The sequence below is a fragment of the Salmo salar genome, chromosome 12 (assembly GCF_965601325.2).
Source record: "Salmo salar chromosome 12, fSalSal1, whole genome shotgun sequence".
Lineage (NCBI taxonomy): Eukaryota > Metazoa > Chordata > Actinopteri > Salmoniformes > Salmonidae > Salmo > Salmo salar.
Window position 1 is genome coordinate 7,225,001 of NC_138302.1, and position 125,000 is coordinate 7,350,000.

At 46.8% G+C, this 125,000-nt stretch overlaps 4 protein-coding genes across 8 annotated transcripts in view; 1 reads left to right on the plus strand and 3 right to left on the minus strand.

Annotated features, from left to right (window-relative positions):
• Positions 1 to 8,271, minus strand: part of LOC145859386 (carbohydrate sulfotransferase 12-like) — a 16,633-nt gene extending 8,362 nt beyond the window's left edge. The window contains exon 1 of the mRNA XM_082958511.1: positions 8,134 to 8,271. The gene's annotated coding sequence lies outside the window, so the exon portion shown is untranslated. The remainder of the gene's footprint in view (positions 1 to 8,133) is intronic.
• An 8,088-nt stretch (positions 8,272 to 16,359) lies between these two features.
• LOC106564013 (eukaryotic translation initiation factor 3 subunit B) lies at positions 16,360 to 40,552 on the minus strand. Its single transcript, XM_082958512.1, has 18 exons — positions 40,313 to 40,552; positions 39,275 to 39,476; positions 35,740 to 35,859; positions 35,347 to 35,404; positions 35,108 to 35,236; positions 34,739 to 34,896; positions 33,409 to 33,540; positions 30,870 to 30,936; positions 29,956 to 30,002; positions 22,050 to 22,260; positions 21,597 to 21,690; positions 20,900 to 21,025; positions 20,493 to 20,571; positions 19,737 to 19,875; positions 18,482 to 18,607; positions 17,377 to 17,563; positions 17,109 to 17,218; positions 16,360 to 17,012 (listed from the first exon to the last, which is right to left on the minus strand). Exons 1-17 carry the CDS (start codon positions 40,410 to 40,412, stop codon positions 17,121 to 17,123), a joined length of 2,073 nt encoding a protein of 690 aa, XP_082814638.1. The 5' UTR covers positions 40,413 to 40,552; the 3' UTR covers positions 16,360 to 17,012; positions 17,109 to 17,120.
• A 183-nt stretch (positions 40,553 to 40,735) lies between these two features.
• On the plus strand, positions 40,736 to 94,584 carry LOC123725388 (integrator complex assembly factor BRAT1). 5 transcript variants are annotated; one of them, XM_082958516.1, is made up of 11 exons: positions 40,736 to 40,866; positions 41,104 to 41,245; positions 79,498 to 79,766; positions 84,412 to 84,575; positions 84,872 to 84,982; positions 85,624 to 86,516; positions 86,841 to 87,021; positions 87,113 to 87,173; positions 87,306 to 87,390; positions 88,805 to 89,034; positions 93,149 to 94,584. In XM_082958516.1, the coding sequence occupies exons 2-5, from the start codon at positions 41,119 to 41,121 to the stop codon at positions 84,882 to 84,884; spliced, it is 573 nt and encodes a 190-aa protein (XP_082814642.1). In that variant the 5' UTR covers positions 40,736 to 40,866; positions 41,104 to 41,118; the 3' UTR covers positions 84,885 to 84,982; positions 85,624 to 86,516; positions 86,841 to 87,021; positions 87,113 to 87,173; positions 87,306 to 87,390; positions 88,805 to 89,034; positions 93,149 to 94,584. The 5 variants fall into 5 exon arrangements, with proteins under 5 accessions (XP_082814642.1, XP_082814641.1, XP_082814640.1 ...); XM_082958515.1 differs by having other exon boundaries at positions 84,872 to 86,516; XM_082958514.1 differs by lacking the exons at positions 40,736 to 40,866; positions 41,104 to 41,245; positions 79,498 to 79,766; positions 84,412 to 84,575 and having other exon boundaries at positions 84,880 to 84,982.
• A 17,941-nt stretch (positions 94,585 to 112,525) lies between these two features.
• Positions 112,526 to 125,000, minus strand: part of LOC106564016 (guanine nucleotide-binding protein subunit alpha-12-like) — a 35,829-nt gene continuing 23,354 nt past the window's right edge. The window contains exons 3-6 of the mRNA XM_045690585.2: positions 116,962 to 117,012; positions 116,159 to 116,359; positions 115,773 to 115,979; positions 112,526 to 112,801 (exon numbers count right to left, since the gene is read on the minus strand). Of these exons, the coding sequence (XP_045546541.1) occupies positions 112,640 to 112,801; positions 115,773 to 115,979; positions 116,159 to 116,359; positions 116,962 to 117,012 (621 nt within the window). The 3' untranslated portion in view covers positions 112,526 to 112,639. The remainder of the gene's footprint in view (positions 112,802 to 115,772; positions 115,980 to 116,158; positions 116,360 to 116,961; positions 117,013 to 125,000) is intronic.

Sequence of the window (125,000 nt, forward strand, 5' to 3'; positions counted from 1 at the left end):
GTTGGGGTTCTAGTCCGCCTGAACATGTTGGGTTCTAGTCCTAGCTCTGAACATGTTGGGTTCTAGTCAGTCTGAACATGTTGGGTTCTAGTCCGACTCCTGAACATGTTGGGTTCTAGTCCGCCTGAACATGTTGGGTTCTAGTCCGCCTGAACATGTTGGGTTCTAGTCAGTCTGAACATGTTGGGTTCTAGTCCGCCTGAACATGTTGGGTTCTAGTCCGCCTGAACATGTTGGGTTCTAGTCCGCCTGAACATGTTGGGTTCTAGTCCGCCTGAACATGTTGGGGTTCTAGTCCGCCTGAACATGTTGGGGTTCTAGTCCGCCTGAACATTTTGGGTTCTAGTCCGCCTGAACATGTTGGGTTCTAGTCCACCTGAACATGTTGGGTTCTAGTCCGCCTGAACATGTTGGGTTCTAGTCAGCCTGAACATGTTGGTTTCTAGTCCGCCTGAACATGTTGGGTTCTAGTCCACCTGAACATGTTGGGTTCTAGTCCGCCTGAACATGTTGGTTTCTAGTCCGCCTGAACATGTTGGGTTCTAGTTCGCCTGAACATGTTGGGTTCTAGTTCACCTGAACATGCTGGGTTCTAGTTCACCTGAACATGCTGGGTTCTAGTTCACCTGAACATGTTGGGTTCTAGTTCGCCTGAACATGCTGGGTTCTAGTCCACCTGAACCTGTTGGGTTCTAGTCCACCTGAACATGTTGGGTTCTAGTCCACCTGAACATGTTGGGTTCTAGTTCACCTGAACATGTTGGGTTCTAGTTCACCTGAACATGTTGGGTTCTAGTTCACCTGAACATGTTGGGTTCTAGTTCACCTGAACATGCTGGGTTCTAGTTCACCTGAACATGTTGGGTTCTAGTCCACCTGAACATGCTGGGTTCTAGTCCACCTGAACATGTTGGGTTATGTGCTATAGGATGAATAATGTCTGACTGTTTTACCTCCAACACCACCAACTCTACTGAAATACTCCTCCACCTCTCCCACCCACCCACCCACACACACTCTACAAACAACATTCATTTATACAGTAGACAGAGTATACAGCTCCTGTTGAACACAGTGTAACCATTCACTGACCCACCTCTCTCTCTCTCTCTCCCTCTCTCTCAAGGCTATGCTCACTGAGTCTGTACATAGTCAGAGCTTTCCATACGTTTGGGTAAGTCACAGTGGTCAGGTATTCTGCCACTGTGTACTCTCTGTTTAGGGCCAAATAACATTCCAGTTTGCTCTGATTTTTCTTTCCAATGTGTCAAATAATTATCTTTTGGTTTTCTCATGATTTGGTTGGGTCTAATTGTGTTGCTGTCCTGGGGCTATGGGGGGCTGTTTGTGAACAGAGCTCCAGGACTAGCTACAGGTTCATCTCTCTGTAGGTGATGTCTTTGTTATGGAAGGTTTGGGAATCACTTCCTTTTAGGTGGTTGTAGAATTGACTGGCTCTTTTCTGGATTTTGATCATTAGCGGGTATCGGTCTAATTCTGCTCTGCATTATTTGATGTTTTATGCTGTACACAGAGGATTTTATTAAGTCGTATGTTTTTTCCCCCAAACACCACTTTCCATCAATTTGTATAGCAGACCCTCATGCCAAATTGAGTCAAAAGCTTTTTTGAAAACAACAAAACATGAGAAGACTTTGCCTTTGTTTTGTTTGTTTGACAAGTAGGGTGTGCAGGGTGAATAGGTGGATTTTCCCAAGGTTGTTGTTGAAGCATATCCCACAGTAGTTATTGGGGTCACATTTGTATCCACTTTTGTGGATTGTGGTGATCAGTACTTGGTTCCAAATATTGGGGAAGATGCCAGAGCATCTCTCTCTCTCTCTCTCTCTCTCTCTCACACACACACACTTACCTAAGGCCCCTCAGACCAGGTTCTTACTGCTCCTAGCAAAACTGTCAGACCAGGTTCTTACTGCTCCTAGCAGAACTCTCAGACCAGGTTCTTACTGCTCCTAGCAGAACTCTCAGACCAGGTTCTTACTGCTCCTAGCAGAACTCTCAGACCAGGTTCTTACTGCTCCTAGCAGAACTGTCAGACCAGGTTCTTACTGCTCCTAGCAGAACTCTCAGACCAGGTTCTTACTGCTCCTAGCAGAACTCTCAGACCAGGTTCTTACTGCTCCTAGCAGAACTCTCAGACCAGGTTCTTACTGCTCCTAGCAGAACTCTCAGACCAGGTTCTTACTGCTCCTAGCAGAACTGTCAGACCAGGTTCTTACTGCTCCTAGCAGAACTCTCAGACCAGGTTCTTACTGCTCCTAGCAGAACTCTCAGACCAGGTTCTTACTGCTCCTAGCAGAACTCTCAGACCAGGTTCTTACTGCTCCTAGCAGAACTGTCAGACCAGGTTCTTACTGCTCCTAGCAGAACTCTCAGACCAGGTTCTTACTGCTCCTAGCAGAACTCTCAGACCAGGTTCTTACTGCTCCTAGCAGAAATGTCAGACCAGGTTCTTACTGCTCCTAGCAGAACTGTCAGACCAGGTTCTTACTGCTCCTAGCAGAACTGTCAGACCAGGTTCTTACTGCTCCTAGCAGAACTGTCAGACCAGGTTCTTACTGCTCCTAGCAGAACTCTCATACCAGGTTCTTACTGCTCCTAGCAGAACTCTCAGACCAGGTTCTTACTGCTCCTAGCAGAACTGTCAGACCAGGTTCTTACTGCTCCTAGCAGAACTGTCAGACCAGGTTCTTACTGCTCCTAGCAGAACTGTCAGACCAGGTTCTTACTGCTCCTAGCAGAACTGTCAGACCAGGTTCTTACTGCTCCTAGCAGAACTCTCAGACCAGGTTCTTACTGCTCCTAGCAGAACTCTCAGACCAGGTTCTTACTGCTCCTAGCAGAACTGTCAGACCAGGTTCTTACTGCTCCTAGCAGAACTCTCAGACGAGGTTCTTACTGCTCCTAGCAGAACTCTCAGACCAGGTTCTTACTGCTCCTAGCAGAACTCACAGACCAGGTTCTTACTGCTCCTAGCAGAACTCTCAGACCAGGTTCTTACTGCTCCTAGCAGAACTGTCAGACCAGGTTCTTACTGCTCCTAGCAGAACTGTCAGACCAGGTTCTTACTGCTCCTAGCAGAACTCTCAGACCAGGTTCTTACTGCTCCTAGCAGAACTCTCAGACCAGGTTCTTACTGCTCCTAGCAGAACTGTCAGACTAGGTTCTTACTGCTCCTAGCAGAACTCTCAGACCAGGTTCTTACTGCTCCTAGCAGAACTGTCAGACCAGGTTCTTACTGCTCCTAGCAGAACTCTCAGACCAGGTTCTTACTGCTCCTAGCAGAACTGTCAGACCAGGTTCTTACTGCTCCTAGCAGAACTCACAGACCAGGTTCTTACTGCTCCTAGCAGAACTCTCAGACCAGGTTCTTACTGCTCCTAGCAGAACTCTCAGACCAGGTTCTTACTGCTCCTAGCAGAACTCTCAGACCAGGTTCTTACTGCTCCTAGCAGAACTCTCAGACCAGGTTCTTACTGCTCCTAGCAGAACTGTCAGACCAGGTTCTTACTGCTCCTAGCAGAACTCTCAGACCAGGTTCTTACTGCTCCTAGCAGAACTCACAGACCAGGTTCTTACTGCTCCTAGCAGAACTGTCAGACCAGGTTCTTACTGCTCCTAGCAGAACTCTCAGACCAAGTTCTTACTGCTCCTAGCAGAACTGTCAGACCAGGTTCTTACTGCTCCTAGCAGAACTGTCAGACCAGGTTCTTACTGCTCCTAGCAGAACTGTCAGACCAGGTTCTTACTGCTCCTAGCAGAACTCACAGACCAGGTTCTTACTGCTCCTAGCAGAACTGTCAGACCAGGTTCTTACTGCTCCTAGCAGAACTCACAGACCAGGTTCTTACTGCTCCTAGCAGAACTGTCAGACCAGGTTCTTACTGCTCCTAGCAGAACTCTCAGACCAGGTTCATACTGCTCCTAGCAGAACTGTCAGACCAGGTTCATACTGCTCCTAGCAGAACTCGGCTAAGCGAAAGTGAATGTCTGTGCTTGCATACTCCTTCAAAAGACCTTCGCTTAAATAACGAGAACAACAAAAGCAGCAATATTCCTGTTTATCCCTCTTGAGACAGCATAGCCAGTAACACTTTCTTAAAATAGTCTGAATTAATCTAAGATAAATCAAGAAATCTGTAAATCATTTTGATGTTTTTTACAAGGTCTTAGTCACGTATTTTTACATCTAAAATTGGTGCAGTAATTCTCAAGTGAAAAAACTTGCATGAAAACTAGTCGTCTCTTGTTGAATAACAACAAACAATCTCTTTAAAACCTGGCAGGGATATTGTTGAGGTCTATAGCTTTATAGCAGGTTAAAACCTGGCAGGGATATTGTTGGGGCCTATAGCTTTATAGCAGGTTAAAACCTGGCAGGGATATTGTTGAGGTCTATAGCTTTATAGCAGGTTAAAACCTGGCAGGGATATTGTTGAGGCCTATAGCTTTATAGCAGGTTAAAACCTGGCAGGGATATTGTTGAGGCCTATAGCTTTATAGCAGGTTAAAACCTGGCAGGGATATTGTTGAGGCCTATAGCTTTATAGCAGGTTAAAACCTGGCAGGGATATTGTTGAGGTCTATAGCTTTATAGCAGGTTAAAACCTGGCAGGGATATTGTTGAGGCCTATAGCTTTATAGCAGGTTAAAACCTGGCAGGGATATTGTTGGGGCCTATAGCTTTATAGCAGGTTAAAACCTGGCAGGGATATTGTTGAGGTCTATAGCTTTATAGCAGGTTAAAACCTGGCAGGGATATTGTTGAGGCCTATAGCTTTATAGCAGGTTAAAACCTGGCAGGGATATTGTTGAGGTCTATAGCTTTATAGCAGGTTAAAACCTGGCAGGGATATTGTTGAGGCCTATAGCTTTATAGCAGGTTAAAACCTGGCAGGGATATTGTTGAGGTCTATAGCTTTATAGCAGGTTAAAACCTGGCAGGGATATTGTTGAGGTCTATAGCTTTATAGCAGGTTAAAACCTGGCAGGGATATTGTTGAGGCCTATAGCTTTATAGCAGGTTAAAACCTGGCAGGGATATTGTTGAGGCCTATAGCTTTATAGCAGGTTAAAACCTGGCAGGGATATTGTTGAGGCCTATAGCTTTATAGCAGGTTAAAACCTGGCAGGGATATTGTTGAGGCCTATAGCTTTATAGCAGGTTAAAACCTGGCAGGGATATTGTTGAGGCCTATAGCTTTATAGCAGGTTAAAACCTGGCAGGGATATTGTTGAGGTCTATAGCTTTATAGCAGGTTAAAACCTGGCAGGGATATTGTTGAGGCCTATAGCTTTATAGCAGGTTAAAACCTGGCAGGGATATTGTTGGGGCCTATAGCTTTATAGCAGGTTAAAACCTGGCAGGGATATTGTTGAGGCCTATAGCTTTATAGCAGGTTAAAACCTGGCAGGGATATTGTTGAGGTCTATAGCTTTATAGCAGGTTAAAACCTGGCAGGGATATTGTTGAGGCCTATAGCTTTATAGCAGGTTAAAACCTGGCAGGGATATTGTTGAGGCCTATAGCTTTATAGCAGGTTAAAACCTGGCAGGGATATTGTTGAGGTCTATAGCTTTATAGCAGGTTAAAACCTGGCAGGGATATTGTTGAGGCCTATAGCTTTATAGCAGGTTAAAACCTGGCAGGGATATTGTTGAGGTCTATAGCTTTATAGCAGTTTAGTTCAGACAGTCTCTTGACACCTTCAGACTGAGACACTGCTGTAGGAAAAGGCATCCGCTTGTATACCCTCCCCTCCAGTACATCCATCTTGGAGTAATAACCTAGGAGCCTCCCCTCCAGTACATCCATCTTGGAGTAATAACCTAGGACCCTCCCCTCCAGTACATCCATCTTGGAGTAATAACCTAGGACCCGACCCTCCAGTACATCCATCTTGGAGTAATAACCTAGGACCCTCCCCTCCAGTACATCCATCTTGGAGTAATAACCTAGGACCCGACCCTCCAGTACATCCATCTTGGAGTAATAACCTAGGACCCTCCCCTCCAGTACATCCATCTTGGAGTAATAACCTAGGACCCTCCCCTCCAGTACATCCATCTTGGAGTAATAACCTAGGACCCTCCCCTCCAGTACATCCATCTTGGAGTAATAACCTAGGACCCTCCCCTCCAGTACATCCATCTTGGCGTAATAACCTAGGACCCGACCCTCCAGTACATCCATCTTGGAGTAATAACCTAGGACCCGCCCCTCCAGTACATCCATCTTGGAGTAATAACCTAGGACCCTCCCCTCCAGTACATCCATCTTGGAGTAATAACCTAGGACCCTCCCCTCCAGTACATCCATCTTGGAGTAATAACCTAGGACCCTCCCCTTCAGTACATCCATCTTGGAGTAATAACCTAGGAGCCTCCCCTCCAGTACATCCATCTTGGAGTAATAACCTAGGACCCTCCCCTCCAGTACATCCATCTTGGAGTAATAACCTAGGACCCTCCCCTCCAGTACATCCATCTTGGAGTAATAACCTAGGACCCGCCCCTCCAGTACATCCATCTTGGAGTAATAACCTAGGACCCTCCCCTCCAGTACATCCATCTTGGAGTAATAACCTAGGACCCTCCCCTCCAGTACATCCATCTTGGAGTAATAACCTAGGACCCGCCCCTCCAGTACATCCATCTTGGAGTAATAACCTAGGACCCGACCCTCCAGTACATCCATCTTGGAGTAATAACCCTCCAGTACATCCATCTTGGAGTAATAACCTAGGACCCTCCCCTCCAGTACATCCATCTTGGAGTAATAACCTAGGACCCGACCCTCCAGTACATCCATCTTGGAGTAATAACCTAGGACCCTCCCCTCCAGTACATCCATCTTGGAGTAATAACCTAGGACCCTCCCCTCCAGTACATCCATCTTGGAGTAATAACCTAGGACCCTCCCCTCCAGTACATCCATCTTGGAGTAATAACCTAGGACCCGAGGAGTAATAACCTAGGACCCGACCCTCCAGTACATCCATCTTGGAGTAATAACCTAGGACCCGACCCTCCAGTACATCCATCTTGGAGTAATAACCTAGGACCCTCCCCTCCAGTACATCCATCTTGGAGTAATAACCTAGGACCCTCCCCTCCAGTACATCCATCTTGGAGTAATAACCTAGGACCCGACCCTCCAGTACATCCATCTTGGAGTAATAACCTAGGACCCTCCCCTCCAGTACATCCATCTTGGAGTAATAACCTAGGACCCTCCCCTCCAGTACATCCATCTTGGAGTAATAACCTAGGACCCTCCCCTCCAGTACATCCATCTTGGAGTAATAACCTAGGACCCGACCCTCCAGTACATCCTTAGGGTTCTGTGTCTAGTGAAAGCATCTTCCTCTTTGGTTCTGTTATAGTCTTAATTTAATGGCCTCAAGGATTTCCTGATTCATCCAATGTTCAGTTCTTTGTTTAATTCTTATGGTTTTCCATGGAGCCACTATATCCACAATGTTTAAGAAACTGTTGTTGAAACAGTCCCATGATTATCAGTCTCAACCAAATATTACCCACATGTCCACTTTGAAATGATGTGGTGAGCCCAGTGGATCTCTCTCTCTCTCTCTCTCTCTAGCACAAACACCATCACCCTCTCTTTAGGCTACCTCTCTCTCTCTCTCTCTCTCTCTCTCTCTTGCACAAAGACAATCACTCTCTCTTTCCCCTCTCTCTCTCCCTTTCTCCTTCCTTCCACTGCGGTTTCCTGCAATCATCCTGGGCCTGTCCTGCCAAGACATAGCCAGTAACTCCCGCTTCCAACTGTACACGTATTCTCTTTTTTCTCTCTCTCTCTCTCCTCTTAACGTCTATGTTGAGATCACTGTGTATTCCCCATTTCCCCAATCCCCGCTGACACATTTTATAAATCCCGATTCATCTCAAATAACGGCCTCACAGCAGGGTATTACTGTAAAATGACATCGGTTAACTAACTACCTACCAGCTGTTTTAGTCGATTTGTTACCGGAAAGAAGATAGAGGAAGCAACTCCGCTGAAAGTACAAACTGTTCTATTCACAATAACATCCGGCCGGTTTTAAATGTTTTTATTTTAATTTTCTTAAGTAACGGTTTTTCGTTTACCTCTTTGTTCGCTTCCATGGTTGCCCGCTGGCTGGCTGTCCACCTCGACGTAATGCTGGGTGTCAAGTCTGGTAGGTAGATGAGGGAGAGAGAGCACACAAAGCAACGGGGCAGCACCCGAGAACCGAGCACTGCAAAGACAATCGCGAGACTTCTTGTGATCTCGTCTATCACCTCGGCAGTCTATAGATTGTAGAACCGGGAAGGTAGCTGCAGCTCAATATGGGTATTTTATTTATTATATTTTATTTAACATTTATTTCAACTAGGCAAATCAGTTTAGAACAAATTATTATTTACAATGACGGCCTACCCCGGTCAAACCCAAACCCGAACGACGCTGGGCCAATTGTGCGCCACCCTATAGGACTCCCAATCACAGCCGGTAATGATACAGCCTGGAATCAAACCAGGGTCTGTAGTGACGCCTCTAGCACTGAGATGCAGTGCCTTTAGACCGCTGCGCCATTCTGGAGCCCTTGGTCATGGCTAGAAGGGACCCAGTTTTGTAAAATTAACGTCAGATTGTAATTTTTGTAGCAGGTTAGGAGAACTAGGTTAAGGTTAGGAAATGGGTTAGGGTTAACAACCAAAAAATCTACTTTCGACATTAATCTGACGAAGGCTGGATCCCTTCAAGCCATACCCTCCTTATGGCGACCGGCGTGTGGGCGAATGGTTGTGTCGAAAGGAAAGTGGTGGGCGTGTGGAAAGGACAGGGTGTGACGAAAGCTTTCTGCTATAGGTTACATGGTTTTGTTTGAGCAATGTTTTTTTTTCTTCCGTTTCTTACCACGTGGAATATTGCCTCAGAAATATAACACTCGTACGAGAACTTGTGAATTCAATATAGACTTTAATACAGAGTAGCAAAGCCGAACCCTTCCATGGAAAAGACTAAATTGTCATATTACAGAGTCCTATCTTTATAGGATTCTGTCTTTGCTTAACGTATAGAGTCCCCTCCCTCTATATGAAAATAGCTTCCCTTGACCGTTCTTTACCATTATCTCTCCATATCAGTTGTTGCTTGTTAACGCCCACATCTGACAGCTGTATAGGTTATAATGGTAGCAGGGCCTGGTCCTATATGTTACATTCCTTATATAGCCATTCTGTCTCCACTCTTCAAAGTGGACAGCCTAAATGCTGCTAATAATGGAAACGGAATCAGAGTCATGAGTTTAGCTCCCACACTACCAAACATTGAGCTTCCATACCACGAGAGTTTGGACTTATGTTATGAAGCCAGAGGATGAGTGTGGATCTTATTTCACTGTTAGTTTCACACAAATGATTGTAAATGTGCAGTTATAAAACTGATCGTTTATTTTTTATTAGAAGTACTGGTGATGGTTACTGTCAGACTGGTCTCATAGACTAGATGTAACATAGTAAACGTAAATCCAGGATAGATTGATATGGTAACATAGTAAATGTAAATCCAGGATAGATTGATATGGTAACATAGTAAACGTAAATCCAGGATAGATTGATATGGTAACATAGTAAACGTAAATCCAGGATAGATTGATATGGTAACATAGTAAACGTAAATCCAGGATAGATTGATATGGTAACATAGTAAACGTAAATCCAGGATAGATTGATATGGTAACATAGTAAATGTAAATCCAGGATAGATTGATATGGTAACATAGTAAACGTAAATCCAGGATAGATTGATATGGTAACATAGTAAATGTAAATCCAGGATAGATTGATATGGTAACATAGTAAACGTAAATCCAGGATAGATTGATATGGTAAGTATGATATGGTTAGATAAAACAGAAGGTTACTTATTTTAAGGCAAAAACAAAAGGATGGTTGTCGGTCGGGTATATAACGCGAACTTCTAGCAACCCAAAGGTTCCATGTCCAAATCTCATCATGGACAACTTTAGCATTTTAGCTAATCAGAAACTTTGCAGCTACTTACTACTTATTATCTACTTTGTAACTATTTAGCATGTTAGCTAACCCTTCCTCGAACCCTTTAACCTAACTTCTAACCAACCTTAACCCTAACCTAACTAACGTTTAGCCACCTAGCTAACATTAGTGTTAGCCACGTAGCTAACATTAGCCACAATACATTTGGAATTTGTAACATATAAATTATGATGGAAATCCACAAATGAATATATACCATACCAAACGTAACATATCATATTAAATGGAGTGTCTCGGACTGTAACTGTCACCCTGATACTACATTTAACAAAAATATAAATGCAACGTGCAACGATTTTACTGAGTTACAGTTCATATAAGGAAATCAGTTCATTGAAATAAATGCATTAGGCACTAATTATGGATTTCACATGACTGGGAATACAGGTATGCATCTGTTGGTCACAGATACCTTTAAAAAAAGGTAGGGGCGTGGATCAGAAAACCAGCCCGTATCTGGTGTGACCACCATTTGCTTCATGCACTGTGCCACTAAACAGTAGACCCCTTCTTCACATAGAGTTGATCAGGCTGTTGATTGTGGAATGTTGTCCCACTCCTCTTCAATGGCTGTGTGAAGTCGCTGGATATTGGTGGGAAATGGAACACGCTGTTATATACGTCGATCCAGAGCATCCCAAACATGCTCAATGTGTGACTTGTCTGATGAGTTTGCAGGCCATGAAAGAACTGTGACATTTTCAGCTTCCAGGAATTGTGTACAGGTCCGTGTGACATGGGACCGTGCATTATCGCGCTGAAACATGAGGTAATGGCAGCAGATGAATGGCACGACACTGGGCCTCAGGATCTCTGTGCATTCAAATTGCCATAGATACAATGCAATTGTGTTTGTTGTCTGTAGCTTATGCCTGCCTATACCCTAACCCGGGGGTCGGAAACCCGCGGCTCTAGTGCCGCATGCGGCTCTTTAGCGCCGCCCTAGTGGCTCCCTGGAGCTTTTTCAAAAATACGAAAATGGAGAAAGATGGTGTGAATATATTTTTTGTTTTAATATAATTTATTATCCAATGCTGTAAAAATGTGTATAATAAATATTTAATTTCAACATTTCTGTCAACGAAGATTTACGTCATAGCCTGCGACACACGTTTCTTTCAGCTCGGCGTAGTGCCAGACAGGTGGCTGTTGCAAACAAACCGGCGGGTGTGTCATGGGCCATGGATCCCAAAGGGAAAAAGAGAAAGATAGCTGAGGAGAACAGAGGATTCCACAGTTCAGGATTCCACAGCAGAATCATTTGCTTTCATTGCCAATGCGGAAGGATTGCCTGCATGTTTGCTTTGTAATGAGAAGGCGTCAAATAACAAAAAGAGTAACGTGGAAAGACATTTCCAGGGGAGGCATGCTACATTTGCAGCCGAGTACCCAGTTGGGAGTGAGAGAAAAAGTGCGATTGCATTACTTCTGGAGAAATTAGAGGAGCGCAAAGATAGATTTAAGAAGTGGATTGCATCTCCAAACTCCACTACTGCTGCTAGTTTTGTTGCAACCCGGGAGATAATAAAGCGTGGAAAACCGTTCACAGATGGTGACTACATGTAGGATTCATTCATTAAAATATCAGAGCACCTATTTTCAGACTTCAAAAACAAAACCGAGATCATACAGAAAATTAAAGACATGCCTCTCTCCGCAAAGACAGTGAAGGAAAGGGCCATTAAAATGGCAGGCAACATCACCAATCAGCAAATCAAGGACATTAATTCAGCTCCAGCATACTCAATTGCCTGTGATGAGTCGTGTGATGTGATCGATATTGAACAGGCAGCGCTGTTATGCAGGTATGTGAACTCTGATGGGCCGCAAGAAGAAATTATCGAATTAATACCACTGAAAGGCCAAACCCGCGGGGTTAGGGCCTAACCCACCGCCACCATGGGGCACTCTGTTAACAACGACGTCATACACGCTGTCTGCCATCTACCCTGTACAGTTGAAACCAGGATTCATCCGTGAAGAGCCTACTTCTCCAGAGTGCCAGTGCCCATCGAAGGGGAGCATTTACCCACTGAAGTCTGTTACAATGCCGAATTGCAGTCAGGTCAAGACCCTGGTGTGACAGTTTGTGCAGAAATGTTTCGGTTGTGTAAACCCACAGTTTCATCAGCTGTCCGGGTGGCTGGTCTCAGATGATCCCACAGTTTCATCAGCTGTCTGGGTGGCTGGTCTCAGATGATCCCACAGTTTCATCAGCTGTCTGGGTGGCTGGTCTCAGACGATCCCACAGTTTCATCAGCTGTCCGGGTGGCTGGTCTCAGACGATCCCACAGTTTCATCAGCTGTCCGGGTGGCTGGTCTCAGACGATCCCACAGTTTCATCAGCTGTCCGGGTGGCTGGTCTCAGACGATCCCACAGTTTCATCAGCTGTCCGGGTGGCTGGTCTCAGACGATCCCACAGTTTCATCAGCTGTCCGGGTGGCTGGTCTCAGACGATCCCACAGTTTCATCAGCTGTCCGGGTGGCTGGTCTCAGATGATCCCACAGTTTCATCAGCTGTCCGGGTGGCTGGTCTCAGACGATCCCACAGGTGAAGAAGCCGGATGTGGAGGTCCTGGGCTGGCGTGGTTACAAGTGGTCTGCCAGTTGTGAGACTGGTTGGACTTACTGCCAAATTCTCTAAAACGATGTTTTGGGGATTGGTACTGTAGTAACCTGGTATATTTATGTTAAGTATAATGTTTACCAATAGATGGCAGTATTGACTCAACATGGGGTTTGCTTGAAGAAGCATTCTAAAATACTACATATTTGGCGATGAGGATAACATTGGAGGACTGCGTTGGATTTGTTTGCCACGAATTCAACGGAGTGTTTGGCGTGCGACGCTGGATGCGAGACTCAAGTGAACGGTGGACGTTTGTGAATAATTTATTCCCTGGATACGGGTAGGACAAATTATTGACTGTGTGAGGGGAGAGAGAATCGGAAAAGATGGCTTTGGTAACAATAGGCTCGCTACCACCAGTTGATCCTACAAATCAGGAATGGGAGGAGTACTGTGAAATAATGGAACATTTCTTTGCTGCTAATTAAATAACTGATGCCGCTATACAGAAATCCATACTCATACGCGTTGTCGGTGCACAAACATACAGTTCAATGAGAAACCTGTTGCGCCCTGATAAACCAGGAGAAAAGTCATTCATAGAAATGCGCTGGTTTCAAAGAAGGGGAAGCAGCCAATAAACTGTTATCGTTGCTAAGGCCAGCACAGAGCGTTTGACTGTAAACTCAAACATGAAAAGTGTGATGCATGTGGGATGATAGGGAACATTGCGAGGGCGTGCCGCAATAAGAAAACGCAACGGGCGACAGAAAAGAGAACGGACAGAGAACCAAATACCTCGTGACGCTCTAACTACCACTAAAATCAAGTAATAGATAGTGAAAAGTGAGTGCGCAGAGCAAGCGTTCTCGATGTACAGGCGAATATGAAAAAGGTGACGCTTTCTAAACCTATTTTTACTTTGTCATTATGGGGTATTGTGTGTATTTTGATGAGGAACACAAACAGTTTAATCAATTTTAGAATAAGGCTGTAAAGTAACAAAATGCGGGAAAAGGCAAGGGGTCTGAATAATTTACGAATGCACTGTATATACTGTATTCTTGTCAAGGCTCATCCTATATAACTATTGGTGTACACACCTTTTCTATTCATATACCGTCCATACGGTATATACACACCATTATATACACACATACAGTACTAGTCAAAAGTTTGGTCACCTACTCATTCAAGGGTTTTTCTTTATTTTTACTATTTACTACATTGTCGAATAATAGTGAAGACATCACAACTATGAAATAACACATGGGATCATGTAGTAACCAAAAAATATATTTTAGATTATAAGTAGGCACCCTTTGCCTTGATGACAGCTCTGCAAACTCTTGGCATTCTCTCAACCAGCTTCACCTGGAATGCTTTTCCAACAGTCTTGAAGGATTTTCTACATATGCTGAGCACTTGTTGGCTGCTTTTCCTTCACTCTGTGATCCAACTCATCCCAAACCATCTCAATTGGGTTGAGGTCGGGTTATTGTGAAGACCAGGTCATCTGATGCAGCACTCCATCACTCTCCTTCTTGGTCAAATAGCCCTTACACAGCCTGGAGGTGTGTTTTGGGTCATTGTCCTGTTGAAAAACAAATGATAGTCCCACTAAGCCCAATCCAGATGGGATGACATATCGCTGCAGAATGCTGAGGTAGCCATGCTGGTTAAGTGTGCCTTGAATTCTAAATAAATCACTGACAGTGTCACCAGCAAAGCACCCCAACCCCATACCACCTCCTCCTCCATTCACGGTGGGAACCACACATACGGAGATCATCTGTTGACCTACTCTGCCTGTCAAAAAGACACGGCGGTTGGAACCCAACATTTGGACTCATCAGACCAAAGGACAAATTTCCAGCTGTCTAATGTCCATTGTTCGTGTTTCTCGGCCCAAGCAAGTCTCTTCTTATTGGTGTCCTTTAGTAGTGGTTTCTTTGCAGCAATTCGACCATGAAGGCCTGATTCATGCAGTCTCCTCTGAACAGTTGATGTTGATGTATCTGTTACTTGAACTCGGTGAAACATTTATTTGGGCTGCAATCTGAGGTGCAGTTAACTCTAATGAATTTATCCTCTGCAGCAGAGGTAACTCTGGGTCATCCTTTCCTGTAGAGGTCCTCATGAGAGCCAGTTTCATCATAGCGCTTGATGTTTTTTGCGACTGCACTTGAAGAAACTTTGAAAGTTCTTGAAATGTTTCGGATTGACTGACCTTCATGTCTTAAAGTAATGATGTACTGTCATTTCTCTTTGCTTATTTGAGCTGTTCTTGCCATAATATGGACTTGGTCTTTTACAAAATAGGGCATCTTCTGTATACCACCCCTACCTTGCCACAACACAACTGATTGGCTCAAATGCATTACGAAGGAAAGAAATTCCACAAATTAACTTTTTCTTGCCCCTGTAGGTTACGCAGTATATCAAACGAGCACGGCAGACAGACAGGCAGTCAATGGCAATTGAATGTGCAAATATTGGCTATTGGGAGTTTACGTTGTCAAACAAAACGCATGGCAATATCCGTTACAACAGGCAGGGAAGGTTGTTGCCTTTATCTTTTTGGAATGTTCCTTCAAATCACTGCCAAGTTATTATTTCAGCTGTTCAGAAATACGAGACATACTGTAAACTACATCATGTTCAGACCAGGGTGAGTCAACTACATCATGTTCAGACCAGGGTGAGTCAACTACATCATGTTCAGACCAGGGTGAGTCAACTACATCATGTTCAGACCAGGGTGAGTCAACTACATCCTGTTCAGACCAGGGTGAGTCAACTACATCATGTTCAGACCAGGGTGAGTCAACTACATCATGTTCAGACCAGGGCGAGTCAACTACATCATGTTCAGACCAGGGTGAGTCAACTACATCCTGTTCAGACCAGGGTGAGTCAACGACATCATGTTCAGACCAGGGTGAGTCAACTACATCCTGTTCAGACCAGGGTGAGTCAACTACATCCTGTTCAGACCAGGGTGAGTGAAGCAGAAAGAGAGAAACTTGTAAAATAATGTGTGCAGAATGGGATTCAGATCCTCAGTTTGAGAGAAGTTTCCAGAGGGGCAGGACTGAGAATCTACTGTATGTAAAGGACCAGACTACCTACCTACCTCTGCTTTATGTAAAGGACCAGACTACCTACCTACCTCTGCTTTATGTAAAGGACCAGACTACCTACCTACCTACCTCTGCTTTATGTAAAGGACCAGACTACCTACCTACCTACCTACCTACCTACCTACCTCTGCTTTATGTAAAGGACCAGACTACCTACCTACCTACCTCTGCTTTATGTAAAGGACCAGACTACCTACCTACCTACCTCTGCTTTATGTAAAGGACCAGACTACCTACCTACCTACCTACCTACCTACCTACCTACCTACCTACCTACCTACCTACCTACCTACCTCTGCTTTATGTAAAGGACCAGACGACCTACCTACCTACCTCTGCTTTATGGTAACTAAAAACTCACATGTTCCATTGCAAGACACCGTGAAGACAGGACACCAGTTATGAACGGTACGATGCACTAAACCGATGTTGAATGCACTGCCTGCACTACGTCACACTGGTATGAGAACGTCTGGCTAAATGAAGAAAATATAAAACACTTTCAACACATGCAGAACAAAAAAAACCTTAAGCACATGTAAAAACCAGACAGTGAATGATTTGTATGACGTTTATCTTTATTGACGTAGATGATCATGTGATAGTTGTGGTCTAGTATGACAACAACAACAACGTCAGGTAGTCTAAATGGAGGAGGATACTGCCACTTCAACACAGTACTACTACTACTACTACTACTACTACACAGCCTTGAACGTTTGGTCATCAGGAGAACACACTCTCTAGCCTCACACACACTCTGCCACGTCACACACCCCGTTCTCATCCCTCCCGGTGGTGGTGCAACGCTCTCCGTCTCTTTATGGTAAGGTGGGACCGTTGCCACGGTAACGACGGTTAAGACTGCAAGGGGGTGTAGTCAAGATAAGAAGGATAGAAAGTGAGCGAGCGAGCGAGGATAGATTATGAGAAAGGGAGAAAAAAAAATGACAGAGTACTGTTCTATTTCAAAAAGTGCCAGAAAAAGACCAAGGTGTTGAAAAAAAAAAAAGAGTTTTAAAGTTGGTTTCCTCCCTTCCTCCTTCCTCAGTTGCTAGCTTGCTGTAGTCGCTATACCACAAGGCACGCTTTGATGATGTCACAAAGAGAGAATGGTGGAACTCTGGCAACTCCCAAGATTCTCAGTGTAGTTTTCCCTCCTCCAGCCGACAAGGCAACGCCCCCCTCTAGTCCCCACGCAAAAATGGACCTGGAGAGAAAGAGGGGGAGAGAGCCAGTCAAAACCACAGCCAGGTAGTGTGTGGGTAGTGTGTGTGTGTGGGTGGGTAGTGTGTGTAGGTGTTACCTGCGTAGGGGACTACTCTCCGAGGGGAATGATTTCTTCGTTGATAAAAAACTCAATGGTCTCCTCCTCCCAGTCATCTGTGTTACTGTCCAGCTCATCAGTGTCCACTCCTAGAGACAGAGAGAGGTCAGGGGTCAGGCTTAGTAAGCCTGGTCCCAAGCCACAACGGCCCACAGCTTACCTCCCCGTTTCTGTGGCGTGGGGCAGTTGGATGAAAGTGTCTGGGCCGTCATAGGTGGAGACGGTCAGGGGGGGTTTATCTACGTACCTCCTCGGAGCTGCAGGCGGGCGGCTTTCTGTTCATCGTGTTGTAGCAGGGCAGCCTCTCGGTAGGTACGGTAGTCCTCCATCATGCTCCTCCTCTTGTCCACCAGCTCCTTGGAGGCCTTTGACTGGCTCAGACGATCCTTCTGCTCAAAGATCTTAGAGTACTTCTTCAGGTCCTTCTTGATCACCTGGGGAACGTGTCAAAACCCAGAAGAAAACATGTTATACGTAGCAACATGACTGTCAAGGGTCCCAGCTAAGCCCATGCTATACGTAGCAACATGACTGTCAAGGGTCCCAGCTAAGCCCATGCTATACGTAGCAACATGACTGTCAAGGGTCCCAGCTAAGCCCATGCTATACGTAGCAACATGACTGTCAAGGGTCCCAGCTAAGCCCATGCTATACGTAGCAACAAGACTGTCAAGGGTCCCAGCTAAGCCCATGCTATACGTAGCAACATGACTGTCAAGGGTCCCAGCTAAGCCCATGCTATACGTAGCAACATGACTGTCAAGGGTCCCAGCTAAGCCCATGCTATACGTAGCAACAAGACTGTCAAGGGTCCCAGCTAAGCCCATGCTATACGTAGCAACAAGACTGTCAAGGGTCCCAGCTAAGCCCATGCTATACGTAGCAACATGACTGTCAAGGGTCCCAGCTAAGCCCATGTTTTATTTATATATCAATTTATTTATATATAAAAAAAAATATATATATATATATAAATAAATATATATAAATACATGTATATAAATATATAAATAAATATATAAATAAATCTAAATAAATATATATAAATGAATCTAAATATATATATAAATGAATATAAATAAAATATATATAAAAATAAATATATATAAATAAATATAAATATATATACAGTCAATACACATGACAACAAAACTCTCAACACAGAAGTTTAGACAGAAGTCACTACTTGTCCAGACACTGAACGGGTTTTGGATTCTATTGGTTTAAAACAACTTTGATACCAGAGTAAATACCCTTTATAAATACAGGGGCCACACACACCCCCACTACACCAACACCACACCAACATACCACACACACACTACAGCCACCACACATACACGGGTACGTACCTTGATGGTGTCCTGTGTGAGCAGGGTAGCAGGCCGAGGTCTCCAGAGTAGCTGACAGAAGCGGTCCTTGTTGTTCTTCTGGAGGAGACGACCCTGGAAGGTCCACAGCCAGTAGGCGTTGTCCACCTGATGGAGAGACAACCCCTTTTAAGAACCCACTTGATATGGCTCAGATAAATAAAACACACCATTGTTCTTTTCAACCCCCGAAACAAAAAGGAAACAAAAGTACAGGATCAAAAGACGGGATTTTCTGAAGTTGTGTCTGTGTGTTGTGGTACAACCTTCATTTTGTTGAACCTCCATTTAAAAAACATGACAGTAGGAATTGATTCCCTGTGTGTGTGTGTCAGGTCTGTGTGTGTGTGTGTCAGGTCTGTGTGTGTGTGTGTCAGGTCTGTGTGTGTGTGTGTGTGTCAGGTCTGTGTGTGTGTGTGTGTCAGGTCTGTGTGTGTGTGTGTGTGTGTGTGTGTGTGTCAGGTCTGTGTGTGTGTGTCAGGTCTGTGTGTGTGTGTGTGTGTGTGTGTGTGTGTCAGGTCTGTGTGTGTGTGTGTGTGTGTGTGTGTCAGGTCTGTGTGTCAGGTCTGTGTGTGTGTGTGTCAGGTCTGTGTGTGTGTCAGGTCTGTGTGTGTGTCAGGTCTGTGTGTGTGTGTCAGGTCTGTGTGTGTGTGTCAGGTCTGTGTGTGTGTGTGTGTGTGTCAGGTCTGTGTTTGTGTGTGTGTGTGTGTGTGTCAGGTCTGTGTGTGTGTGTGTCAGGTCTGTGTGTGTGTGTGTGTGTGTGTGTGTCAGGTCTGTGTGTGTGTGTGTCAGGTCTGTGTGTGTGTGTGTGTGTGTGTCAGGTCTGTGTGTGTGTGCGTGTGTCAGGTCTCGGTGTGTGTGTGTGTGTGTGTCAGGTCTCGGTGTGTGTGTGTGTGTGTGTCAGGTCTCGGTGTGTGTGTGTGTGTGTGTCAGGTCGGTGTGTGTGTGTGTGTGTGTCAGGTCTGTGTGTGTGTGTCAGGTCTGTGTGTGTGTGTGTGTCAGGTCTGTGTGTGTGTCAGGTCTGTGTGTGTGTGTGTGTCAGGTCTGTGTGTGTGTGTGTGTCAGGTCTGTGTGTGTGTGTGTGTCAGGTCTGTGTGTGTGTGTGTGTCAGGTCTGTGTGTGTGTGTGTGTCAGGTCTGTGTGTGTGTGTCAGGTCTGTGTGTGTGTGTCAGGTCTGTGTGTGTGTGTCAGGTCTGTGTGTGTGTGTCAGGTCTGTGTGTGTGTGTGTGAGATGTACCTTGTGACTCCACCAGGACACAGAGGTGACCAGGTATCGTCCTGTAGGGTCCCACTCTACATCAGAAGCCATGTAGTGTTCAACCATGTTCATCATGGTGCAGTCAGAGGTATCCACAAACGCCAGGGCCCCGTTCATACTGGAGGAGAGGACAGAGTTAACACAGGGCCCCGTTCATACTGGAGGAGAGGACAGAGTTAACACAGGGCCCCGTTCATACTGGAGGAGAGGACAGAGTTAACACAGGGCCCCGTTCATACTGGAGGAGAGGACAGAGTTAACACAGGGCCCCGTTCATACTGGAGGAGAGGACAGAGTTAACACAGGGCCCCGTTCATACTGGAGGAGAGGACAGAGTTAACACAGGGCCCCGTTCATACTGGAGGAGAGGACAGAGTTAACACAGGGCCCCGTTCATACTGGAGGAGAGGACAGAGTTAACACAGGGCCCCGTTCATACTGGAGGAGAGGACAGAGTTAACACAGGGCCCCGTTCATACTGGTGGAGAGGACAGAGTTAACACAGGGCCCCGTTCATACTGGAGGAGAGGACAGAGTTAACACAGGGCCCCGTTCATACTGGAGGAGAGGACAGGGTTAACACAGGGCCCCGTTCATACTGGAGGAGAGGACAGAGTTAACACAGGGCCCCGTTCATACTGGAGGAGAGGACAGGGTTAACACAGGGCCCCGTTCATACTGGAGGAGAGGACAGAGTTAACACAGGAGGGGAGATCTCTCTCACACGTCTTGTACCTCCTGAGTCCAGCCAGCACCATGAACTGTCCCTGAGGACTCCAGAAGATGCTGTTGGCCTGCTGCTTGTCAAACATCTCTGGAGGGAGAGAAGAGGGGAGAGGAGAGAGAGGAGAGAGAGAGAAGAAGAGGAGAGAGAGAGAAGAAGAGGAGAGAGAGAGAAGAAGAGGAGAGAGGGGGGAGGGGAGGAGAGCGGGAGGAGAGAGAGAGAGAGAGAGGAGGAGAGAATGTTACAGTAAATCTGGAAGCTGGCTATGTTACAGTACCAGACTGTTGTTTGCCAAAGGACTGAATACGACATCTGACAACAGTAGAGACGGAATAACAATACTTCTAGACATTACAGAGTCAATGTTTTTAAAGGTTCCTTTCTGCGTGTGATATTTTCAGGTAAACGTTGTACTTACTGATGAGTTCTATCTTCCCGTTGTTCTTGACGTGGTAGAACGAGGCGTTGATTCTGGGAGATTCACCGTGCAGGACGGCAAACTTACTGCCGTTTGGCTCCCACGCAAACGCTATGATGCTCTCCGCTAGGGGACGACAACACTGTTACTATACCTGGTGGTGTTACTGTACCTGGTGGTGTTACTGCACGTTATCAGTGGGGGTGTCCGTCCGTCTTGTCAGAGCGGGGGGGTGTCCGTCCGTCTTGTCAGAGCGGGGGGTGTCCGTCCGTCTTGTCAGAGCGGGGGGTGTCCGTCCGTCTTGTCAGAGCGGGGGGTGTCCGTCCGTCTTGTCAGAGCGGGGGGTGTCCGTCCGTCTTGTCAGAGCGGGGGGGTGTCCGTCCGTCTTGTCAGAGCGGGGGGGTGTCCGTCCGTCTTGTCAGAGCGGGGGTGTCCGTCCGTCTTGTCAGAGCGGGGGTGTCCGTCCGTCTTGTCAGAGCGGGGGGGTGTCCGTCCGTCTTGTCAGAGCGGGGGGGTGTCCGTCCGTCTTGTCAGAGCGGGGGGGTGTCCGTCCGTCTTGTCAGAGCGGGGGGGTGTCCGTCCGTCTTGTCAGAGCGGGGGGGTGTCCGTCCGTCTTGTCAGAGCGGGGGGGTGTCCGTCCGTCTTGTCAGAGCGGGGGGGTGTCCGTCCGTCTTGTCAGAGCGGGGGGGTGTGTTACCAGTTTTAGATTCCGGGTCTCCCTTCATCTCCACCACGTCAACAGGAACCTGCTTCTCTCTCATCCTGAAGATCTCAAAGTTGGTCACCACACCCTGATAGGAGAGAACGATAGAGGAGAGAGGGAACGATAGGAGGACAGAGAGGAGAGGACAGAGAGGAGAGAGAGGGAACGATAGAGGAGAGGACAGACAGGAGGAGAGGACCATGAGAGAATGACAGAGGATGAGAGGACAGAGAGGAGAGAGAGGGAACGATAGAGGAGAGGACAGAGAGGAGAGAGAGGGAACGATAGAGGAGAGGACAGACAGGAGGAGAGGGTACGATAGAGGAGGAGAGGACCATGAGAGAATGACAGAGGATGAGAGGACAGAGAAAGGAGACTTGTAAATGAGGTTTAACAACAAAGCAGTCACATTAACCCTCCCTCTTTTCCCCTCCCCCCTTCACTAACCTGAGTTCCTTTAGGTGTCCGGTCCACCTTGACACAGAGGTAGTCTCCCTGTCTCTGCCAGTGGAGTTTACAGTCGACCACATTGAAGAGATTCCTGACTCTGATCTCCTGTCTGGAGGGAAGCTGCATCAGAGTCACTCTGGCTGGGATGTCTTTGTCCTCGGGTACCCAGAACGCTATGATGTTATCACCTGGGGACCAGGAGAAGTCCCTGCAGAGGAGAGGATTAATACACACACACCACTATGATGTCATCACCTGGGGACCAGAAGTCCCTGCAGAGGAGAGGATTAATACACACACACACACCACTATGATGTCATCACCTGGGGACCAGGAGAAGTCCCTGCAGAGTCTCTGTATGCTGTCTAACAGGTGGTATTCTTCTAACTAGTCTCTGTATGCTGTCTAACAGGTGGTATTCTTCTAACTAGTCTCTGTCTGACAGGTGGTATTCCTCTAACTAGTCTCTGTCTGACAGGTGGTATTCCTCTAACTAGTCTCTGTATGCTGTCTGACAGGTGGTATTCCTCTAACTAGTCTCTGTATGCTGTCTGACAGGTGATATTCCTCTAACTAGTCTGTCTGACAGGTGGTATTCCTCTAACTAGTCTCTGTATGCTGTCTGACAGGTGGTATTCCTCTAACTAGTCTCTGTATGCTGTCTGACAGGTGGTATTCCTCTAACTAGTCTCTGTATGCCGTCTGACAGGTGGTATTCCTCTAACTAGTCTCTGTCTGACAGGTGATATTCCTCTAACTAGTCTCTGTATGCTGTCTGACAGGTGGTATTCCTCTAACTAGTCTCTGTATGCTGTCTGACAGGTGGTATTCCTCTAACTAGTCTCTGTATGCTGTCTAACAGGTGGTATTCCTCTAACTAGTCTGTCTGACAGGTGGTATTCCTCTAACTAGTCTCTGTATGCTGTCTAACAGGTGATATTCCTCTAACTAGTCTCTGTATGCTGTCTGACAGGTGGTATTCCTCTAACTAGTCTCTGTCTGACAGGTGGTATTCCTCTAACTAGTCTCTGTATGCTGTCTAACAGGTGGTATTCCTCTAACTAGTCTGTCTGACAGGTGGTATTCCTCTAACTAGTCTCTGTATGCTGTCTAACAGGTGGTATTCCTCTAACTAGTCTGTCTGACAGGTGATATTCCTCTAACTAGTCTCTGTATGCTGTCTAACAGGTGGTATTCCTCTAACTAGTCTCTGTCTGACAGGTGGTATTCCTCTAACTAGTCTGTCTGACAGGTGGTATTCCTCTAACTAGTCTCTGTATGCTGTCTGACAGGTGGTATTCCTCTAACTAGTCTGTCTGACAGGTGGTATTCCTCTAACTAGTCTCTGTATGCTGTCTGACAGGTGGTATTCCTCTAACTAGTCTCTGTATGCTGTCTGACAGGTGGTATTCCTCTAACTAGTCTGTCTAACAGGTGGTATTCCTCTAACTAGTCTCTGTATGCTGTCTAACAGGTGGTATTCCTCTAACTAGTCTGTCTGACAGGTGGTATTCCTCTAACTAGTCTCTGTATGCTGTCTGACAGGTGGTATTCCTCTAACTAGTCTGTCTGACAGGTGGTATTCCTCTAACTAGTCTCTGTATGCTGTCTGACAGGTGGTATTCCTCTAACTAGTCTCTGTATGCTGTCTGACAGGTGGTATTCCTCTAACTAGTCTCTGTCTGACAGGTGGTATTCCTCTAACTAGTCTCTGTATGCTGTCTGACAGGTGGTATTCCTCTAACTAGTCTCTGTCTGACAGGTGGTATTCCTCTAACTAGTCTCTGTATGCTGTCTGACAGGTGGTATTCCTCTAACTAGTCTCTGTATGCTGTCTGACAGGTGATATTCCTCTAACTAGTCTCTGTATGCTGTCTAACAGGTGGTATTCCTCTAACTAGTCTCTGTCTGACAGGTGGTATTCCTCTAACTAGTCTCTGTATGCCGTCTGACAGGTGGTATTCCTCTAACTAGTCTCTGTCTGACAGGTGGTATTCCTCTAACTAGTCTGTCTAACAGGTGATATTCCTCTAACTAGTCTCTGTATGCTGTCTAACAGGTGGTATTCCTCTAACTAGTCTGTCTGACAGGTGGTATTCCTCTAACTAGTCTCTGTATGCTGTCTGACAGGTGGTATTCCTCTAACTAGTCTCTGTATGCTGTCTGACAGGTGGTATTCCTCTAACTAGTCTCTGTATGCTGTCTAACAGGTGGTATTCCTCTAACTAGTCTCTGTCTGACAGGTGGTATTCCTCTAACTAGTCTCTGTATGCTGTCTGACAGGTGGTATTCCTCTAACTAGTCTCTGTATGCTGTCTGACAGGTGGTATTCCTCTAACTAGTCTCTGTATGCTGTCTAACAGGTGGTATTCCTCTAACTAGTCTCTGTCTGACAGGTGGTATTCCCCTCTCTCTCCAGATGAAATCTCGCGTCTTGTGACGGCCGGCCGCCCAACAACCTGCCCGCTTGACCCTATCCCCTCCTCTCTTCTCCAGACCATTTCCGGAGACCTTCTCCCCTACCTCACCTCGCTCATCAACTCATCCTTGACCGCTGGCTACGTCCCTTCCGTCTTCAAGAGAGCGAGAGTTGCACCCCTTCTGAAAAAACCTACACTCGATCCCTCCGATGTCAACAACTACAGACCAGTATCCCTTCTTTCCTTTCTCTCCAAAACTCTTGAACGTGCCGTCCTTGGCCAGCTCTCCTGCTATCTCTCTCAGAATGACCTTCTTGATCCTAATCAGTCAGGTTTCAAGACTGGGCATTCAACTGAGACTGCTCTTCTCTGTGTCACGGAGGCTCTCCGCACTGCTAAAGCTAACTCTCTCTCCTCTGCTCTCATCCTTCTAGACCTATCTGCTGCCTTTGATACTGTGAACCACCAGATCCTCCTCTCCACCCTCTCCGAGTTGGGCATCTCCGGCGCCGCCCACGCTTGGATTGCGTCCTACCTGACAGGTCGCTCCTACCAGGTGGCGTGGCGAGAATCTGTCTCCGCACCACGTGCTCTCACCACTGGTGTCCCCCAGGGCTCTGTTCTAGGCCCTCTCCTATTCTCGCTATACACCAAGTCACTTGGCTCTGTCATATCCTCACATGGTCTCTCATATCATTGCTATGCAGACGACACACAATTAATCTTCTCCTTTCCCCCTTCTGACAACCAGGTGGCGAATCGCATCTCTGCATGTCTGGCAGACATATCAGTGTGGATGACGGATCACCACCTCAAGCTGAACCTCGGCAAGACGGAGCTGCTCTTCCTCCCGGGGAAGGACTGCCCGTTCCATGATCTCGCCATCACGGTTGACAACTCCCTTGTGTCCTCCTCCCAGAGTGCTAAGAGCCTCGGCGTGACCCTGGACAACACCCTATCGTTCTCCACTAACATCAAGGCGGTGACCCGATCCTGTAGGTTCATGCTCTACAACATTCGCAGAGTACGACCCTGCCTTACACAGGAAGCGGCGCAGGTCCTAATCCAGGCACTTGTCATCTCCCGTCTGGATTACTGCAACTCGTTGTTGGCTGGGCTCCCTGCTTGTGTCATTAAACCCCTACAACTCATCCAGAACGCCGCAGCCCGTCTGGTGTTCAACCTTCCCAAGTTCTCTCACGTCACCCCGCTCCTCCGCTCTCTCCACTGGCTTCCAGTCGAAGCTCGCATCCGCTACAAGACCATGGTGATTGCCTATGGAGCTGTGAAGGGAACGGCACCTCCATACCTTCAGGCTCTGATCAGGCCCTACACCCAAACAAGGGCACTGCGTTCATCCACCTCTGGCCTGCTCGCCTCCCTACCTCTGAGGAAGCACAGTTCCCGCTCAGCCCAGTCAAAACTGTTCGCTGCTCTGGCACCCCTATGGTGGAACAAGCTCCCTCACGACGCCAGGACAGCGGAGTCAATCACCACCTTCCGGAGACACCTGGAACCCCACCTCTTTAAGGAATACCTAGGATAGGATAAAGTAATCCTTCTAACCCCCCCCTTAAAAGATTTAGATGCACTATTGTAAAGTGGTTGTTCCACTGGATATTATAAGGTGAATGCACCAATCTGTAAGTCGCTCTGGATAAGAGCGTCTGCTAAATGACTTATGTGTAAAATGTAAATGTAAAATTCCTCTAACTAGTCTCTGTATGCCGTCTGACAGGTGGTATTCCTCTAACTAGTCTCTGTATGCTGTCTGACAGGTGATATTCCTCTAACTAGTCTCTGTATGCTGTCTGACAGGTGGTATTCCTCTAACTAGTCTGTCTGACAGGTGGTATTCCTCTAACTAGTCTGTCTGACAGGTGGTATTCCTCTAACTAGTCTCTGTATGCTGTCTGACAGGTGGTATTCCTCTAACTAGTCTCTGTATGCTGTCTAACAGGTGATATTCCTCTAACTAGTCTCTGTATGCTGTCTGACAGGTGGTATTCCTCTAACTAGTCTCTGTCTGACAGGTGGTATTCCTCTAACTAGTCTGTCTGACAGGTGGTATTCCTCTAACTAGTCTCTGTATGCTGTCTGACAGGTGGTATTCCTCTAACTAGTCTCTGTATGCTGTCTAACAGGTGGTATTCCTCTAACTAGTCTCTGTCTGACAGGTGGTATTCCTCTAACTAGTCTCTGTATGCTGTCTAACAGGTGGTATTCCTCTAACTAGTCTCTGTCTGACAGGTGGTATTCCTCTAACTAGTCTGTCTAACAGGTGGTATTCCTCTAACTAGTCTCTGTATGCTGTCTGACAGGTGGTATTCCTCTAACTAGTCTGTCTGACAGGTGGTATTCCTCTAACTAGTCTGTCTGACAGGTGGTATTCCTCTAACTAGTCTGTCTGACAGGTGGTATTCCTCTAACTAGTCTGTCTAACAGGTGGTATTCCTCTAACTAGTCTCTGTATGCTGTCTGACAGGTGATATTCCTCTAACTAGTCTCTGTATGCTGTCTGACAGGTGGTATTCCTCTAACTAGTCTGTCTGACAGGTGGTATTCCTCTAACTAGTCTCTGTATGCTGTCTGACAGGTGGTATTCCTCTAACTAGTCTCTGTCTGACAGGTGGTATTCCTCTAACTAGTCTCTGTATGCTGTCTGACAGGTGGTATTCCTCTAACTATTCTCTGTATGCTGTCTGACAGGTGGTATTCCTCTAACTAGTCTCTGTATGCTGTCTAACAGGTGATATTCCTCTAACTAGTCTCTGTATGCTGTCTGACAGGTGGTATTCCTCTAACTAGTCTCTGTCTGACAGGTGGTATTCCTCTAACTAGTCTGTCTGACAGGTGGTATTCCTCTAACTAGTCTCTGTCTGACAGGTGGTATTCCTCTAACTAGTCTCTGTCTGACAGGTGGTATTCCTCTAACTAGTCTCTGTATGCTGTCTGACAGGTGGTATTCCTCTAACTAGTCTCTGTATGCTGTCTGACAGGTGGTATTCCTCTAACTAGTCTCTGTATGCTGTCTGACAGGTGGTATTCCTCTAACTAGTCTCTGTATGCTGTCTAACAGGTGGTATTCCTCTAACTAGTCTGTCTGACAGGTGGTATTCCTCTAACTAGTCTCTGTATGCTGTCTAACAGGTGGTATTCCTCTAACTAGTCTCTGTCTGACAGGTGGTATTCCTCTAACTAGTCTCTGTATGCTGTCTAACAGGTGGTATTCCTCTAACTAGTCTCTGTCTGACAGGTGGTATTGCTCTAACTAGTCTGTATGCTGTCTAACAGGTGGTATTCCTCTAACTAGTCTCTGTCTGACAGGTGGTATTCCTCTAACTAGTCTCTGTATGCTGTCTGACAGGTGGTATTCCTCTAACTAGTCTCTGTATGCTGTCTAACAGGTGATATTCCTCTAACTAGTCTCTGTCTGACAGGTGGTATTCCTCTAACTAGTCTCTGTATGCTGTCTAACAGGTGGTATTCCTCTAACTAGTCTCTGTCTAACAGGTGATATTCCTCTAACTAGTCTCTGTATGCTGTCTGACAGGTGGTATTCCTCTAACTAGTCTCTGTCTGACAGGTGGTATTCCTCTAACTAGTCTGTCTGACAGGTGGTATTCCTCTAACTAGTCTCTGTATGCTGTCTGACAGGTGGTATTCCTCTAACTAGTCTCTGTATGCTGTCTGACAGGTGGTATTCCTCTAACTAGTCTGTCTGACAGGTGGTATTCCTCTAACTAGTCTCTGTATGCTGTCTGACAGGTGGTATTCCTCTAACTAGTCTGTCTAACAGGTGGTATTCCTCTAACTAGTCTCTGTATGCTGTCTGACAGGTGGTATTCCTCTAACTAGTCTCTGTCTGACAGGTGGTATTCCTCTAACTAGTCTCTGTCTGACAGGTGGTATTCCTCTAACTAGTCTCTGTATGCCGTCTGACAGGTGATATTCCTCTAACTAGTCTCTGTATGCTGTCTAACAGGTGGTATTCCTCTAACTAGTCTGTCTGACAGGTGGTATTCCTCTAACTAGTCTCTGTATGCTGTCTGACAGGTGGTATTCCTCTAACTAGTCTCTGTCTGACAGGTGGTATTCCTCTAACTAGTCTCTGTCTGACAGGTGGTATTCCTCTAACTAGTCTCTGTCTGACAGGTGATATTCCTCTAACTAGTCTCTGTATGCTGTCTAACAGGTGGTATTCCTCTAACTAGTCTGTCTGACAGGTGGTATTCCTCTAACTAGTCTCTGTATGCTGTCTAACAGGTGGTATTCCTCTAACTAGTCTCTGTCTGACAGGTGGTATTCCTCTAACTAGTCTCTGTATGCTGTCTAACAGGTGGTATTCCTCTAACTAGTCTCTGTCTAACAGGTGGTATTCCTCTAACTAGTCTCTGTCTGACAGGTGGTATTCCTCTAACTAGTCTCTGTATGCTGTCTGACAGGTGGTATTCCTCTAACTAGTCTCTGTATGCTGTCTGACAGGTGGTATTCCTCTAACTAGTCTGTCTGACAGGTGGTATTCCTCTAACTAGTCTCTGTCTGACAGGTGGTATTCCTCTAACTAGTCTCTGTATGCCGTCTGACAGGTGGTATTCCTCTAACTAGTCTCTGTCTAACAGGTGGTATTCCTCTAACTAGTCTCTGTATGCTGTCTGACAGGTGGTATTCCTCTAACTAGTCTGTCTGACAGGTGGTATTCCTCTAACTAGTCTCTGTCTGACAGGTGGTATTCCTCTAACTAGTCTCTGTCTGACAGGTGGTATTCCTCTAACTAGTCTCTGTATGCCGTCTGACAGGTGGTATTCCTCTAACTAGTCTGTCTGACAGGTGGTATTCCTCTAACTAGTCTCTGTATGCTGTCTGACAGGTGGTATTCCTCTAACTAGTCTCTGTCTGACAGGTGATATTCCTCTAACTAGTCTGTCTGACAGGTGGTATTCCTCTAACTAGTCTCTGTATGCTGTCTGACAGGTGGTATTCCTCTAACTAGTCTCTGTCTGACAGGTGATATTCCTCTAACTAGTCTCTGTATGCTGTCTAACAGGTGGTATTCCTCTAACTAGTCTGTCTGACAGGTGGTATTCCTCTAACTAGTCTCTGTATGCTGTCTGACAGGTGGTATTCCTCTAACTAGTCTCTGTATGCTGTCTGACAGGTGGTATTCCTCTAACTAGTCTCTGTATGCTGTCTGACAGGTGGTATTCCTCTAACTAGTCTCTGTATGCTGTCTAACAGGTGATATTCCTCTAACTAGTCTCTGTATGCTGTCTGACAGGTGGTATTCCTCTAACTAGTCTGTCTGACAGGTGGTATTCCTCTAACTAGTCTCTGTATGCTGTCTGACAGGTGGTATTCCTCTAACTAGTCTGTCTGACAGGTGGTATTCCTCTAACTAGTCTCTGTATGCTGTCTAACCGGTCACTTGATGACAGATTGAACTGATTAAGGGTCAACATCCCCAGGATAAAGACGTGACTTACTTGATACCACTGATCTTCAGACTCTTCTTGTCCAACAGGCCCATGGACTACGACAGGAGAAAACAGGCTGTTAAGTATGAACACACCAGTCTGTTATAGATACAGAGACACTCAGAGTAATACTGGTCAATCTAACTTACTGGGGTCATAGACGCTCAGTGTGGGGACTTACTGGGGTCATAGACGCTCAGTGTGGGGACTTACTGGGGTCATAGACGCTCAGTGTGGGGACTTACTGGGGTCATAGACGCTCAGTGTGGGGACTTACTGGAGTCTCATAGACGCTCAGTGTGGGGACTTACTGGAGTCTCATAGACGCTCAGTGTGGGGACTTACTGGAGTCTCATAGACGCTCAGTGTGGGGACTTACTGGAGTCTCATAGACGCTCAGTGTGGGGACTTACTGGAGTCTCATAGACGCTCAGTGTGGGGACTTACTGGAGTCTCATAGACGCTCAGTGTGGGGACTTACTGGAGTCTCATAGACGCTCAGTGTGGGGACTTACTGGAGTCTCATAGACGCTCAGTGTGGGGACTTACTGGAGTCTCATAGACGCTCAGTGTGGGGACTTACTGGAGTCTCATAGACGCTCAGTGTGGGGACTTACTGGAGTCTCATAGACGCTCAGTGTGGGGACTTACTGGAGTCTCATAGACGCTCAGTGTGGGGACTTACTGGAGTCTCATAGACGCTCAGTGTGGGGACTTACTGGAGTCTCATAGACGCTCAGTGTGGGGACTTACTGGAGTCTCATAGACGCTCAGTGTGGGGACTTACTGGAGTCTCATAGACGCTCAGTGTGGGGACTTACTGGAGTCTCATAGACGCTCAGTGTGGGGACTTACTGGAGTCTCATAGACGCTCAGTGTGGGGACTTACTGGAGTCTCATAGACGCTCAGTGTGGGGACTTACTGGAGTCTCATAGATGCTCAGTGTGTCCTGGGTCATCCTGGCAAAGAACTTCCCATCGTGACTCCACCTGGAGAAACAAACACACGTTAGACCGCTGCAGTTAGGGAGAGAACCAAGACAGACCGCTGCAGTTAGGGAGAGAACCAAGACAGACCGCTGCAGTTAGGGAGAGAACCAAGACAGACCGCTGCAGTTAGGGAGAGAACCAAGACAGACCGCTGCAGTTAGGGAGAGAACCAAGACAGACCGCTGCAGTTAGGGAGAGAACCAAGACAGACCGCTGCAGTTAGGGAGAGAACCAAGACAGACCGCTGCAGTTAGGGAGAGAACCAAGACAGACCGCTGCAGTTAGGGAGAGAACCAAGACAGACCGCTGCAGTTAGGGAGAGAACCAAGACAGACCGCTGCAGTTAGGGAGAGAACCAAGACAGACCGCTGCAGTTAGGGAGAGAACCAGTCCAACGCTCTAACCACCTGCCTTACATTGCACTCCACAAGGATTAACAGGCTGACTACCTGTTATGCGAGGGCAGCAAGAAGCAAAGGTAAGTTGCATATAATCGATGCGGTGCCTGTTAATTTTCATCGAATCACAGCCTACTTCGACAAACGGGTGTTGATTTAACAAGCGCATTTGCGAAAAAAGTACTGTCGTTGCACCAATGTACCTAACCATAAACATCAATGCCTAACAGGAATATTTAGACTTAGCCACCCGTTAGATAAAATACGGAACTGTTCTGTATGTCACTGAAAGAAAAAAACTCTTGTTTTCTAGATGATAGTTTCCAGATTCGACCAGATTAATGACCTAAGGCTCGTATTTCTGTGTGTTTATTATATTATAATTAAGTCTATGATTTGATAGAGCAGTCTGACTGAGCGGTGGTAGGCAGCTGCAGGCTCGTAAGCATTCATTCAAACAGCCCTTCGCTGTGCTTCAAGCATTGCGCTGTTTATGACTTCTACTTGGGTGGGTATAATTTGTGGAACGTTCCAACAGGAATCTATTACAAAAACTTCGTAAATAACAAGGTTTCCAAAAAACAACGCATACAAAGTTGTATAGCGGCAGAATAAGATACCGGGTAGGGAGTGGTCTATTTCATTGCGTTTTTCACTCATCATGTTTATTCCGAAAAATGTCTGTCCTCACATGTCTGTTTGCCTATGGACAAACATTAAGAATAAGCTACATGGTGAGTTGATGCCTATTCGGCAGCTAGTTAGCTAGGTTTGTATGCGTTGCTACTTTGTATGCGTTGTTGGTTGGCAACCTTTTATTTTACGTTTTTTGGAACAGATTCCTGTTGGAACGTTCCACCCCTTCAAGCCTATCAACTCCCAAGATTAGGCTGGTGTAACCGATGTCAAATGGCTAGCTAGTTAGCCGGGTGCGCGCTAATAGCGTTTCAAACGTCACTCGCTCTGAGACTTGGAGTAGTTGTTTCCCTTCCTCTGCATGGGTAACGCTGCTTCGAGGGTGGCTGTTGTCGATGTGTTGTTCGAGCCCAGGTAGGAGCGAGGAGAGGGACGGAAGCTATACTCTTACACTGGCAATACTAAAGTGCTTATAAGAACATCCAATAGTCAAAGGTATATGAAATACAAATCGTATAGAGAAATAGTCCTATAATTCCTATAATAACTACAACCTAAAACTTCTTACCTGGGAATATTGAACACTCATGTTAAAAGGAACCACCAGCTATCATATGTTCTTATGTTCTGAGCAAGGAACTTAAACGTTAGCTTTTTTACATGGCACATATTGCACTTTTACTTTCTTCTCCAACACTTTGTTTTTGCATTATTTAAACCAAATTGAACATGTTTCATTATTTATTTGAGGCTAAATTGATTTTATTGATGTATTATATTAAGTTAAAATAAGTGTTCATTCAGTATTGTTGTAATTGTCATTATTACACAAAACATTTTTTTGGGCCCTCCAATAATCGGTATCGGCGTTGAAAAATCATAATCAGTCGACCTCTAGTAGAGACAGGAACAGAGACATGAAAACAGACAGGTGGGTAGTCAGTCCTTACTAGAAGATGTAGAGACAGGAACAGAGACATGAAAACAGACAGGTGGGTAGTCAGTCCTTACTAGAAGATGTAGAGACAGGAACAGAGACATGAAAACAGACAGGTGGGTAGTCAGTCCTTACTAGAAGATGTAGAGACAGGAACAGAGACATGAAAACAGACAGGTGGGTAGTCAGTCCTTACTAGAAGATGTAGAGACAGGAACAGAGACATGGAAACAGACAGGTGGGTAGTCAGTCCTTACTAGAAGATGTAGAGACAGGAACAGAGACATGAAAACAGACAGGTGGGTAGTCAGTCCTTACTAGAAGATGTAGAGACAGGAACAGAGACATGAAAACAGACAGGTGGGTAGTCAGTCCTTACTAGAAGATGTAGAGACAGGAACAGAGACATGAAAACAGACAGGTGGGTAGTCAGTCCTTACTAGAAGATGTAGAGACAGGAACAGAGACATGAAAACAGACAGGTGGGTAGTCAGTCCTTACTTGAAGATGGGCCAGTGGGCGGAGCTCTCACAGTGGAAGCCTCTCTTCTTCTGGCCAGTCAGAATGTCCCAGATGATGATGGCCTGGGGGTCTTCCTTAGTGTCCATCAGGGGACTGAACGTCACCACATACCTACCAAGCATTATAACACCTTTATGTAGCTTCATAAGGATTCATACAGCTGATAGACAGGTTATAACCACACTAGGCTCACCATGTACAGGCTAACTGCCAAAATAAAAGGAGACATTTGAGTCAACGAGGGATACAAAGTATATTGAAAGCAGGTGCTTCCACACAGGTGTGGTTCCTGAGGTAATTAAGCAATTAACATCCCATCATGCTTAGGGTCATGTATAAACATGCCCAGTTGACCATTATCTGGGCAACCATGGCTAGAAGAGACTTTGAAAGAGGGCTCTCAAAGGAGCATAGGGGTTTTAAAGGGTGTGTGAGTCTTAGTAAATGTAACACTTCTGGGAGATTCTGGAGAGGCGCCTGAGACAGTGTTTTCCACCACCATCAACACAACGCCAAATTAAGGACTTTATCGTGGAAGAATGGTTTCACATTGTCACGGATCCCTCCGGAACGTTCATTATGCACACCTGGCCCTTATTCACAGTGATTATATAAGTGTGTCCTTGGTTTACCATTGTCCTGTCGATTTATTGTTACAATGTCCGTTGGTGATTGTGAGTAACTGTGCTGTGTGTTCTGGACTTTGATTACGGATCTCGTCCCGTGTGTTAATCATTGTGCGCTTGTGTTATTTATTCAAGGTACTCCTCGCTCTTTTGTTTTGGGGTTTCAACCCTGTGTGTTGTATACGTGTTTGTTTGGTCTTTGTCCCGGTACCTGTACACGGCACGCTGTCATTTGGGTAAAGAAAAAAAAGGAAAAGAACATTACGCATTCCTGTGCCTGTCTCCCGATCCCTTATGCCAGCGTGACACATCCCTCCAATAGAGTGGTGGTTCAACTGGTGGTCCGACTGGTGGTCCAATGCCCTACTGAGATACTTTATGTTGGGGTTTCCTTTATTCTGGCAGTTACATGTACCTACCAAGCATTATAACCCTTTATGTAGCTTCATACCATTGACAGAGCTACACTAGGGCATGGGGTGTCCACAGTGTCCATCAGGGGACTGAACGTCACGGCGACTTACCTATGAAGCGTTATAACACCTTAAAAGGCTTAATAAAACTACATAGAGTTTTATTAAGGGTCCTCAGTTTCCATCAGGGAATTAAGCATTAAAACAACTTAATGTAGCTTCATAGATGTGCTATAGACAGGCATTGATTATTCATTAGTGATTGGTTACCTCTCGCAGGGGGAGAAGTCGATCAGAGACACTCCCTGGTGGCTGAAACGTTGGATCTGCTTGAACTTCTCTCCGCCCCACAATGCAATGCCTCGCTGGTGGAACGTGGCCAGGTAGGTTCCCTTGGGAGACCAGCGCACATACGTCTCTGTCCAGCGCTACAGGGAAACAACAGTCACAACACACAACCTCAGAATCAATCAATATACACCATGGCAGACATTTTGATTTACACAATCAAGCCTTCTACTTTTTAAGCATCAAAGCCATCAAAAGTATTTCTGCAGATGTAGAATGCTCAGAGCAACAAAGAAAAATCTGATTGGTTGAACCATCATCTCACTGCACTGTTGTGATTGGTTGACTCACCGCCCTCTCCTCGGAGACGATTGGATCCTTGGCGTCGTTGTTGAAGATGGCGGTCCTCTCTCCTGATTCGTAGATGACGCTGTACTGGTCACGACAGTCAGGGTCCTCCATCCAGTGACGCATGTTACCCTGGCAACACAAACAGGAAGTGACCATTAGTAATGACTCCCCCCCCCCCCTCCACAACACCGGGTGGGTATTCTCTGAATGTGTGGTTGAAGGGACAGTGTAACACTCACAAAGTCCTTGAAGGGCTGCTTCTCAGGAGTCTCCCACTCATCACTGATGCTCATGTACCTGGAACACAACATCACAATCTACAGCAGACAGTTCTATATCATGTATATCTATGTCAAACATTTCTGCCGTGTTGTTGTTGTGCCTAGATTATACATAACTAACCAGACACCATATAACAGCTGGAATGATGCCCTGGACACCCCATATAACAGCTGGAATGATGCCCTGGACACCCCATATAACAGCTGGAATGATGCCCTGGACACCCCATGTAACAGCTGGAATGATGCCCTGGACACCCCATGTAACAGCTGGAATGATGCCCTGGACACCCCATGTAACAGCTGGAATGATGCCCTGAACCCATGTGTTTGTGCGTAGTGTATTCTTACTTGTCGAAGTCGGTGAACACATTGACTCTGAAGGTGTGCTGCTTGTCCAGCTTGTAGCCGTCAGCGTTCTTCACTGCCTCCAGAGCCTGATTTGGAGCTCCATACTCCAGGAAGATGTACCTACAGAGGAGATAATATTAACTACAGGTTAACTAACTATAGGTCTGAGTAGGTAAAACTCTACTACTCACCCTACACCATAACAGTGTTGCCATGCTAACAGTGTTGCCATGACACCAGTATTGTTATACTAACATACCAGATTTCCTTGGCAAACAAAACAAAGACTAAGCTCTTTGGTCCTTTAAAAACCTACTTTGTGTAAAATATTGTGCTATAGCTTGGAAAATAAACAAACGTGACTGTGGTTGACAACATACAGCTGTTTTTCCCAACATTAAGACTGTCTTCCTCAAGAAATTCAGTCTGTTTCATGTTCTTTCCTTCCTTAATAATTAGTATCGTGACAAACCTTTACCCTGCCACAGCCTCCCTTTACCCTGCCACAGCCTCCCTTTACCCTGCCACAGCCTCCCTTTACCCTGCCACAGCCTCCCTTTACCCTGCCACAGCCTCCCTTTACCCTGCCACAGCCTCCCTTTACCCTGCCACAGCCTCCCTGCACCCTGCCACAGCCTCCCTGCACCCTGCCACAGCCTCCCTGCACCCTGCCACAGCCTCCCTTTACCCTGCCACAGCCTCCCTGCACCCTGCCACAGCCTCCCTGCACCCTGCCACAGCCTCCCTTTACCCTGCCACAGCCTCCCTTTACCCTGCCACAGCCTCCCTGCACCCTGCCACAGCCTCCCTGCACCCTGCCACAGCCTCCCTGCACCCTGCCACAGCCTCCCTGCACCCTGCCACAGCCTCCCTGCACCCTGCCACAGCCTCCCTGCACCCTGCCACAGCCTCCCTGCACCCTGCCACAGCCTCCCTGCACCCTGCCACAGCCTCCCTGCACCCTGCCACAGCCTCCCTGCCACAGCCTCCCTTTACCCTGCCACAGCCTCCCTTTACCCTGCCACAGCCTCCCTGCACCCTGCCACAGCCTCCCTGCACCCTGCCACAGCCTCCCTGCACCCTGCCACAGCCTCCCTGCACCCTGCCACAGCCTCCCTGCCACAGCCTCCCTGCCACAGCCTCCCTTTACCCTGCCACAGCCTCCCTTTACCCTGCCACAGCCTCCCTTTACCCTGCCACAGCCTCCCTGCACCCTGCCACAGCCTCCCTGCACCCTGCCACAGCCTCCCTGCACCCTGCCACAGCCTCCCTGCACCCTGCCACAGCCTCCCTGCACCCTGCCACAGCCTCCCTTTACACTGCCACAGCCGCCCTGCACCCTGCCACAGCCGCCCTGCACCCTGCCACAGCCGCCCTGCCACAGCCGCCCTGCACCCTGCCACAGCCTCCCTGCACCCTGCCACAGCCTCCCTGCACCCTGCCACAGCCTCCCTGCACCCTGCCACAGCCTCCCTGCCACAGCCGCCCTGCACCCTGCCACAGCCGCCCTTTACCCTGCCACAGCCTCCCTTTACCCTGCCACAGCCTCCCTGCACCCTGCCACAGCCTCCCTTTACCCTGCCACAGCCTCCCTGCACCCTGCCACAGCCTCCCTGCACCCTGCCACAGCCTCCCTGCACCCTGCCACAGCCTCCCTGCACCCTGACACAGCCTCCCTGCACCCTGACACAGCCTCCCTGCACCCTGCCACAGCCTCCCTGCACCCTGCTACAGCCTCCCTGCACCCTGCCACAGCCTCCCTTTACCCTGCCACAGCCGCCCTGCACCCTGCCACAGCCGCCCTGCACCCTGCCACAGCCGCCCTGCACCCTGCCACAGCCTCCCTTTACACTGCCACAGCCTCCCTTTACACTGCCACAGCCGCCCTGCACCCTGCCACAGCCGCCCTGCACCCTGCCACAGCCGCCCTGCACCCTGCCACAGCCGCCCTGCACCCTGCCACAGCCTCCCTGCACCCTGCCACAGCCGCCCTGCACCCTGCCACAGCCGCCCTGCACCCTGCCACAGCCGCCCTGCACCCTGCCACAGCCTCCCTGCACCCTGCCACAGCCTCCCAGCACCCTGCCACAGCCTCCCTGCACCCTGCCACAGCCTCCCTTTACCCTGCCACAGCCTCCCTTTACCCTGCCACAGCCTCCCTGCACCCTGCCACAGCCTCCCTGCACCCTGCCACAGCCTCCCTGCACCCTGCCACAGCCTCCCTGCACCCTGCCACAGCCTCCCTGCACCCTGCCACAGCCGCCCTGCACCCTGCCACAGCCGCCCTGCACCCTGCCACAGCCTCCCTTTACACTGCCACAGCCTCCCTTTACACTGCCACAGCCGCCCTGCACCCTGCCACAGCCGCCCTGCACCCTGCCACAGCCGCCCTGCACCCTGCCACAGCCGCCCTGCACCCTGCCACAGCCGCCCTGCACCCTGCCACAGCCTCCCTGCCACAGCCTCCCTGCACCCTGCCACAGCCTCCCTGCCACAGCCTCCCTGCACCCTGCCACAGCCTCCCTGCACCCTGCCACAGCCTCCCTGCACCCTGCCACAGCCTCCCTGCACCCTGCCACAGCCTCCCTGCACCCTGCCACAGCCGCCCTGCACCCTGCCACAGCCTCCCTGCACCCTGCCACAGCCTCCCTGCACCCTGCCACAGCCTCCCTGCACCCTGCCACAGCCTCCCTGCACCCTGCCACAGCCTCCCTGCACCCTGCCACAGCCGCCCTGCACCCTGCCACAGCCGCCCTGCACCCTGCCACAGCCTCCCTGCACCCTGCCACAGCCTCCCTGCACCCTGCCACAGCCTCCCTGCACCCTGCCACAGCCGCCCTGCACCCTGCCACAGCCGCCCTGCACCCTGCCACAGCCTCCCTGCACCCTGCCACAGCCTCCCTGCACCCTGCCACAGCCTCCCTGCACCCTGCCACAGCCTCCCTGCACCCTGCCACAGCCTCCCTGCACCCTGCCACAGCCGCCCTGCACCCTGCCACAGCCTCCCTTTACACTGCCACAGCCTCCCTTTACACTGCCACAGCCGCCCTGCACCCTGCCACAGCCGCCCTGCACCCTGCCACAGCCTCCCTGCCACAGCCTCCCTGCACCCTGCCACAGCCTCCCTGCCACAGCCTCCCTGCACCCTGCCACAGCCTCCCTGCACCCTGCCACAGCCTCCCTGCACCCTGCCACAGCCTCCCTGCACCCTGCCACAGCCTCCCTGCACCCTGCCACAGCCTCCCTGCACCCTGCCACAGCCTCCCTGCACCCTGCCACAGCCGCCCTGCACCCTGCCACAGCCGCCCTGCACCCTGCCACAGCCGCCCTGCACCCTGCCACAGCCTCCCTGCACCCTGCTACAGCCTCCCTGCACCCTGCCACAGCCTCCCTGCACCCTGCCACAGCCTCCCTGCACCCTGCCACAGCCTCCCTGCACCCTGCCACAGCCTCCCTTTACCCTGCCACAGCCTCCCTGCACCCTGCCACAGCCGCCCTGCACCCTGCCACAGCCGCCCTGCACCCTACTGCTCACCCCTTAGTGAGTCCTTCGGGTCCGTCTACCGTCGGGTAGAACTCGTTGGTGATCTTGCCGAACTTGGAGAATATCTTGTGGATGACGTTCTTCAGTTTCTCCAGGCGCTCGGGGCCGACCTGGGGCACATTGTCCACGACAACCACAGAGTCTATCCCGTCTGCCTCCTGAGGCTTCTCCCGCAGCAGGTCACCCAGCAACTCTACAGGGTGGAGGGATGGATGAGGGGGAGGGAGCGGGTAAAGAGAATGTTATTTGGTGAGGTAGTTTATCAAACCAGGGTTTTCCATACCATTGATTGTGTATAGACAAAGATGGGCCCCATGTAATAATAATGCCATTTACCATACACTTTTGTTTTTTTATCTAAAGCGTGTGCATACATTTGTACATGTTTTACCAATTAACTGGAGACAATGTCACCTAAAGTTAGCTCTGTTGTCCCCCAGAAAGTGAATTTACCATTTTTGCCACACCTGCTGAAAATTAAACTTGGGTAAAGGTTGCTATGCTATAGTTTATAAAACGTCTGCATTCACTATTATCTGACAGTTGGTAGTTACGTTAGTTAGCTAGTAATGCACTGACGGCGGGGAGTCACCATGTCCCGCTTCAACTAACAACTGGAAACAAAACAGTTATGCTAAGGTTTGTTACAGATCGTTAACAATAAGAACATCGCTAACTAACAAATGTGTAAAATGTCACAGTAAATGGTTCTTCTTTGGCACACCATTTGTATGGACAACTTTGCGTGGATGGGCGAGGTATGAATGAACCCACTGTTAGTTTTAACAGCTACTGTAGCTAGCTAACATTACCACTTTACGAACGTTATCAAAAGTGATCATTAGCTGATCTTTTCGTTGACCCTTCAAAAAAAAAGTTAAATATTTTAACAATTATTTCTATACATTTGGTTTACATGTCATGTATTAGCCTTGTAGCTAACTACATACACTAAAACCGCGAGGTTAGCGAACCCAACTAGCTCTCCAGGCCGCAAAAAAAGCCGGCATCTTTCCTGCATTTTCTCACCCTCGTCGTCGACATCATCTTCGAAGTCTTCTGGGTCACTGAACGAAGGTTCCTCCTCGTCGAAGTCGACATCAGCCGACATATCCTCCGTGTCGTGCATTTAACAGGCTTGGAAGTGTGTTGGTCTGCGCTAAATGGGTGTAAACGTAGATTTCTACAAGGCTATCGGTTAGCCGCTGGTGTACCACCATGTGCGATTACGTGAAAATGGACGACTTGCGGGAAACGTCGAGGAGGAGTTAACTCCCGGTTTCCGACTCGCGATAAGCACTAGACACGTAGTGTGTAGATGGGCTGCAGTGCGATGCAATACCTTTTCCATTCAGTTTACCACATTGTATGAGATCGGAGAAAATGCGCAGTTGCTGTTCATTTTATCGATTTTATGCACACCTTGAATTGTCCTTTTTCCTTTCCGTAGTGAGGGAATCCATGAAGCTCCGGTAAAACGAAACACGGTTTCAGTCCCCCGACATACTTTTCAGGCGAATGCTAACTATCAAGATCCATGAATCTGTCCCTTAATTGCTTCTCAGATAACAACATATACCTAGGTACTGCAGTTAGCATGCATTTGTCATTCAACTTAGTTGTTTGTGTAGCTGACTTGGTTAGCTTGCTAACGAACGTGTTGCCATAAAGTTTCATACTTTACCCTAGCTAGCAAGCTAGCTCTGGTCCAGGGCGGTAGTGTTCTTTACTATTACACTCGATGAACGCTTCCTAAACGCCCTGGACCAGAGCTAGTGAGCGACAATCTGTCTAATTAAAGGAATATTTCCCCCCCATAGACATCTATAAGCAGCATGGACAGTGAGTGCCTGGTGTTGTTGCCACGAGTGTGCGCTGTACTAGCGGACCCCAGACAGTCCCTACCAGATGACACCAGCCTCGAGAAACTGCTGGACTGGTTCACTGGTCTCACCAAGGAGGGTGAGGACACACACACAGAGAGAAAGGTCTCACCAAGGAGGGTGAGGAGAGACACACACACACACACACACAGAGAGAAAGGTCTCACCAAGGAGGGTGAGGACACACACACAGAGAGAAAGGTCTCACCAAGGAGGGTGAGGAGACACACACACACACACAGAGAGAAAGGTCTCACCAAGGAGGGTGAGGAGACACACACAGAGAGAAAGGTCTCACCAAGGAGGGTGAGGACACGCACACAGAGAGAGAAAGGTCTCACCAAGGAGGGTGAGGAGACACACAGAGAGAGAAAGGTCTCACCAAGGAGGGTGAGGAGACACACACAGAGAGAAAGGTCTCACCAAGGAGGGTGAGGACACGCACACAGAGAGAGAAAGGTCTCACCAGCAAGAATAAGGAGGAGAGACTACCTATAATCTCTTTCACACATAGCGAGGATGAGAGACTACTGATACTTTACTGAATACTGGCCTTGTGATAGGTTTATAACCTTTGTTTATTTGACAATGTGTTACAGTACTGTTGGGCAGGAATAAAAGTTTGAGCCAAGCAGGCCACACCAGCTCTTTCTGGATATTGGCCATAGCAGCTCTAAGCAATCATGACCTACACAAATGACACCCTGCTATTCCCTACATAGGGAACTTTTGACCAGGCATTATGGCACTGCAGTGCACTGCGGGAATAGGTTTCCATTTGGGACACAGTGAATAATACTACCAACACCTGTGGTGATGCGCCACACACAGGCCTTCCACTTCTGAAATCTCAGACTTCCGACTTCAGTACATTAAAGAGAACTGGGAACTGGTCATCCAACTCCAAATTCGAAGTCGGTAACTGGGGCATCTTTCTAGAGCTCTGACTTTCCAACCTGAAGATCACTGACATCATGATTTGAATGCGTTTTGCTCCGAGTTCCCAGCTGTCATGAAAGCAACAGTAGTACTACGGTAGTATACTATCTAGGGCTGTCACGGGCTGGCTCGAGGAACAACAGGAGAGGTAGAGTCAGGCGCAGGAGACAGAGAGAGTTCGTGACCACACTTCTTTATTGGAAGCACTGTACGTGGTCGACAAAGTATAGGGGCGCAGCCCTGAAAGATTCTGCGGTGGTGTACACAAATAAAATAAACCACTGGCAGAAGGGAAAACCCAGTACGTTCTTTTCGAACACAAAAAACCCGGACAAGCAACACAATCACGTACAACCACATACATCCTACGCTAACCTAAATAACCCCCCTTACTAATGACTAACCCAAAACAGGTGCGTGCCTACCTAGACCTAACCAAACGAAAGTGAAACAAAAAGGGATCGATGGTAGCTAGTAGGCCGGCGACGACGACCGCCGAGCTCCGCCCGGCCGAGGAGGGGCGCCACCATCCGTCACTGTCGTGACAGTACTCCCCCCCTGACGCGCGGCTCCCGCAGCGCGAGGACGCCCCGGAGGGCGAGGCGCAGGGCGATCCGGATGGAGGCTGTGGAACTCCCGGATGAGCGCTGGGTCCAGTATGTCCTCCACCGGTACCCAGCACCTCTCCTCCGGGCCGTACCCCTCCCAGTCCACGAGGTACTGCAGGCCCCTCGCCCGGCGTCTGGAGTCCAAGATGGACCGGACTGTGTACGCCGGGGGCCCCCCGATGTCCAGGGGGGGTGGAGGGACCTCCCGTACCTCATTTTCCTGCAGCGGACCAGCTACCACCGGCCTGAGGAGAGACACATGAAACGAGGGGTTAATGCGATAATAAGAAGGAAGTTGTAATCTGTAACACACCTCGTTTATTCTCTTCAGGACTTTAAATGGCCCCACAAACCACGGACCCAGCTTCCGGCAGGGCAGGCGGAGGGGCAGGTTCCGGGTCGAGAGCCAGACTCTCTCCCCTGGGGTGAACACGGGGGCCTCGCTGCGGTGCCGGTCAGCGCTCGCTTTTTGTCGCTCCCTGGTTCGTTCCAGGGATTCCTGCACAGCGTTCCAGGTCTCCCTTGAGCGCTGAACCCATTCCTCCACCGCAGGGGCCTCCGTCTGGATCTGATGCCATGGCCCCAGGACCGGCTGATAACCCAACACACATTGGAATGGTGATATGTTGGTGGAGGAGTGGCGCAAAGAGTTCTGAGCCATTTCGGCCCATGGCACGAACCTTGCCCACTCCCCTGGCCGGTCCTGGCAGTAGGACCGCAGGAACCTGCCCACCTCCTGGTTTACCCTTTCCACCTGCCCATTACTTTCGGGGTGAAACCCCGAGGTCAGACTGACCGAAACCCCCAGTCGCTCCATAAACGCCCGCCACACTCGGGACGTGAACTGGGGGCCTCGATCTGAGACGATATCCTCGGGCACCCCGTAGTGCCGGAAGACGTGGGTGAATAAGGCTTCCGCGGTCTGCAGGGCCGTAGGAAGACCGGGTAACGGAAGCAGACGGCAGGACTTAGAAAACCGGTCCACAACGACCAGGATCGTAGTGTTGCCCTGAGACGGCGGAAGATCGGTCAAGAAATCCACCGCCAGGTGGGACCATGGTCGTTGTGGAACCGGGAGGGGTTGTAATTTCCCTCTTGGCAGGTGCCTGGGAGCCTTACTCTGAGCGCACACCGAACAGGTGGAGACATAGTGCCTCACGTCCCTCACCAAGGTGGGCCACCAGTATCTCCCACTAAGACCACGCACTGTCCGCTCAACCCCTGGGTGACCCGAGGAGGGAAGCGTGTGAGCCCACCGAATCAGCCGATCGCGAACATCGAGCGGAACGTACTTACGACCCACTGGACACTGCGGAGGAGTAGGCTCCGTCCGTAACGCCCGCTCGATGTCCGCGTCCACCTCCCAGACCACCGGTGCCACCAAGCAGGAGGCTGGAAGTATGGGCGTGGGATCGGTGGACCGTTCCTCGGCGTCATGGAGACGAGACAGTGCGTCGGCCTTAGTGTTCCGGGAACCTGGGATATACGAGATGTTAAACCGAAATCTCGTAAAGAACATCGCCCACCTGTCTTGACGCGGGTTCAGTCTCCTCGCCGCCCGGATGTACTCCAGATTGCGGTGGTCAGTCCAGATGAGAAAAGGGTGACGTGCCCCCTCAAGCCAATGTCTCCACACCTTCAGGGCTCTGACCACAGCCAACAGCTCCCTGTCCCCCACATCATAGTTACGCTCCGCCGGACTCAACTTCCTAGAGAAGAAGGCGCAGGGGCGGAGCTTTGGGGGGGCGCCCGAGCGCTGGGACAGCACGGCTCCTACCCCAGCCTCGGACGTGTCCACCTCCACTATGAAGGGCAAAGAGGGGTCCGGGTGCGCCAGCACCGGAGCGTCGGTGAACAAAACCTTCAGACGACTAAAGGCCCTGTCCGCCTCCGCGGACCACTGCAACCGCACCGGGCCCCCCTTCAACAGTGAGGTAATGGGAGCCGCCACCTGCCCAAAGCCCCGGATAAACCTCCGGTAGTAATTGGCAAATCCCAAAAACCGCTGCACCTCCTTCACCGTGGTGGGAGTCGGCCAATTACGCACGGCTGAGACGCGGTCACATTCCATCACTACCCCTGATGAGGAAATGCGATACCCCAAGAAAGAGACGGCTGGTTTGGAAAACTCACATTTCTCAGCCTTGACGTATAGGTCATGCTCCACCAGTCGCCCAAGCACTTTACGCACCAGAGACACATGCTCGGCGCGTGTAGCGGAGTAGACCAGAATGTCATCGATGTACACCACTACACCCTGACCGAGCAGGTCCCGGAGAATCTCGTCCACAAAGGATTGAAAGACTGCGGGAGCATTCTTTAACCCATACGGCATGACGAGGTACTCATAATGGCCAGATGTGGTACTAAATGCCGTTTTCCACTCGTCCCCTCCTCGGATACGCACCAGATTATATGCGCTCCTGAGATCCAATTTCGTGAAGAAGCGCGCCCCGTGAAATGACTCCATCGCCGAGGCGATGAGAGGTAGTGGGTAACTGAAACCCACTGTGATGGCATTTAGACCTCTATAGTCAATGCACGGGCGCAGACCTCCCTCCTTCTTCTTCACGAAAAAGAAGCTTGAGGAGACGGGTGAGTGAGATGGCCGAATGTATCCCTGCCTCAAGGACTCAGTGACGTATGTCTCCATAGCCGCTGTTTCCTCCTGAGACGGGATAAACGTGACTACGAGGAAGGGCAGCGCCCACCTGGAGGTTTATCGTACAGTCTCCTCGTCGATGAGGTGGTAATTGGGTCGCCTTCGTTTTACTGAAGGCGATAGCCAAATCGGCATACTCTGAGGGAATCTGCACGGTGGAGACTTGGTCTGGACTCTCCACCGTAGTCGCACCGATGGAAACTCCTATGCACCTGCCCGAGCACTCATTTGACCACCCCTTAAGAGCCCTCTGTCCCCACGAAATCTTAGGGTTGTGAGTGGCTAGCCAGGGAATCCCTAGAACCACTGGAAATGCTGGGGAATCGATGAGGAAAAGACTAATCCGCTCCTCATGACCCCCCTGCATTACCATAACCAGAGGCACAGTGACCTCCCTGACCAGCCCTGACCCTAGTGGTCGACTGTCTAGGGCGTGCACGGGGAAGGGTTGGTCCAACTGGACCAGGGGAATCACTAACTTAGCCGCGACCCCACGGTCCATAAAACTCCCTGCTGCGCCTGAATCGACTAGCGCCTTAAACCGGGAGTGAGGGGAGAAACCAGGAAAGGACACTGACACATACATGTGACGGACAGGGGGGTCTGGGTGAGGCTGGTGCTGACTCACCTGAGGTGTCAAAGGAGCGCTCTGCCTGCCTTCTGGACTCCTAGGGGAGTCTCCCCAGCACCGGTCCACAGTGTGCCCTCTGCGACCACATGAGGTGCAGGAGCGACCTCCCCCTCCAGTCTTCCTGGCTGCTGCCCCCCCCTATCTCCATAGGCGTGGGAGCAGGAGGGCTGGAGGGTGGAATGAGCAGGGCCCGGGTCGGACGTCCGCGGGCGGCCAGCAGATTGTCCAGTCGGATGGACAGATCCACCAGTTGGTCCAGTGTGTGGGTCGTGTCCCGACAGGCTAATTCCCGGCGGACGTCCTCCCTCAAACTACAACGGTAGTGATCTATAAGGGCCCTCTCATTCCACCCTGCTCCCGCGGCCAGGGTCCGGAACTCGAGAGCGAAATCCTGCGCGCTCCTCGTCTCCTGCCTCAGGTGAAACAGCCGCTCACCCGCCGCTCTCCCCTCCGGGGGATGATCGAATACTGCCCGAAAGCGGCGGGTGAACTCTGGGTAGTTGTCCCTGGCTGAGTCCGGACTGTCCCACACGGTGTTTGCCCATTCCAGGGCCTTACCCGTGAGGCAGGAGACGAGGACGCTGACGCTCTCCTCCCCCGAGGGAGAGGGACGAACGGTCGCCAGGTATAACTCCAACTGGAGTAAGAAGCCCTTACACCCAGCGGCCGTTCCATCGTACTCCCTGGGGGGAGCGAGTTTCACCCCACTGGTACTGGGTGCTGTGGGTGCTGGTGGGGGCGCAGGCTGTTGGCCTGCCGCGTTCAGGGGGCCGAGAGCGCGTCGGTCCCAGCTCTCCAGGCGCGCCAACACCTGATCCATGGCGTTCCCCAGCCGGGGGAGCAGGGTGGAGTGTTGGTCGACGGTTTCCTCCATGGACATGGCTGGCGCTGAAGCTCCTGCTGACTCCATTAAGTTTGGGTACGTGATTTCTGTCACGGGCTGGCTCGAGGAACAACAGGAGAGGTAGAGTCAGGCGCAGGAGACAGAGAGAGTTCGTGACCACACTTCTTTATTGGAAGCACTGTACGTGGTCGACAAAGTATAGGGGCGCAGCCCTGAAAGATTCTGCGGTGGTGTACACAAATAAAATAAACCACTGGCAGAAGGGAAAACCCAGTACGTTCTTTTCGAACACAAAAAACCCGGACAAGCAACACAATCACGTACAACCACATACATCCTACGCTAACCTAAATAACCCCCCCTTACTAATGACTAACCCAAAACATGTGCGTGCCTACCTAGACCTAACCAAACGAAAGTGAAACAAAAAGGGATCGATGGTAGCTAGTAGGCCGGCGACGACGACCGCCGAGCTCCGCCCGGCCGAGGAGGGGCGCCACCATCCGTCACTGTCGTGGCAAGGGCAGCCTTTCTATGGGTTTCTATCAACAGTAGTACTACAGTAGTATACTATCTAGGGCAGCCTTTCTAAGGGTTTCTATCAACAGGTTACTACAGTAGTATACTATCTAGGGCAGCCTTTCTATGGGTTTCTATCAACAGTAGTACTACAGTAGTATACTATCTAGGGCAGCCTTTCTATGGGTTTCTATCAACAGGTTACTACAGTAGTATATTATCTAGGGCAGCCTTTCTATGGGTTTCTATCAACAGTAGTACTACAGTAGTATACTATCTAGGGCAGCCTTTCTATGGGTTTCTATCAACAGTAGTACTACAGTAGTATGCTATCTAGGGCAGCCTTTCTATGGGTTTCTATCAACAGTAGTACTACAGTAGTATACTATCTAGGGCAGCCTTTCTATGGGTTTCTATCAACAGGTTACTACAGTAGTATACTATCTAGGGCAGCCTTTCTATGGGTTTCCATCAACAGTAGTACTACAGTAGTATACTATCTAGGGCAGCCTTTCTAAGGGTTTCTATCAAAAGTAGCACTACAGTAGTATACTATCTAGGGCAGCCTTTCTATGGGTTTCTATCAACAGTAGTACTACAGTAGTATACTATCTAGGGCAGCCTTTCTATGGGTTTCTATCAACAGTAGTACTACAGTAGTATACTATCTAGGGCAGCCTTTCTATGGGTTTCTATCAACAGTAGTACTACAGTAGTATACTATCTAGGGCAGCCTTTCTATGGGTTTCTATCAACAGTAGTACTACAGTAGTATGCTATCTAGGGCAGCCTTTCTATGGGTTTCTATCAACAGTAGTACTACAGTAGTATACTATCTAGGGCAGCCTTTCTATGGGTTTCTATCAACAGTAGTACTACAGTAGTATACTATCTAGGGAAGCCTTTCTATGGGTTTCTATCAACAGTAGTACTACAATAGTATACTATCTAGGGCAGCCTTTCTATGGGTTTCTATCAACAGTAGTACTACAGTAGTATACTATCTAGGGCAGCCTTTCTATGGGTTTCTATCAACAGTAGTACTACAGTAGTATACTATCTAGGGCAGCCTTTCTATGGGTTTCTATCAACAGGTTACTACAGTAGTATATTATCTAGGGCAGCCTTTCTATGGGTTTCTATCAACAGTAGTACTACAGTAGTATACTATCTAGGGCAGCCTTTCTATGGGTTTCTATCAACAGTAGTACTACAGTAGTATATTATCTAGGGCAGCCTTTCTATGGGTTTCTATCAACAGTAGTACTACAGTAGTATATTATCTAGGGCAGCCTTTCTATGGGTTTCTATCAACAGTAGTACTACAGTAGTATACTATCTAGGGCAGCCTTTCTATGGGTTTCTATCAACAGTAGTACTACAGTAGTATACTATCTAGGGCAGCCTTTCTATGGGTTTCTATCAACAGGTTACTACAGTAGTATACTATCTAGGGCAGCCTTTCTATGGGTTTCTATCAACAGGTTACTACAGTAGTATACTATCTAGGGCAGCCTTTCTATGGGTTTCTATCAACAGGTTACTACAGTAGTATACTGTCTAGGGCAGCCTTTCTATGGGTTTCTATCAACAGTAGTACTACAGTAGTATATTATCTAGGGCAGCCTTTCTATGGGTTTCTATCAACAGTAGTACTACAGTAGTATACTATCTAGGGCAGCCTTTCTATGGGTTTATATCAACAGTAGTACTACAGTAGTATACTATCTAGGGCAGCCTTTCTATGGGTTTCTATCAACAGTAGTACTACAGTAGTATACTCTCTAGGGCAGCCTTTCTTAAAGTATGGATTTCTATCCACGGGTTAGCTGACAACATCACGAAAACGAAGCGCTCTTCAAAGGGGCAGAATGCAGTGTGTTGTTATGGTTCTGGATGGTCGAATAGCAACAATGACAAGAAACTGCCATGTGGGGAATCTGAAGTGGCTCATTTCAGTTCGTTTGAGCTTGTTCTGAGGTGGGTTTTTTGTGTTTTGCTTATATCGCAACAAATACATTTCTAGCTAGCTAAACAACAACTGTAACAATGTATTTGAGACATGTTCTCATTGTGCAACTTTATGTTTTCAATTAACATTGGAGATTAAATATAGTTTACATGTCATCAACAATATAAGCCAACCCTGTCTGTTTCCCCATAGTTGGGCATCCGTCGGTTTTGTTGCTAAACAACCAACCTGTCTATGTTAATGGTAGGTCTCGACATGTCACAGTGACCTCAGTCGAGGTCTCAACATACTGTTGAGAGGTAGAATAGTAGAATACGCATACTGTTGAGAGGTAGAATAGTAGAATACGCATACTGTTGAGAGGTAGAATAGTAGAATACGCATACTGTTGAGAGGTAGAATAGTAGAATACGCACACTGTTGTCAATTAGAATAGTAGAATACGCATGCTGTTGAGAGGTAGAATAGTAGAATACGCATACTGTTGAGAGGTAGAATAGTAGAATACGCATACTGTTGAGAATTAGAATAGTAGAATACGCATACTGTTGAGGTAGAATAGTAGAATACGCATACTGTTGAGAGGTAGAATAGTAGAATACGCATACTGTTGACAATTAGAATAGTAGAATACGCATACTGTTGAGAGGTAGAATAGTAGAATACGCATACTGTTGAGAGGTAGAATAGTAGAATACGCATACTGTTGAGAGGTAGAATAGTAGAATACGCATACTGTTGAGAGGTAGAATAGTAGAATACGCATACTGTTGAGAGGTAGAATAGTAGAATACGCATACTGTTGAGAGGTAGAGTAGTAGAATACGCATACTGTTGAGAGGTAGAGTAGTAGAATACGCATACTGTTGAGAGGTAGAATAGTAGAATACGCATACTGTTGAATTAGAATAGTAGAATACGCATACTGTTGAGAGGTAGAATAGTAGAATACGCATACTGTTGAGAATTAGAATAGTAGAATACGCATACTGTTGAAATTAGAATAGTAGAATACGCATACTGTTGAGAGGTAGAATAGTAGAATACGCATACTGTTGAATAGATAGTAGAATACGCAACTGTTGAGAGGTAGAATAGTAGAATACGCATACTGTTGAGAGGTAGAGTAGTAGAATACGCATACTGTTGAGAGGTAGAATAGTAGAATACGCATACTGTTGAAATTAGAATAGTAGAATACGCATACTGTTGAATAGAATAGTAGAATACGCATACTGTTGAGAGGTAGAATAGTAGAATACGCAACTGTTGAGAGGTAGAATAGTAGAATACGCATACTGTTGAGAGGTAGAATAGTAGAATACGCATACTGTTGAGAGGTAGAATAGTAGAATACGCATACTGTTGAGAGGTAGAATAGTAGAATACGCATACTGTTGAGAGGTAGAATAGTAGAATACGCATACTGTTGAGAGGTAGAATAGTAGAATACGCATACTGTTGAGAGGTAGAATAGTAGAATACGCATACTGTTGACAATTACAATTACTAGCCAGCTATCTAAACTGGTCAGGTCGTCTAGCCAGCTATCTAAACTGGTCAGGTCGTCTAGCCAGCTATCTAAACTGGTCAGGTAGTCTAGCCAGCTATCTAAACTGGTCAGGTAGTCTAGCCAGATACAGTGCCTTCTGAAGGTATTCAGGCCCCTTGACTTTTTCCACATTTTGTTACGTGACATCCTTATTCTAAAATTGATTAAATTGTTTTTTCCCCCTCATCAATCTACACACAATACCCCTTAATTAGAAAGCAAAAACTTTGAGCTCAGGTTTATCCTGTTTCCATTGATCATCCTTGATGTTTTTACAATTTGATTGGAGTCCACCTGTGGTAAATTCAATTGATTGGACATGATTTGGAAAGGCACACACCTGTCTATATAAGGTCCCACAGTTGACAGTGCATGTCAGAGCAAAAACCAAGCCATGAGGTCAAAGGAATTGTCCGTAGAGCTCCGAGACAGGATTGTGTCGAGGCACAAATCTGGGAAAGGGTACCAAAACATTTCTGCAGCATTGAAGTTCCCAAAGAACACAGTGGCCTCCATCATTCTTAAATGGAAGAAGTTTGGAACCACTACGACTCTTCCTAGAGCTGATCAATCGGGGGAGAAGGGCCTTGGTCAGGGATGTGACCAAGAACCCGATATGTCACTCTGACAGAGCTCCAGAGTTCCTCTGTGGAGATGGAAGAACTTCCAGAAGGACAACCATCTCTGCAGCACTCCACCAATCAGGCCTTTATGGTAGAGTGGCCAGACGGAAGCCAGTCCTCAGTAAAAGGCACATGACAGCCCACTTGGAGTTTGCCAAAAGGCACCTAAAGATTCTCTGGTCTGATGAAACCAAGATTGAACTCTTTGGCCTGAATGCCAAGTGTCACGTCTGGAGGAAACCTGTCACCATCCCTACGGTGAAGCATGGTGGTGGCAGCATCATGCTGTGGGGATGTTTTTAAGCGGCAGGGACTGGGAGACTAGTCAGGATTGAGGGAAAGATGAACGGAGCAAAGTACAGAGAGATCTTTGATGAAAACCTGCTCAGGACCTCAAACTGGGGCGAAGGTTCACCTTCCAAAAGGACAATGACCCTTAGCACACAGCCAAGACAACGCAGGAATGACTTCGGGCCAAGTCTCTGAATGTCCTTGAGTGGCCCAGCCAGAGCCCGGACTTGAACCCGTTTGAACATCTCTGGAGAGACCTGAAAATAGCTGTGCAGCAACACTCCCCATCCAACCTGACAGAGCTTGAGAGGATCTGCAGAGAAGAATGGGAGAAACAGGTGTGATGAGCTTGTAGAGTCATACTCAAGAAGACTCGAGGCTGTAATTGCTGCCAAAGGTGCTTCAACAAAGTACTGAGTAAAGGGTCTGAATATTTATGCAAAGTGATATGATTTTTTTGTGCTCCGAATGTGTTATCTAATCCACAATTACGTTGATTCCCACCAGGCTGTAATAACTGCCAAAGGTGCTTCAACAAAGTAAAGGGCCTGAAAACTTATGTAAATATCATATATTTTTTATACATTTGCTAAAATAATCTGACAAACACTTAGCTGTTGTATGTGTGATCTGAGGCAGGCGTTACAAGCTGAACACCTCCCTCTGCAACTGGATCCTGGACTTCCTGACGGGCCGCCCCCCAGGTGGTAAGGGTAGGTAACAACACATCCTCCACGCTGACCCTGAGCACGGGAGCCCCTCGGGTGCATGCTCAGTCCCCGCCTGTACTCCCTGTTCACCCACGACTCCAACAGCATCATTAAGTTTGCAGACGACGCGACAGTGCTAGGCCTGATCACTGATGACGATGAGCCCGCCTATAGGGTGGAGGTCAGAGACCTGGCGGTGTGGTGCCAGGACAATAACCTCACTCAACGTCAGCAAGACGAAGGAGCTGATCGTTGACTACAGGGAACTGAGACCCGAGCACGCCCCTATTCACATCGAGGGGGCTGTATTGGAGCGGGTCGAGAGCTTCAAGTTCCTCGGTGTCCACATTACTAAGGATCTATCATGGTCCAAACACACCAACACAATCGTGAAGAGGGCACGACAACACTTCTTCTCCTCAAGAGACTGAAAAGATTTGGCCTCAGATCCTCAAAGTTCTACAGCTGCACCATTGAGAGCATCGTGACTGGCTGCATCACCGGTTGGTATGGCAACTGCTTGGCATCCGACCGTAAGGCGCTACTAAGTGTAGTGCGTACGGCCCAGTACATTACTGGGGAAGAACTCCCAGCCATCCAGTACTGTTACCCCTGTGTTTACAGCTATGTTATTACCTAGTACCCCTACACATCAACTCAGTACTGTTACCCCTGTGTATACAGCCATGTTATTACCTAGTACCCCTACACATCAACTCAGTACTGGTACTCTGTGTTTACAGCCATGTTATTACCTAGTACCCCTACACATCAACTCAGTACTGGTACCCCTGTGTTTACAGCCATGTTATTACCTAGTACCCCTACACATCAACTCAGTACTGGTACTCTGTGTTTACAGCCATGTTATTACCTAGTACCCCTACACATCAACTCAGTACTGTTACCCCTGTGTTTACAGCCATGTTATTACCTAGTACCCCTACACATCAACTCAGTACTGTTACCCCTGTGTTTACAGCCATGTTATTACCTAGTACCCCTACACATCAACTCAGTACTGGTACTCTGTGTATACAGCCATGTTATTACCTAGTACCCCTACACATCAACTCAGTACTGTTACCCCTGTGTTTAAAGCCATGTTATTACCTAGTACCCCTACACATCAACTCAGTACTGGTACTCTGTGTATACAGCCATGTTATTACCTAGTACCCCTACACATCAACTCAGTACTGTTACCCCTGTGTTTACAGCCATGTTATTACCTAGTACCCCTACACATCAACTCAGTACTGGTACTCTGTGTTTACAGCCATGTTATTACCTAGTACCCCTACACATCAACTCAGTACTGGTACCCCTGTGTTTACAGCCATGTTATTACCTAGTACCCCTACACATCAACTCAGTACTGTTACCCCTGTGTTTACAGCCATGTTATTACCTAGTACCCCTACACATCAACTCAGTACTGTTACCCCTGTGTATACAGCCATGTTATTACCTAGTACCCCTACACATCAACTCAGTACTGTTACCCCTGTGTATACAGCCATGTTATTACCTAGTACCCCTACACATCAACTCAGTACTGGTACCCCTGTGTTTACAGCCATGTTATTACCTAGTACCCCTACACATCAACTCAGTACTGGTACTCTGTGTTTACAGCCATGTTATTACCTAGTACCCCTACAAATCAACTCAGTACTGTTACCCCTGTGTATACAGCCATGTTATTACCTAGTACCCCTACACATCAACTCAGTACTGGTACTCTGTGTTTACAGCCATGTTATTACCTAGTACCCCTACACATCAACTCAGTACTGTTACCCCTGTGTTTACAGCCATGTTATTACCTAGTACCCCTACACATCAACTCAGTACTGGTACTCTGTGTATACAGCCATGTTATTACCTAGTACCCCTACACATCAACTCAGTACTGGTACTCTGTGTATACAGCCATGTTATTACCTAGTACCCCTACACATCAACTCAGTACTGGTACTCTGTGTTTACAGCCATGTTATTACCTAGTACCCCTACACATCAACTCAGTACTGTTACCCCTGTGTTTACAGCCATGTTATTACCTAGTACCCCTACACATCAACTCAGTACTGTTACCCCTGTGTTTACAGCCATGTTATTACCTAGTACCCCTACACATCAACTCAGTACTGGTACTCTGTGTTTACAGCCATGTTATTACCTAGTACCCCTACACATCAACTCAGTACTGGTACTCTGTGTTTACAGCCATGTTATTACCTAGTACCCCTACACATCAACTCAGTACTGTTACCCCTGTGTTTACAGCCATGTTATTACCTAGTACCCCTACACATCAACTCAGTACTGTTACCCCTGTGTTTACAGCCATGTTATTACCTAGTACCCCTACACATCAACTCAGTACTGTTACCCCTGTGTTTACAGCCATGTTATTACCTAGTAACCCTACACATCAACTCAGTACTGGTACCCCTGTGTTTACAGCCATGTTATTACCTAGTACCCCAACACATCAACTCAGTACTGTTACCCCTGTGTTTACAGCCATGTTATTACCTAGTACCCCTACACATCAACTCAGTACTGGTACCCCTGTGTTTACAGCCATGTTATTACCTAGTACCCCTACACATCAACTCAGTACTGGTACTCTGTGTTTACAGCCATGTTATTACCTAGTACCCCTACACATCAACTCAGTACTGTTACCCCTGTGTTTACAGCCATGTTATTACCTAGTACCCCTACACATCAACTCAGTACTGTTACCCCTGTGTATACAGCCATGTTATTACCTAGTACCCCTACACATCAACTCAGTACTGGTACCCCTGTGTTTACAGCCATGTTATTACCTAGTACCCCTACACATCAACTCAGTACTGTTACCCCTGTGTATACAGCCATGTTATTACCTAGTACCCCTACACATCAACTCAGTACTGGTACTCTGTGTATACAGCCATGTTATTACCTAGTACCCCTACACATCAACTCAGTACTGGTACTCTGTGTATACAGCCATGTTATTACCTAGTACCCCTACACATCAACTCAGTACTGGTACTCTGTGTATACAGCCATGTTATTACCTAGTACCCCTACACATCAACTCAGTACTGGTACCCCTGTGTTTACAGCCATGTTATTACCTAGTACCCCTACACATCAACTCAGTACTGGTACTCTGTGTTTACAGCCATGTTATTACCTAGTACCCCTACACATCAACTCAGTACTGTTACCCCTGTGTTTACAGCCATGTTATTACGTAGTACCCCTACACATCAACACAGTACTGGTACTCTGTCTTTACAGCCATGTTATTACCTAGTACCCCTACACATCAACTCAGTACTGTTACCCCTGTGTTTACAGCCATGTTATTACCTAGTACCCCTACACATCAACTCAGTACTGGTACTCTGTGTATACAGCCATATTATTACCTAGTACCCCTACACATCAACTCAGTACTGGTACTCTGTGTATACAGCCATGTTATTACCTAGTACCCCTACACATCAACTCAGTACTGGTACTCTGTGTTTACAGCCATGTTATTACCTAGTACCCCTAACAAAAACTCAGTACTGGTACTCTGTGTTTACAGCCATGTTATTACCTAGTACCCCTACACATCAGCTCAGTACTGGTACTCTGTGTTTACAGCCATGTTATTACCTAGTACCCCTACACATCAACTCAGTACTGTTACCCCTGTGTTTACAGCCATGTTATTACCTAGTACACCTACACATCAACTCAGTACTGTTACCCCTGTGTTTACAGCCATGTTATTACCTAGTACCCCTACACATCAACTCAGTACTGTTACCCCTGTGTTTACAGCCATGTTATTACCTAGTACCCCTACACATCAACTCAGTACTGTTACCCCTGTGTTTACAGCCATGTTATTACCTAGTACCCCTACACATCAACTCAGTACTGTTACCCCTGTGTATACAGCCATGTTATTACCTAGTACCCCTACACATCAACTCAGTACTGGTACTCTGTGTATACAGCCATGTTATTACCTAGTACCCCTACACATCAACTCAGTACTGGTACTCTGTGTTTACAGCCATGTTATTACCTAGTACCCCTACACATCAACTCAGTACTGGTACTCTGTGTATACAGCCATGTTATTACCTAGTACCCCTACACATCAACTCAGTACTGTTACCCCTGTGTTTACAGCCATGTTATTACCTAGTACCCCTACACATCAACTCAGTACTGTTACCCCTGTGTTTACAGCCATGTTATTACCTAGTACCCCTACACATCAACTCAGTACTGGTACTCTGTGTATACAGCCATGTTATTACCTAGTACCCCTACACATCAACTCAGTACTGTTACCCCTGTGTTTAAAGCCATGTTATTACCTAGTACCCCTACACATCAACTCAGTACTGGTACTCTGTGTTTACAGCCATGTTATTACCTAGTACCCCTACACATCAACTCAGTACTGGTACCCCTGTGTTTACAGCCATGTTATTACCTAGTACCCCTACACATCAACTCAGTACTGTTACCCCTGTGTTTACAGCCATGTTATTACCTAGTACCCCTACACATCAACTCAGTACTGTTACCCCTGTGTATACAGCCATGTTATTACCTAGTACCCCTACACATCAACTCAGTACTGGTACCCCTGTGTTTACAGCCATGTTATTACCTAGTACCCCTACACATCAACTCAGTACTGTTACCCCTGTGTATACAGCCATGTTATTACCTAGTACCCCTACACATCAACTCAGTACTGTTACCCCTGTGTATACAGCCATGTTATTACCTAGTACCCCTACACATCAACTCAGTACTGTTACCCCTGTGTTTACAGCTATGTTATTACCTAGTACCCCTACACATCAACTCAGTACTGGTACTCTGTGTATACAGCCATGTTATTACCTAGTACCCCTACACATCAACTCAGTACTGGTACTCTGTGTATACAGCCATGTTATTACCTAGTACCCCTACACATCAACTCAGTACTGGTACTCTGTGTTTACAGCCATGTTATTACCTAGTACCCCTACACATCAACTCAGTACTGTTACCCCTGTGTTTACAGCCATGTTATTACCTAGTACCCCTACACATCAACTCAGTACTGTTACCCCTGTGTTTACAGCCATGTTATTACCTAGTACCCCTACACATCAACACAGTACTGGTACTCTGTGTTTACAGCCATGTTATTACCTAGTACCCCTACACATCAACTCAGTACTGGTACTCTGTGTATACAGCCATGTTATTACCTAGTACCCCTACACATCAACACAGTACTGGTACTCTGTGTTTACAGCCATGTTATTACCTAGTACCCCTACACATCAACTCAGTACTGGTACTCTGTGTTTACAGCCATGTTATTACCTAGTACCCCTACACATCAACTCAGTACTGTTACCCCTGTGTTTACAGCCATGTTATTACCTAGTACCCCTACACATCAACTCAGTACTGTTACCCCTGTGTTTACAGCCATGTTATTACCTAGTACCCCTACACATCAACTCAGTACTGTTACCCCTGTGTTTACAGCCATGTTATTACCTAGTAACCCTACACATCAACTCAGTACTGGTACCCCTGTGTTTACAGCCATGTTATTACCTAGTACCCCAACACATCAACTCAGTACTGTTACCCCTGTGTTTACAGCCATGTTATTACCTAGTACCCCTACACATCAACTCAGTACTGGTACCCCTGTGTTTACAGCCATGTTATTACCTAGTACCCCTACACATCAACTCAGTACTGGTACTCTGTGTTTACAGCCATGTTATTACCTAGTACCCCTACACATCAACTCAGTACTGTTACCCCTGTGTATACAGCCATGTTATTACCTAGTACCCCTACACATCAACTCAGTACTGTTACCCCTGTGTATACAGCCATGTTATTACCTAGTACCCCTACACATCAACTCAGTACTGGTACCCCTGTGTTTACAGCCATGTTATTACCTAGTACCCCTACACATCAACTCAGTACTGGTACTCTGTGTATACAGCCATGTTATTACCTAGTACCCCTACACATCAACTCAGTACTGTTACCCCTGTGTATACAGCCATGTTATTACCTAGTACCCCTACACATCAACTCAGTACTGGTACTCTGTGTTTACAGCCATGTTATTACCTAGTACCTCTACACATCAACTCAGTACTGTTACCCCTGTGTTTCAGCCATGTTATTACGTAGTACCCCTACACATCAACACAGTACTGGTACTCTGTGTTTACAGCCATGTTATTACCTAGTACCCCTACACATCAACTCAGTACTGTTACCCCTGTGTTTACAGCCATGTTATTACCTAGTACCCCTACACATCAACTCAGTACTGGTACTCTGTGTATACAGCCATGTTATTACCTAGTACCCCTACACATCAACTCAGTACTGGTACTCTGTGTATACAGCCATGTTATTACCTAGTACCCCTACACATCAACTCAGTACTGGTACTCTGTGTTTACAGCCATGTTATTACCTAGTACCCCTACACATCAACTCAGTACTGGTACTCTGTGTTTACAGCCATGTTATTACCTAGTACCCCTACACATCAGCTCAGTACTGGTACTCTGTGTTTACAGCCATGTTATTACCTAGTACCCCTACACATCAACTCAGTACTGTTACCCCTGTGTTTACAGCCATGTTATTACCTAGTACACCTACACATCAACTCAGTACTGTTACCCCTGTGTTTACAGCCATGTTATTACCTAGTACCCCTACACATCAACTCAGTACTGTTACCCCTGTGTTTACAGCCATGTTATTACCTAGTACCCCTACACATCAACTCAGTACTGGTACCCCTGTGTTTACAGCCATGTTATTACCTAGTACCCCTACACATCAACTCAGTACTGGTACTCTGTGTATACAGCCATGTTATTACCTAGTACCCCTACACATCAACTCAGTACTGGTACCCCTGTGTTTACAGCCATGTTATTACCTAGTACCCCTACACATCAACTCAGTACTGGTACTCCTGTGTTTACAGCCATGTTATTACCTAGTACCCCTACACATCAACTCAGTACTGGTACCCCTGTGTTTACAGCCATGTTATTACCTAGTACCCCTACACATCAACTCAGTACTGTTACCCCTGTGTATACAGCCATGTTATTACCTAGTACCCCTACACATCAACTCAGTACTGGTACTCTGTGTTTACAGCCATGTTATTACCTAGTACCCCTACACATCAACTCAGTACTGGTACTCTGTGTATACAGCCATGTTATTACCTAGTACCCCTACACATCAACTCAGTACTGGTACTCTGTGTATACAGCCATGTTATTACCTAGTACCCCTACACATCAACTCAGTACTGGTACTCTGTGTTTACAGCCATGTTATTACCTAGTACCCCTACACATCAACTCAGTACTGGTACTCTGTGTTTACAGCCATGTTATTACCTAGTACCCCTACACATCAACTCAGTACTGGTACTCTGTGTATACAGCCATGTTATTACCTAGTACCCCTACACATCAACTCAGTACTGTTACCCCTGTGTTTACAGCCATGTTATTACCTAGTACCCCTACACATCAACTCAGTACTGTTACCCCTGTGTTTACAGCCATGTTATTACCTAGTACCCCTACACATCAACTCAGTACTGGTACTCTGTGTATACAGCCATGTTATTACCTAGTACCCCTACACATCAACTCAGTACTGTTACCCCTGTGTTTAAAGCCATGTTATTACCTAGTACCCCTACACATCAACTCAGTACTGGTACTCTGTGTTTACAGCCATGTTATTACCTAGTACCCCTACACATCAACTCAGTACTGGTACCCCTGTGTTTACAGCCATGTTATTACCTAGTACCCCTACACATCAACTCAGTACTGTTACACCTGTGTTTACAGCCATGTTATTACCTAGTACCCCTACACATCAACTCAGTACTGTTACCCCTGTGTATACAGCCATGTTATTACCTAGTACCCCTACACATCAACTCAGTACTGGTACTCTGTGTATACAGCCATGTTATTACCTAGTACCCCTACACATCAACTCAGTACTGGTACTCTGTGTATACAGCCATGTTATTACCTAGTACCCCTACACATCAACTCAGTACTGGTACTCTGTGTATACAGCCATGTTATTACCTAGTACCCCTACACATCAACTCAGTACTGGTACCCCTGTGTTTACAGCCATGTTATTACCTAGTACCCCTACACATCAACTCAGTACTGTTACTCCTGTGTTTACAGCCATGTTATTACCTAGTACCCCTACACATCAACTCAGTACTGGTACGCTGTGTATACAGCCATGTTATTACCTAGTACCCCTAAACATCAACTCAGTACTGGTACTCTGTGTTTACAGCCATGTTATTACCTAGTACCCCTACACATCAACTCAGTACTGTTACCCCTGTGTTTCAGCCATGTTATTACGTAGTACCCCTACACATCAACACAGTACTGGTACTCTGTGTTTACAGCCATGTTATTACCTAGTACCCCTACACATCAACTCAGTACTGTTACCCCTGTGTTTACAGCCATGTTATTACCTAGTACCCCTACACATCAACTCAGTACTGGTACTCTGTGTATACAGCCATATTATTACCTAGTACCCCTACACATCAACTCAGTACTGGTACTCTGTGTATACAGCCATGTTATTACCTAGTACCCCTACACATCAACTCAGTACTGGTACTCTGTGTTTACAGCCATGTTATTACCTAGTACCCCTACACATCAACTCAGTACTGGTACTCTGTGTATACAGCCATATTATTACCTAGTACCCCTACACATCAACTCAGTACTGGTACTCTGTGTTTACAGCCATGTTATTACCTAGTACCCCTACACATCAGCTCAGTACTGGTACTCTGTGTTTACAGCCATGTTATTACCTAGTACCCCTACACATCAACTCAGTACTGTTACCCCTGTGTTTACAGCCATGTTATTACCTAGTACCCCTACACATCAACTCAGTACTGTTACCCCTGTGTTTACAGCCATGTTATTACCTAGTACCCCTACACATCAACTCAGTACTGTTACCCCTGTGTTTACAGCCATGTTATTACCTAGTACCCCTACACATCAACTCAGTACTGGTACCCCTGTGTTTACAGCCATGTTATTACCTAGTACCCCTACACATCAACTCAGTACTGGTACTCTGTGTATACAGCCATGTTATTACCTAGTACCCCTACACATCAACTCAGTACTGGTACCCCTGTGTTTACAGCCATGTTATTACCTAGTACCCCTACACATCAACTCAGTACTGGTACTCCTGTGTTTACAGCCATGTTATTACCTAGTACCCCTACACATCAACTCAGTACTGGTACCCCTGTGTTTACAGCCATGTTATTACCTAGTACCCCTACACATCAACTCAGTACTGTTACCCCTGTGTATACAGCCATGTTATTACCTAGTACCCCTACACATCAACTCAGTACTGGTACTCTGTGTTTACAGCCATGTTATTACCTAGTACCCCTACACATCAACTCAGTACTGGTACTCTGTGTATACAGCCATGTTATTACCTAGTACCCCTACACATCAACTCAGTACTGGTACTCTGTGTATACAGCCATGTTATTACCTAGTACCCCTACACATCAACTCAGTACTGGTACTCTGTGTTTACAGCCATGTTATTACCTAGTACCCCTACACATCAACTCAGTACTGGTACTCTGTGTTTACAGCCATGTTATTACCTAGTACCCCTACACATCAACTCAGTACTGGTACTCTGTGTTTACAGCCATGTTATTACCTAGTACCCCTACACATCAACTCAGTACTGGTACTCTGTGTATACAGCCATGTTATTACCTAGTACCCCTACACATCAACTCAGTACTGGTACTCTGTGTATACAGCCATGTTATTACCTAGTACCCCTACACATCAACTCAGTACTGTTACCCCTGTGTTTACAGCCATGTTATTACCTAGTACCCCTACACATCAACTCAGTACTGTTACCCCTGTGTTTACAGCCATGTTATTACCTAGTACCCCTACACATCAACTCAGTACTGGTACTCTGTGTTTACAGCCATGTTATTACCTAGTACCCCTACACATCAACTCAGTACTGGTACTCTGTGTTTACAGCCATGTTATTACCTAGTACCCCTACACATCAACTCAGTACTGGTACCCCTGTGTTTACAGCCATGTTATTACCTAGTACCCCTACACATCAACTCAGTACTGGTACTCTGTGTTTACAGCCATGTTATTACCTAGTACCCCTACACATCAACTCAGTACTGTTACCCCTGTGTTTACAGCCATGTTATTACCTAGTACCCCTACACATCAACTCAGTACTGTTACCCCTGTGTTTACAGCCATGTTATTACCTAGTACCCCTACACATCAACTCAGTACTGGTACTCTGTGTTTACAGCCATGTTATTACCTAGTACCCCTACACATCAACTCAGTACTGGTACTCTGTGTATACAGCCATGTTATTACCTAGTACCCCTACACATCAACTCAGTACTGGTACTCTGTGTTTACAGCCATGTTATTACCTAGTACCCCTACACATCAACTCAGTACTGGTACCCCTGTGTATACAGCCATGTTATTACCTAGTACCCCTACACATCAACTCAGTACTGTTACCCCTGTGTTTACAGCCATGTTATTACCTAGTACCCCTACACATCAACTCAGTACTGGTACCCCTGTGTTTACAGCCATGTTATTACCTAGTACCCCTACACATCAACTCAGTACTGGTACTCTGTGTATACAGCCATGTTATTACCTAGTACCCCTACACATCAACTCAGTACTGTTACCCCTGTGTATACAGCCATGTTATTACCTAGTACCCCTACACATCAACTCAGTACTGGTACCCCTGTGTTTACAGCCATGTTATTACCTAGTACCCCTACACATCAACTCAGTACTGGTACTCTGTGTTTACAGCCATGTTATTACCTAGTACCCCTACACATCAACTCAGTACTGTTACCCCTGTGTTTACAGCCATGTTATTACCTAGTACCCCTACACATCAACTCAGTACTGTTACCCCTGTGTTTACAGCCATGTTATTACCTAGTACCCCTACACATCAACTCAGTACTGTTACCCCTGTGTTTACAGCCATGTTATTACCTAGTACCCCTACACATCAACTCAGTACTGGTACCCCTGTGTTTACAGCCATGTTATTACCTAGTACCCCTACACATCAACTCAGTACTGGTACTCTGTGTTTACAGCCATGTTATTACCTAGTACCCCTACACATCAACTCAGTACTGGTACCCCTGTGTTTACAGCCATGTTATTACCTAGTACCCCTACACATCAACTCAGTACTGGTACTCCTGTGTTTACAGCCATGTTATTACCTAGTACCCCTACACATCAACTCAGTACTGGTACCCCTGTGTTTACAGCCATGTTATTACCTAGTACCCCTACACATCAACTCAGTACTGTTACCCTGTGTATACAGCCATGTTATTACCTAGTACCCCTACACATCAACTCAGTACTGGTACTCTGTGTTTACAGCCATGTTATTACCTAGTACCCCTACACATCAACTCAGTACTGGTACTCTGTGTATACAGCCATGTTATTACCTAGTACCCCTACACATCAACTCAGTACTGGTACTCTGTGTTTACAGCCATGTTATTACCTAGTACCCCTACACATCAACTCAGTACTGGTACTCTGTGTTTACAGCCATGTTATTACCTAGTACCCCTACACATCAACTCAGTACTGGTACTCTGTGTTTACAGCCATGTTATTACCTAGTACCCCTACACATCAACTCAGTACTGGTACTCTGTGTTTACAGCCATGTTATTACCTAGTACCCCTACACATCAACTCAGTACTGGTACTCTGTGTTTACAGCCATGTTATTACCTAGTACCCCTACACATCAACTCAGTACTGGTACTCTGTGTTTACAGCCATGTTATTACCTAGTACCCCTACACATCAACTCAGTACTGTTACCCCTGTGTTTACAGCCATGTTATTACCTAGTACCCCTACACATCAACTCAGTACTGGTACCCCTGTGTTTACAGCCATGTTATTACCTAGTACCCCTACACATCAACTCAGTACTGGTACTCTGTGTTTACAGCCATGTTATTACCTAGTACCCCTACACATCAACTCAGTACTGGTACCCTGTGTTTACAGCCATGTTATTACCTAGTACCCCTACACATCAACTCAGTACTGGTACCCCTGTGTTTACAGCCATGTTATTACCTAGTACCCCTACACATCAACTCAGTACTGGTACTCTGTGTTTACAGCCATGTTATTACCTAGTACCCCTACACATCAACTCAGTACTGTTACCCCTGTGTTTACAGCCATGTTATTACCTAGTACCCCTACACATCAACTCAGTACTGTTACCCCTGTGTTTACAGCCATGTTATTACCTAGTACCCCTACACATCAACTCAGTACTGGTACTCTGTGTTTACAGCCATGTTATTACCTAGTACCCCTACACATCAACTCAGTACTGGTACCCCTGTGTATACAGCCATGTTATTACCTAGTACCCCTACACATCAACTCAGTACTGGTACTCTGTGTTTACAGCCATGTTATTACCTAGTACCCCTACACATCAACTCAGTACTGGTACCCTGTGTATACAGCCATGTTATTACCTAGTACCCCTACACATCAACTCAGTACTGTACCCTGTGTTTACAGCCATGTTATTACCTAGTACCCCTACACATCAACTCAGTACTGTTACCCCTGTGTTTACAGCCATGTTATTACCTAGTACCCCTACACATCAACTCAGTACTGGTACTCTGTGTATTCAGCCATGTTATTACCTAGTACCCCTACACATCAACTCAGTACTGGTACTCTGTGTTTACAGCCATGTTATTACCTAGTACCCCTACACATCAACTCAGTACTGTTACTCCTGTGTTTACAGCCATGTTATTACCTAGTACCCCTACACATCAACTCAGTACTGGTACGCTGTGTATACAGCCATGTTATTACCTAGTACCCCTACACATCAACTCAGTACTGGTACTCTGTGTTTACAGCCATGTTATTACCTAGTACCCCTACACATCAACTCAGTACTGGTACCCCTGTGTTTACAGCCATGTTATTACCTAGTACCCCTACACATCAACTCAGTACTGGTACTCTGTGTTTACAGCCATGTTATTACCTAGTACCCCTACACATCAACTCAGTACTGTTACCCCTGTGTTTACAGCCATGTTATTACCTAGTACCCCCACACATCAACTCAGTACTGTTACCCCTGTGTTTACAGCCATGTTATTACCTAGTACCCCTACACATCAACACAGTACTGGTACTCTGTGTTTACAGCCATGTTATTAACTAGTACCCCTACACATCAACTCAGTACTGGTACTCTGTGTATACAGCCATGTTATTACCTAGTACCCCTACACATCAACACAGTACTGGTACTCTGTGTTTACAGCCATGTTATTACCTAGTACCCCTACACATCAACTCAGTACTGGTACTTTGTGTATACAGCCATATTATTACCTAGTACCCCTACACATCAACTCAGTACTGGTACTCTGTGTATACAGCCATGTTATTACCTAGTACCCCTACACATCAACTCAGTACTGGTACCCCTGTGTTTACAGCCATGTTATTACCTAGTACCCCTACACATCAACTCAGTACTGGTACTCTGTGTTTACAGCCATGTTATTACCTAGTACCCCTACACATCAGCTCAGTACTGGTACTCTGTGTTTACAGCCATGTTATTACCTAGTACCCCTACACATCAACTCAGTACTGTTACCCCTGTGTTTACAGCCATGTTATTACCTAGTACCCCTACACATCAACTCAGTACTGTTTCCCCTGTGTTTACAGCCATGTTATTACCTAGTAACCCTACACATCAACTCAGTACTGGTACCCCTGTGTTTACAGCCATGTTATTACCTAGTACCCCAACACATCAACTCAGTACTGTTACCCCTGTGTTTACAGCCATGTTATTACCTAGTACCCCTACACATCAACTCAGTACTGGTACCCCTGTGTTTACAGCCATGTTATTACCTAGTACCCCTACACATCAACTCAGTACTGGTACTCTGTGTTTACAGCCATGTTATTACCTAGTACCCCTACACATCAACTCAGTACTGTTACCCCTGTGTATACAGCCATGTTATTACCTAGTACCCCTACACATCAACTCAGTACTGTTACCCCTGTGTATACAGCCATGTTATTACCTAGTACCCCTACACATCAACTCAGTACTGGTACCCCTGTGTTTACAGCCATGTTATTACCTAGTACCCCTACACATCAACTCAGTACTGTTACCCCTGTGTATACAGCCATGTTATTACCTAGTACCCCTACACATCAACTCAGTACTGGTACTCTGTGTTTACAGCCATGTTATTACCTAGTACCCCTACACATCAACTCAGTACTGTTACCCCTGTGTTTACAGCTATGTTATTACCTAGTACCCCTACACATCAACTCAGTACTGGTACTCTGTGTATACAGCCATGTTATTACCTAGTACCCCTACACATCAACTCAGTACTGGTACTCTGTGTATTCAGCCATGTTATTACCTAGTACCCCTACACATCAACTCAGTACTGGTACTCTGTGTTTACAGCCATGTTATTACCTAGTACCCCTACACATCAACTCAGTACTGTTACTCCTGTGTTTACAGCCATGTTATTACCTAGTACCCCTACACATCAACTCAGTACTGGTACGCTGTGTATACAGCCATGTTATTACCTAGTACCCCTACACATCAACTCAGTACTGGTACTCTGTGTTTACAGCCATGTTATTACCTAGTACCCCTACACATCAACTCAGTACTGGTACCCCTGTGTTTACAGCCATGTTATTACCTAGTACCCCTACACATCAACTCAGTACTGGTACTCTGTGTTTACAGCCATGTTATTACCTAGTACCCCTACACATCAACTCAGTACTGGTACCCCTGTGTTTACAGCCATGTTATTACCTAGTACCCCCACACATCAACTCAGTACTGTTACCCCTGTGTTTACAGCCATGTTATTACCTAGTACCCCTACACATCAACACAGTACTGGTACTCTGTGTTTACAGCCATGTTATTAACTAGTACCCCTACACATCAACTCAGTACTGGTACTCTGTGTATACAGCCATGTTATTACCTAGTACCCCTACACATCAACACAGTACTGGTACTCTGTGTTTACAGCCATGTTATTACCTAGTACCCCTACACATCAACTCAGTACTGGTACTCTGTGTATACAGCCATGTTATTACCTAGTACCCCTACACATCAACTCAGTACTGGTACTCTGTGTATACAGCCATGTTATTACCTAGTACCCCTACACATCAACTCAGTACTGGTACCCCTGTGTTTACAGCCATGTTATTACCTAGTACCCCTACACATCAACTCAGTACTGGTACTCTGTGTTTACAGCCATGTTATTACCTAGTACCCCTACACATCAACTCAGTACTGGTACCCCTGTGTTTACAGCCATGTTATTACCTAGTACCCCTACACATCAACTCAGTACTGTTACCCCTGTGTTTACAGCCATGTTATTACCTAGTACCCCTACACATCAACTCAGTACTGTTACCCCTGTGTTTACAGCCATGTTATTACCTAGTACCCCTACACATCAACTCAGTACTGGTACCCCTGTGTTTACAGCCATGTTATTACCTAGTACCCCTACACATCAACTCAGTACTGGTACTCTGTGTATACAGCCATGTTATTACCTAGTACCCCTACACATCAACTCAGTACTGGTACTCTGTGTTTACAGCCATGTTATTACCTAGTACCCCTACACATCAACTCAGTACTGGTACTCCTGTGTTTACAGCCATGTTATTACCTAGTACCCCTACACATCAACTCAGTACTGGTACCCCTGTGTTTACAGCCATGTTATTACCTAGTACCCCTACACATCAACTCAGTACTGGTACTCTGTGTTTACAGCCATGTTATTACCTAGTACCCCTACACATCAACTCAGTACTGTTACCCCTGTGTTTACAGCCATGTTATTACCTAGTACCCCTACACATCAACTCAGTACTGGTACTCTGTGTTTACAGCCATGTTATTACCTAGTACCCCTACACATCAACTCAGTACTGGTACCCCTGTGTTTACAGCCATGTTATTACCTAGTACCCCTACACATCAACTCAGTACTGTTACCCCTGTGTTTACAGCCATGTTATTACCTAGTACCCCTACACATCAACTCAGTACTGGTACCCCTGTGTTTACAGCCATGTTATTACCTAGTACCCCTACACATCAACTCAGTACTGGTACTCTGTGTTTACAGCCATGTTATTACCTAGTACCCCTACACATCAACTCAGTACTGTTACCCCTGTGTATACAGCCATGTTATTACCTAGTACCCCTACACATCAACTCAGTACTGTTACCCCTGTGTATACAGCCATGTTATTACCTAGTACCCCTACACATCAACTCAGTACTGGTACCCCTGTGTTTACAGCCATGTTATTACCTAGTACCCCTACACATCAACTCAGTACTGTTACCCCTGTGTTTACAGCCATGTTATTACCTAGTACCCCTACACATCAACTCAGTACTGGTACTCTGTGTTTACAGCCATGTTATTACCTAGTACCCCTACACATCAACTCAGTACTGGTACTCTGTGTATACAGCCATGTTATTACCTAGTACCCCTACACATCAACTCAGTACTGGTACTCTGTGTTTACAGCCATGTTATTACCTAGTACCCCTACACATCAACTCAGTACTGGTACTCTGTGTATACAGCCATGTTATTACCTAGTACCCCTACACATCAACTCAGTACTGGTACTCTGTGTATACAGCCATGTTATTACCTAGTACCCCTACACATCAACTCAGTACTGGTACCCCTGTGTTTACAGCCATGTTATTACCTAGTACCCCTACACATCAACTCAGTACTGGTACTCTGTGTTTACAGCCATGTTATTACCTAGTACCCCTACACATCAGCTCAGTACTGGTACTCTGTGTTTACAGCCATGTTATTACCTAGTACCCCTACACATCAACTCAGTACTGTTACCCCTGTGTTTACAGCCATGTTATTACCTAGTACCCCTACACATCAACTCAGTACTGTTACCCCTGTGTTTACAGCCATGTTATTACCTAGTAACCCTACACATCAACTCAGTACTGGTACCCCTGTGTTTACAGCCATGTTATTACCTAGTACCCCTACACATCAACTCAGTACTGTTACCCCTGTGTTTACAGCCATGTTATTACCTAGTACCCCTACACATCAACTCAGTACTGGTACCCCTGTGTTTACAGCCATGTTATTACCTAGTACCCCTACACATCAACTCAGTACTGGTACTCTGTGTTTACAGCCATGTTATTACCTAGTACCCCTACACATCAACTCAGTACTGTTACCCCTGTGTATACAGCCATGTTATTACCTAGTACCCCTACACATCAACTCAGTACTGTTACCCCTGTGTATACAGCCATGTTATTACCTAGTACCCCTACACATCAACTCAGTACTGGTACCCCTGTGTTTACAGCCATGTTATTACCTAGTACCCCTACACATCAACTCAGTACTGTTACCCCTGTGTATACAGCCATGTTATTACCTAGTACCCCTACACATCAACTCAGTACTGGTACTCTGTGTTTACAGCCATGTTATTACCTAGTACCCCTACACATCAACTCAGTACTGTTACCCCTGTGTTTACAGCTATGTTATTACCTAGTACCCCTACACATCAACTCAGTACTGGTACTCTGTGTTTACAGCCATGTTATTACCTAGTACCCCTACACATCAACTCAGTACTGTTACTCCTGTGTTTACAGCCATGTTATTACCTAGTACCCCTACACATCAACTCAGTACTGGTACTCTGTGTATACAGCCATGTTATTACCTAGTACCCCTACACATCAACTCAGTACTGGTACTCTGTGTTTACAGCCATGTTATTACCTAGTACCCCTACACATCAACTCAGTACTGGTACTCCTGTGTTTACAGCCATGTTATTACCTAGTACCCCTACACATCAACTCAGTACTGGTACTCTGTGTATACAGCCATGTTATTACCTAGTACCCCTACACATCAACTCAGTACTGGTACTCTGTGTTTACAGCCATGTTATTACCTAGTACCCCTACACATCAACTCAGTACTGGTACCCTGTGTTTACAGCCATGTTATTACCTAGTACCCCTACACATCAACTCAGTACTGGTACTCTGTGTTTACAGCCATGTTATTACCTAGTACCCCTACACATCAACTCAGTACTGTTACCCCTGTGTTTACAGCCATGTTATTACCTAGTACCCCTACACATCAACTCAGTACTGTTACCCCTGTGTTTACAGCCATGTTATTACCTAGTACCCCTACACATCAACTCAGTACTGGTACCCCTGTGTTTACAGCCATGTTATTACCTAGTACCCCTACACATCAACACAGTACTGGTACTCTGTGTTTACAGCCATGTTATTACCTAGTACCCCTACACATCAACTCAGTACTGGTACTCTGTGTATACAGCCATGTTATTACCTAGTACCCCTACACATCAACTCAGTACTGGTACCCTGTGTATACAGCCATGTTATTACCTAGTACCCCTACACATCAACTCAGTACTGGTACCCCTGTGTTTACAGCCATGTTATTACCTAGTACCCCTACACATCAACTCAGTACTGGTACTCTGTGTTTACAGCCATGTTATTACCTAGTACCCCTACACATCAACTCAGTACTGGTACTCTGTGTTTACAGCCATGTTATTACCTAGTACCCCTACACATCAACTCAGTACTGTTACCCCTGTGTTTACAGCCATGTTATTACCTAGTACCCCTACACATCAACTCAGTACTGGTACTCTGTGTTTACAGCCATGTTATTACCTAGTACCCCTACACATCAACTCAGTACTGGTACTCTGTGTATACAGCCATGTTATTACCTAGTACCCCTACACATCAACTCAGTACTGTTACCCCTGTGTTTACAGCCATGTTATTACCTAGTACCCCTACACATCAACTCAGTACTGGTACCCCTGTGTTTACAGCCATGTTATTACCTAGTACCCCTACACATCAACTCAGTACTGGTACTCTGTGTTTACAGCCATGTTATTACCTAGTACCCCTACACATCAACTCAGTACTGTTACCCCTGTGTTTACAGCCATGTTATTACCTAGTACCCCTACACATCAACTCAGTACTGTTACCCCTGTGTATACAGCCATGTTATTACCTAGTACCCCTACACATCAACTCAGTACTGGTACCCCTGTGTTTACAGCCATGTTATTACCTAGTACCCCTACACATCAACTCAGTACTGTTACCCCTGTGTTTACAGCCATGTTATTACCTAGTACCCCTACACATCAACTCAGTACTGGTACCCCTGTGTTTACAGCCATGTTATTACCTAGTACCCCTACACATCAACTCAGTACTGGTACCCCTGTGTTTACAGCCATGTTATTACCTAGTACCCCTACACATCAACTCAGTACTGGTACTCTGTGTATACAGCCATGTTATTACCTAGTACCCCTACACATCAACTCAGTACTGGTACTCTGTGTATACAGCCATGTTATTACCTAGTACCCCTACACATCAACTCAGTACTGGTACTCTGTGTTTACAGCCATGTTATTACCTAGTACCCCTACACATCAACTCAGTACTGTTACTCCTGTGTTTACAGCCATGTTATTACCTAGTACCCCTACACATCAACTCAGTACTGGTACGCTGTGTATACAGCCATGTTATTACCTAGTACCCCTACACATCAACTCAGTACTGGTACTCTGTGTTTACAGCCATGTTATTACCTAGTACCCCTACACATCAACTCAGTACTGTTACCCCTGTGTTTACAGCCATGTTATTACCTAGTACCCCTACACATCAACTCAGTACTGGTACTCCTGTGTTTACAGCCATGTTATTACCTAGTACCCCTACACATCAACTCAGTACTGGTACTCTGTGTTTACAGCCATGTTATTACCTAGTACCCCTACACATCAACTCAGTACTGGTACTCTGTGTTTACAGCCATGTTATTACCTAGTACCCCTACACATCAACTCAGTACTGGTACTCTGTGTTTACAGCCATGTTATTACCTAGTACCCCTACACATCAACTCAGTACTGGTACTCTGTGTTTACAGCCATGTTATTACCTAGTACCCCTACACATCAACTCAGTACTGGTACTCTGTGTTTACAGCCATGTTATTACCTAGTACCCCTACACATCAACTCAGTACTGTTACCCCTGTGTTTACAGCCATGTTATTACCTAGTACCCCTACACATCAACTCAGTACTGTTACCCCTGTGTTTACAGCCATGTTATTACCTAGTACCCCTACACATCAACTCAGTACTGTTACCCCTGTGTTTACAGCCATGTTATTACCTAGTAACCCTACACATCAACTCAGTACTGGTACCCCTGTGTTTACAGCCATGTTATTACCTAGTACCCCTACACATCAACTCAGTACTGGTACTCTGTGTATACAGCCATGTTATTACCTAGTACCCCTACACATCAACTCAGTACTGGTACCCCTGTGTATACAGCCATGTTATTACCTAGTACCCCTACACATCAACTCAGTACTGTTACCCCTGTGTTTACAGCCATGTTATTACCTAGTACCCCTACACATCAACTCAGTACTGGTACCCCTGTGTTTACAGCCATGTTATTACCTAGTACCCCTACACATCAACTCAGTACTGTTACCCCTGTGTATACAGCCATGTTATTACCTAGTACCCCTACACATCAACTCAGTACTGGTACTCTGTGTTTACAGCCATGTTATTACCTAGTACCCCTACACATCAACTCAGTACTGTTACCCCTGTGTTTACAGCCATGTTATTACCTAGTACCCCTACACATCAACTCAGTACTGGTACTCTGTGTATACAGCCATGTTATTACCTAGTACCCCTACACATCAACTCAGTACTGGTACTCTGTGTATTACAGCCATGTTATTACCTAGTACCCCTACACATCAACTCAGTACTGGTACTCTGTGTTTACAGCCATGTTATTACCTAGTACCCCTACACATCAACTCAGTACTGTTACTCCTGTGTTTACAGCCATGTTATTACCTAGTACCCCTACACATCAACTCAGTACTGTTACCCCTGTGTATACAGCCATGTTATTACCTAGTACCCCTACACATCAACTCAGTACTGTTACCCCTGTCTTTACAGCCATGTTATTACCTAGTACCCCTACACATCAACTCAGTACTGTTACCCCTGTGTTTACAGCCATGTTATTACCTAGTACCCCTACACATCAACTCAGTACTGTTACCCCTGTGTTTACAGCCATGTTATTACCTAGTACCCCTTCACATCAACTCAGTACTGGTACTCTGTGTTTACAGCCATGTTATTACCTAGTACCCCTACACATCAACTCAGTACTGGTACTCTGTGTTTACAGCCATGTTATTACCTAGTACCCCTACACATCAACTCAGTACTGGTACCCCTGTGTTTACAGCCATGTTATTACCTAGTACCCCTACACATCAACTCAGTACTGGTACTCTGTGTTTACAGCCATGTTATTACCTAGTACCCCTACACATCAACTCAGTACTGTTACCCCTGTGTTTACAGCCATGTTATTACCTAGTACCCCTACACATCAACTCAGTACTGTTACCCCTGTGTTTACAGCCATGTTATTACCTAGTACCCCTACACATCAACTCAGTACTGGTACTCTGTGTTTACAGCCATGTTATTACCTAGTACCCCTACACATCAACTCAGTACTGGTACTCTGTGTATACAGCCATGTTATTACCTAGTACCCCTACACATCAACTCAGTACTGGTACTCTGTGTTTACAGCCATGTTATTACCTAGTACCCCTACACATCAACTCAGTACTGGTACTCTGTGTATACAGCCATGTTATTACCTAGTACCCCTACACATCAACTCAGTACTGGTACTCTGTGTATACAGCCATGTTATTACCTAGTACCCCTACACATCAACTCAGTACTGGTACCCCTGTGTTTACAGCCATGTTATTACCTAGTACCCCTACACATCAACTCAGTACTGGTACTCTGTGTTTACAGCCATGTTATTACCTAGTACCCCTACACATCAACTCAGTACTGTTACCCTGTGTTTACAGCCATGTTATTACCTAGTACCCCTACACATCAACTCAGTACTGTTACCCCTGTGTTTACAGCCATGTTATTACCTAGTACCCCTACACATCAACTCAGTACTGTTACCCCTGTGTTTACAGCCATGTTATTACCTAGTACCCCTACACATCAACTCAGTACTGGTACTCTGTGTTTACAGCCATGTTATTACCTAGTACCCCTACACATCAACTCAGTACTGTTACCCCTGTGTTTACAGCCATGTTATTACCTAGTACCCCTACACATCAACTCAGTACTGTTACCCCTGTGTTTACAGCCATGTTATTACCTAGTACCCCTACACATCAACTCAGTACTGGTACTCTGTGTTTACAGCCATGTTATTACCTAGTACCCCTACACATCAACTCAGTACTGGTACTCTGTGTTTACAGCCATGTTATTACCTAGTACCCCTACACATCAACTCAGTACTGTTACCCCTGTGTATACAGCCATGTTATTACCTAGTACCCCTACACATCAACTCAGTACTGGTACCCCTGTGTTTACAGCCATGTTATTACCTAGTACCCCTACACATCAACTCAGTACTGTTACCCCTGTGTTTACAGCCATGTTATTACCTAGTACCCCTACACATCAACTCAGTACTGGTACTCTGTGTTTACAGCCATGTTATTACCTAGTACCCCTACACATCAACTCAGTACTGTTACCCCTGTGTTTACAGCCATGTTATTACCTAGTACCCCTACACATCAACTCAGTACTGGTACTCTGTGTATACAGCCATGTTATTACCTAGTACCCCTACACATCAACTCAGTACTGGTACTCTGTGTTTACAGCCATGTTATTACCTAGTACCCCTACACATCAACTCAGTACTGGTACTCTGTGTTTACAGCCATGTTATTACCTAGTACCCCTACACATCAACTCAGTACTGGTACTCTGTGTTTACAGCCATGTTATTACCTAGTACCCCTACACATCAACTCAGTACTGGTACTCTGTGTTTACAGCCATGTTATTACCTAGTACCCCTACACATCAACTCAGTACTGGTACTCTGTGTATACAGCCATGTTATTACCTAGTACCCCTACACATCAACTCAGTACTGGTACTCTGTGTATACAGCCATGTTATTACCTAGTACCCCTACACATCAACTCAGTACTGTTACCCCTGTGTTTACAGCCATGTTATTACCTAGTACCCCTACACATCAACTCAGTACTGGTACCCTGTGTTTACAGCCATGTTATTACCTAGTACCCCTACACATCAACTCAGTACTGTTACCCCTGTGTTTACAGCCATGTTATTACCTAGTACCCCTACACATCAACTCAGTACTGTTACCCCTGTGTTTACAGCCATGTTATTACCTAGTACCCCTACACATCAACTCAGTACTGGTACTCTGTGTTTACAGCCATGTTATTACCTAGTACCCCTACACATCAACTCAGTACTGGTACCCCTGTGTATACAGCCATGTTATTACCTAGTACCCCTACACATCAACTCAGTACTGTTACCCCTGTGTTTACAGCCATGTTATTACCTAGTACCCCTACACATCAACTCAGTACTGTTACCCCTGTGTTTACAGCCATGTTATTACCTAGTACCCCTACACATCAACTCAGTACTGGTACTCTGTGTATACAGCCATGTTATTACCTAGTACCCCTACACATCAACTCAGTACTGTTACCCCTGTGTTTACAGCCATGTTATTACCTAGTACCCCTACACATCAACTCAGTACTGGTACTCTGTGTTTACAGCCATGTTATTACCTAGTACCCCTACACATCAACTCAGTACTGGTACTCTGTGTTTACAGCCATGTTATTACCTAGTACCCCTACACATCAACTCAGTACTGGTACTCTGTGTATACAGCCATGTTATTACCTAGTACCCCTACACATCAACTCAGTACTGGTACTCTGTGTATACAGCCATGTTATTACCTAGTACCCCTACACATCAACTCAGTACTGGTACTCCTGTGTTTACAGCCATGTTATTACCTAGTACCCCTACACATCAACTCAGTACTGGTACTCTGTGTTTACAGCCATGTTATTACCTAGTACCCCTACACATCAACTCAGTACTGGTACTCTGTGTATACAGCCATGTTATTACCTAGTACCCCTACACATCAACTCAGTACTGTTACCCCTGTGTTTACAGCCATGTTATTACCTAGTACCCCTACACATCAACTCAGTACTGTTACCCCTGTGTTTACAGCCATGTTATTACCTAGTACCCCTACACATCAACTCAGTACTGGTACCCCTGTGTTTACAGCCATGTTATTACCTAGTACCCCTACACATCAACTCAGTACTGGTACTCTGTGTTTACAGCCATGTTATTACCTAGTACCCCTACACATCAACTCAGTACTGGTACTCTGTGTTTACAGCCATGTTATTACCTAGTACCCCTACACATCAACTCAGTACTGTTACCCCTGTGTTTACAGCCATGTTATTACCTAGTACCCCTACACATCAACTCAGTACTGGTACTCTGTGTTTACAGCCATGTTATTACCTAGTACCCCTACACATCAACTCAGTACTGTTACCCCTGTGTTTACAGCCATGTTATTACCTAGTACCCCTACACATCAACTCAGTACTGTTACCCCTGTGTTTACAGCCATGTTATTACCTAGTACCCCTACACATCAACTCAGTACTGTTACCCCTGTGTTTACAGCCATGTTATTACCTAGTACCCCTACACATCAACTCAGTACTGTTACCCCTGTGTTTACAGCCATGTTATTACCTAGTACCCCTACACATCAACTCAGTACTGTTACCCCTGTGTTTACAGCCATGTTATTACCTAGTACCCCTACACATCAACTCAGTACTGTTACCCCTGTGTTTACAGCCATGTTATTACCTAGTACCCCTACACATCAACTCAGTACTGTTACCCCTGTGTTTACAGCCATGTTATTACCTAGTACCCCTACACATCAACTCAGTACTGGTACTCTGTGTATACAGCCATGTTATTACCTAGTACCCCTACACATCAACTCAGTACTGGTACTCTGTGTATACAGCCATGTTATTACCTAGTACCCCTACACATCAACTCAGTACTGTTACCCCTGTGTATACAGCCATGTTATTACCTAGTACCCCTACACATCAACTCAGTACTGTTACCCCTGTGTTTACAGCCATGTTATTACCTAGTACCCCTACACATCAACTCAGTACTGTTACCCCTGTGTTTACAGCCATGTTATTACCTAGTACCCCTACACATCAACTCAGTACTGTTACCCCTGTGTTTACAGCCATGTTATTACCTAGTACCCCTACACATCAACTCAGTACTGGTACTCTGTGTTTACAGCCATGTTATTACCTAGTACCCCTACACATCAACTCAGTACTGTTACCCCTGTGTATACAGCCATGTTATTACCTAGTACCCCTACACATCAACTCAGTACTGGTACTCTGTGTTTACAGCCATGTTATTACCTAGTACCCCTACACATCAACTCAGTACTGTTACCCCTGTGTTTACAGCCATGTTATTACCTAGTACCCCTACACATCAACTCAGTACTGTTACCCCTGTGTTTACAGCCATGTTATTACCTAGTACCCCTACACATCAACTCAGTACTGTTACCCCTGTGTTTACAGCCATGTTATTACCTAGTACCCCTACACATCAACTCAGTACTGTTACCCCTGTGTTTACAACCATGTTATTACCTAGTACCCCTACACATCAACTCAGTACTGTTACCCCTGTGTATACAGCCATGTTATTACCTAGTACCCCTACACATCAACTCAGTACTGGTACTCTGTGTTTACAGCCATGTTATTACCTAGTACCCCTACACATCAACTCAGTACTGGTACCCCTGTGTATACAGCCATGTTATTACCTAGTACCCCTACACATCAACTCAGTACTGGTACTCTGTGTATACAGCCATGTTATTACCTAGTACCCCTACACATCAACTCAGTACTGGTACTCTGTGTATACAGCCATGTTATTACCCAGTACCCCTACACATCAACTCAGTACTGTTACCCCTGTGTATACAGCCATGTTATTACCTAGTACCCCTACACATCAACTCAGTACTGGTTCTCTGTGTATACAGCCATGTTATTACCTAGTACCCCTACACATCAACTCAGTACTGGTACCCCTGTGTATACAGCCATGTTATTACCTAGTACCCCTACACATCAACTCAGTACTGGTACTCTGTGTATACAGCCATGTTATTACCTAGTACCCCTACACATCAACTCAGTACTGGTACCCCTGTGTATACAGCCATGTTATTGTTACTTATTGTGTATTTATTATTACGTGTTTTACTTCTCTATTGTCTTTCTCTTCTCATTGTTGGGAAGGGCCTGAAAGGAAGCATTTCAATGTTAGTCTTCACCTGTTGTTTACGAAGAATGTGACAAATGAAAATGTGTTTGATTGTATCTCTTCAGGCCTGACCAAACCCCTCCTCCAGCTACAGACTGACCCCAGCCTATTCGTCGCCTCGGCCGCAAATCACCTCGTGGCCCGCCTCCTAACCTTCCACCAGCCAGCTACAACCTCACCCACAACCCGCGGGAATGGCCTCACTGTTCCACCCAATAAAGAAGAGGTAGAATTGGACGTAACCATGGAGACAAGTCCAGGAAGCGGGTGTTCCATCACCATGGAGATCTTGAAGCACCTGGAGAGCTCTCTGGAGACGGACAGCCACACCCAGGTACAGTTGGTTGATTGAGAATATATATTTTTTACAGCAGTGCCCCTAGAGGAGATGGGAGGAAAGGGAAAGGAAAGGAGTGGTTGAAGACAGATAAATATCCACTTTTCACTATGTTCAGACCACATAACAGGGCAACAATATGTTATTTTCTATTTTTAGTATATGTGATAACGTGCATCTATATGTACAGTGCGGTCATATTTGAATGCAGCAAATAATTCCATAGCCGCAGGCAGAACAGTTGAAACTGGAGCAGCAGCACGGCCAGGTGGACTGGGGACAACGAGTCATCATGCCAGGTAGTCCTGAGGCATGGTCCTAGGGCTCAGGTCCTGATAGATAGATAGATGAGAGAGAGAGAGAGAGAGAGAGAGAGAGAGAGAGAACGTAAATTCACACAGGACACCGGATAAGACAGGAGAAATACTCCAGATATAACAGACTGACCCTAGCCCCCCCAACACATAAACTACTGCAGCATAAATACTGGAGGCTGAGACAGGAGGGGTCAGGAGACACTGTGGCCCCATCCGATGCTACCCCCGGACAGGGCCAAACAGGCAGGATATAACCCCACCCACTTTGCCAAAGCACAGCCCCCACACCACTAGAGGGATATCTTCAACCACCAACTTACCATCCTGAGACAAGGCCGAGTATAGCCCACAAAGATCTCCGCCACGGCACAACCCAAGGGGGGGGGGGCGCCAACCCAGACAGGAAGGCCAGAGTAGGTATGGACTCTGTCTTTACCCAGAGTCTTAACATGGTTCATCATGGTAGGGATGGACTCTGTCTTTAACTAAAGATAACTTTTTTTTTAAATACTGTGAAACTATTTGTTGTTCCATGTAGAACATTCCAAGGAATAATAAATATAAGCCATAATAAACTCAATCAAACGTCTGTATATCAAAAAGAAGACAGGTTTTGTTTTGTAACCCTGAAAAATGTATTTTAACTTGTTGAGCCTCGTTTCAAATGATCACTTCTTAGAAGAACTGTTCCTGACGTGATGAGAATCACCAGGGGTGGAGAAGTACCACACTGTGTCATACTGTATATAAATCATTTAAATGTCCATATTATTAGTCAAACCCTTTTCTTGTTTTTATTTACGGATAGCCAGGGGGCACACGCCAACACTCAGACATAATTTACAGATGAAGCGTGTATGTTTAGTGAGTCCACCAGATCAGAGGCAGTAGGGATGACCAGGGATGTTCTCTGTTTAGTGGGTCCACCAGATCAGAGGCAGTAGGGATGACCAGGGATGTTCTCTGTTTAGTGGGTCCTCCAGATCAGAGGCAGTAGGGATGACCAGGGATGTTCTCTGTTTAGTGGGTCCTCCAGATCAGAAGCAGTAGGGATGACCAGGGATGTTCTCTGTTTAGTGAGTCCACCAGATCAGAGACAGTAGGGATGACCAGGGATGTTCTCTGTTTAGTGGGTCCACCAGATCAGAGGCAGTAGGGATGACCAGGGATGTTCTCTGTTTAGTGAGTCCGCCAGATCAGAGGCAGTAGGGATGACCAGGGATGTTCTCTGTTTAGTGAGTCCACCAGATCAGAGGCAGTAGGGATGACCAGGGATGTTCTCTGTTTAGTGAGTCCGCCAGATCAAAGGCAGTAGGGATGACCAGGGATGTTCTCTGTTTAGTGGGTCCGCCAGATCAGAGGCAGTAGGGATGACCAGGGATGTTCTCTGTTTAGTGAGTCCTCCAGATCAGAAGCAGTAGGGATGACCAGGGATGTTCTCTGTTTAGTGAGTCCACCAGATCAGAGGCAGTAGGGATGACCAGGGATGTTCTCTGTTTAGTGAGTCCACCAGATCAGAGGCAGTAGGGATGACCAGGGATGTTCTCTGTTTAGTGAGTCCACCAGATCAGAGGCAGTAGGGATGACCAGGGATGTTCTCTGTTTAGTGAGTCCGCCAGATCAGAGGCAGTAGGGATGGGGATGACCAGGGATGTTCTCTGTTTAGTGAGTCCACCAGATCAGAGGCAGTAGGGATGACCAGGGATGTTCTCTGTTTAGTGAGTCCACCAGATCAGAGGCAGTAGGGATGACCAGGGATGTTCTCTGTTTAGTGAGTCCACCAGATCAGAGGCAGTAGGGATGACCAGGGATGTTCTCTGTTTAGTGAGTCCGCCAGATCAGAGGCAGTAGGGATGACCAGGGATGTTCTCTGTTTAGTGAGTCCACCAGATCAGAGGCAGTAGGGATGACCAGGGATGTTCTCTGTTTAGTGAGTCCGCCAGATCAGAGGCAGTAGGGATGACCAGGGATGTTCTCTGTTTAGTGAGTCCGCCAGATCAGAGGCAGTAGGGATGACCAGGGATGTTCTCTGTTTAGTGGGTCCACCAGATCAGAGGCAGTAGGGATGACCAGGACCAGGGATGTTCTCTGTTTAGTGAGTCCACCAGATCAGAGGCAGTAGGGATGACCAGGGATGTTCTCTGTTTAGTGAGTCCACCAGATCAGAGGCAGTAGGGATGACCAGGGATGTTCTCTGTTTAGTGAGTCCACCAGATCAGAGGCAGTAGGGATGACCAGGGATGTTCTCTGTTTAGTGGGTCCACCAGATCAGAGGCAGTAGGGATGACCAGGGATGTTCTCTGTTTAGTGGGTCCTCCAGATCAGAGGCAGTAGGGATGACCAGGGATGTTCTCTGTTTAGTGGGTCCACCAGATCAGAGGCAGTAGGGATGACCAGGGATGTTCTCTGTTTAGTGGGTCCTCCAGATCAGAGGCAGTAGGGATGACCAGGGATGTTCTCTGTTTAGTGGGTCCACCAGATCAGAGGCAGTAGGGATGACCAGGGATGTCCTCTGTTTAGTGAGTCCACCAGATCAGAGGCAGTAGGGATGACCAGGGATGTTCTCTGTTTAGTGAGTCCTCCAGATCAGAGGCAGTAGGGATGACCAGGGATGTCCTCTGTTTAGTGAGTCCACCAGATCAGAGGCAGTAGGGATGACCAGGGATGTCCTCTGTTTAGTGAGTCCACCAGATCAGAGGCAGTAGGGATGACCAGGGATGTTCTCTGTTTAGTGGGTCCACCAGATCAGAGGCAGTAGGGATGACCAGGGATGTTCTCTGTTTAGTGAGTCCACCAGATCAGAGGCAGTAGGGATGACCAGGGATGTTCTCTGTTTAGTGGGTCCACCAGATCAGAGGCAGTAGGGATGACCAGGGATGTTCTCTGTTTAGTGGGTCCACCAGATCAGAGGCAGTAGGGATGACCAGGGATGTTCTCTGTTTAGTGAGTCCGCCAGATCAGAGGCAGTAGGGATGACCAGGGATGTTCTCTGTTTAGTGGGTCCACCAGATCAGAGGCAGTAGGGATGACCAGGGATGTTCTCTGTTTAGTGAGTCCGCCAGATCAGAGGCAGTAGGGATGACCAGGGATGTTCTCTGTTTAGTGGGTCCACCAGATCAGAGGCAGTAGGGATGACCAGGGATGTTCTCTGTTTAGTGGGTCCACCAGATCAGAGGCAGTAGGGATGACCAGGGATGTCCTCTGTTTAGTGAGTCCACCAGATCAGAGGCAGTAGGGATGACCAGGGATGTTCTCTGTTTAGTGAGTCCGCCAGATCAGAGGCAGTAGGGATGACCAGGGATGTTCTCTGTTTAGTGAGTCCGCCAGATCAGAGGCAGTAGGGATGACCAGGGATGTTCTCTGTTTAGTGGGTCCACCAGATCAGAGGCAGTAGGGATGACCAGGGATGTTCTCTGTTTAGTGGGTCCACCAGATCAGAGGCAGTAGGGATGACCAGGGATGTTCTCTGTTTAGTGAGTCCACCAGATCAGAGGCAGTAGGGATGTTAGGATTTTAGGATTTGTTATCTGTAATAGTTATGATAAATGAGATGTTGTTGATCACTGTTGGCATATAGATAAATGTGGACATATTGCTATAAAAATAGTATTTTTGTTGTTTTTGAGTACTCTGTTACAGCGCCACCTGTAGGCCAATCTGTGACATTATTTTTTACCATGTTACTCATGACCTCCTAGTTATTTACATTTTGTACCCCTTTTTCTCCCCAATTTCATGGTATCCAATTGGTAGTTAGTCTTGTCCCATCCCTGCAACTCCCGTATGGACTCGGGAGAGGCGAAGGTCGAGAGCCGTGCGTCCTCTGAAACACGACCCAACCTAGCCACACTGCTACTTGACACACTGCTCTCTTAACCCGGAAGCCAGCCGCACCCATATGTCAGAGGAAACACCGTACACCTGGCTCCCGGCCGGCACAAGGAGTCGCTAGAGCGCGATGGGACAAGGACGTCCTGGCCGGTCAAATCCTCCCCTAACCCGGACGACAACTGGGCCAATTGTGCGCCGCCTCATGGGTCTCCCGGTCGCGGCCGGCTGCGACACAGCCTGGGATCGAACCCGGATCTGTAGTGATGCCTCTAGCACTGCGGATGCATTGCCTTAAACCGCTGTGCTGCTCGCGAGGACCTAAGGCCTCTAGTTTCTGTGTGCCAAGTGAACAATCTATGCTTGAGTTACTTGTCCATGTCAACAAAATATATAGATTTATGAGAATAACAACAGGTTTCACGCTGCGAACCCTTAATAAGGATATTTTATAAAGGTGTTTCTAATGGTCTTCTATTGTTATGATGTGTCACCAGGTGCTCCAGGGGCTGAGGCTGCTGGCCCTGACTCTCCCCAAGCTGGAAGCTCCTCTCCGGGGCAGGGTGATCAGGCGAGTCCTGAGGCCTCTGGAGGGGTTGGTCCTAGAAGGCCGCAGAGCAGTCACACAGCCTCTAATGGACGTCCTACTGGCTACATACAGGTGTGTTTGGTAATTTTACGGAATTATGGCGGTGGTTGATTCTGAACATCGCTTATGTTTCCAAGGTAACCAGGTTGCTACGTCAACGTGCTGTTTATTTAGTACTAAAAATTAGGGGAAAAAATCACTGAAACGGGGAGGGACTACATGGACTTGTGCAATAAGATTAGTCTCCCTCTCTCTGTCCTCACTCAGTCCTACACACACACACACACACACACACACACACACACACCTTGTAATATGAACATTTAACGTAAGATTGTTCAATAAGATTGTCAAGTTTGGTTTTGCAGGTCCGGTCCGTGAGACTCCAGACTCGTCTCTCTGATGGCGTCCATGTTGAACACCCAGAATCCCTCTGACGCTGCGCTGTGTGCCGCCGCCACCCTCCATCCGGAGACCTGGTAACAGACACACACTATTCCGTGGCCAGCGTAGCTGACTGACTAACTGGGTATTGTTTCAGTCCTCCAGGCCTCAGACAGAAGGTCGTAGCTGACTGACTAACTGGGTATTGTTTCAGTCCTCCAGGCCTCAGACAGAAGGGCGTAGCTGACTGACTAACTGGGTATTGTTTCAGTCCTCCAGGCCTCAGACAGAAGGGCGTAGCTGACTGACTAACTGGGTATTGTTTCAGGCCTCAGACAGAAGGGCGTAGCTGACTGACTAACTGGGTATTGTTTCAGTCCTCCAGGCCTCAGACAGAAGGGCGTAGCTGACTGACTAACTGGGTATTGTTTCAGTCCTCCAGGCCTCAGACAGAAGGGCGTAGCTGACTGACTAACTGGGTATTGTTTCAGGCCTCAGACAGAAGGGCGTAGCTGACTGACTAACTGGGTATTGTTTCAGGCCTCAGACAGAAGGGCGTAGCTGACTGACTAACTGGGTATTGTTTCAGGCCTCAGACAGAAGGGCGTAGCTGACTGACTAACTGGGTATTGTTTCAGGCCTCAGACAGAAGGGCGTAGCTGACTGACTAACTGGGTATTGTTTCAGGCCTCAGACAGAAGGGCGTAGCTGACTGACTAACTGGGTATTGTTTCAGGCCTCAGACAGAAGGGCGTAGCTGTTCTACTGGGACCTCTACAGATGGTTACTGGAGTAACTCTGCTGGACTGGCACAATGAACAGAGTTCGACTGTGTGATAATAGGTTGCTTCTTGCGTAAATATTTTCTGTCTGGATTTTAATGTCCATCAGTGTGTCTGATCAACAGACTGACCACAGACACACTGATGGACAGACTGACCACAGACACACTGATGGACAGACTGACCACAGACACACTGATGGACAGACTGACCACAGACACACTGATAGACAGACTGACCACAGACACACTGATGGACAGACTGACCACAGACACACTGATGGACAGACTGACCACAGACACACTGATGGACAGACTGACCACAGACACACTGATGGACAGACTGACCACAGACACACTGATGGACAGACTGACCACAGACACACTGATGGACAGACTGACCACAGACACACTGATGAAGACAACAGACACACTGATGGACAGACTGACCACAGACACACTGATGGACAGACTGACCACAGACATACTGATAGACAGACTGACCACAGACACACTGATTAAGACAACAGACACACTGATAGACAGACTGACCACAGACACACTGATGGACAGACTGACCACAGACACACTGATGAAGACAACAGACACACTGATGGACAGACTGACCACAGACATACTGATCAACAGACCGACTACAGACAGACTGATGAAGACCACAGACAGACTGATGAGGACCACAGACAGACTGACACTGACCAGGACAGACAGACGGAGGGTCGTAGCTCTCTCTCTCTCTCTCTCTCCTGCGGGATCATCTCAATCACAAACCCTCCTGTATCTCTCTGCTCTGCGTCTCTGTGTCCAGTGCTCCCTACACAACAGACATGGTAAGAGACTATCCTCCTCCACCGCTCTGTGTGTTTGTCATTGTGTACAAAACCTTTTTTCTGGCCCTTTGAGCCGGATAGCATATTCCATAGCAGTAGAGGGATTTACAATTGTTACTACCTGAATTTGGGGGCGGCTGGACAAACCCCCCTCTTTTTCATATGGTCCTTCAATCTCTCTCTCTCTCTCTCTCTCTCTCTCTCTCTCTCTCTCTCTCTCTCTCTCTCTCTCTCTCTCTGTCACTCTGTCGTTCTCTCTGTCACTCACTCTTTCTCTCACTCTTTTTGTCACTCTGTCTTTCTCTCTGTCTCTGTCTCTCTCAGGAGTCATCTGCCGCTGTCATCCTTGCTGTGGTGTCACTCCTGAGGATCTGTAACGGCCACTCCCCCTCACCCGAGAGCAAGGCTGCTATTGGCTGTAGCAAAGCATCCACCAACCTGATTGGCTGCAGCAAGGTCCAGAGGTGTGGCCTAGACTCCCTGGCTAGCCTTAGCACCTGCCCTGGTGAGAATCCAGACTCTGGGAGCGTGTTCAGGAATACAATCATGTTTAAAAGTGTAAATAATACATTTTTAAAAAAGCGTTGTTGTTTTAGGAGCTGTGGAACGGGTGGTGGAGGTGTTCCATGTTCTAGTGCAGAACCTACAGAACCCACCGTGAGACGCACCTTACAAACAGCCAACCACAACATCTAACTCAGTTTGGTTTCTCTTCCGCTGGCTAGTTTCCTAGTTGATTAATGACCACTGTGTGTGTGCTCCTTCTTTCGTACTGTCTCCTGTGTTCAGGTGCTCCAGAAGAACTACCAGGCCATGTTGAGGTGGCTTCGTGTGTCTGCAGAGTCTTCCTCACTGGCTGATCTGGTCAATGAAGGTACAGAGAGAACCAATCAAACATCAATATATCTGGTCAATGAATGTACAGGGAGTCAATATATCTGGTCACTGAAGGTACAGGGAGTCAATATATCTGGTCACTGAAGGTACAGGGAGTCAATATATCTGGTCACTGAAGGTACAGGGAGTCAATATATCTGGTCACTGAAGGTACAGGGAGTCAATATATCTGGTCACTGAAGGTACAGGGAGTCAATATATCTGGTCACTGAAGGTACAGGGAGTCAACATCAATATATCTGGTCACTGAAGGTACAGGGAGTCAACATCAATATATCTGGTCACTGAAGGTACAGGGAGTCAATATATCTGGTCACTGAAGGTACAGGGAGTCAATATATCTGGTCACTGAAGGTACAGGGAGTCAATATATCTGGTCACTGAAGGTACAGGGAGTCAACATCAATATATCTGGTCACTGAAGGTACAGGGAGTCAACATCAATATATCTGGTCACTGAAGGTACAGGGAGTCAATATATCTGGTCACTGAAGGTACAGGGAGTCAATATATCTGGTCACTGAAGGTACAGGGAGTCAACATCAATATATCTGGTCACTGAAGGTACAGGGAGTCAACATCAATATATCTGGTCACTGAAGGTACAGGGAGTCAACATCAATATATCTGGTCACTGAAGGTGCAGGGAGTCAACATCAATATATCTGGTCACTGAAGGTGCAGGGAGTCAACATCAATATATCTGGTCACTGAAGGTACAGGGAGTCAACATCAATATATCTGGTCACTGAAGATACAGGGAGTCAACATCAATATATCTGGTCACTGAAGGTACAGGGAGTCAACATCAATATATCTGGTCACTGAAGGTACAGGGAGTCAACATCAATATATCTGGTCACTGAAGGTGCAGGGAGTCAACATCAATATATCTGGTCAGATGTTGCTTAACAGATATTTATACTGATGTTTTTTCCTGTGTGTGTTGTAACAGACCTCCTTCCCGTGCTAAAGAAGCGTGTGTGTGTGTGTGTGTGTGTGTTGTAACAGACCTCCTTCCCGTGCTAAAGAAGTGTGTGTGTGTGTGTGTGTGTTGTAACAGACCTCCTTCCCGTGCTAAAGAAGCGTGTGTGTGTGTGTTGTAACAGACCTCTTTCCTGTGCTAAAGAAGCGTGTGTGTGTGTGTGTTGTAACAGACCTCCTTCCTGTGCTAAAGAAGTGTGTGTGTGTTGTAACAGACCTCCTTCCCGTGCTAAAGAAGCGTGTGTGTGTGTGTATGTTGTAACAGACCTCCTTCCCGTGCTAAAGAAGCGTGTGTGTGTTGTAACAGACCTCCTTCCCGTGCTAAAGAAGCGTGTGTGTGTGTGTGTGTGTGTTGTAACAGACCTCCTTCCCGTGCTAAAGAAGCGTGTGTGTGTGTGTTGTAACAGACCTCCTTCCCGTGCTAAAGAAGCGTGTGTGTGATGTGCGTTGGGAGGTTCTAGACTCCACTCTAGAGTTCCTCGGCCAGCTGTGTGAGGCGTTAAGCTGCACGGTCACTCCTATCCTGCTGGAGGCGCTGTGTGATCAGGAGAGCTATGTGAGGGCTAGTGCCATCTCTGCCCTGGCCAGGACTCTACCACTCAGTGACCAGCAGGGGGAGCCAGGGAACCAGACACAGGTGAGACTCTGACCTACACATTTCATTTACTGTATAACGGATGCCCCGCTTCACATTTCTCAATATACATACATACATACATACATACATACATACATACATACATACATATATTCTTTTTTTTTTATTAAGATTTGTTTAATTCGTATAAATCTAATCTTTTAAACAATACATTTTGACGAATCAAATGATTCGATTCACCATTGTAGTAGTTGGAATTCGGTTCAATCGCAGTGAATCGAATCAAAAATAATAATTAGTGAATCGCAAACAGTAAAAGGACAAAATAGCAGCTGTCGTCTTTGTGTTGATACTCTAGTGGACAGAGAGTTGATGGGACACGTGGATGATACTAGTCAGTCTGGAGTCAACACTTCCATGGTCAGATATACTGTGTACTGTCAGATATACTGTGTACTGAGCCTTCAGAGAGGACTGTCCAATCCATGGTCAGATATACTGTGTACTGTCAGATATACCGTGTACTGTCAGATATACTGTGTACTGAGCCTTCAGAGAGGACTGTCCAATCCATGGTCAGATATACTGTGTACTGTCAGATATACTGTGTACTGAGCCTTCAGAGAGGACTGTCCAATCCATGGTCAGATATACTGTATACTGAGACTTCAGAGATATACTGTGTACTGTCAGGTATACTGTGTACTGTCAGATATACTGTGTACTGAGCCTTCAGAGAGGACTGTCCAATCCATGGTCAGATATACTGTGTACTGTCAGATATACTGTGTACTGTCAGATATACTGTGTACTGAGCCTTCAGAGAGGACTGTCCAATCCATGGTCAGATATACTGTGTACTGAGCCTTCAGAGATATACTGTGTACTGTCAGATATACTGTGTACTGTCAGATATTGCCTAGTTAAATAAAGGTTAAATAAAAAATGAAATGCCTTTTGTTATGGCAAGCCTAAATAAGTTCAGGAGTCAAAATATGTTTAATAAGTTGCATGTGATGGGAGAAAACTGAGGATGGATCAACATCATTGTAGTTACGCCACAATAGTAACCTTAATGACAGAGTGAAAAGAAGGAAGTCTGTACATAATATATATATATATATATATATATTCCAAAACATGCATCCTGTTTGCAACAAGGCAAAAAATGTGGCAAAGCAAGTCCCTTTTTGTTCTGAATACAAAGTGTTACGTTTGGGGCAAATCCAGTTCAACACATTACTGAGTACCACCCTCCATATTTTCAAGCATAGTGGTGGCTGCAACATGTTATGGGTATGCTTGCAGTCGTTAAGGACTGGGGAGTTTTTCAGGATAAAAAATAAACAGAATGGAGCTAAGCACAGGCAAAATCCTAGAGGAAAAGCTGGTTCAGTCTGCTTTCCACCAGACACTGGGAGATGAATTCACCTTTCAGCAGGACAATAACCTAAAACACAAGGCCAAATCTGCACTGGAGTTGTTTACCAAGAAGACAGTGAATGCTCCCGAGTGGCTTAGATAGATTTGACTTAAATCTGCTTCAAAATCTATTTCAAGACCTGAAAATGGTTGTCTAGCAATGATCAACAAACAATTTGACAGAGCTTGAAGAATTTTGAAAAGAATAATGGGTAAATGTTGTACAATCCAGGTGTGCAAAGCTCTTAGAGAGACTCACCCAGAAAGACTCAAAGCTGTAATCACTGCAAAAGGTGATTCGAACATGTATTGACTCAGGGGTGTGAATACTTATGTAAATGACATATTTCTGTATTTCATTTTCAAAGAATTTGCAAAGAAATCTAGAAAACATGTTTTCACTTTGTCATTATGGGGTAAATAACGTCCACTTGACAAAAAGTGTCGTCCTCTACGTGTCGCAGTGGGATTTGATAAGCTATTAGCGGCCGTTGCTATATCAACGGTGTGACGACCTAACGCTTCGAATTTCAAAATGACATTCTTTTCATCCCCGCTGTGTAAACAAAGCTGATTTCCTCAACAATTTCACTGCTTCAAATAGTTTGGTTTAGCTAATAAGATGAAAACATTACTTCAAACGACTTTTGTTACCGTTTCAACATCATGAAATCCATGTCTTAAACGTTGCTATGTTTTCTGAAATAGCAAAGTGTGTAATCTGCTTGATATGTTGTTACTTACCTCACAGATCACAAAGTCCGCTCATTTCCTCTCCATTCATATACAAGTCTGTTTGATTCATTCACTGGCTTGTCTGGCTGTCATGCATTTATTTAGAGGTTTCCCTGGTCTGTCTACTCTGAGATAATAATTATAACAATAATATTTCAGTTAGTTCTCTATGATGGTTGTTGTATATGTCACATAGCTCATTAGCATTACCCTTGTGGTGTAATATATATATATATATATATATGTACATACTGTAGGTCCTAGGATACAACCATGAATAATGTTGAACTAACAAAATACCATCAAGGGATACCTTACAGTTTACAACAATCAACACCTCATGAAACAGCTGTTTTTCCCCCCCCAGACCTCAAAAGTGGTCTTCTGATGTGGTTAAAGCATTTTTCTGGACTTATAACATACATTATTTTGGTACTTTTATACAAAAGTACCTGGAAAAATCAAACCGAGAAAACATAATTTGAGGAGAAAATCGATTGGATTTTATAGACCCCCTATACTGCCTTGTTCAGAGGCAGAACGACAGATTTTTACCTTGTCGGCTCGGGGATTCGATCTAGCAACCTTTCGGTTATTAGTCCAACGCTCTAACCACTAAGCTACCTGCTGCCCCCGTGAGCTTGCTTCAGCTGTCAAAACATATTGTATGGGAGTGGATATGTGGTAAATATAGAATACACTAGAAGCTGAAGAAGTTCATTAACAATAGCTCTTCTGCTATATATTTTAGCACATCAATTATGAACAATCATAGATCTATGCCTCTGAAAAATGCACTGTGACTAAAACTGGGCTGGGACATGCTTCCAATGGTTCTGTCCAACACCTGGTACCAGTGTAGTAGTTTAGGAGGGGGAGGGGGGAGTACGCCTCCAATGGTTCTGTCCAACACCTGGTACCAGTGTAGTAGTTTAGGAGGGGGAGGGGGGGTACGCCTCCAATGGTTCTGTCCAACACCTGGTACCAGTGTAGTAGTTTAGGAGGGGGAGGGGGGGGTACGCCTCCAATGGTTCTGTCCAACACCTGGTACCAGTGTAGTAGTTTAGGAGGGGGAGGGGGGGTACGCCTCCAATGGTTCTGTCCAACACCTGGTACCAGTGTAGTAGTTTAGGAGGGGGAGGGGGGGTACGCCTCCAATGGTTCTGTCCAACACCTGGTACCAGTGTAGTAGTTTAGGAGGGGGAGGGGGGGTACGCCTCCAATGGTTCTGTCCAACACCTGGTACCAGTGTAGTAGTTTAGGAGGGGGAGGGGGGGTACGCCTCCAATGGTTCTGTCCAACACCTGGTACCAGTGTAGTAGTTTAGGAGGGGGAGGGGGGGTACGCCTCCAATGGTTCTGTCCAACACCTGGTACCAGTGTAGTAGTTTAGGAGGGGGAGGGGGGGTACGCCTCCAATGGTTCTGTCCAACACCTGGTACCAGTGTAGTAGTTTAGGAGGGGGAGGGGGGGTACGCTGACTGGGATTCAAACCCTGGTCCCTGTGACTGTCATTTCAAAACTATTATACTGTGGCGATCCTCGCTATATGACTCACGTTACAAGTAGGTTCACCCTATTGGCACCATGTGTAGGGGGTTTGTCTTTCACACCAGAGACACAGGTTCTAAAAGGCCGAAATCTCTTGTGTTGAGGTATGTTGAGGTGAGGTGTGTTGAGGTATGTTGAGGTGAGGTGTGTTGAGGTATGTTGAGGTGAGGTGTGTTGAGGTATGTTGAGGTGAGGTGTGTTGAGGTGTGTTGTGTTGAGGTGAGGTATGTTGAGGTTGTGTTGTGTTGAGGTGTGTTGTGAGGTTGTTGTGTTGAGGTGTGGTGTGTTGTGTTTTGAGGTTGTTGTTATGGTGTTGAGGTTGTTGTTGAGGTTGTTGTGGTGAGGGTGTTTACTGTTGTAACAAATGGTCCATATTTTAGTGTTCATCATGATGATTGTATTTCTGTTATACAGTTAACTGTTGTTACTGTGTGTGTTCCCTCCAGGAGCAGACCCTGGGTCAGTTACTACACATCCTGTCTCAGGATTCAGAGGGCTTCCCCAGACGTTGTTGTTACTGTTATACAGTTAACTGTTGTTACTGTGTGTGTTCCCTCCAGGAGCAGACCCTGGGTCAGTTACTACACATCCTGTCTCAGGATTCAGAGGGCTTCCCCAGACGTTGTTGTTACTGTTATACAGTTAACTGTTGTTACTGTGTGTGTTCCCTCCAGGAGCAGACCCTGGGTCAGTTACTACACATCCTGTCTCAGGATTCAGAGGGCTTCCCCAGACGTTGTTGTTACTGTTATACAGTTAACTGTTGTTACTGTGTGTGTTCCCTCCAGGAGCAGACCCTGGGTCAGTTACTACACATCCTGTCTCAGGATTCAGAGGGCTTCCCCAGACGTGCTGTGGTCCAGTTCTTCATCAACTGGCTAAAGACACACCCATCATCCTCTTCTTCCTCCTCCTCCTCGCTGCGTTCTGTCCTATCGCTGGGCAGCACTGATCTGGACTGGGAGGTCAAAGTTCACACCCTGGAACTGGTTGAGCTCCTGATGGAGGAAACACTTCCAGGTCACCAGGAGTCAGAGCTGGGGTCAGCTCCTCCCCCTTACGGTGGCTCTGGAGGGACAAACCTACTAACACACACTGACCTCACACACACCCTACGCTGTGACGCCAAGCCAGCCCTCACCCCTTCTAACACACACCACAACTGACACGCACACACCCCCAACACACACATCTGTAGTGTGTGGTCTGTATCGGTTGGCGGAGCGAGGTGTTGTAACAGACCTGTAGCTTTAAAAGCCTGTAGCCTGTTGCTACGACTACGAGACGTGGTGTGTGTGTCCCGGTCGCTAGGGAAAGCTGCTATGACAACTGACGACGCCACAGCTACCGTTGCCAAGGTGACTTTTGACCTGAGGGGTCAGGTTTGGGAGCGGGCGGTCACGAGGAAGTTACAGGAGAAGATAGGATCTGGTTGGGTTAAAGAGTCCAGGAAAGTGAATTGTGATAGGCTGAACAGGACCAGAGTTTCTGATAGGACAGACAGGGCTGGTTCTGAAGCCTGCGATAGGTTGACAGGGAAGAGTGTGTGTGAGGTGCTGTGGTCGTTGGGTCTAGAGGAGAGACAGAGTGTGTTATCACTGAGCAGTGACCATGTCCGGAACTCACCCCTCTCTCTACTGGAGGACATCCTGAACCCTACACACACCTCACTCACTGACGAGGTTATAGTAGACTGTTACTGACCCACACACATCACAAACACCACACACCTTGTTATGGAATAACAGCGTTTTATTTGTGATTGCTGTTTCTCCTCTGTACGATGACTAGTGAGTACTGTAGTTAGAGTTCCATTGGGACATAACTCTTCATCATCCACCTACCAGGAAAAGAAATAAAGATACTGTTTTGATATTTCAAACCACTGGTGTCAACGGTTTCCTGACTTGGTATGTCGAACAATGTTGAGAGTGAGGAGAGGGAGAGGGTGAGAGCGAGCGAGGAGAGAGAGAGAAAGTGAGGAGAGAGCGAGGGAGAGAGCGAGGAGGTAGAGGGAGAGAGAGAGCAAGGAGAGAGAGCGAGCTAGGAGAGAGGAGAGAGCGAGCGAGGAGAGAGCGAGCGAGGAGAGAGCGAGCGAGGAGAGAGCGAGTGAGGAGAGAGCGAGGAGAGAGAGAGCGAGGAGAGAGAGAGTGAGGAGAGAGAGAGCGAGCGAGGAGAGAGAGAGTGAGCGAGGAGAGAGCGAGGAGAGGGAGAGCGAGCGAGATGAGAGAGCGAGCGAGGAGAGAGCGAGGGAGAGAGCAAGGAGATAGAGGGAGCGAGGGAGAGAGCGAGGAGGTAGAGGGAGAGAGAGAGCGAGGGAGAGAGCGAGGAGGTAGAGGGAGAGAGAGAGCAAGGAGAGAGAGCGAGCGAGGAGGGAGAGAGAGCGTGCGAGGAGGGAGAGAGCGAGGAGAGAGAGAGAGAGAGCGAGCGAGGAGAGAGCGAGGAGAGGGAGAGCGAGCGAGATGAGAGAGCGTGCGAGGAGGGAGAGAGCGAGCGACGGAGAGAACGAGGAGGTAGAGGGAGAGAGAGAGCAAGGAGAGAGAGCGAGCGAGGAGGAAGAGAGAGCGTGCGAGGAGGGAGAGAGCGAGCGAGGAGAGAGAGAGAGCGAGGAGAGAGAGAGAGCGAGCGAGGAGAGAGCGAGGGAGAGAGCGAGGAGGTAGAGGGAGAGAGAGAGCGATGGAGAGAGCGAGGAGGTAGAGGGAGAGAGAGAGCAAGGAGAGAGAGCGAGCGAGGAGGGAGAGAGAGCGTGCGAGGAGGGAGGGAGCGAGGAGAGAGAGAGAGCGAGCGAGGAGAGAGCGAGCGAGGAGAGAGCGAGCGAGGAGAGAGCGAGGAGAGAGCGAGCGAGGAGAGAGCGAGGAGAGAGCGAGGAGGTAGAGAACGAGGGAGAGAGCGAGGGAGAAAGCGAGAAGGTAGAGAGCGAGCGAGGAGAGAGCGAGCGAGGAGAGAGTGTGGAAAGTGGCTATGTTGTGATTCCCTCCCCTTCTCCTGGTTGGACACGGCCCCCTCAGGGATCTAAAAGGAATGGACTATTGGTGGAAACTCCCTCCAGTCATGAGGTCTTAGTTAAGCAATGAGGTCTGATATACCACGGCTGTCAGCCAATCAGCATTCAGGGCTCAAACCACCAATCCTATACTTTGAAATGCATGAGGGGTAGTGAACGAGTGTACCTTTCTAGAGAAAGAGTAGAGAATCAGAACAAGAGCACTCTGATGAAGTGAGAGATGTAGTAATATCTCTCACATGCTGATCAGTCTGATGGTCCCTGGAACTTTACACTGATCAATGTTTCTGACCGACCCACCTTGTCTGTGTTTATCTGACCTTTATTTAACTCAGTTAAGAAATGTTCAATGACGTACTACCGGGGAACAGTGGGTTAACTGTCTTGTTCAGGGGCAGAACGACAGATTTTTACCTTGTCAGCTCGGAGATTCGATCTAGCAACCTTTCAGTTACTGGCCCAACTCTCCACCCCCTAGGCTACCTGCCCCCCCCCCCCCCCCCCCACTCTAACCCCTAGGCTACCTGCCCCCCCCCCACTCTAACCCCTAGGCTACCTGCCCCCCCCCCACTCTAACCACTAGGCTACCTGCCCCCCCCCCCACCACTCTAACCCCTAGGCTACCTGCCCCCCCCCACTCTAACCCCTAGGCTACCTGCCCCCCCCCCACTCTAACCACTAGGCTACCTGCCCCCCCCCCACCACTCTAACCCCTAGGCTACCTGCCCCCCCCCCCCCACTCTAACCCCTAGGCTACCTGCCCCCCCCCACTCTAACCACTGGGCTACCTGCCCCCCCCCCCCCCCCACTCTAACCCCTAGGCTACCTGCCCCCCCCCACTCTAACCACTAGGCTACCTGCCCCCCCCCCACCACTCTAACCCCTAGGCTACCTGCCCCCCCCCCCCACTCTAACCCCTAGGCTACCTGCCCCCCCCCACTCTAACCACTGGGCTACCTGCCCCCCCCCCCCCCCCCAACACTCTAACCACTAGGCTACCTGCCCCCCCCCAATCTAACCACTAGGCTACCTGCCCCCCCCCCCAGTCTAACCACTAGGCTACCTGCCCCCGCCAGTCTAACCACTAGGCTACCTGCCCCCCCACTCTAACCACCAGGCTACCTGCCCCCCCCACTCTAACCACTAGGCTACCTGCCCCCCCCCCCCCCCACTCTAACCACTAGGCTACCTGCCCCCCCCCCACTCTAACCACTAGGCTACCTGCCCCCCCCCCCCCCCCCCACTCTAACCACTAGGCTACCTGCCCCCCCCCCCACTCTAACCACTAGGCTACCTGCCCCCCCCCCCCCCCACTCTAACCACTAGGCTACCTGCCCCCCCCCCACTCTAACCACTAGGCTACCTGCCCCCGCCAGTCTAACCACTAGGCTACCTGCCCCCCCCCCCCCCCCCCCAACTCTAACCACTAGGCTACCTGCCCCCCCCCCCCCCACTCTAACCACTAGGCTACCTGCCCCCCCCCCCCCACTCTAACCACTAGGCTACCTGCCCCCCCCCCAACTCTAACCACTAGGCTACCTGCCCCCCCCCCCCCACTCTAACCACTAGGCTACCTGCCCCCCCCCCCCCCACTCTAACCACTAGGCTACCTGCCCCCCCCCCACTCTAACCACTAGGCTACCTGCCCCCCCCCCCACTCTAACCACTAGGCTACCTGCCCCCCCCCCACTCTAACCACTAGGCTACCTGCCCCCCCCCCCACTCTAACCACTAGGCTACCTGCCCCCCCCCCCCCCACTCTAACCACTAGGCTACCTGCCCCCCCCCCCCCCCCCCCCCCACTCTAACCACTAGGCTACCTGCCCCCCCCCCCCCACTCTAACCACTAGGCTACCTGCCCCCCCCCCCCCACTCTAACCACTAGGCTACCTGCCCCCCCCCCCCACTCTAACCACTAGGCTACCTGCCCCCCCCCCCACTCTAACCACTAGGCTACCTGCCCCCCCCCCCCACTCTAACCACTAGGCTACCTGCCCCCCCCCCACTCTAACCACTAGGCTACCTGCCCCCCCCCCCCCACTCTAACCACTAGGCTACCTGCCCCCCCCCCCACTCTAACCACTAGGCTACCTGCCCCCCCCCCCCCCACTCTAACCACTAGGCTACCTGCCCCCCCCCCCACTCTAACCACTAGGCTACCTGCCCCCCCCCCCCACTCTAACCACTAGGCTACCTGCCCCCCCCCCCCCACTCTAACCACTAGGCTACCTGCCCCCCCCCCCCCCACTCTAACCACTAGGCTACCTGCCCCCCCCCCCCCCCACTCTAACCACTAGGCTACCTGCCCCCCCCCCCCCACTCTAACCACTAGGCTACCTGCCCCTTCTGAAGTGATAGAAATGTCTGACATAGAATCAACACGGTTTGGGAAATAACCCCAATTGATCCTGGTGTGATTTAGTATCATGTCTGACATAGGAACCAACCGACCAATCCTCTAACCGCACTACGGACAATCATGAATACTGGGTGTGTTTGTCTGTCGGTTGAGTGTGTTATCAGTGTGTGTGTTATCAGTGTGTGTGTTATCAGTGTGTGTGTTATCAGTGTGTGTATAGACTCTGCTCCATGCTGGGTATTAATGTCAGTGTGTGTGTGTGTGTGTGTGCAGTGAGTCGACATCTTTCTTTGAGTTCAGAGTCAACAGTCCAACAGCCACATCATTAACATCTGGGTGTCCAGAGACGCCCCCCCCCCCCCCCCCCCCCTTGGCACGTTATTAAATACCAGAGTTCAGCTTTAGTACCAATCAAACGACCCTCGGGGAAATATCAGCTTAACCAAAGTCATGGGACCTCTCACTCACTCACACTCACACACACAGTCTTGTATAACTAACCTTTTGGGGACACACAATTCAGTTCTATTCCTTACCCTAATCTTAACCCCAAAACCTAATCCTAACCCTAAAACTAACCCCAACACTAATTCAATAGCATTTGACCTTGTGGGGACTAAGAAAACGGCCCATAGTTTGTCACATTTTTGTTTGTTTGTTATTCTTGTGGGGGATTTCTGGTCCTCACAGGTATGGAGTTAAACACGTCCACTCACACACACACAGCCACGTCCACTCAAACACACAGCCACGTCCACTCACACACACAGCCACGTCCACTCACACACACACAGCCACGTCCACTCACACACAGCCACGTCCACTCACACACACACAGCCACGTCCACTCACACACACACAGCCACGTCCACTCACACACAGCCACGTCCACTCACACACACAGCCACGTCCACTCACACACACAGCCACGTCCACTCACACACACAGCCACGTCCACTCACACACACACAGCCACGTCCACTCACACACACGTCCACGTCCACTCACACACACACAGCCACGTCCACTCACACACACACGTCCACGTCCACTCACACACACACAGCCACGTCCACTCACACACACACAGCCACGTCCACTCACACACACAGCCACGTCCACTCACACACACACAGCCACGTCCACTCACACACACACAGCCACGTCCACTAACACACACACAGCCACGTCCACTCCCACACACACACAGCCACGTCCACTCACACACACACAGACACGTCCTCTCACACACACACAGCCACGTCCACTCACACACACAGCCACGTCCACTCACACACACAGCCACGTCCACTCACACACACACAGACACGTCCTCTCACACACACACAGCCACGTCCACTCACACACACAGCCACGTCCACTCACACACACAGCCACGTCCACTCACACACAGCCACGTCCACTCACACACACAGCCACGTCCACTCACACACACAGCCACGTCCACTCACACACACAGCCACGTCCACTCACACACACAGCCACGTCCACTCACACACACACAGCCACGTCCACTCACACACACAGCCACGTCCACTCTCACACACAGCCACGTCCACTCTCACACACAGCCACGTCCACTCTCACACACAGCCACGTCCACTCACACACACACAGCCACGTCCACTCACACACACACAGCCACGTCCACTCACACACACACAGACACGTCCACTCACACACACACAGCCACGTCCACTCACACACACACCACACAGCCACGTCCAATCTCACACACAGACACGTCCACTCACACACACACAGCCACGTCCACTCTCACACACAGCCATGTCCACTCACACACACGTCCACTCACACACACGTCCACTCACACACACACAGCCACGTCCACTCACACACAGCCACGTCCACTCACACACACAGCCACGTCCACTCACACACACAGCCACGTCCACTCACTCACACACAGCCACATCCACTCACACACACACACACACACACACACACACACACACACACACACACACACACACACACACACACACACACACACACACACACACACACACACAGCCACGTCCACTCACACACACACACAGCCACATCCAGTCAGAGAGGCTCTTATGTGTGTGAGTGCTTTTGTGTTTGTTATTCTGTACCTCTAGTTTTGATTTACAGTACTAGTCAAAAGTTTGGACACACCTAGTCATTCAAGGGTTTTTCAAAAAAAATGTTGTATTTTTGTATTCTACATTGTAGAATAATAGAAGACAAAACTATGAAATAACACATATGGAATCATGTAGTAACCCAAAAAAGCGTTAAACAAATCAAATTATATTTTAGATTCTTCAAAGTAGCCACCCTTTGCCTTAATGACAGCTTTGCACAATCTTGGGATTCTCTCAACCAGCTTCATGTGGAATGATTTTCCAACAGTCTTGAAGGAGTTCCCACATATGCTGAGCACTTGTTGTCTGCTTTTCCTTCACTCTGCAGTCCAACTTATCCCAAACCATCTCAATTGGGTTAAAGTCAGGGGATTGTGGAGGCCAGGTCATCTGATGCAGCACTCCATCATTCTCCTTCTTTGTCAAATAGCCCTTACACAGCCTGGAGGTGTGTTTTGGGTCATTGTCCTGTTGAAAAACAAATGATAGTCCCACTAAGCCCAATCCAGATGGGATGGCATATTGCTGCAGAATGCTGAGGTAGCCATGCTGGTTAAGTGTGCCTTGAATTCTAAATAAATCACGGTGTCACCAGCAAAGCACCCCACACCATCACACCTCCTCCTCCATGCTTCACGGTGGGAACCACACATGCGGAGATCATCCGTTCACCTACTCTGCGTCTCACAAAGACACGGCGGTTGGAAGCAAAAATTTGGACTCATCAGACCAAAGGACAGATTTCCACTGGTCTAATGACCATGGCTCGTATGTCTTGGCCCAAGTAAGTCTCTTCTTCTTCTTATTGGTGTCCTTTAGTAGTGGTTTCTTTGCAGCAATTCGACCATGAAGGCCTGATTCACACAGTCTCCTCTGAACAGTTGATGTTGAGATGTGTCTGTTACTTGAACTATGTGAAGCATTTATTTGGGCTGCAATTAAGTCTAATGAACATATCCTCTACAGCAGAGGTAATTATGGGTCTTCCATTCCTGTGGCGGTCCTCATGAGAGACAGTTTCATCATAGCGCCTGATGGTTTTTGGGACTGCACTTGAAGAAACTTTCAAAGTTCTTGAAATGTTCCATATTGACTGACCTTCATGTCTTAAAGAAATGATGGACTGTCATTTCTCTTTGCTTATTTAAGCTGTTCTTGCCATAATATGGACTTGATCTTTTACCAAATAGGTCTATCTTCTGTATACCCCTGTATACCCTCACAACAAAACTGATTGGCTCAAACGCATTGAGAAGGAAAGAAATTCCACAAATTAACTTTTAGCAAGGCACACCTGTTAATTGAAATGCATTCCAGGTGACTACCTCATGAAGCTGGTTGAGAGAATGCCAAGAATGTGCAAAGCTGTCATCAAGGCAAATGGTGGCTACTTTGAAGAATCTCAAATATAAAATATATTTATTTGTTCACACACTTTTTGGTTACTACGTGATTCCTTGTGTGTAATTTCATAGTTTTGATGTCGTCACTATTATAGAACATTTGTTTAAATAAAGAAAAACCCTTAAATGAGTTGGTGTGTCCAATCTTTTGACTGGTACTGTACATGCTTCAGTTGTCATCTAATGTGAATTCAAGGTGAAATCAACAACAGAATGTCACCGTGTCATTGGATGAAATCAAGAACAGAATGTCACTGTGTCATTGGATGAAATCAACAACAGAATGTCACCGTGTCATTGGATGAAATCAACAACAGAATGTCACCATGTCATTGGATGAAATCAACAACAGAATGTCACCGTGTCATTGGATGAAATCAACAACAGAATGTCACCGTGTCATTGGATGACATCAACAACAGAATGTCATCATGTATTTAGGTTACAAGTTGTGTGAATAAAAGATTCCCTGACTTTTTCACATCCAATCAGTTTTCCATGTTGATTCAATGTCATCACGGTTTGGGTTGCCTGGGGGGGGTGTGTGTGTGTGTGCGTATACACAGGGGTTACATGAGGAGAGGTTTCAGTGCAACTATTGTTTTTACTAACAAACGCACACTCAGTGGTCTGGAAGGACAAGACATCCTGTGTTCTCCTCTTCTCCTCTCTACTATAAACGAAGAGTTTCCTTCCATTAAAACTCTCTACTATAAACGAAGAGTTTCCTTCCATTTGAACTCTACTATAAACGAAGGGTTTCCTTCCATTTGAACTCTCTACTATAAACGAAGGGTTTCCTTCCATTTGAACTCTACTATAAACGAAGGGTTTCCTTCCATTTGAACTCTCTACTATAAACGAAGAGTTTCCTTCCATTAAAACTCTCTACTATAAACAAAGGGTTTCCTTCCATTTGAACTCTCTACTATAAACGAAGGGTTTCCTTCCATTTGAACTCTCTACTATAAACAAAGGGTTTCCTTCCATTTGAACTCTCTACTATAAACGAAGGGTTTCCTTCCATTTGAACTCGCTACTATAAACGAAGAGTTTCCTTCCATTAAAACTCTCTACTATAAACAAAGGGTTTCCTTCCATTTGAACTCTCTACTATAAACGAAGGGTTTCCTTCCATTTGAACTCTCTACTATAAACGAAGGGTTTCCTTCCATTTGAACTCTCTACTATAAACAAAGGGTTTCCTTCCATTTGAACTCTCTACTATAAACGAAGGGTTTCCTTCCATTTGAACTCTCTACTATAAACGAAGAGTTTCCTTCCATTAAAACTCTCTACTATAAACGAAGAGTTTCCTTCCATTTGAACTCTACTATAAACGAAGAGTTTCCTTCCATTTGAACTCTCTACTATAAACGAAGAGTTTCCTTCCATTTGAACTCTACTATAAACGAAGGGTTTCCTTCCATTTGAACTCTCTACTATAAACGAAGAGTTTCCTTCCATTAAAACTCTCTACTATAAACAAAGGGTTTCCTTCCATTTGAACTCTCTACTATAAACGAAGGGTTTCCTTCCATTTGAACTCTCTACTATAAACAAAGGGTTTCCTTCCATTTGAACTCTCTACTATAAACGAAGGGTTTCCTTCCATTTGAACTCGCTACTATAAACGAAGAGTTTCCTTCCATTAAAACTCTCTACTATAAACAAAGGGTTTCCTTCCATTTGAACTCTCTACTATAAACGAAGGGTTTCCTTCCATTTGAACTCTCTACTATAAACGAAGAGTTTCCTTCCATTAAAACTCTCTACTATAAACAAAGGGTTTCCTTCCATTTGAACTCTCTACTATAAACGAAGGGTTTCCTTCCATTTGAACTCTCTACTATAAACAAAGGGTTTCCTTCCATTTGAACTCTCTACTATAAACGAAGGGTTTCCTTCCATTTGAACTCGCTACTATAAACGAAGAGTTTCCTTCCATTAAAACTCTCTACTATAAACAAAGGGTTTCCTTCCATTTGAACTCTCTACTATAAACGAAGAGTTTCCTTCCATTAAAACTCTCTACTATAAACAAAGGGTTTCCTTCCATTTGAACTCTCTACTATAAACGAAGAGTTTCCTTCCATTTGAACTCTCTACTATAAACGAAGGGTTTCCTTCCATTTGAACTCTCTACTATAAACGAAGGGTTTCCTTCCATTTGAACTCTCTACTATAAACAAAGGGTTTCCTTCCATTTGAACTCTCTACTATAAACGAAGGGTTTCCTTCCATTTGAACTCGCTACTATAAACGAAGAGTTTCCTTCCATTAAAACTCTCTACTATAAACGAAGAGTTTCCTTCCATTTGAACTCGCTACTATAAACAAAGAGTTTCCTTCCATTTGAACTCTACTATAAACAAAGGGTTTCCTTCCATTTGAACTCTCTACTATAAACAAAGAGTTTCCTTCCATATGAACTCGCTACTATAAACGAAGGGTTTCCTTCCATTTGAACTCTCTACTATAAACGAAGAGTTTCCTTCCATTAAAACTCTCTACTATAAACAAAGGGTTTCCTTCCATTTGAACTCTCTACTATAAACGAAGAGTTTCCTTCCATATGAACTCTACTATAAACGAAGGGTTTCCTTCCATTTGAACTCTACTATAAACAAAGGGTTTCCTTCCAATAAAACTCTACTATAAATGAAGGGTTTCCTTCCATATGAACTCTCTACTATAAACGAAGAGTTTCCTTCCATAGGAACTCGCTACTATAAACGAAGGGTTTCCTTCCATTTGAACTCTACTATAAACGAAGAGTTTCCTTCCATATGAACTCTCTACTATAAACGAAGGGTTTCCTTCCATTTGAACTCTACTATAAACGAAGAGTTTCCTTCCATTTGAACTCTCTACTATAAACGAAGAGTTTCCTTCCATATGAACTCTACTATAAACGAAGGGTTTCCTTCCATTTGAACTCTCTACTATAAACGAAGAGTTTCCTTCCATTAAAACCTCTACTATAAACGAAGAGTTTCCTTCCATATGAACTCTACTATAAACGAAGGGTTTCCTCCATTTGAACTCTCTACTATAAACGAAGAGTTTCCTTCCATTAAAACTCTCTACTATAAACAAAGGGTTCCTTCCATTTGAACTCGCTACTATAAACGAAGACTTTCCTTCCATTAAAACTCTCTACTATAAACGAAGAGTTTCCTTCCATTTGAACTCTACTATAAACGAAGGGTTTCCTTCCATTTGAACTCTCTACTATAAACGAAGAGTTTCCTTCCATATGAACTCTACTATAAACGAAGAGTTTCCTTCCATATGAACTCTCTACTATAAACGAAGAGTTTCCTTCCATATGAACTCTACTATAAACGAAGAGTTTCCTTCCATATGAACTCTCTACTATAAACGAAGAGTTTCCTTCCATTAAAACTCTCTACTATAAACGAAGAGTTTCCTTCCATTTGAACTCTACTATAAACGAAGAGTTTCCTTCCATTTGAACTCTACTATAAACGAAGAGTTTCCTTCCATATGAACTCTACTATAAACGAAGAGTTTCCTTCCTTATGAACTCTACTATAAACGAAGAGTTTCCTTCCATATGAACTCTACTATAAACGAAGGGTTTCCTTCCATCTGAACTGTCCTCTTTTCTCTCTTTCCTTCTCTCCCTGGCTTTGTAGGGCGCCACAGGGGTTGGTTTGAGAGGGAGGGGGGTATTTTGTCTGATGTGGCGTATGTCTGTGTGTATGTGAGTGAGTATGTGTGTGTGTGCGTTGTTCATTTTTTAAGTTGCTCCATTCGTCTCTGGGCAGGAAGTGTGTGAATAGGAAACATGACCCCTTCTCCTATCTCCTTTTCTCTCTAGAGCTTTGCTCTCGTTCTCTCTCCTCCCCTTTACTCTCTATTTCTCTCTATTTCTCCACATTTCCTGTCTTTCCTATTCTCTCCAACTCTCTCTTCTCTTCCCTTTTCACTCTCTAACCCCTCTCCCTACCGCCTTCCCTCTATCTCTCTCTGTCTCTCCCTCTCTCTCCGTCTCTCCCTCCCTCTATCGCTCTCCGTCTCTCTCTCTATCTCTCCCTCTCTCTCCATCTCTCCCTCCCTCTCCATCTCTCCCTCCCTCTATCTCTCTCCATCTCTCCCTCCCTCTATCTCTCTCCGTCTCTCCCTCCCTCTATCTCTCTCCGTCTCTCTCTCTATCTCTCCCTCTCTCTCCATCTCTCCCTCCCTCTCCATCTCTCCCTCCTTCTATCTCTCTCCATCTCTCCCTCCCTCTCCATCTCTCCCTCCCTCTATCTCTTTCCATCTCTCCCTCCCTCTCCATCTCTCCCTCCCTCTATCTCTCTCCATCTCTCCCTCCCTCTATCTCTCTCCGTCTCTCCCTCCCTCTATCTCTCTCCGTCTCTCTCTCTATCTCTCCCTCTCTCTCCATCTCTCCCTCCCTCTCCATCTCTCCCTCCTTCTATCTCTCTCCATCTCTCCCTCCCTCTCCATCTCTCCCTCCCTCTATCTCTCTCCATCTCTCCCTCCCTCTATCTCTCTCCGTCTCTCCCTCCCTCTATCTCTCTCCGTCTCTCTCTCTCCCTCTCTCTCCATCTCTCCCTCCCTCTCCATCTCTCCCTCCTTCTATCTCTCTCCATCTCTCCCTCTCTCTCCATCTCTCCCTCCCTCTCCATCTCTCCCTCCTTCTATCTCTCTCCATCTCTCCCTCCCTCTCCATCTCTCCCTCCCTCTCTCTCCCTCCCTCCCTCTATCTCTCTCCGTCTCTCCCTCTCTCCTTCCCTCTCTCCCTCCCTCTATCTTTCTCCCTCTCTCCCTCCCTCTATCTCTCTCCCTCTCTCTCCCTCCCTCCCTCTATCTCTCTCCCTCTCTCTCCCTCCCTCCCTCTATCTCTCTCCCTCTCTCTCCCTCCCTCCCTCTATCTCTCTCCGTCTCTCCCTCTCTCCTTCCCTCTCTCCCTCCCTCTATCTTTCTCCCTCTCTCCCTCCCTCTATCTCTCTCCCTCTCTCTCCCTCCCTCCCTCTATCTCTCTCCCTCTCTCTCCCTCCCTCCCTCTATCTCTCTCCGTCTCTCCCTCTCTCTCCGTCTCTCCCTCCCTCTATCTCTCTCCCTCTCTCTCCCTCCCTCCCTCCATCTCTCCCTCCCTCTATCTCTCTCCCTCTCTCCCTCTATCTCTCTCCGTCTCTCCCTCCCTCCCTCTATCTCTCTCCCTCTATCTCTCTCCCTCTCTCTCCCTCCCTCCCTCTATCTCTCTCCGTCTCTCCCTCTCTCCCTCTATCTCTCTCCCTCTATCTCTCTCCCTCTCTCTCCCTCCCTCCCTCTATCTCTCTCCGTCTCTCCCTCCGTCAGGTCCCAGAGGTGCTGTTTCCACAGACTGACTAAACCAGGCCTTTGGTTTAGATACACAGTGTGTGTGTGTGTCAACAATACATTGAACCATTTCTATACACAAACAACTATCAAGTTAAACTAATCTGCTTTTCTCTCTCTCCCTCTCTCTTTCTCCATGTTTCTTTTTCTTTCTCTCCCGCTCTCTCTCCATGTTTCTTTCTCTCTCTCCCCTCCTCTCTTCCATCTCTGTAGCTGAATGTACCACGGCTAAAAATGGACTCCTGATCAGCAGGAAAAGACCAGAATGTAGAACACCAGTCAGCTAGTGTCTTTGCTAAGGCCGATGCTGGGGTCAGTTAGTTAGGTTTGGACTAGACAGGCCTCCGTAGACGGATCCAAGGTCAGTTAGCTAGTGTCTTTGCTAAGGCCGATGCTGGATCAGTTAGTTAGGTTTGGACTAAACAGGCTCCATAGACTGATCCAAGGTCAGTTAGTTACACAGAACCCAAACCGGCAGCGCGCGTGCGCCATCGTGTGCCATCGTGCATACATTGATTTTGTCCCCCTCCACCAAACGCGATCACGACACGCAGGTTAAAATATCAAAACAAACTCTGAACCAATTACATTAATTTGGGGACTGGTCGAAAAGCATTAAACATTTATGGCAATTTAGCTAGCTAGCTTACACTTGCTAGCTAATATGTCCTATTTAGCTAGCTTGCTGTTGCTAGCTAATTTGACCTGGGATATAAACATTGAGTTGTTATTTTACCTGCAATGCACAAGGTCCTCTATTCCACCAAATTAATCCACACATAAAACGATCAACTGAATCGTTTCTAGCCATCTCTCCTTCTTCCAGGCTTTTTCTTCTCTGGACTTTATATTGTGATTGGCAACTTTCATAAATTAGCTAGTGTCTCTGTTCATCTTTCAGTCACCCACGTGACCTCGTTCATCTTTCAGTCACCCACGTGGGTATAACCAATGAGGAGATGGCACGTGGGTACCTGCTTCTATAAACCAATGAGGAGATGGGAGAGGCAGGACTTGCAGCGCGATCTGCATCACAAATAGAACTGACTTCTATTTTAGCCCTTGGCAACGCAGACGCTCGTTGGCACATGCGAGCAGTGTGGGTGCAATAATTGAATAATATAGATTTCTACATTTATTTTGTCAGTTAGGTCAGTTAGTTTCTCCCCAATTTCGTGATGTCCAATATTAGTTACTGTCTTGTCCCATCGCTGTAACTCCCGTACGGACTCGGGAGAGGCGAAGGTCGAGAGCCGAAACATGACCCTGCTAAGCCGCACTGCTTCTTGACACACTGCTCGCTTAACCCAGAAGCCAGCCGCACCAATGTGTTGGAGGAAACACCGTCCAACTGGCGACCGAAGTCAGCGTGCATGCGCCCGGCCCGCCACAAGGAATCGCTAGTGCGTAATGTGACAAGGACATCCCGGCCGGCAAACCATTCCCTAAACAGGACGACGCTGGGCCAACTGTTCACCGCCTCATGGCTCTCCCGGTCGGCTAGGACACATCCCGGGATCGAACCCGGTTCTGTAGTGACTCCTTTAGCACTGCGATGCAGTGCCTTAGACCTCTGCCCCACTCGGGAGGCCCCTTCTTGTGTATTTTAACCATAAAGAAAATAACCATTCCAAACCTCTGTGAAGGCACTGAAAGCTGTAGCATTTGACCGTGTTTGAAACGTTCACACACGAGCACACACAGTAAAAACACCCAATAAGGAGACAGTGAGACGTGGGGTCAGCGAATTGCAGTGCTGTATTTATCAGAACAGAACCAAGGCTAGCCTGTAGAATAACAAACACAGCTCTGTATTTATCAGAACAGAACCAAGGCTAGCCTGTAGAATAACAAACACAGCTCTGTATTTATCAGAACAGAACCAAGGCTAGCCTGTAGAAAAACAAACACAGCTCTGTATTTATCAGAACAGAACCAAGGCTAGCCTGTAGAAAAACAAACACAGCTCTGTATTTATCAGAACAGAACCAAGGCTAGCCTGTAGAAAAACAAACACAGCTCTGTATTTATCAGAACAGAACCAAGGCTAGCCTGTAGAAAAACAAACACAGCTCTGTATTTATCAGAACAGAACCAAGGCTAGCCTGTAGAAAAACAAACACAGCTCTGTATTTATCAGAACAGAACCAAGGCTAGCCTGTAGAAAAACAAACACAGCTCTGTATTTATCAGAACAGAACCAAGGCTAGCCTGTAGAAAAACAAACACAGCTCTGTATTTATCAGAACAGAACCAAGGCTAGCCTGTAGAATAACAAACACAGCTCTGTATTTATCAGAACAGAACCAAGGCTAGCCTGTAGAAAAACAAACACAGCTCTGTATTTATCAGAACAGAACCAAGGCTAGCCTGTAGAAAAACAAACACAGCTCTGTATTTATCAGAACAGAACCAAGGCTAGCCTGTAGAAAAACAAACACAGCTCTGTATTTATCAGAACAGAACCAAGGCTAGCCTGTAGAAAAACAAACACAGCTCTGTATTTATCAGAACAGAACCAAGGCTAGCCTGTAGAAAAACAAACACAGCTCTGTATTTATCAGAACAGAACCAAGGCTAGCCTGTAGAAAAACAAACACAGCTCTGTATTTATCAGAACAGAACCAAGGCTAGCCTGTAGAAAAACAAACACAGCTCTGTATTTATCAGAACAGAACCAAGGCTAGCCTGTAGAAAAACAAACACAGACCAAACAATACATGTGCACATCTCCTCCTCTCTTCTGTTTTTCCAGAACAATCAGTTTTTTCTCCTATTTTGTATTCCATCAATTTCGCTATATGAGATTTCATCCAGTGCAATCAACAACAACAACAACAGTTAGAGAAGATACAACAATGGAACTGTACAAACGTTAGGGTAACATGACAGTGACGTCACGGTAACGTTGGGGTTAGTGGTGATAGTAGTAGTGTGTTTTGACACAGTTTTACAGTATACTCACAGTAGGCTATATACACACTCACAGAGAACGGATACTCACAGTAGGCTATAAACACACTCACAGAGAACGGATACACACAGTAGGCTATATACACACTCACAGAGAACGGATACTCACAGTAGCCTATACACACACTCACAGAGAACGGATACACACAGTAGGCTATAAACACACTCACAGAGAATGGATACACACAGTAGGCTATAAACACACTCACAGAGAACGGATACACACAGTAGGCTATATACACACTCACAGAGAACGGATACACACAGTAGGCTATAAACACACTCACAGAGAACGGATACACACAGTAGGCTATATACACACTCACAGAGAACGGATACACACAGTAGGCTATAAACACACTCACAGAGAACGGATACACACAGTAGGCTATATACACACTCACAGAGAACGGATACACACAGTAGGCTATAAACATACTCACAGGGAACAGATACACACAGTAGGCTATATACACACTCACAGAGAACAGATACACACAGTAGGCTATAAACATACTCACAGGGAACAGATACACACAGTAGGCTATATACACACTCACAGAGAACAGATACACACAGTGGGCTATAAACACACTCACAGAGAACAGATACACACAGTAGGCTATATACACACTCACAGAGAACAGATACACACAGTGGGCTATATACACACTCACAGAGAACGGATACACACAGTAGGCTATATACACACTCACAGAGAACGGATACACACAGTAGGCTATATACACACTCACAGAGAACGGATACACACGCACATAAACAGAAGGAACAGTGTCTGGAGAGGGAGGAGAGGAGGCAGAGAGAGGGACAGTGGTTATAAGGTAGTGTTGGTAATGACTAGTTAGACTAGATGTAAGGGTGGGGGGTTTCTTTACCCTCACAGTCACTAATTCATCTTTCCAGCCACAACAGAGAAGGAGAGGGAGAGAGAAAGAGCGGGAGGGAGAGGGGGGGACAATCACTCCTTTGTGTGGGCGGGGGGGGGGGGGCAGCGGAGGAAAGGAGAGGAGGAGGGGGCAGTGGTTACAGCGACAGAATAGAGAGAGAGAGACAAACTCACTGAGTTTCTGTCCTGAATATGATGTACTGATATCTTCAACATGTGATAGGAAGAGGGAGAGGGGGAGGGAAGTAGAGAGAGAGACAAACTCACTGAGTTTCTGTCCTGAATATGATGTACTGATATCTTCAACATGTGATAGGGGGAGGGAGAGGGGGAGGGAAGTAGAGAGAGAAACAAACTCACTGAGTTTCTGTCCTGAATATGATGTACTGATATCTTCAACATGTGATAGGGGGAGGGAGAGGGGGAGGGAAGTAGAGAGAGAAACAAACTCACTTTGAGTTCACCATGAGGAACACTTGTGGAACACGATGATGATCACATAACATGTAACTGGACTGATCTCCCTCTCTGTCTCTCTGCTCTGTCTCCATCTCTCTGTCTCTGTCTCCATCTCTCTGTCTCTCTGTCTCTCTCTCCATCTCTCTGTCTCTGTATCTCTGTGTCTCTCTCTCTCTCTCTCTCTCTCTCTCTCTCTCTGTCCGTCTGTCCGTCTGTCCTTCTGTCCGTCTGTCCGTCTCTCTCTCTCTGTCTCTGTCTCTCTGTCTCTCTCTCCATCTCTCCGTCTCTGTATCTCTGTGTCTCTCTCTGTCTCTCTCTCCGTCTCCGTCTCTCGTCTCCGTCTCTCTCTCCGTCTCTCTGTCTGTCTGTCTGTCTGTCTGTCTGTCTGTCTGTCTGTCTGTCTGTCTGTCTGTCTGTCTGTCTGTCTGTCTGTCTGTCTGTCTGTCTGTCTGTCTGTCTGTCTGTCTGTCGCTGTCTGTCTGTCTGTCTGTCTGTCTGTCTGTCTGTCTCTCTCTCTCTCTCTCTCTCTCTCTCTCTCTCTCTCTGTTGTAACAGAATCAGAAGGAAGGGATGAAGAATTAGTTGAAGGAGACAAGCAGGAAGTTAGACGCGTTCTCAGTACTCTGATTGGCCTCCTTCTGTGATGATGTCATCCGCAATGTCATCATATCAGTGATGTCATTAAGAGTCTTCCTTGTCCTGAGACTGCATTTCCCATAATCCAACACGATCCCCAGGGTCACAGGTCAGAGTCGAGAGTTCAGGAGGACTGTCTGTCTGCTTCTCAGTGCAGTGGTTACTCAGGTCATAGAAATATAAATTCTAGAACAGATACATTCTAGAACAGATATAAATCTAAAAATCCACAAGAACTGTCAATATGGCGGCAAATTCCATCTAGTTGATGTAAAATGGCCGACGGCATGAAACAACTGCAGCACTTCTGGAGCAGGTGACTCTAACATCCAGTCCATCAAGGGTCCACAGAAGCCAAAATGGCAGCCGGTCTGGTCCATCCACCATGGAGCGCTGTTCAGGAAGGGAAAATCCCTTCTAGTAGTTCTATAATCTACAAACACAGGGGAGGGGGGGGGGGCTCTATATAATACCTGTATAATGTGTGTATATAAAATGTTAGTGTGTGTGTATGTATGTGTATAGTGTGTGTGGTGTGTGTGTGTGTGTGTGTGTGTGTGTGTGTGTGTATCTGCTAAATGACTTAAATGTAAATGTAAATGTATATAATGTGTGTGTGTGTATATAATGTGTGTGTGTGTGTGTGTGTGTGTGTGTGTGTGTGTGTATATAATGTGTGTGTGTGTGTGTATCACTGTAGCATGATGTCTTTGAGGTTCTCCTGCAGTATGGTGTCTTTAACAGCATGGAACACAAAGCGGATGTTCTCCGTGTCGATCGCCGTGGTAAAGTGATGAAACAGAGGTTTTCCACGGTTACGCCGCTTACGACTGAACGATTGCACCAGGAACGCCTGCAGAGAGAGAGAGAGACAGAGAAGAGGGTTGAGAGTTTGTGTGTACCTGGTCAGGTCTGTGTGTGTGTACCTGGTCAGGTGTGTGTGTGTGTACCTGGTCAGGTCTGTGTGTGTGTACCTGGTCAGGTCTGTGTGTGTGTACCTGGTCAGGTGTGTGTGTGTGTGTACCTGGTCAGGTCTGTGTGTGTGTACCTGGTCAGGTGTGTTTGTGTGTACCTGGTCAGGTCTGTGTGTGTGTACCTGGTCAGGTCTGTGTGTGTGTACCTGGTCAGGTGTGTTTGGGTGTACCTGGTCAGGTGTGTTTGTGTGTACCTGGTCAGGTGCGGGGTCCTGTGGCCTGTGTGCCTACCTGTAGGTCCGTGTGTGTCCTACCGTAGGTCCGGGTGACCCTGCTACCGGGGCCTCCCAGCCCTGTGTTAGACCTCCGTGACCCTGTAGGCCTCCGAGGCCGTGTGTTAGACCTCCGTAGACCCGGTGTGACCTCGCTACCTGTGTGTTAGATCCTACCTCTAGACCCTGTATGTTAGATCCTACCTGTAGACCCTGTATGTTAGATCCTACCTGTAGGTCCTGTGTGTTTAATCCTACCTGTACGTCCTGTGTGTTATATCCTACCTGTATCCTACCTGTGTGTTATATCCTACCTGTAGACCATGTGTGTTATATCCTACCTGTAGGTCCTGTGTGTTATATCCTACCTGTAGACCCTGTGTGTTATATCCTACCTGTAGACCCTGTGTGTTATATCCTACCTATAGACCAAGTGTGTTATTTCCTACCTGTAGGTCCTGTGTGTTATATCCTACCTGTAGACCCTGTGTGTTAAATCCTACCTGTAGATCATGTGTGTTACATCCTACCTGTAGGTCCTGTATGTTTGATCCTACCTGTAGGTCCTGTGTGTTATATCCTACCTGTAGGTCCTGTGTGTTTGATCCTACCTGAATCCTACCTGTGTGTTATATCCTAGCTGTAGGTCCTGTGTGTTATATCCTACCTGTAGGTCCTGTGTGTTATATACTACCTGTAGGTCCTGTGTGTTAGATCCTAGCTGTAGGTCCTGTGTGTTATATCCTACCTGTAGGTCCTGTGTGTTAGATCCTACCTGTAGGTCCTGTGTGTTATATCCTACCTGTAGGTCCTGTGTGTTAGATCCTACCTGTAGACCCTGTGTGTTAGATCCTACCTGTAGGTCCTGTGTGTTACATCCTACCTGTAGACCCTGTGTGTTATATCCTAGCTGTAGGTCCTGTGTGTTATATCCTACCTGTAGGTCCTGTGTGTTAGATCCTACCTGTAGGTCCTGTGTGTTATATCCTAGCTGTAGGTCCTGTGTGTTAGATCCTACCTGTAGGTCCTGTGTGTTAGATCCTACCTGTAGGTCCTGTGTGTTATATCCTAGCTGTAGGTCCTGTGTGTTATATCCTACCTGTAGGTCCTGTGTGTTAGATCCTACCTGTAGACCCTGTGTGTTATATCCTACCTGTAGGTCCTGTGTGTTATATCCTAGCTGTAGGTCCTGTGTGTTAGATCCTACCTGTAGACCCTGTGTGTTATATCCTACCTGTAGGTCCTGTGTGTTATATCCTAGCTGTAGGTCCTGTGTGTTAGATCCTACCTGTAGACCCTGTGTGTTATATCCTAGCTGTAGGTCCTGTGTGTTAGATCCTACCTGTACGCCCTTTGTGTTATATCCTACTTGTAGGTCCTGTGTGTTATATCCTACCTGTAGGTCCTGTGTGTTTTATCCTACCTGTAGGTCCTGTGTGTTATATCCTAGCTGTAGGTCCTGTGTGTTATATCCTACCTGTAGGTCCTGTGTGTTAGATCCTACCTGTAGGTCCTGTGTGTTAGATACTACCTGTAGGTCCTGTGTGTTATATCCTAGCTGTAGGTCCTGTGTGTTATATCCTAGCTGTAGGTCCTGTGTGTTATATCCTACCTGTAGGTCCTGTGTGTTAGATCCTACCTGTAGGTCCTGTGTGTTATATCCTAGCTGTAGGTCCTGTGTGTTTTATCCTACCTGTAGGTCCTGTGTGTTAGATCCTACCTGTAGTTCCTGTATGTTATATCCTAGCTGTAGGTCCTGTGTGTTATATCCTACCTGTAGGTCCTGTGTGTTAGATCCTACCTGAAGACCCTGTGTGTTATATCCTACCTGTAGGTCCTGTGTGTTATATCCTACCTGTAGGTCCTGTGTGTTAGATCCTACCTGTAGACCCTGTGTGTTATATCCTACCTGTAGGTCCTGTGTGTTAGATACTACCTGTAGGTCCTGTGTGTTATATCCTAGCTGTAGGTCCTGTGTGTTATATCCTAGCTGTAGGTCCTGTGTGTTAGATACTACCTGTAGGTCCTGTGTGTTATATCCTACCTGTAGGTCCTGTGTGTTAGATCCTACCTGAAGACCCTGTGTGTTATATCCTACCTGTAGGTCCTGTGTGTTATATCCTACCTGTAGGTCCTGTGTGTTAGATCCTACCTGTAGACCCTGTGTGTTATATCCTACCTGTAGGTCCTGTGTGTTAGATACTACCTGTAGGTCCTGTGTGTTATATCCTAGCTGTAGGTCCTGTGTGTTATATCCTAGCTGTAGGTCCTGTGTGTTATATCCTACCTGTAGGTCCTGTGTGTTAGATCATACCTGTAGGTCCTGTGTGTTATATCCTAGCTGTAGGTCCTGTGTGTTTTATCCTACCTGTAGGTCCTGTGTGTTAGATCCTACCTGTAGTTCCTGTATGTTATATCCTAGCTGTAGGTCCTGTGTGTTATATCCTACCTGTAGGTCCTGTGTGTTAGATCCTACCTGAAGACCCTGTGTGTTATATCCTACCTGTAGGTCCTGTGTGTTATATCCTACCTGTAGGTCCTGTGTGTTAGATCCTACCTGTAGACCCTGTGTGTTATATCCTACCTGTAGGTCCTGTGTGTTATATCCTAGCTGTAGGTCCTGTGTGTTAGATCCTACCTGTACATCCTCCAGCCTGCGAGGGTCTCCCCTGTATTCAGGGAAGTGTTTAGTGATGTCAGACTGGTGTAGTTTCTCCACCAGCAGATCAGTCTTGTTGAGGAAGAGGATGATGGACACGTTGAGGAAGAGCTTGTTGTTCACGATCGTCTCAAAGATGTTCATACTCTCTACCAGCCGATTGGTCCTCCGGTCCTCCATCAGAACCTATGGGAGAGGAGGTGAGACATGTCTTCTTCCTGTTGACTCACGTAAAACTGAAGATGTGATTTTCCCCCCAAAACATCCCAGCTACATCAACACCTCATATACTCTGGTCTGGTGGGTGTACCTGGTTCTACATCTCTGTGTGTGTGTGTGTGTGTGTGTGTGTGTGTATAGCCTACCTGGTCGTACTCGGATGATGACACCATGAACAGTATAGATGTGATTCCGTCGAAGCACTGAAACCATTTCTGTCTCTGTGACCTCTGACCCCCCACATCAACCATCTTAAACGGAATCTTCTTTATGACAAAGTCGTGTTCTACGATTCCTTTGGTCGCCTTCCGTGCAAACAGAATGTCCTGCCGACTAGGGATATAGTTCTGGAGAGAGGAGGCGAGAGGAGGAGAGAGGGATGGAAGGATGGAGGAGAGGGGAGGAGCAGAGAGGGATGGAAGGATGGAGGAGAGGGGAGGAGTAGAAAGGAGCAGAGAGGAGGAGAGAGGGATGAGGGATCGAGGAGAGAGGGGAGGTGTAGAGAGGAGGAGAGAGGGGAGGAGTAGAGAGAGCAGAGAGGAGGAGAGAGTAATATTATCATGCTCTTTGATTGTTTTTGGTTGTCATTTATGTACAGTATTCAACAACATTGTTTTTGGTTGTCATTTATGTACAGTATTCAACAACATTGTTTTTGGTTGTCATTTATGTACAGTATTCAACAACATTGTTTTTGGTTGTCATTTATGTACAGTATTCAACAACATTGTTTTTGGTTGTCATTTATGTACAGTATTCAACAACATTGTTTTTGGTTGTCATTTATGTACAGTATTCAACAACATTGTTTTTGGTTGTCATTTATGTACAGTATTCAACAACATTGTCAAGTTAATGTAATTACATAGTCAATAATACTATCAGATGGGGGGTGTGGCCAGAGGTTCTGACATTAAAGGTTAAAGGTGAAGAAGCTCCGCCCACTCACCGGCTGGCCAATCCGGTCCAGGTTATCCAGGAAGTATTTCACCGACTCACTCTGTAGACAGGAAGAGACAACAGTCTTTTTGATTTAATGAAACTTTTTATTCCATTGTTTCCATTGGACACAACAAGCTGAAAGCACAGCTCAAGCACAAGTTTTTGAAAGTATTTGCTATATATTTCAACCACACACAACAACAAACACTCTTCCCACTGGGCAAAGACGTCAATTAAACGTCTATTCCACGTTGGTTCAATGTAATTTCATTGAAATGACGTGGAAACGACGTTGATTCAACCAGTGTGTCCAAGGGGCTGACACCGAGGCTTCTAGAATGCTCTACAATGTTCAAACAAACAAAACTGATCATTAAACTCAACCCTGACACGGACAGAGGGAGGGAGGGAGGGAGGGAGGGAGAGAGAGAGGAGAGAGGGGGAGGAAAAGGGAGAAAGAGGGAGTAAGAAAGAGAGCAATGTTTTCTGATAAAAGTGTGTTGACCCTGCGTTCTGCCTCTAAGAGGGGAACATTACTAAAACAGATCCAGGATCAGCTCCGTAATGCGTTCCAGGGGCTCTATGAAGCAATCTCCCAATGCCTTTGAAGGGAACATTACTAAAACAGATCCGGGATCAGCTCCGTAATGCGTTCCAGGGGCTCTATGAAGCAATCTCTCAATGCCTCTGAAGGGAACATTACTAAAACAGATCCAGGATCAGCTCCGTAATGCGTTCCAGGGGCTCTATGAAGCAATCTCCCAATGCCTGGATAAGCATTTACGCCATTCAGCAGACACTTTTATCCAAAGTCATTGGTCCATTTTATGAATAGGTGTCCCCAGGCTGTATCAAACCCACGACCCTTGGTCTTACATGCACCACACCGACTGAGCCAAACAGGATGTTTAACATTATTTACTATGATAGTTCAGTCTGGTACATTGCAACCTCAATCACATCCACTACCCCAGGAAACAGCTGTGTGTGTGAAAACGGAGAGAGAGGGATTAACCAGACAGAGAGACAGCAACCCCCCTCCCCTCCCTTCCATACACACATAAAACTAGCCCTCGTTCCAAAACTATTCCTCTTTCTAAAACGATTCCTCTTTTGAAACCGATTCCTCTTTTGAAAACTCTTTCTCTTTTGAAAACTATTCCTCTTTCCAAACTATTCCTCTTTCCAAAACTATTCCTATTTTCAAAACTATTCCTCTTTCCAAAACTATTCCTCTTTCCAAAACTATTCCTCTTTCCAAACCTATTCCTATTTTCAAAACTATGCGTCTTTTCAAAACTATTCCTCGTTCCAAAACTATTCCTCTTTCCACTATTCTTCTTTCAATCCGTCTTTCATTTAGTTGATGGGCTCTGGTCTGGTCTTATTGTAAATGTCAGTTTGTCTTCTTCTCCAAATGAGATTCCAACTTTTCTTATAAATGAATAATAATTTGTCACAGAGTCGTGTTCTAAAAGTGACCTCATTGGACGAACGGCCGTGAACCGTTATGTTGCCGTGCCAAACAGGAAACGCGACCCCATGACCCAACGGCTGACCTGTGATGTCACCGCCACAGGAAACAAAGTCCGCCAACGTAAGGGGGAGGGGCCAGGAGGGGGGAGAGGGGAATTCCCAGCGTTGAGGAGATTAACACAGACTACATACACAGACAGACAGACAGACACACACACACACACACACACATTACACTCTAGTCTCACTTTGCCATACCACCAAAATCACGTCGTTGTCACACCTCTCTTGGAGGTCTGGAGAATTTAGTTTTGGTGCAAAAACACAGCAGACAGATTTTGATTAGATGTTACATTTCTAGCCCCCCCCCCCCCACGCCTGTAGACTTGCTGGGTGCTATGTGAATCACTGATTACCATCCTGGTAGTTGGTGTTGTTGCCTATGCTAGTTTTTCAAATGCAAGTTATCAAGTGTTGCTGACAGGTCTGCGATTTATATTTTATTGAAAGTGAATTACGTTGGTAAAGTCAAAGGCCACAACACGTTCTAAACCGCTCTGGTGACAAACCCTTTTCCTTTTGTGTCCAGTCATCCTGTCCACACCGCCGCTTTGCTACCACTGAAAATATCTTGAAGATTACCCATTATTTAGTTTCTAAGGACCCATAAAACAGAGGCAGTGGGAGAACATATTCAAGTAAGTAAATACAATTTTTATTTTTTATTATTAACTAGCTAGCTAGCTACAGTAGGCCACTTTGTAGGCTAACTCCACTGAGCTGCTAACTAGCGAGCTAGCTAACTTTACACACTGTTTAGCTAAGTGAATTAAGTGTCATCAGCTAGCTAACTTCCTATTAGCTAGCTATCTTGACGTAATCATTGTAAAATTAAAAATCAGTCTCCAAATGTATTTTGTAGATAACGGCCATGTGAGAGGGTGACATTGCAGCTTCAGCTGTCAGTAAAGGGAGAGGGTGGACCACTGGACAGGTCATTATGAACAGATTCTCTAGTCCCTAGAGGGTTAAACTACCAGGTTGAGAGATAATGGAAACATAATATTCAATGCCGTCTAATTGGAGTATAATGAAGCCTGTTTCTTTGTGATGTAATCTGTCCTCAGCTATGGAAAGCTGTGGAAGCCTGTTGGCAGAGGAAGACAGAGGTCCCAGTGAACGTCCTAAGAGACTAAGGGTATATCCTATATGTCCTGAGTTATATGTGTAGGCCTACGGATGTTTAACAGAATGCTGTTATACAGTTAAACATCCCACACAATGTATTAACCTGTTACAACTGGAGCTGCTGGAGGACTGCTGGCTGTGCAGGGTTCTGTTCCAGCCCAGCAATAACACACCCGATTATCAACTCATCACATCTAAAGAGTTGATCATCAAGAGTGCTATTCCCTGGGCTGGATCAGAACCCTGCTCAGCCAGTAGATCAGTGAAACAGGGTTGGTCACCGCTGGATCAGAACCCTGCTCAGCCAGTAGATCAGTGGAACAGGGTTGGTCACCGCTGGATCAGAACCCTGCTCAGCCAGTAGATCAGTAGATCAGTGGAACAGGGTTGGTCACCGCTGGATCAGAACCCTGCTCAGCCAGTAGATCAGTGGAACAGGGTTGGTCACCGCTGGATCAGAACCCTGCTCAGCCAGTAGATCAGTGGAACAGGGTTGGTCACCGCTGGATCAGAACCCTGCTCAGCCAGTAGATCAGTAGATCAGTGGAACAGGGTTGGTCACCGCTGGATCAGAACCCTGCTCAGCCAGTAGATCAGTGGAACAGGGTTGGTCACCGCTGGATCAGAACCCTGCTCAGCCAGTAGATCAGTAGATCAGTGGAACAGGGTTGGTCACCGCTGGATCAGAACCCTGCTCAGCCAGTAGATCAGTAGATCAGTGGAACAGGGTTGGTCACCGCTGGATCAGAACCCTGCTCAGCCAGTAGATCAGTAGATCAGTGGAACAGGGTTGGTCACCGCTGGATCAGAACCCTGCTCAGCCAGTAGATCAGTAGATCAGTGGAACAGGGTTGGTCACCGCTGGATCAGAACCCTGCTCAGCCAGTAGATCAGTGGAGCAGGGTTGGTCACCGCTGGATCAGAACCCTGCTCAGCCAGTAGATCAGTAGATCAGTGGAGCAGGGTTGGTCACCGCTGGATCAGAACCCTGCTCAGCCAGTAGATCAGTAGATCAGTGGAGCAGGGTTGGTCACCGCTGGATCAGAACCCTGCTCAGCCAGTAGATCAGTGGAACAGGGTTGGTCACCGCTGGATCAGAACCCTGCTCAGCCAGTAGATCAGTGGAACAGGGTTGGTCACCGCTGGATCAGAACCCTGCTCAGCCAGTAGATCAGTGGAACAGGGTTGGTCACCGCTGGATCAGAACCCTGCTCAGCCAGTAGATCAGTAGATCAGTGGAACAGGGTTGGTCACCGCTGGATCAGAACCCTGCTCAGCCAGTAGATCAGTGGAACAGGGTTGGTCACCGCTGGATCAGAACCCTGCTCAGCCAGTAGATCAGTGGAACAGGGTTGGTCACCGCTGGATCAGAACCCTGCTCAGCCAGTAGATCAGTGGAACAGGGTTGGTCACCGCTGGATCAGAACCCTGCTCAGCCAGTAGATCAGTAGATCAGTGGAACAGGGTTGGTCACCGCTGGATCAGAACCCTGCTCAGCCAGTAGATCAGTGGAACAGGGTTGGTCACCGCTGGATCAGAACCCTGCTCAGCCAGTAGATCAGTGGAACAGGGTTGGTCACCGCTGGATCAGAACCCTGCTCAGCCAGTAGATCAGTGGAACAGGGTTGGTCACCGCTGGATCAGAACCCTGCTCAGCCAGTAGATCAGTGGAACAGGGTTGGTCACCGCTGGATCAGAACCCTGCTCAGCCAGTAGATCAGTGGAACAGGGTTGGTCACCGCTGGATCAGAACCCTGCTCAGCCAGTAGATCAGTGGAACAGGGTTGGTCACCGCTGGATCAGAACCCTGCTCAGCCAGTAGATCAGTGGAACAGGGTTGGTCACCGCTGGATCAGAACCCTGCTCAGCCAGTAGATCAGTAGATCAGTGGAACAGGGTTGGTCACCGCTGGATCAGAACCCTGCTCAGCCAGTAGATCAGTGGAACAGGGTTGGTCACCGCTGGATCAGAACCCTGCTCAGCCAGTAGTAATGGGTCTGTGTTTCAATAAAGAGAGGAAGGGCTTCTCTCTGTAATGGGTCTGTGTTTCAATAAAGAGAGGAAGGGCTTCTGTCTGTAATGGGTCTGTGTTTCAATAAAGAGAGGAAGGGCTTCTCTCTGTAATGGGTCTGTGTTTCAATAAAGAAAGGAAGGGCTTCTGTCTGTAATGGGTCTGTGTTTCAATAAAGAGAGGAAGGGCTTCTGTCTGTAATGGGTCTGTGTTTCAATAAAGAGAGGAAGGGCGTCTGTCTGTAATGGGTCTGTGTTTCAATAAAGAGAGGAAGGGCTTCTGTCTGTAATGGGTCTGTGTTTCAATAAAGAGAGGAAGGGCTTCTGTCTGTAATGGGTCTGTGTTTCAATAAAGAGAGGAAGGGCGTCTGTCTGTAATGGGTCTGTGTTTCAATAAAGAGAGGAAGGGCGTCTGTCTGTAATGTTTTTGTGTTGTATTCTCAAATGAACATAACCTGTTTGTATAGTTGTAAGATCTCCAATGAGTTGTATTTGATTGTCACTCTCTCTCAGTACATCAGCTATGTGAATCCATCGTGCAGCTTCTCATGTGACATCACTAATGCAGCTACAGTCCTACAGTATGATGGCACTACTGGCCTTTAGGGCATCTGTCATCTGGATCAGAGAATAGCTGAACTAACACAACGTTTACATGTTGAGCTCTACGTTCTCCGCTTAAAATCACCCCAGTAGACCAGGTACATGTGGCAAACCATATACCAGATTTTCTACTTGCCTTTTAAAGCGACAATATGTCACTTTTTTGGGGGGCGACCAGACCAAATTCAGATAGAAATGTAAGTTATAGATCTGTCGTTCTCATGAAAAGCATGTCTAAGACGCGGTAGATATGTTCTATGTGCTCTATTTCTATGCTCCCTGGTCTACATTATAGTTGCTTGTTTTTTGTTACATAAAAACTGAAATTAAGAAAACTATTAAGAGTTTTAACAACCAGGAAATGGCGGAGCGATTTCTGCATAGTGCCATATTTAAGTGCTGACATATTGTTTCAAATTGTTTAGTTCAAATCCAACCCTTGTAATTTAGGTACAGTATGACAGTAAGGAGATGACAGTTAGGCTACAGGAGATAAGCATTACAGGTAGCAATTTATGTTATTTTGTTCATTTTAGCAATGTTGCTAACAAAATTATTGCAGTAGTTCCTATAGATAAAGCAACCATGTACTGTCTATGTTTCACTGACCCTGGATAAGCTGGGCTAACACAGCTATCCTTTTAGGTCAATAATATGCTGTTTTATCTTTTGGTTGGCTTTATAATCCTGAGAGAAATGTAACTAGCTAGTAGCTAGCTAGTTAGCTATACCTAGGTAGCTTACGAGGTTAGCTGACTTTTCTCCCCAAACAATCTCATCATGGCTAGCGACTTGTCCCGCATGCTAGCCTTTACAGCCAAATATCACTTCAGAAACGTCAAAATATTAAATATATTAAATATTGATATGGCCAGTGTTGTAAACCATTTCTTCCTTCTTACTGCAGCTTGACAGCTTTAGCTCATCTGGACAAAACAGAGAAATGCTGTGAAAACCAGCATGCTGTAAACGTTATAAAATGTTTTGTCACCAGTGGTTGTTTTGTTGATATTTCTTTGGCATAAACCTGATGAGCACCTTTGGAGCTCCTCCCAAGCAAGGCACCGGGTTCCCCCCCTCCTTAGCTGATTTCTGGAACTTCCCCAGACTTCCCATTTTAGGGAAGCCTGGTTTGCTACGAGGCTACCTACACCCATACCACACACACACTGCTGACTGGAGCTAGAGTGGTGTGACAAATAGCATTATGCATCACTACTGACGCAGAGAGAGAGAGAGAGAGAGACAGAGAGAGACAGAGAGAGAGAGAGAGAGAGACAGAGAGAGAGAGCGAGAGAGAGAGAGACAGAGAGAGAGACAGAGAGAGACAGAGAGAGAGAGAGAGAGAGAGAGAGAGAGAATGAGACACAAGAGAGTATTTTTTTCTCTGAAGTTCCCATTTCAAAACTAAAATAACTTTATTAGTCGACAGTGAAAATGCTGACAGAGTGGTTTAAGGACTGAGTAAGCAGATGGACTGAGGTTTCCTCTCTACTTCAGGAAGAGAGGGGGGAGGGAGGGAGAGAGAGAAGGAGGGAGGGATGGGGGAGAGAGAGGGGATGAGAGATAGAGAGATGGCATGTTTTTTTTGTATATAATTTATGAACCAAGTTAATAAAAGATGTAACATTGTGGGGATGTAAGGAAAAACCAATGACTAAAGCCTGTCACAGCAGATGCATTACAGCTGACCAATCAAAAAAGGTTTTTGGTGGGTTAAACCAATCAATGGATAGAACTGGTGTAGTTATGGTGTGAGTGAGTAAGGCAGCAGGAATGGAACTCCATTCACAGTTTGTATTGGTCAGATTAGAGGCTTTAGTACTAGACGAGGTCTGAATAGACTGTGTGTTTGTGGCCCCTCTCTCTCTCTCGCTCTCTCTCTCGCTCTCTCTCTCTACCTCTCTCTCGCTCCCTCTCTACCTCTCTCTACCTCTCTCTCTCTACCTCTCTCTCTCTACCTCTCTCTCTCTACCTCTCTCTCTACCTCTCTCTACCTCTCTCTCTCTCTCTTTTTACATATATAGTTAGACACACCCCATGTGTTTGAATAAAAGCAACTACATATGCACTGAGCTTGTCTGATGCTTTAAGCACACCGTTTGATTAAATAATTACGACACACAAATGACTCAACAAAGAGGTTTTATGGTCACACTGTTTAAAAAAAATAAATGCCAGTGAGTGTCTGTGTGACTGGTGCTACTACTCTCCTCCCTACTGCAGTGAACAGGCCCCACACCGCAGTAAGTGTTTATCTCTGCTGTCTCTCTCTCCTCCCTACTGCAGTGAACAGGCCCCACACCGCAGTAAGTGTTTATCTCTGCTGTCTCTCTCTCCTCCCTACTGCAGTGAACAGGCCCCACACCGCAGTAAGTGTTTATCTCTGCTGTCTCTCTCTCCATCCCCTACTGCAGTGAACAGGCCCCACACCGCAGTAAGTGTTTATCTCCGCTGTCTCTCTCTCCACCCTACTGCAGTGAACAGGCCCCACACCGCAGTAAGTGTTTATCTCTGCTGTCTCTCTCTCCTCCCTACTGCAGTGAACAGGCCCCACACCGCAGTAAGTGTTTATCTCCGCTGTCTCTCTCTCCACCCTACTGCAGTGAACAGGCCCCACACCGCAGTAAGTGTTTATCTCTGCTGTCTCTCTCTCCTCCCTACTGCAGTGAACAGGCCCCACACCGCAGTAAGTGTTTATCTCTGCTGTCTCTCTCTCCTCCCTACTGCAGTGAACAGGCCCCACACCGCAGTAAGTGTTTATCTCTG

Bases quoted from the DNA above. Each gene is read 5' to 3' on its own strand.
- LOC106564013 (XM_082958512.1), bottom strand. From the start codon at position 40,412: ATGCACGACACGGAGGATATGTCGGCTGATGTCGACTTCGACGAGGAG. The intron at 35,405-35,739 runs GTAAGAATACAC...GTTGTGTTCCAG, and splicing joins GTGTTCACCGACTTCGACAA to GTACATGAGCATCAGTGATG. The intron at 21,026-21,596 runs GTAACACACCCC...GTCGTCCCCTAG, and splicing joins AGACCCGGAATCTAAAACTG to CGGAGAGCATCATAGCGTTT.
- LOC123725388 (XM_082958514.1), top strand. From the start codon at position 87,330: ATGTTGAGGTGGCTTCGTGTGTCTGCAGAGTCTTCCTCACTGGCTGAT. The intron at 87,391-88,804 runs GTACAGAGAGAA...GTGTTGTAACAG, and splicing joins GGCTGATCTGGTCAATGAAG to ACCTCCTTCCCGTGCTAAAG. The intron at 89,035-93,148 runs GTGAGACTCTGA...TGTTCCCTCCAG, and splicing joins AGCCAGGGAACCAGACACAG to GAGCAGACCCTGGGTCAGTT.